Source organism: Rattus rattus, chromosome 18 (genome assembly GCF_011064425.1).
Source record: "Rattus rattus isolate New Zealand chromosome 18, Rrattus_CSIRO_v1, whole genome shotgun sequence".
Classification (NCBI taxonomy): Eukaryota; Metazoa; Chordata; class Mammalia; order Rodentia; family Muridae; genus Rattus; species Rattus rattus.
Window position 1 is genome coordinate 6330601 of NC_046171.1, and position 141296 is coordinate 6471896.

Below are 141296 nucleotides of genomic sequence, written 5' to 3' on the forward strand. Positions count from 1 at the left end.
TCGTGTGGGTGCTGGGAATTGAACCTGGGTCTCTGGAAGAGCAGTCGGTTCTCTTAAGCGCTGAACCATCTCTCCAGCCCCTTAAAATACATTAAAAAAAAAAAAAAAAGAGCCATGAGCTGGGTGTGGTGGCACAGGACTTTAATCCTGGTACTGGGGAGGGAGAGAGGCAGGCAGATCTCAGAGTTTGAGGCCAGCCTAGTTGGTTGGCACGAAGTCCTAGGTTCAAATCCCAGTACTGCAAAATCCAGCTGAAAACATCAGGCGTCGTGCTGGGGATTGGCTTAGCATGCATCAGACCTGGGTTCATCCCCGGTGCTGCACAAACACCAGTGAATGCTTGCAACACCACTACCAGGAGCTGGAGACAGAAGGTCAGGAGTTCAATGCCATTTCTCTCTCAAAACCAAAATGAGATAGTGGGAATGGGTACAGTACTCAGGTGGCTGGGCCAGGAGAATTGCTGTGAGTTCAAGGCTAGCCTGGGCTCCGTAGTAGGACACTCTCCTTAAAACACCAAACCCAGGGCCGGTTGGTGAGATGGCTTAGCGGGTAAGGGGCTTGGCACCGAACTTGCCACCCTGAGTCGCTGAGAACCAACTCCTGTCAGCTGATCACCAGTCTTCTGTCAGAGTGCAGAGGTATGACTGCACCCCACAGTCACAGGTACAGACGGATAGACACATACACAAATATATTAAAAAAGAAAAAAAAGCCAAAACCACAAAATACAAGCTCGCTCGAAGAAGGATCTGCTGCAGCAGGAGGGAGTTAAGTCAGATCTCAGGAACAACTTCCAGGGCACAGTCCTGGGCCTGCAGGGCAGAGCTGGGCACCCTTCCTCAGCATCCAGAGGACTCAGGGCTGGGTCCCTGGAGCCTCTCTTACCATAGGGTAGCCTCCTGGAAAGGGTCCTTGTGGCTTTCCCTTCTCCTCAGACGGTGTTGGAAGGAGGCTTCACTCACTCTGGAATCTTGAGATGCACCTTGGCCTAACCTAGTCTGACAGATGGAGAACCCCATGCTCACAAAGGTTGGGGACCCCATATTCAGTGACTCTCAGCACAGAGGACCCAGCCCTGTCCCCCTCCCCTCCAGCCTGAACCGGCTCTGAGGTTCAGGGTCTGGAGTTGGCTCTCAGGAGACAGTGGTTTGAATGAGGCCTTGGAAAAGCAGGTCCAGGCAGGGCCCTGCATGACCCCTTGGAGGTCACTTCCGGCCATCATTCCTCCACAGGGGCTGACTCCCTGGCAGAAGACACCATGAAAGGGCATGTGTGTTTGTCCATTTCTCTCCACGACGGGCACCAGGAGCAAACCGGATGAGGAATCAGGCCACACGGCTAAGGGCTGATGGGGGAGTACGCTGGGCTCCGGTGGTCTGGGGTGTCATGGCTACCTGACAGAACTAGGCCTCTGCTGGGGACCTACAGGCTCTCAGGCCCAGCTACAGGCTCAGCATCTGCTGGCAACAGTTTCTTTTTTTAATCGCTGAAAAACACAGCCTTCAGAAAGGCAGCTGCTGGGGGGTGGGGGATAATTAAGGCCAGAGTAGAGTCGCTACTGAGGGGCAGGGGTAGGGAGTGCCTGATGTGGTCGTTTTGGTTCTCAATAAACCATGGCCTGTGTAATTTTCAGTCCCATCTATCCGACCAACCAGAGGATGCTGGGAATTATGTTCTGTATGGGAAGTGCCGTGGCTCCCACTTACAGGAGCCCAGAATGGCAGCCCAATCCCATTATGAGGACCTAGGGGCTGGACAGCTAGTGGTGGAGCCACAGCGTGGCTATGGCCCTGTCTCTGTCCCTTCAACGCTGTGAGTGGGGCTGGCCCGTGATGTCAGTTACACAGGACAAAGCACAGGTGAACGAACAGCCCGCACACTCCCATCCGAAACAGCAGGCTGACTTGGTAAAAGAAGACATGTCTATGGGTCATTACATGTGACAGCAGTGAGAGTACACAGTTTGCCAACGGATATTCATTCATCAAACACTTCTAAGCTCACTGTGGTCCAGGCACTGTGCCAGGCACTCCGTGAAAGACCGTCAACAGTCGCCGCGCTGGCCTTCATGGTCTGGAGAGCTGGCGATGGGGGCCTGGTGGGGACCAGGGAGAGAAGCAGACGGAGATAGCGCAGTCCTTGCTATCTCCCCCCAGCCCCCTGACTCTCCCAAGCATTCCTCTAGAGTCTTTGGAAATCAGGGGGGGTCTAGCGACCAGGATGACTGAGTGTCTCAGGCCTGGGCACAGTGAACACCAGGTGGCACTCTGCGCCCTGGACCGTTCCCCAGCTGTTATCAGCCACCCTCTCCCCTGTTTCCCCGGCACTGTAGCATCTCCCTAGGACGAGGCTGACTACTCCTCGGGGTTCCCAGGGAAGCCGCTTCTGCAGTGTGGGCCTGTTTACAGCTCTACAAGGATTGCGTGGTCTGCCCCTGCCTTCCTCATGGCCTGCCTCGAAGGCGCCCTTCCGGGATCACCAAAGCCCACGCGAGGGGAAGGGGACAGCTAGCTGCCAAGCTCTTGGGCTGAGGAACTCTTCTTGGGGCTAGTTCCAGGCCACCTGTTACACCGTACTCAGTGGGTCCGAGGGTGAATTGCTCCCCTAGTTTGGGGGACGCGGGGAGTTAGAGCTTCAGGGTAAGTGCGCTCTTCCCCACAGGCCGTGAGACCTGGGGCAGGTGGATTCGCCTCTCCGGGCCTCAGTTTCCTTCCTCTGCAAGCTTGCGACAGAAGTGTGCGAATGAGTATGCCGCAGGGGGGCACACGCCACGTGTGTGCGCGGCTCTGAGAAGCGGCCCCGCGGGTGGGGGGCTCTAGTGACGCACCGGGTGGGTACAGCTCGCCCCTAAGGGTCCCCGAGCTCTGCTGTACTTTGCAGGGTATGCGACGGGAAGCTGGGTTCCCTGACCCTCGACTTGTGGGGGTGAGGAAGGGTCTCCGCCACGTCTTTGGGGTGCCGGGTTAGTGAGCTGGCGCGCGCACGGGGCTGATGAGGGGGTGTAAGAGGGGAGGGTTCCCGAAGCGGGCGACAATGGGGTGCGGAGGGAGCGGGAGCCGCCAGCAGGGAGGGCGTGGAGGGGTGGCGAGTCCCAGCTTCCGGAGGTGGAGGTGCGGGTGTGTGGGGGTGGACCCGGGCTCTCGCTCTTTAAAAGGCCGGCGGAAGCGTGGCGCGCTCGCCCCGCACTCGCGGCGCAAACTTGCGGGCTGGGCTCGCGCGTGCGGTGCGGCAGGGCGGTGGGCGCCGGGAGCCGTGCGGCCCCCTCGGCCCTCGGCCCGCGCTCCCGGCGCTCGCGCCCCTCCCGCGCCGCTCGGCTCCCCGTGCCAGGCTCGCACGCTCTCATTTTCTCCCCGCCGCTGTCTCTGCCGCCGCCGCCGCCGCCGCCGCCGCCGTCAGGTGCCTGCACCCCGGCCGGCTGCGCTCGCTCCCCAGCCCCGAGCCTCGGCGCACGCAGCGCCCCGCACCGCCTCGCCCGCGCTCTCCGGCTCCGCGGCGGCGGCGGCGGCGGCGGCGGCAGCAGCAGCATCAGCAGCACGGGCACCGTGGCGGCCGCTCCCAGCTCCAGCTTCCCGGGAGCAGCCGCCGAGCGCCGCTCGCTGCTCCGAGGCTCCGGCCGCTTGGCCGCCAGCTCCTCCCCGCCGCGCCCGGGACCGCCGGCGGCTCGGCGCCCGGCTTGGTCCGCAGCGTCAGCGCCGCCCGCCGCGGCCCGGGCTCCCGGCAGTGCGAGCAGCTAAGGGCTGGCCGCCGCCTCCCTGAGCTCCCCGGGCGCAGCCGACCCCTGGCCGCGGCGTTCACCTCGCCGATGCGCGGTGAGTTGTGGCCCGAGGGGCACGGGCGGAGGGGACGATGCCCTCCGGCCTCCGGGAGCGCGGGCTGCGGCAGGGACCCCGGCGTTTGAGGAGGTGGCCTCCGTGAGCTCCCTAGTTCCGGGAGGAGGGCGCGGGACTCGAGGAAAGAGGCTTCCCACCGGGCTGGGGTCGCCCCTCCGCTGCCCCCTCGGGGATGGGGCACTGCTGTCTGCGGGTCTGGGGGAAAGTGGGGTGGGGGCTCTGATGGGGCTGCACTGATGACAGGTGGAGTTGGCCCCGATGGGGACGGTGACACCCGCGCGCCCCCTCTGCGGAGAGACTAGGCTGTGGGGGCGCGGATCGCAGTGTGAGCCTTTGCCCCGTGGTCCTCGGCCAGAGGGCAACGCCAGCCCCGCGTTGAGGCTCCCTGCTCTGAGAACCGCGTCCAGTCCGGGCACCACCTTCGCCACTGGCTGGAGCCGAAGCGCCTCCCGCCCGCAGCCGCCGCCGTGGTTTGCGGTGGCGCTGCAGGTCTGGGGTCTCTCTGCAGCCCCGGGACCGGAGGTCAGGCTTTCTCTGGACACTTGGGACCATACCCTCTCTGAAACCCTGGTGAACTGAGCGTCTCTAAGGGCTCTATGTGAGCACGCGTGTGGCGGGGGAGGTCCCTGCTCTGGGGTCGGTTCCCCGAGCCCGCGGGCAACCGTGTCCCCTCCCCGCGCGGGGGCGGGGCCGAGGTGGAGGCCTGACTGTGCGCTGCGCCCCCGCACCCCGCACCCGGCGCTGCGTGGCTGTTTGTGCTGAGCTGGGGCAGCGGCACAGCGGCGGGGAGTCCTGAGCCCAAAGGACGAGCGCCCTCTGCCCCTTAGGCCCTGAGCGACAGACACTATCCGATGATCCTTTCTGCAGGGGGTACCTGGTTTCTTCTCCTTGCTCTCCTAGCTGTCCCTGCCCCCAGCTAGGGGGAAACTGGCTTTTGGGGACACCCTTTGAACTGGCTTTCAGGGCTAGGGTGCCACAAGCCACATGTGTGGCAGTGTGATGCCACCCTTGCTGTGAGTCTGGCTGGAGGGGTGTGTGTGTGTGTGTGTGTGTGTGTGTGTGTGTGTGTGTGTGTTCGCTCTTACAACCCAGCCACCCCCCTCTGCTCTGGATTCTGGATGGGACTTAGGGCAGGCAGAGGCCAGGACTCTGAGGGTGACCCTGCTGAGCACCTCGGGTTGCTAGAGCAACTCTCACGCTCAGCGTAGCACCTAAGCAGCCCCGGGTAGACGGCTTCCCTTCACATGCCAGCTCCCTACCTCTCGGATGGTTTGGTCTTGGCCTTCTTTCCCCTGGGCTCAGTTCCCTGCACACGGGAGGAGGTGGCAGGCCTTTGGTGAAGAGCTGAGAACTTGGGAAGTTTCCTGAGCTGCTCCTGTGGAAGCTCAGAGACGGTCACAGGAGTTGCGGGGAACCATCACACAGGGCCATTGCAGGCCCTGGGCAGGCGGCAGCGTGCTGTGGGTGTTAGTTCTGAGGAGATTGCTTCCTGGAGGAGCCCTCAGCCTTGGTCAGATTCTTGTCTTTGGTGGGATCTTTGGACTCTGTGCCCCCGAGTCTCTGCTCAGCCCTGAGCTGCACGCCTGCCCTCCCAGAGAATACTGTTCTCCTTGCCTTAACCATTCAGGGACAGAACATCCCCAGAAACAGTCCTTTGCCCTGGAAGCTGATTGTGTTTAGCCTAGAGAAGAGTTCCATGAATGGTAGATTTTCAGGCATGTTCAGAGTGGGCAGTGGGGCTACTCTGCTTCACACAGAACAGGCTGTGAGCAGGCCGCAAGATAGGACCAGGCCCGGAGCTGAGCAGCCTGCCTGGTCTCTGGTCTGGCCTTCCCCTCCTCCTGTGACCCGCGTGAGTGGCTTCTGCATGCTATGTTTCTGTCCGAGGTGCGATTTCTCAGGAGTTTGGCAGTCAGCCTGTGAGTGAATAGTTTGCTGGTCAGAGGAGCCTGAAAGGCTATCAATGCAGTCTTGGCCCTGTCCTGAGGGCCCCACAGCTGGTGAGAAGACACGGAGCAGAGCCTACGGACTCCGGCGCCTTGTAATTATAGCTGACAGACCCATCCTCTCCCTACAAGCGTGGAGCAGCAGCCCCTAATTAACACCCACCCCAAGACATCTGCCCACCCTGCTGTCCTCCTCCCGGCCCGGAACCCAACTTTCCAGTGGGCAGGCCCTGCCAGGGGACCGGGCAGCTGGGCTGTCAGCTCCTGCAGAACGGCACCTTCTGCCACCTGGAGAAGGCGTGAGGGAGCTGGCAGCCAGGCCTCTCAGCCCTGCTCCTGGTCTGACAGAAGACCTGTAAGCTGAGCAGGCCCACCCCAAGAAGAAGCAGAGGGGCTTGGCGTAGAGACAAGACCTCTATGTTTCCAAGAACGTCAGCTCTGCCCTCATCAGCCAGGGTTACCAGAAATGCACTGAGAGGAAGCTAGAAGCTGGTTCATCCGGCAAGCACCAGGGTCTGAGTTTAGGTGCCAGCAGCACCGGTGTGAGGAGGGGACGGACGTGCCTGTGATCCTACGCTGGGGAGTCTCAGCCAGCCTAGCCCTCAGCCAGCCTAGTCTCGTGAGTGAGTTTCCTATTTAGTGAGTAGACCTACCTCAACGAACAGGGAGGAGAAACTGAGGGAGACGCCTGTCTACTTCTGGTCTCCGTGTGTGTGCACAAGCAGGCGTGTGTGTGTGCAACACACACACACACACACACACAGATCACACCCCCATCCCATGCACGCATCCCCATCCCTGCCTGCGGCCCTCAGGGAGCAGACTGGCTCCTCCGTCGTCCCCCTTAGCTGCTCCCTGTGCAGCAACACCTCTCTCTGCGCTCTCACTCCTCCCTCCTGAGTCCGTGGTTCCCCTTCCCCAGCCAGCTTTGCTCTGCAGAGAAGCAAACACCCGCTCCTAGCTGGCCTAGTCCAAAGCTTCCCCCACCTCTGAGTCCCATGAGCTCACAGGCCTAGAGGCAATTCTAGTGCCTCCAGTTTCTTGGTAGAAGTGGCACCGGCACCGAGGACAGTGTCGGTCACCCCTTAAATGAAAGCTGATGCCCCCCCTCCATCGAAGTATCATTTCATGATTGTCCCTGTACGGCAGTCTCCTGGTAGCAGTCAGGTGCTAATGTGTGTGCATGCATATATTAAATGAATTGGGTAACTCGGTGCATAATGGCATTATCGGGACCCTGTTCAATTAAAGTAGATATTATCTGCAGTAATTGGGAAATGACAGCTCGTAATGACAGCCTGTGCCATTTTAGGCCCAAGTGAGACAATCTAGTTAAGCCACCGCTCTCCTGGAGAAGGCAGGGCCAGGGTCATTGTGGTAACTGTAGGACCAGGAGAGCCCAGCTGCTCCCGTGGACCTTACCAAGGCATTCGGGGGGGACATGGGCCAGAGTTTTGGGCTCTCTGGGCTACCCTCCACATTCATGAGTAACAGAAACCAGCCCTTGTGCCTACTGGGTCAGGGTAGGACTTCTAGTTAAAACAAAGCCACTGCCCCGATGCAGGGCTGTCTTCAGGTTCAAATACAGAGATGAGAATCAGGGACTTGAATTCCGCAGCTCCTGGCAGGCACTGTCGGTCACAGATACCACAGCGACTTCTGGCCCATGGCCTTTATGTGGCCAGTGTAGGGATGAAGTCCTGTCCTCAGCCGTGGTTTGTCCACAGCAGAATGAATTGGATAGGGCTAAGCACCGGGCTTCTGGTTCTGGCAGTGCTGGGGTGGGGGTGGGGTGAGGTGTTGGATTTAGGAGGAGGGCAGGACAGGGAGGGAGCAACAGTGGAGGAGGAGGCTATAGCAACACCAGCTGCCAGACACTCCTGGGCTTGGGTCTTGTGCAGGGAAGCTGGGGACCATGGCAGTGTCGAGGAATGGGGAGAAGAGGGAGAGGTCTGGGCTGTTGGACTCCCGGCCTGAAGGTTGGGAACAGGCAGTGTAAGCTTTGATGGCCCTAGAGAAGGTGGACAGCGGATGTTTCTGGCCTAGAGTTGGTAAGATGGATGGCTGAGGCCCTGAGGAGACGTTCTGCTGACCTGTGGCCTATGCAGGTGCCTGTCCTTCTGGGCTTCTGTTTGTCTTGTTGCCGAACTCAAAGCTCCCATTTCGCTGTCTGCACAGCGGCCATGGGGTCAGACTTGCCCTTAGCCAGTTACCCTCTGACCTTTCCCCTCAGCAACCCCTCTGCTCCCTCCCTGTCCTCTGGACCTGCTGACCAGACACAAAGGTTAATCACCAACCTCAGGGCCTTTGCCCTGTGGTCCCCTCCTGGCTTCTGTGCCGCAATCTCAGAGGGTATCCTTCCCAGCTCCCCTTTCTGTTTCATAGCAACTCCTCAGAGAAGCCATTCCCAAGACCCCTCTGGGTACCTTCCCTGACCCCCCTGCAGTACTACATGGCTTTTGGGCCTTCCTTCACCTCCAGTGTCAGCTGCACAGGTGTGTGTCTCTGAGGCACAGCAGGGCAGGGGACAGCGTAGGATCACAGCCATATTTGATTGAAAGGTCATGCAAAAGGAAGCGCGTGTCCCGCGCTCAAGCATACACAAGGGTCTCAGGAGTTTGAGTCGAGGGCTGAGTCCTTCCCTGTGGACCGCAGACACTGCTACTGATTGTCTGTCCTCGATCTGCCTCAGTGGAGCTGCAGGACTGGCTCTGGCTGGGCGGGACCTGTCTCTGCCTGTCATTGATTGAGCGTGTTATTTTGTGTTCTGAACCGTGGATGAAGCACGGGAGATGTAAAAGAGCTGGTCACATGGGCCACCTCATGGGCCACCCCCCCCCCCACCCCCCAGCATCAGCGAGACCAATATTTGTTGTAGGAACTGGAGCAGCCAGGGCAGATTTCCTGGGGGGAGGAAGGGTCTCTGCCATCACCGGAAGGGCAGGGATACAGGGCAATGGGTGCCATGTTTTCTACTTCCTGGTTTCCATCAGTATCGAGCTGGGAAGTTACTCCCTGTGTCTTCCCTACCTCCTGTCCCCTTCTCTCCCTCCATACCCATTTCTCCAGTCACCCCTGGATCAGGGCTGTGCTCTGGTAGAACCTGAAGGTGTGCCTCGGGGTACGGGATGTGGGTTTCAGGATTCCGTGGGTTCCCAGTCTGGGATCTTTAGCTACTTGGTTTGTGGTGTTTCCAGAGCTGGGTACTAGCACCACACCCTCTGTTCCCAGCTCTTTAGTAAGTCTGATCAGCTGGGCGGGAATGTTCTAGATGCCTCGATGCCTTGGTCCTGCCAGGCAGCCCTGTTTACAGCCTGAGACCCCAAGTTCCACCTTCAGAACCACTCTGTGTTATTACGCCCTATGAGTGCAGTGCAGGCCCCTGTGGAGGGGCACGGCCCCCTTTGCCCCTCCCTGGCATCCACTCTCCACATCAGGCTGAGGTGCAGAGGCCACTGAGGACACAGTCCGCTGCCCGGTGGGAGGCCATATGCCCGTGGGTCTGCGGTGTTGGTCTCAGGCAGGCAAGGTTGTTGTAGACTTTCTCACTGTGGGTCAGGGGTTTTGGGTGACCTGTTTCCCGTGTTTGGGCACTGGCTGGGTCCCTTTGGTGGGACACTGGTTCACAAACTCATCCTTTGCTGGGTAGTGTGGTCCTGGGGGTGGTGGGGCGATGCTCAGGTATGAAGAGGGAAGAGGTCCCTGGTTCCCTTTCCTCTTGCCTTTGAGGGTGTGAGATGTGGGCCAAGAGGTGTCTGTACAGCTGAGCTATAGGACAGTCCCCACTCAGCCATTCAGTCTCCTGCTCCATGAACACTGGGCTGGCTGTTCCAAGATGGCACAGGCCACTAAGCTGAGGATCTGGAGCGAGGCGCAGAAGGACTGAGGTCTGGGCTCTGTCTCTCCCTACAGCATCCCAGTGATGGCTTGGTATCCCCCCACCCCACCCCAGAGTACCCACACCTTTCCCATGGTGCAGGCTCAGAGGATCCAGTTAGTGGCTCCCACCTCATCCTGTGAGGAGGGACAAGGCCGCTCCCCGTGTTCTGCCCTCAGTCCTGGTGTTTGGGTTTATATATCATTGGGTCGGTTTTAGAAGAATCAAAGTCAGCTCGGTGAAAGATGACCGGGGTTTTGGTGAATCATGGTTTTCCGGTTCCTTCTGGATTGGGCCACGCCTGGGGAGGAGCAGCTGAGGTCGGGAAGGCGTGAAGGACCTGCTTGAGAGGACATTGCCAATGTGACAGGTTCCCGAGCCCTCCCACACCACCCTTGGGTGACCCAGGCTCTCTGGGGCTCTACCCTTCGCGGATTGTAGCTCATCTCAAGTTCCCTTCACAAGCTCACCAGGGAAGAGTAGACTCTGGAACGTGCCTTACCGTTGGCTCATGAGCGGATGCTCTCCACCCTGAAGCCAGCGGGATTTGGGAGGCAGGGCCAGGGCAGGGGCAGTGGGAAGGGAGCAGGAGGAGAGGAGAGAGAGGCAGCCATCCTGCGGGCTCCTTCTGGGGAGAGGTGCCCCTAGTTGCCCTATTTGAGTTTCCCTGGCTATTTTGAAATTAGTGGAGGGAGAGAGTCTGGAGCCTGGGGAATGGACTTCATGGACTTCAAAGAGCTCCCCTCTCCTCCCCCCATCCCTGCACAGGTAGAGACCGGAATCCCCAGGGCCTCCGTCTGCCTCCTTTCTGGGTGTTTTTACTTCTTCTTGTTCCTATTACAGCATTAAAAGACGGGGTTGGGGGGTGCGCTGAAGGAGGCTTGTCCACCAAACCCTTTGGAAGAGTCGGGCCTGTCAGGGGAACCAGGGGACTTGTTATGGTCAGGGACTGGGATCCAACCCCAGGGGGAGGCACGTGGGAGGTTTGGCAGCGGAAGTGCCTTCAGGGTTCCTGATTCTGGCTCTGCTTGTGTTGGGCTTCCTTCCCTCCACGCCCTGACGGTTCCCACACGTGGGCTGTGGGAGAAGCTGTCAGCGAACCCCTGGAAAGGGCTGTAGGCTGTGTGGGTCCACTGTCATAAGCTGTCTCGTGTAAGCTTGTACCAGCTGGCCTTGGGCAGTTCACACTCTGTCAGGGTGCAAACCCCACTCCCGCCGTGTGACACCCACAGACACAGCTGTGAACCCAGAAGGCCTAAGCAAGGCCCACCACAGCAGTGGGGGTGACCTCAGGGCAGCCCAAGTATACACTGGCTCTTTGAGCCCTGTGTGACTTGAGCCACTTAGTGCTGTAACTGCTCCCTCTGTGGGACTGTGGGACAGGGCTGAACATTCCACCCAACCCCAGGGTGGTGTGTCGTGTTTCTCTCCTGCCCCCTTAGTTGTCTGAACCATTCAGGAACCTCTTGGCATATATGGCGTGTCCTAGCGTCCATACACAAGCCATTTCAGTGATGGCCGCAGATGTGACCCAGAGGCCTAGACTGGAACCTCCCCCAACTTATGCATCTGAACAAGAGACCCAGAGGAGAAACGCTCACCCAGAAGGGCAGGGTTCAGCTCTGGGACCCTCATGGTGACCCCAATCTCTTCCCAACTGCCTACTGCCCAATCCAGCAATTCCTAGAGAGTGGATACCATAAAGCCATTCTCTCCAGGGGCAAGTGATGACAGGCCACCGAACGGAGGTAGCCTTAAGACCACCCCTAAGACGCTGGCTGTAGCTCCAGTGCCAGGTCCCTGGGTCTTGGAGAAGGTGGTTCTTCCGGGTTGGCCATTCACTCTGTTTCTAGACCTGACACATCTTGATCTGCTGGGTGTCTCTGGGAGAGTTACGGGATTCCTCGGGCTACTGTTTGCTGGTGGAACCAGGCTAAGTGGAATTCATTCGTCCATCGAGCCTTGGTTGTTGAGGGGCTGTTGCAGATGGAGCGTTTGAGGTCTGGCCTTGTAGCTCAGTGGTGGAGAGCTTGCTTAGGCTGTGCTAGAACTTGGGTTCAACCCCCAGCCCCTGCAACACTTAGTGTGAGGACCCCGGGGGCCAGAGAAACGGAGACCCAAGGCTGTCATCGGTCTGGCCTTTCCCTCTCCTTGGGCTTCACTAGGACTGGCAGGTTGGGGAGAGATGTTTTCTAGAACCTTGCTGGGCCTTGATGGAGGCCCCCCATTTCTAGGGGGAGGTTTTCATTTTCTTTTTCTTTTTTTTTTTTTTTAAAGATTTATTTATTATATATAAGTACACTGTCGCTGTCTTCAGACACACCAGAAGAGGGCATCGGATCCCATTACAGATGGTTGTGAGCCACCATGTGGTTGCTGGGATTTGAACTCAGGACCTCTGGAAGAGCAGTCAGTGCTCTTAACTACTGAGCCATCTCTCCAGCTCGGTTTTCATTTTCAATCCAGGCTCCAGCTCCGTTTCTAGGTGCACGGGAAACAGGCACAGAGCAGCCTTCCCTTGAGAAACCCATGAAGAAGGGGCCATGGGGTCGCCTCTTATCCCAGCCCTGACTCAGCTATCAGCCATTCTCCTGGTGGCCTCTGAAGCAGAGGGAGGCGGCTGCTGGCTTCAGTGGGGGAAGTTGGGTGGGGGGAGGCAGAATCCCCAGGGGAAATTAGCCCAGATTAGCTGTGAGAATGGGGAAGGCTTTTGTTTTCTTCTCTCCCAATGCAGATAAATATTTAATCACAACAACAATAAACAACTCCGATAGAAGCAAAGTGCTGAGGCCCAGGCCACAACCTGAGCCCCACGGGGGCAGACGGAGATGGAGGCGGGGCCAGGAGGAGGCCGAGGCAGGGAGACCCGGGGGACAGGAGGAAGGAGCCTGGCTTTGCCCTCTGCCTGGGCACTTGTGTGGCTGGGGTGAATATGTGGAAGTGGGTTGCCACCTCTGGATCCCAGATTCCCACTTTTTCCCAGCCTTTGGAGTTACAGCTCATGGCCTGGGCTCAGCCAGCATCTCAGCCTTACTGGACAGGCCGCTTCCCTGCCAGCGTCTTCGTCTCCTGGATCCTGGGTTCCTGGATCCTGGGTTTCCCAAACAGCTGTTTCTGGTCAGAGCCACGAGCTAGGAAATATCTGTGGAATAGAGGTCTCCCAGGGCCTGGGTTTTCTCTAATTCTATCATGAAGTTCGACTGGCAGGGTTGGTATTTTCCCATAGCTTCTGAGGGTCGGGGGGCCTGTTCCTTCCCAGCAATGTCTGCTGTCCCTAGGAGTATTCTCTCCGAGGCCCGGCCTCTGGGGACAGTGGGCCCTGGCCAGCGAAGGTCTTCAAACGTGACCCAGTTTCTGCTTCGAGCTCTGCACTTCCCCAGGAGCTGGGCCGTGCAGCGCTGAAAATCAAGAAGAGATTTATGGCAGCTTCCGAGATAACCTCTGAGTTCCCTCTCCCAGGCTCCTGATGAGAAGTCACAATGGTTAATGTCTGCTTTGGGCTGGGTTGATCGTCTCTCTCTCTTCTCTTTCTCCTTCTTTCCCAGGTTGGTAGGAGTGACCAGAGCCATTCTCTCCTCGTTGATAAGATTCCCTACCAGGATAGGAGCCTATCTCCCTTTCCACAGCAGGACACAGAAATCTGGCCTTCAGTACTTTGGGACAAGGATCTGAGACCTCCCGGAGCTCTGACCACTGGCTGTCATCTGTGGCTCTGGCCTGTGTGGGCCACTGAGCTCTACTCAAACATCAAAGAGGAGGAGGGGAGATCTGTGGAATGGGCCACCCCGTTGGCCTGCTGCATTACTGAACCTGCGCTATCCACGCGCGCCCAGATCATGGGACCCAGGGCCTGCTAGGGCTAGGAGCGGGGCCCAGTATTCATGGGTCTCTAGGCCTTTCCGAAATGTCCGGGAAGGGAGGCTGGGCCTGGTGGTGGGCCCGGCTGCCCCTCTGCCTACTCCTCAGCCTTTATGCCCCCTGGGTGCCTTCATCCTTGGGAAAGCCCAAGGGTCACCCCCACATGAACTCTATCCGAATTGACGGGGACATCACACTGGGAGGCCTGTTTCCGGTCCACGGCCGTGGCTCTGAGGGTAAGGCCTGCGGGGAGCTGAAGAAGGAGAAAGGCATCCACCGCCTGGAGGCCATGCTGTTTGCCCTGGACCGCATCAACAATGACCCGGACCTACTGCCCAACATCACGTTGGGCGCCCGCATTCTGGACACCTGCTCGAGGGACACCCACGCCCTGGAGCAGTCACTGACCTTTGTGCAGGCGCTCATCGAGAAGGACGGCACGGAGGTCCGCTGCGGCAGCGGGGGCCCACCCATCATCACCAAGCCCGAACGAGTGGTGGGTGTCATCGGAGCTTCGGGGAGCTCCGTCTCGATCATGGTGGCCAACATCCTCCGCCTCTTCAAGGTTAGTGTCCTCCATGGCCCAGGGTGCCTGGCTGATGACTCCTTTCTCCCCCTCTTCCCGACTGTGGGAGAGACCACGAATGCGGCAGCGTGGGCTGAGGAACAGGGACTCGGTGCTGTCCATGGTCCTGAACCAGAACCTGCCCGGGCACCTCCTTTAGACCCTGAACCCGGAGGGGATTGGAAGTATGTGAAAGAACATTATTGAGAGGCAGGCAGGCAGGCAGACAGAGACAGACAGGCAGGCAGGCAGACAGACAGATAGACAGACAGACAGAAGACAGGCGGATCGATGGGAAGGCAGACAGACAAGATATAGAATGGAAACCACAGTGTTACAGATTGTCAGGGGTAAGAAAAAAAAAAGCAAAACGTTTGTTTTGACATTGTTTTCAAATAATTGGCAATTCCCAAGAAAGATGTGTTTTCTTCTGGTTAGTCGAGGAAGCTCCTGGTGGCCCTCCCAGCCCGCCCTTCAGTTCCAGCTGGAGGAAAGTGTCCTGGTTTTCAGATGGGGGCGGGGTTGTGGGTCAGGAGCGTGAAGAGAGAAGGGGGTTCAGCTAAACTCCAGACCCAGCCAGGCTACCTGAATCTAGACCTGGCCTCCCTCCTGTCCTACCCTCTGCCCTCTGCCCTCTGCCCTCCTCCATGCCTTTCTCCTCTCCCTTCCTAGCCCCTCCCTGCCCCCTCCACCACCTCCCTTTCTTCTCTTCCCGGGGCAAGAGCTGCTGATTTGCAATTCAATTGGAGCCAAGTGCTTGCTAAGCTGCTAAAACAACTGAAAGCTACTGGGGAGAAGGGAAAAAAAAAACGTTACAAGCATTTTACCAATAATTATGCACCAGCTGCCCCCACCCCCAAGCCTGCCTCTTTTGCTCTGTACGTGGTCTGAGTGGTGGTGGTGGGGGGGGGAGTGGGAGGAAGCGGAAGGGATCTGAAGAGCCCGCTGGTCCCCTCCTTCCCTCTGACTCTGACCTCCGGGGCCCCTTTGTTGTGGTCTCCAGAGCTTGCTGAGGTCTGGAAGTGGCTGTCTGAGCCACTAGGGGTAGGAGGAGAGGAGCGGATCCCTCTCACCTGAAGCTCATTTGCCTAACTCCGAGGATGCGTCAGTACTGGGGGCGGTGTATGTGCCTCTAAGGAAAAAGGGGAAGGTCCCTGTCTGATGGGGTACAGTTAAGTCATGGCGAGTCTCAGGTAACCGTGCCCTCCCCACCCCCATTGCAGAGTGTACCCTGCCAGCATCTTCAGCCATTGTAAGTGTGTGTGTACTCTTGCTGCGGCCCTAGGATGGCCTACTCCTGGGCCGTTGGTCTGACTTGATTTGGGTGCAGGAGCAGCAGGGAACCTCTGAGGAGATGCTGTCCCTGCCGTGGTCATTTCAAGGAGCCTCTGGAGTCCCATGATCCTGATCCTCTCGTGGGCTCTCACAGTGCTGCCCCGGAGTGAGCAGCTTCGTTGGGTCCTCCCATGAAGAGGAGGGGACAATGGGAAAACTGGGGCTGGCTGTCCCGGGCCTGCTTCTGTGATGGTTGGGACTGCTGAGTCACTCGAGCCCTGCCTGGGAGGGAGGCAGCCTGGGCCACCCCAGTGTGTTCCCAGTGATGTTTGCCCTCCAGCTCGTGGCCGGTGAGCCTTACATGGACTCCTGAGACTCTCAATGCTCTAGAATGGAGGGCTTCTCAGCGTCTCCTTCATATGGGGAGAACCCTTGTGATGGGAGTATCACTGGCTCCCTGACATTCGGGATGTTGAGGCCACAGAATGGCCTGTCTTGATGTTAGACTTCAAAGTATACTCACAAGGATGTGTATATCCGGGGACAAGGGGTTGGCTAGGGTTCTGGTGATATTTTACCCAAGGGCAGACACAGTTGCCATGGTCTGAGCCAGAGCTCAGGGGGTCCTTTTCCTCTGTCCCTCTGTCCCTCTGGTCAGATGTGAGGTGACTTGGCTGCCAGATCTGTGCCTGCTAGGACGGCAGGGATTGGTGTGTGTTGTGAGGTAGGCAGGCTACACTGACTGATGGTCTAGAGAGATGGGGGGAGGGCGGGGAGGCAGAAGGCTGTGGCCTGTGTTCCCTGGGTCCCTTTTAGTGAGGTTAATGGTTCAAGCTGGGGACAAGAGGCTTCTTCACTAATGAAACTGAGAGGGAGATGAGAGAGTGGACCGGAAACTCAAAAGCCATTTACGGAAGCAAGAAGGTTAACTTGGGGAGGGCAGATGGAGAGCTGGAGAGCCAGCTCAGTGGTGTGTGGATATCTGTTCCCCTGTGTGTGTATGGGGTGGGGGTGGGGTCACTTCCGGGCTCTGCCTCCCAGCCCTGACAGAGACTAATTTTTGCAGGGGTTCTGATGTTGTAATGGCTGCTTTCCTTCCGTCTGAGGGGATTCCAGGGGGGCAGCCTGCCTGGAGGGTGCTACTGGGGTGCAGTCAGGGCTAGAACTGCGTGCTCTGGGCGTTGAGGCCACAGAATGGCCTGTCTTGATGTTAGACTTCAAAGCATCCTCACAGGAGCGCGTATACCTGGGGACACGTCTTCCTGTAAGGGGCCAGGTCTCCTTGCTTCCTCTAGACTGTGAGCTCACACAATCACACAGTGAGCCAAGAAGATGACTCTGGGGATCCGTCCTCCTCCTAGCATCCTCATCCATCCCGACCCTGTTTATCGCCTTAGCCTGGCCTGTCCTCGCCTGAGAGGAAGTCTGAGTGTGTGGAGAACACCTTGCTGAGTTGAGGGTGCAGAGTTGCTAAGGAGGATGTGGCTGTGCATGCCAGTGGTGGTGACAGCTCTGGGCGAGGTCAAGGCCTGAGGTTTAGTCCTGGTGCCTCCAGAGTCGTTAAGGCCACTTACTGTGTCAGGCGTTTGCATTCGTGTGTAAATGAATCGGTAGGATCTTCTGAGAGCATGTGTTGAGGGTGGCCTGGACAGACTGGATGTCCCATGTGGGACTGAGTGCCCAAGTGACGTAAGGCCATGACCTGTGCCCTTGTAAGAACTCCAAGGAAGACAGACTTCCTGAATTACTAATCCTTTTGCATGGGAGAAAGCTGAGGCCTGGAAGAGAGGCCAGCCAGAGTCCTTGGGGGATTTGGGCTGACCATGTGGCCAGCCCTATCCTCTTCCTTGGCAAGACGAACAGCTACCGAATGCAACCTCCTTGGCCAGCCGGGTGGAATTAGGAGGGTGGGGTCTGAGCGAGGGCAGCTCGATGCCTGGCACACACAGTCAGCCCGCAGGAAATGTCACACCCAGCTTGGAGCCAGGCCTCAAGTCAGCGTGAGACACTCCACTGAGGCAGAAGACCCGGGAGCAGGCAGGCTGCAACAGACGGTGACCTTTGAGGCTGATCCCGGAGAGTTCCCGCCATCTGCTGGGCCGCTCTTCCTTCCTGTGGGGGCTTCGAGCTCAGTCCCGGCTGAGCAGCCAGTGTCTCCACAGGGAGTGACACCGCTCTTGTTGGGCCTGGTGAAACAGGAAGGGCCTTTGAGTTTCCCCAGCCCGGCTGCTGCCCTCATGACCTGTCCCCAGGACTCTTGGGAGTATCGTAGCAGAGTTGAGACCAGACTTCCTGTGGAAGAAATGGCCTTGGTGTTTCAGGTATGGAGGAGAGGCATTTTGAAAGTCCCCCACCTTCCCACAGCAGTTCATGGCCCCGGAAGACGTTGACTTCAAGGCCTAAAGCTAGGACTTACAGACATGGGGCCCTTCCTTCCTCGTTAGCGAGCAGCAGCTTGGGTTCATTCTGAGCTCATCCTGGGTGCAGCCTCTCTCCAGTCCTCCCTCCCAGCCTCTTGCTGGGCCCTGCCTTATGCTTCTCCGCAGACCGCTCAGTGTCTGGAACCACCTTTCCCCCACTTCCTCCCTCAGTTCTTGTTCCCTCCCGCAAGGTCTCATGTGGCTCAGGCTGGCCTCGAACTTGCTGTGTGGCTGGACTTCTGATTCTCTTGCCTCCACCTCCCCAGCTCTGGGAAAGAGCAGGCATTCATGATGTCTTTTGTTTGTTTGTTTGTTTGTTTGTTTTTTTGGTCAACTTGACACAAGTTAGTTGTCTGGCAAGAGGAACCGCGATTGAGGAAATGTCTCCATCTGCTGTCAAGTCTTTGGGGAATTTTCTTGATTGATGATTGATGTGTGCTTGGGCGGTGTAGCACACGGTGAGCAGAGCTACCCCTGGGCAGGCTGAGGAAGCTCTGGGGAGCCTTGAGTTCAGGCCCTGGCTTCCCTCAGTGATGGGTTCTTGTTACCTGGAAGTGTAGGTGAAAAGGCACCCCTGCCAAGTTCCTTCTGGTCACGGTCTTCATCACAGCACTGGAAACCCAAGTCACACCACGGTACCCAGCTTACATGGTGCTGAGCATGGAAATCTGGGCTTTCTGGACGGTAGACCGCAACCGTACACCGGACCACACCCCAACCCCCGGAGACACCTTTCTAGAACCCAGACTTCGCACCGTGCACGGCAGGGTCAGTTACTGCCGCCGGAGGCCGTGCCCTCCGATGCCCCTACCCCTGCTCGCTCAGGGCGCCCTCACACCAGCCACACTGTCCTCGTCATGCCCCTGAGGACATCGAGCTGTTTTCAAACCAAGAGCCTTCGTGCCTAACATCCCCTCTGCCTGGAATCTCCTCTCTCTTATTTATTTAGATAAGCAGCTCCCTCTATGTCGTCCTGGCTGACTTCAAACTCACAAAGATCTTCCTGTCTTAGTCTCTGAGTCTGGGATTAAAGGCTCTTCTGGGCCCTCAGCCTGGGGCTCCTCTCTGACCTGAGATCGGTTTCTCCTCATGGCTTTGAAGCTGCCTTCACTGTTCCTGCCGCTCCTATACACGTGGACGTGTCTGTCTTCTCTCACCCTTGGCTCCCCTTCTAGACCAGACGTCATATCTAGTCCGCTCCTGTTATCCTATGGTCTGTGAGTTACAGAAGACCTCTTGGGTCCAGACGTGTCCGGTCCCGGCCTGTGCGCTGTGCATGCCCAGGGACAGATATGAATTTAGCCAAACACAAAACAATAAGCTTGCTTAGACCTAGTGAGGGCCGCAGAGATGCCAGTGCAGGGGAGCATCTGCTGTTCCTGCAGAGGACACGGCTCAGTTTCTAGCACCCATATCAACCCCATCCAGTACCGGACGCCCTCCTCTGGCCTCCGTGGAACACACACACACACACACACACACACACACACACACACACACACACACACACACACTGACACATAAGTAAGTAATAAAAAATAAACTTAACAATTATGGTATTTTGGGCCAGTAGGATGGCTCAGTGGGTATACAGGCACCTGTGGCTGAGCCTGATGGCCCGAGTTCAAATCCCCAAGGTTCACATGGTAGGAGAGAACAGACTCCCACAAGCTCTGGTGCAGCTCTCTCTCTCTCTCTCTCTCTCTCTCTCTCTCTCTCTCTCTCTCTCTCTCTCTTTCTCTCTCCCTCTCTCCCTCTCTCTCTCTCTTTCACACACACACACACACACACACACACACACATACACACAAACACACCACACACTCTCACACATGCACACAAACGCACACACACTATCACACGTACACACTAATACACATACACATACTATCCCACATACACACTATCACACATTCACACAAACATACACATACACAATAAATTAGTATAACAATTTTTTTTTTTTTTTTGGTAACTTACGAGGCTTAAAAAGATTGCCCAGTTCCTGAGTGTGGGTTCTGTTGTGTTACCATGTCAAAATTTTGGATATACCTGCAACTTTAAAATGGTTTTGGGGAGTGAGTCCTCAAAATACAATGTGTCTTGATGTGGGAAAGTCCATGGGGGACACAGCCATGCTTGCCTGGTTCCTGCTGTTGACCTACAGCTTCAAGAACCGATCCGGGGACAGCACCCATCCTGCTGGGGTTTGACTTTCTATCCGCAGGGCTCATGGGAGGCCAGAATGGCCGGCCCTCCTGAAGGACGGGGCAGCTGATACAGCTGAGGTCTTGGGCTCCCCTGTAAGTTTCTGCACCAGGAGAGAATGGCCGAGGTCACCTCAGTGGGTCAAACCAGTGTCACCATCTTTTTTTTTTTTTTTTTTTTAAGATTTATTTATTATATCTAAGTACACTGTCACTGTCTTCAGATACACCAGAAGAGGGCATCGCATCTCATTACAGATGGTCGTGAGCCACCATGTGGTTGCTGGGATTTGAACTCAGGACCTCTGGGAGAGCAGTCAGTGCTCTAACCACTGAGCCATCTCTCCAGCCCCCAGTGCCACCATCTTGATGCATGCCTGCCTCCACCTCCGGTTACTGTCTTTGAATTCTTAGTGTCTCATCTAATACCTCCTCCCTGTGAAAGGGACCGGTGACCATCTACCATTGGAGGTTTGTTTGCGCAGCCTTAGCCCAGGGTGAACGAGGTAGATGAAGGGAGCTTCTAGAGTGGGGAGTGGAATGATTCGGCAGCAGGCACACTAGCCTCAACCGGGCCCTTCTCCTGCACCCCTACCTAGCAGCAGGGCTCATGTCCCCTCCATTTGCTCAGAGCCACACAGGTGAGTTGTAGAGTCTGTGTGAATCAGGCGCCTGGACCCAATCCACCTTCCTCCTGTCTCTCGAAGTGGGCATGGAGCTGCTCACTGGGGGAACCTACAGTGTGTGTACAGAGTCTGCACGCTTCCTTCATCGCAGGAAACGCGGCAGCAGGTAGGCGTGGCTCTGGAGTAGTAGCTGAGACTTCACATCTGAGCCACAAACAGGAGGCAGAAACCTCGAAGGCCACTCCCAGTGACACACCTCCTCCAACCAGGCCACACCTCCTAATCCTTCCCAAACAGTTCCACCAGCTGACCACCTGGCATTCAACTCTATGAGCCCAGGGAGCTATTCTCATTCAAGCCACAGTGGGCGCTAGAGAACTTATAAGTTACTGCAGGAGCAGAGCGTTGGGTGTAGACCAAGCTGGCTTGATGACTGTTCTTCTAAAGTTCTGGTGCATGTTACTCTCTTACTCCCAGGAACCAGGGAGTCACTTGGGCTGGGGCAAGACTGGGACATGTAATCTCTGGACCAGGTGTACAGGATGTGGCACTGGGGTGCGGCTGCAGCCTCGAGGGGCTCAGGACACCAACACTTCTGCTCCCTCCCCTTGACACCCATGAGCTGAGAGGTTTAGTGGCTTTGCTCCGTTGGGAGGACGCCTGGTGGGCAGCACAGGCATGGTGTAGCCTGGGGACACTCCAGCTCTGTTTCCCAGAGGCTGTAGCCCTGTTTAGGGGGTCATTGCAACAGCCTCCTCTCGGACCCCGGTGCTGTGGGCATCTGTAGACTGAGCACGTGTAGTTTCAGTTCCCATGTGCTCTGAGCTCAGTTTGGCTGAGGGAGGAGGAAGCAAGGCCTCCTGGAGAGGCTCTTGGGGGAATCCACATGGGGAGCTATCAGGGACAGGACATGCTGGAGCCCAGTAGAGGTGCTCAGGGCCCCTGCTTCTGGCTTCTAGCTCCTGGTCTGCCAGCTGGCCCCAGTTTACTCATCTGTGAGCATTCACCCACACACCGTCTTTGTTATAATGTCTTATCTAGTAGGCCATGGTGGCCGTTGTCTCCCTTAGCTGGGCTTTGGCACCTTGCTGGCACCTGACGCCTAGGCCCCGCCCTATGGTCTGACGTGTGCTCCGGGTGAGCATATGGCATCAACCCGGAGCCAAGCAGGTGAAGCCACATCAGGGGGGAAGCAGGCAAGGGAAAGATGAGATGTTCAAACAAGTTATGTCGGGTGGTATACCCCATGGGAGAGCAAAGCAGGGAAGTATCATGGAGGCTGCAGTGGGCAGGGGCATGGCCATTTTAGAGAGGGGATGTTTCTGTAGGCAGGCGGGGGAGTTCTGGAAAGGCCCCTGTCCCTCAGACTTGAAGGGTGGTGACTGGGGGATGGTGACTGAGACCCCGCCCAGAGCAGGGCCCCTCGGAAATCCACGTTGGCTCCTTTTGGCTGAGGAGGAGTCTGGTGAGCAGGGTCTAGTCCCTAAGCTTCTGTTCTCTCATTGACAAAATGCAGCAGTAAGTCTGACTGGCGGTCTGGCCATCTTGCCGTCTTTTACCCCAGCTGTGCCTCTGATGCCTGGCAGGTCTCTCTGCTCCTCATTCTTCTTGTCCCTGAAGGGCTGAGTGGGGCACATGGGAAGCCCCACCAAGGTCCCTGTCTCTTCAGGGGGCTGATGGGAACCAGTGGGGGCAGGCAGGTGGGATGGACAATGGGTTTAGTGACACTGGTCTTTAGTCTCCTGCTCACGGCTCTCAAGTGGGCTCCATGATGCTCCCGTTCAGGTGAGCATGTGGTCTGAACAGGAAGACCGGCAGTTTAGGAGTGGGTGGGGCAGGCTGTGCAAGCTGAGGACTTTTGGGTGTCCTGAGGCCCCAGCAAAGGGACCTGCTGACAGGGACTCTGCTGTCTTTCCCGTAGTAGCTGGCCCTGTGAGGGGTTGGTGTCTTGGGAGTGGCTTTGGTCCTGTTGCTGTGAAGCCCAGGGCTTGGCGAGGCTCACCACCTCACTGCGGGGCCTCTGGTGGGTCAGCTGCTGTCTCACTAAGTGAGGGTGCCGGTCGAGGTGGGCTATTAACCTCGCTCCTTCGTTAATCAGGGTCGGGGTTTCCCAGAACCGACCTTGGCGGTTGTCTCTTCTGCCTGAGGCTTTTCAAGGTTCGTCAACCTGCTAGAATTTTCCTGACTCTTCTGACCCAGCGCATTAGGCAGCTTTTCTCGGCTGTTCCTCATGTTCGAGCACATGACAAGAGATCCGGGAGCAGGCAGTGTGGAGCTGGTGGACGGGTCAGTGCCTCGCCTGGGTCTTCAAGGTTAGGTCCAGCGCCTTCCCCGCCTGCCTCCCTCTAATGAGCTCCGAATGTTCCATGCCCACCCCCACCCCCCACCCTCCGTTTATTAGACTCGAGCTTTGATGACCCACCCATGCTGGAAACAATAAGAAGCAAAGGTCTGCTTGACACAATACTTGACCTTTCCCTGTGTGCCCCTGGGAGCATGGCGGGGCAAGGGAGCTGCTCTGAGAGCATCTGGGAGATGTTTGGGAGGGGCAGGGACTCCCTTAGCCTCACCCCCTCTTCTGTGTGTCCAGGTCTCATGCCCACTCCTGCCAGCCACCCCTCCCTCCCATTAGTTAAGCGACTCAGTTCTAAGCCCTTTCTGGTAGGCATCTGTCTCACCTGGACCCCCTTCTGTGGCTCAGGACACCTCCCCTTCCTGTAGCTCCAGAAGGTTCCCCTGGCCGGTGCCTTCCAGGCAGTCTGGATGACTGTGGGGTGACCAGGCTGAGTTGCAGCCTGGGTTTGAATCCCAGTGTTCAGGGCCACGGACTGTCTGGGAAGGATGTTGTGGCTCACTGAGCAGCAGAGGGACAGGCCCTGCACCACCAGGGGCTCAGGGATCATCCTGTCTGAAAGGTCAGGAGGCGGGTTCCCCTGACTCACTCTTCCTAGAGTTCCTGGATCTCAGTCCTTCCAGGCCTCAGTTCTCCTGTGGCAGATGCTCTGTCCTGCCCACTCTGACCCTGCTTGGGAAGGGTGGGACAGGCCAGTGGCAGCAGTGGCCCACAGGGTGAGTGGGGGAGGTCTGAAGCTTATTGTAGGGGCAGGAGGCCCAACCTGGAGGGGAGTGACAGGGTCTAGTAGGGACTGTGGGCCTGTAGATAACACTTACCTCTTATGTCTCCCAAGGTGGTCTGGGTGGGGAAGGGGCAGCACCAACCTCTGCTAGGGCTTGGGAGGGCATGGCATGGGTGCTTCTAGATCTTCCCCCAATGCCCCCAGAGAACAGGGTCTCTCTACATAGTCCTAGCTGTCTTAGAACTCACCATGTAGACCAAACCGGCTTTGAACTCACAGAGACAAGCCTGCCTCTGCCTCTCGTGTACTGGGACTAAAGACGTGTGCTACCATCAGGTTTCTGCTCTATCCTCTTGAGCCTAGCTGTTTTCATGTGTGACTCTGGTGACGAGAGGCTTCCGGTAGGAAGCTAACGAGAGCAGACACTTGAGGTCCCTGTTGACTAAGGGGAGGGTATGGACTGAAGAGACAGTCAGTGAGCACAGAGCTCGAAGGTCACAGCCAATGCGTCCCACCCGTGGGAGGCTGCTCAGGCTTGGGGCGTCTCTGGCAGTGGTGTGTGGGGAACTCGGGGACACTACGGGCAACCCTGCTCCTACCAAGGGCTTGTGGAGTCTGAAGTGTGAAGACTTGTTGAGTACTTTCTAAGTGCTTTGATTATTTTAAATTGCTTAAGTGGCTAAGATGGCCCTGAGAAGCCTGAGAGCCTGGGGACACAGACACAAAATCAATTAGGAAAGTACAACAGAGCTAGCGGGAGCCTTCAGCTGCCCCGCCCCTCTGCCCCCATCCCCCCAAACCCTCCCAGTCCTGTCTCTTCCTCAGCCCTGCCATGGTCTCTGCTGGCCTCTGCTTCTGCTTCTGGCTGCAGCATGGCGGGCAGGACACTGGGGTAGCCTGGAGGGTCTCCTTAAAGACTATCCGGCCACCATCCCAGGCAGTTTGCAGTAGACTGGCCTGGCTGTCTTTTAGAGGGCGCTGTTACTTCAGTATTCCAGATTCCACAGGCGGGGCTGGCCCCCTGGCCCCTTGCTCAAAGATCTCCGGCACCTGGGGGATTGCATGGAGTTTTTCTGTGTTGTCAGAGCCCGAGGGGTCTGGGCATTGCCCCTTTCACTGGTGTGGTTTCTGGGCACTGGGTGTGATAGGCCCCCTTTCTTTGTGTGGCAACGTGATACTCGTGGCTTCTGTGGCTTCTCCGAGCAAGATTTTTGGTCACGTGTAATAGGGTGGCCCTGTCTCTACAGCTGTGGCTACTTTTGTGGGGCAGGCTCCTCTACACAGGGTCCAGGCTGGACCAGAAGAGGGTCTCAGGTCTGCACCCAGCTAGCTGCTTCCGTAGGCCATATGAGCCATCCTAGCCTGGCCTCTGTTTGGCCAGGTCCTTATAGAATCTAGAGTGATGAAAGGGAGACATTTTAGCAGACCGGCCAGCGCGGAGGAATCCTGCCTGTCCTCGGAAGAGCACAGTTGCTCTCCCACAAGTCTCTGAAGCTGTCCACAGAGCTCGCGCTTGCTGTCATGCAGAGCTCAGACACAGCACACAAGCCCTACCAGGACCCTGGGGTTCACGGTTTTCTAAAAGAAAATAAAAAGAAACCTACCATTTTTAAAAATTTATTTTAATTTTATTTTATATGCCCTCGAGCGTTATGTCCGTATTTCTGTTCACCGTGTGTGTGCCTGGTGTCCAGGGAGCCACAGGAGAACATATCAGGGTCCCTGGGACTGACGTTAGTCATGGTCGTAAGCCTCATATGGGTGCTGGCAGTGGAGCCTCACTCTCGACCCCTGAGCCATCTCTCCAGCCAGCGAGTAATTTTTTTTTTAAAGAGTCATTATTTAACTGTTAATCGTGTGTATGTGTGTCTGGATCTGCGCACACCAGAGAATCATCTAGAGGCGCTGGATCCCCAGGAACTGGAGTTATAGGCTGTGTGTGCTGCCCAATGTGGGTGCTGAAAACTGAACTCAGGTTCTCAGTAAGGAGAGTGTCTGCTTGTATTTGCTGAGCCATCTCTTCAGCCCAGGGCTCGGGGATTGATTGCTAATGGCTGCTGTTGTTGACACCTGGGACTACATAGGACATTCGTTCATTCATTCATTCATTCATTCATGTATTTATTTATATTGAGACAGGGTTTCTATCTAGTTCTAGCTGTCCTGGAATTTGCCGTGTAGATCAGGTTGGCCTCAAACTCAGAGGCCCTCCAGCATGCTGGGATTGAAGATGTGCAGCACCAAAATTGTTTGAGGCAGGATCTCACCTACCCTAGGCTGGCCTCAAACGCATTGTTTAGCTAAGGATAACCGTGACTTTCTGAGCTTTCTGCCCCCACCGCCCAAGCGCTGAGATCACAGGTGTATGCCACAGCAGTTGCAGTGCTGAGGACAGAGCCCAGCTGAGCGTTGCCACCATCTGAGTCACATCCCAGCCCGGCACGGTCACCTCTTGATCATTCCCACAACCTGCAGAGCCACCAAGACACTGGTCCCATTTTACAGATAAGAAAACAGAGGCCTGTAGGAAATGAGGAGGCCATACAGCTAGTTACAGCCACAGCTGGGCTGAGTTGGGTCCTTTCCAGCTGCCCTGCTTCTGCAAGCCCAGAAGTCAAGCAGCTCTGTGTAGGAGTGTCCTCTCCCTGACCGGGAGACAGGACAGCCAACTTAGAACCCCATGTCGGAGTTTGGCCAATGTCACCTGTCTCCTTTTTGCTGGGACATGTTCGTTGTAGGAAGGAGCACAGAGGAAACAATGTGCGGGGGAGACGCTGTTGGTGAAGCAGAGTGTGAGGACCTGGGCCTGGACTGCTAGCACCCATGTAAAAAGCTGTGCACATCTGTCGTCCCATCTGTGATCCCTGCCCTGGGGAGACAGGGGCAGGAGGTGCCCTGGCTGGCTGGCCAACTTGTCAAGCTGAATCAGTGAGCTATGGACTCAGTGGGAAACCCTGTCTAGGTGGCATGTCTCGGGACATGGTCAGCAGAGCTCCGGTCGCCCTTTCAGAAGACCCAGGTTCGAGTCCCAGCACTTAATGGTGACCTAGAATGATCCATAAATCCAGTTTCAGAGGATCTGATGCCCTCCTCTGGTCATTGTGAGCACTGCAATGCTCACAATGGTGCAATACATACATACACATATACATACATACATACATACATACATACATACATACATACATAAAACACTTAGATACATAAAATAAAAACAAAGCTTAAAAAAACTCTTACAAATTTGGTAGAGAGTGATTGAGGAAGACACCTGATAATGACCTTTGACATTCGCAAGTGGGCACACATACACACACACACACACAAGCACACACACATTCACACAAATATGGACTCACGCAACAGGCATGCACACATGCATGCACACACAAAAATAACAGAGAGAGGCAAAAAAGGGCTGGAGAGGTGGCTGATTGGTTTAGAACCCTGGCTGCTCTTCCAGAGGGCTTGGTTCCCATGGCAGCTCATGGCCATCTGGCCATCTGTAACTCCAGCACCAGGGGACCCAACACGCTGGTTTGGCCAAGCCAGCATGTACTGCTATCTGGGCAGACAAAGCACTCTTATACATTAGAAGAGATAAAATAGGCAAATAGAAATTGCCGGTTTCTCTTGCCAGGTGGTAACCTGTATTTCCCACAGCCCTCAGTTCGTTTAGCAGGTTGAGCTCAAGTCTGGCTTGTGTTTGCACAGACCACCGTGGTGAGCATTTCCTAATATCCTTAACTAATCTTTGAAACTTGTCGGCTGGCTACATAGTTGCCATCTACTGGGGGCCCTGGCCATTTCTTGTGGGAATCCTACTGCTGGCTGGTTTGATGTTTCATTTGGGGGTTGCTACACGTCTGTTTCTCCAGTGGGACAACTCTCCCTCTACAAGGAAACATGACAGTGGCTCCCAGGTGGCCGGGGAAAGTGGCTAACAGAGGGCACTTGCCTCATGGGAGCCGTGAGTCTGGGAAGGACAGGTGCTTGGCGAGCTCAGGAGCTTGGTGTGGATAGAAATGGTGGGTGGAGCATGGTTTCTGGTGGGGATGGGGAGGGTGATGGGGCCAGGTACCAGGGGTGGGGGGTGGGGGTGGGGGGTGGGGGGTGGGGGGATGAGGGCCAGTGAGCTGGGTGAGGGACATACTCAGCTCTCTTGCAACATGGGCTGACCTTAGGCTGGTGTTGAGCAAGCTAGGGAGATGATCTGAGGGCAGGATGTCTTGCTTGGCAGGACCAGTGAGGAGGAAGTGAAGCCCCATGGGAAGTCTCTCTGATTCGGCTAATGTGTCTGGGCACCCTGCCTCTAGCTCCTCCTTCCCGCTTGGCCCTTGTCTCTCTCTGTGAGACCCATCTTCTGGGGCACTTGTCTCCAAGCTTCACCTTAGCGTCACACAGTGGGGCCTCTGCTGACCTCAGCACATGTACACAGTAGGGCCTCTGGGGTGTGTGTATGTGTGTGTGTGTGTGTGTGTGTGTGCACACGCAAGCGCGTGTGTGATCCGAGATCCATCCACAGGGCAGGGTGTGTAAGGAGTTCCCTCTTTTTTTTTTTTTTTTTTTTTAATGGCTCTGTACTATTTCACTGTGTCTTTATTTGGATAATTCATAATTTATTATCCATTCTGCTGCTTCTGAACATTTGGGGTGAGCCCAATGTTTGTCTCTCGTGAAGAGCCCTGAACTTGTTTCTTTGGACTTCAAGAGTCCTTTCCTAAACTGGTTAGGTTGCTGGAAATTCGGTCATCAGAGCTGCTCATGCCGGCCCGTGGGGACGGCTGTCCCCACACCACCTTTTGACTTCCTCTCGTGTGCAGAGGCCCATCTGAAGGGCCAGCCTGTGCACGCCCTGCAGGCAGCACTGGTCTCTGAGGTCAACTCTGCGGCGTTGAATCTGTTTTCCCCAGTTCTAACTGCTACTGTCTGGGAGGCAGCATCTTAGTAGAGGGGATTGGGTTTCTGGGCTGGATATGTTAATATAGAAGCATCCCAAGGCCGGGAGGTGGCTCAGTGGTTAGAGTGCTTGTGCCCATCTGAGCTCAAATCCCCAAACTTCACATTAGTGTTGAATATTCAGGATGATAAATCCCCCAGAGCAAGCTAGCTACCAGGAGCAGCCATATTGGTGAGCTCTGGGTTTGATTGGGAAGTCCTGCCTCCGATAGGCAGAGAAGGGGATGGAGGAAGACAGCTGACTTCAATCTTGGGTCTCCACACACGGGCACACACATGTGCTTGTGCACTCTCACACACGTGCACAACGTGCTCAAATACATTCATGCACACACCACACACACACACACACACACACGTGAAGGGGGTGGGGAGTCAAGAAGGGCTCACGGAGGCCTGGGTGCCCGAGGCACGGCCGGAAAGGCTCTCTCTCCATGCTCTGTGCTCTCCCTGGGCACGTGGCAGCCACACTGCTCTTTCTCAGCACGCCCACTCTGACTCTGCTCGGCCTCAGGTTCTGATCTGAGGGCTGGTGAGTGGGATCTGGTGGGCGACCCAGTTAGCGTGCGTGCAGCTGCCTGAGTCCGCACTGGCTCATCTCATCTGAGTCTCCACCCCAGAATCAGGGGCGGGTGATGAAGGTGCAGAAACCCCGCTGTGTGTAAGTTCACTTCTTCTCAGTGGTGGACATCGTCCTGATTGTTTTTTTACTTTTTCAAAGTCCCTTTCTAGGGGTCTGGGATGTGGCTCAGCTGGTAAAGCGGTTGCTTTAACAGAACAAATCCCGGGGCTCGATTCCCTACACCACACAAATCAGGGTCAGCGGTGCATGGCTGTAACCCCAACACTCAGAAGACAGGGGGGTTAGAAATCCAAGCTCATTCTGACTGTAAGCCTGCAGGTACAGGCGTTGGGAACTATCTGAATTGTGCCTCAATGCTCAGTGGAATAGCACAGACCCATAAGAAAGAGCTGTTTAAAGGACAGAGGAAAATCTCGTTTAGTTTTTTAAAGTTAATTTCTATTGACTGTGACTGTCACTGGGTGCAGGGATGCCGCAGCCCGGCCATTGTCACTCACTCCTTCTGGTGTCTGGGGTTGGTGTGTTGTGTCTGAATGCCTCCTGGAGTCCCTGCCCCCTGACCACATACAGCAATGCTTTAGGAGGTCGAGCGACTGAGAGTTGGATCAGCTGGGCAGCAAGGCTGGTCCCAGGCCATTTTGGGAGGCGAGAAGGGCTCCGTAAGGCCACGGGTGACCGACCGCTTCTGGAGGGAGAAGGCAGAAATGTTTCGGCAGCCGGTGAGCTGAGTCCAGGACGACCCCTGAGAATGTTGTCCAGAAACGCTCTATGCTTCCGGACAAGCTATGGAGACGAGCTATGCTGGGAGGTGGAGGCAGGGCCTCGCACGGGGCTGGGCCTCTGGCAGCGATGGAAGCTCCTTCCTGCCTGTGTCGGTGGGCATGTGGCTAGGCAGACGGTGTGGGTGCCTTGATATTTTAATTGAAGCCTGGAGACACAGTTGCTCTCTCTACTGTGCGAACAATGTACGGAATAAATAATTCAACCATGGCTGTGTTTTGCCTGCCGTCCTCGCCCATGGGGGTGGCCACACGTGAGAGTGGGTATAGACACACACACACACACACACAGACAGACAGAGAGAGAGAGAGAGAGAGAGAGAGAGAGAGAGAGAGAGAGAGAGAGAGAGAGAGCGCCCCAGGAGTAGGCAAAGCTGTTGTTAGGGGTCAGTGGCTGGACCGGAGGCAGAACATTTCCACGTTAACTGGGCACCAGCACCAGCCAGCTCTCACCTTTAGAGCAGTGGTTTCTTTCCAGGTAACCCTTGAAGACAGGTTAGTGCTCTGTTAGGGCAGGCCATTGCTCCTGCGTGCTGCCCTCCGACAGCCTGAGCTGTCAGGAATCAGCTCCCCTCTTAGCGGCCACGCTCTTCAGGCCCTGTTGCTGCCCTGGCTCCCTCAGATTTAGCAAATCTCATGGAGTTCCAAATTGGTGGGAGGAGAGGTTTGCGAGGTCAGAGGAGGTGGGTGGGACGGTGGCGTCCAAGGCCCAGAGGGTGACATCGTGAGGGACCGGGTACTCTGGGCAGGGGAGACAAGGCAGGGGGTGGGTTCTGGTTTTCACAGGCAATGCCTCCCAGCAGTTTCCACCATGAGGCTGGGGCCCAAGGTGGTGGTTCAGGTATTTCTCCCTCCCTGGGACCTTGGTGAGCGCCAGCCCTGCCTCTGATATCCCAGCATCGGGACCCTCACCCCCCTCCTGCCCCCTCTGACACGCAGCAGCAGCAGCAGCAGCAGCAGCAGCAGCGCAGCGAGGCCTTCCTCTGTGGCATACTTTAGTCTTGTTTTGTTTTGTTTTTAGTTTCAGCTAAGCATTAGAGACGAAAATGGGAATATCTGAGCTGGGAGCCCTGACTCGGGGAGCCCCGACTCATGCCTGGTGTCGCTGTCCCCCGTAGTTGGCAGCCCGCACAGTTATAAAGCTGTCGAAGAGCCATGGCCTCCCTGGGGTGGGGAGAGGCGGGAACAGAGAGCCTGTTTAATTTAATCCCCTGTTTTATTGCTCGTTGGATAAATAACCTTCATTAAGACGGAAAAGCGCGGGGCGGGCGGGGGGGGGGACGTGGACAGGGAGAAGTTTGATTAATTTCGAGCTGGTTTCTCATCTGTTAATTTTCTTCCAGTTCAGCAGGATTATTTAAACAAATTACAGACATTGCCGTCCCCTTCTTCACCCTGCCTGACTGTGGCCCTTAGGGAGGGTTCTGACTCCTTTCTCTACCTTGGTTATTTAAGGGCAACTTGGGGCAAGAAAGGCGGTTCCCCCATCCCATTTGCTGGTGCCGGTCCCCATGTTCCTCATGCAGTATTCGGGGCTGGGATGGAGAGGTCGCCGGTGAGGCAGGGCAGTTACACAGTCTAGGCTGCCCCAGAGCCCACCCTGCTGCCTCTGGTCACTGCCCTCTCGGCTGTCCTCTCCCCAGCTGCTGGAGTCCACCCCTCCCCTGCTTCCACCCCGAGTTCTGCTGTCCCCTGCTGTGGTGATCATGGGAGACAGCAGGTTGTCAGCTGCTAGGCTGGGAGAGGAGCCGGGGAAATTAGCATCTCAATCCTCTGTCTCTGTCTCTGTCTCTCATTCTCTCTCTGTCTCTGTCTCTCTCCATCTTTATCTCTCTCTCTCTCTGACTCTCTGTCTCTCTTTGTCTCTGTCTCTCTTTGTCTCTGTCTTTCTTTGTCTCTGTCTGTCTCTCTCTGTCCCTATCTGTCTCTGTCTCTCTGTCTTTCTCTGTCTCTGTCTCTCTCTGTCTCTTTCTATCTGTCTTTCTCTCTGTCTTTCTCTCTCTGTCTCTCTGTCTTTCTGTCTGTCTCTCTCCATCTCTATCTCTCTGTCTCTCCCTGTCTCTATCTCTTTGTCTGTGTCTGTCTGTCTCTGTGTCTGTCTGTCTCTGTCTCTCTTTGTCTCTGTTTCTCTCTGTGTCTATCTGTCTGTCTGTCTTTCTCTCTCTCACACACACACACATCTTCCCTCTATCTCCCTCTATCTTCGGGAACTGCTCACACTAGGCAATTGCTCTTCTATTGAGCTGCATACCCAGGCCCCCCCTTTCCCTGTTTTGAGACAAGATCTCAGCAATCTGCACAGACCGGCCTTGAACTTGGTCTGCCGCTTGCACAGCACTTGGTCTTGGAGTCCCTTCTGCCTCAGCCTCCTGAGTACCTGGGATGACAGCTTACGAGCAGGCCTGTATATCTTCAGATGCATTGCCAAGCTGCCTGGCTACCCTGAGTGTGTGTGTGTGTGTGTGTGTGCGCGTACGTGTATGTGTGTGTGTGTGTGTGCAGCACACAGGCAGAGCAGAGGCGTGTTTGTGTGCATAGATTGTCTTGTTATAGTCAAGTGCACCTCACGGCGAGCCCTGTGCCCTGTGTAGAGGACATCATGTGTGGGACTCAGAGTGCTGTGTGTGTACATGCCTTGGGGGGCAGAGTCTTGGGTGACCTGTGTGCATGAACCCCTGTATTGTTGAACGTATGGGGATGGCGTCTCAGGTGCCACTATGTCCTCAGCATGCTCTTGTGTCACACGTACAGGCACTGGTTCACGGGGCGGTAGACAGGCAGGCACTGGTTCACTGGCCACAGTACTGGCCAGGCTGGAAAGAGGTGAACATGTAGCCCAGCTAGGGAATCCCCTGCCTATCAGAACCGTGTGGAGCTGTGCTCCCCATGCCAGGGAGTCCATGCCCATGAGCACCACCATGTCAGTGTCAGATCTAGAACTTCTGAACCTAAGGGGGACTCCGCTCCATGAAAGCTTATGACACCTATAAGCCACATGCTTGGAAGACCCTGTTGGGCACAGTGGTGGAGACAAGAGTTCATGGCCAAGGGTGAGAGGTTCTTTCTAGTGACGTGGATAGATCTGACACCAGGATGGGAACTTCAGACTGGCCGCAGATGCTGGCAAGAGCAGAGGGGCTGGGCAGGGCCTTGGCTACTCTAGCTTTTCCTGTGTTGGGACTGAACTCAGGGCCCCCGTGCATAAAAGCAGGCGCTTACTACTAAGCTACAGGGCTCTTGTTTTTGAGGGACTGGCCATATAGCTCAGGCGGGCCTCAAACACATGATGATTCTGTCTCTGCTGTATTTAGCTCTCACTCTCCTGTGGTTATCTTTTGAAGGTGCCCCCTGTCTGCTTTCCCTGGGAGACTTTGTCCTGCCTGCTGTGGTGGCAGGCTCCTCTCAGCTCTGCTTCTTGAGCTGGCCTTGGACCCTCACTTGAACCGTATGGAGATTCTGGGGGTCTGCAGGGTGGAAGAGGCTCCCCTTTCCGCAGGAGGCGTCAGCTCATATCTCTGATTGTCGGTGCCTGGCTGGGTGCCGAGTCCACTCCCGGGAGGTTTGGACAAGACTCAGATGTGCTGGTGGTCCTCACAGACTTGGTGGGGGGAGCAGGGATAGGGACTGCACCTCTATATTTGGGGCCTGCGGGCCCAGATTTCAGTGGCAGCTGCTGAATGGCAGCCTAGGAGACTTGCCCTGGGGCTATCAGGTTATCAAGTTATCGAGGGGAGATAGCATCAGCTATAGCAGGGTGGGTCTCTGGGGCAGGCCTGAGATGAAATTGTGTTGCTTTCCTTGGGCGGTGACCTCTGGATGCTTGTGGAGAAGAGTGTCAAGGGAAATGGCTGCCCAAGGTCTTAATGAGCGAATCCCTTTGTGGGCATCAGACTGTCCACTAAGTCCTTCTCAGCACTAGAGAGGAGCTGTCCTGTACTACATCCCAGTGTCTGGGGCATGGTGGGTGCATGGAATGTGGTGGCAGGGTTCAGTGGCACCTATGGAGGTTCCTGCAGCAAGGGGCTGACAGCAAAAGGCTGGGGCTGCCCACTCCCTATGGCACCTGCTGTCCGGCAGCAGAAGTGGCCTCCTTGGCATTTCTGGGCTGAGGACCTTTGGAGACTGTCCCTCCCTGGGTCCCAGGGGTTCAGAGGTGACAGAGACTCAAGCTCGTCCCCCTGTGGAGGTGGCAGATTGGACTAGGAGTGGAATTGGCTCAGCCGCTCGCCACCTGGGTGACATTAAACATGATCCTGCACCCTGGAGGGATGGGGAGCATCTGTCCCCTTGGAGGGGCTGGGAGCACCTGTCCCCTTGGAGAGCTGGCAGCAGCCGTTTTTGATTACTGAATGAACCTGGGTGAGGAAGGCCAAGGGCATGGGTGTCCTGAGGGCAACAGAAGGATTCCAGTTCTTCTGTGGGTGGAGGTCAGGGCAACACCCACGGGGGTGGGTTCTCTCTCTCCACCATCTCAGGGATCAAACTTGGGCTGACAGTCTTCACAGCAGGCGCCTTTACCCACCAGACCACCTCGAGGACCCCTGCCTAAACTGTCCTCCGACAGAACCTTGACGGGACCTGTGTGGGAGAGTCAGTAAAGCGAACGGCTGGTCCTTACAGGTCAATAGTCGTTCAGTATCCATGGTCTACATCCTGGGGCTATGAGAGGCAGGGGGAGGCAGGTAAAATGTTCTCCTCAGGGTCTGAGGGAAGTGGGTGATGTCAGTGAAGTAAGGGAACACCAGGAACGAGGCTTAGGGATGTGGGGTAACATGGACCAGAGCTGGGGAGAAAGGCGAGGTCAGACCTGGGCAGATCTGCGGAGGAAGAGACTGAGCGAGCTTAGGTTTGGTTATGTCCTTCAGCTGTGGGTGGGAATGCTTATGTGTGCAAGGGGGTGAGTGTGTGTGAGTGTGTGGGGTGAGTGTGTGCAGTGTGTGGGATGAGTATGAGTGTGTGTGGGGTGAGTATGTGCAAGTGTGTGTGTGGGGTGAGTGTGTGCAGTGTGTGTGGGGGTGTGTGCAAGTGTGTGGGGATGGTGTGTGGTATGAGGTGTGTGTGTGGGGTGAGTGTGTGCAAGTGTGTGGGGGAGGTGTGCAGGTGTGTGGGTGTGTGGGGTGAGGGGTGTGTGCAAGTGTGTGGGGTGGTGTGTGCAAGTGTGTGGGGTGAGTGTGTGCAAGTGTGTGAGTGTGTGCAAGTGTGTGGGGTGAGTGTGTGCAAGTGTGTGGGGTGAGTGTGTGCAAGTGTGTGGGGTGAGTGTGTGCAAGTGTGTGGGGTGAGTGTGTGCAAGTGTGTGGGTGAGTGTGTGAGTGTGCAAGTGTGTGTGGTGAATGTGTGAAAATGTGTGCAGTGAGTGTGTGTGTGAGTGTGTGTGAGTGTGTGTGTTTGTGTGTGAAAGTGTGCAGTGAGTATATGTGCTCGTGCGTGTGCGTGTGTGTGGGATGAGTGTGTGAGCATGTGTGGGTTCTGGATGTTTCCAGAATAAAGCTAGGAACACCAGATGGTAAGCCAGGCTAGGGCAGTAAGGAAGACTCAAGCAAGGTCTTGAAGATTCTTTGGCCTGAACAGCAGGAAGGACTTAGTGGCTGTTCTGAGGCTGCTCCTGTCTGGACGCTCGTTGGTGTCTCCAGAGGTGGTCAGCTGGGTGGGATCCTGGCCTTCAAGGATCATCAGAGGGTGAGCATAGAGACAGGCAGCTGGGGAGGAATAGGGGGGGTGCTCTGACCCCTGGGTGCAGGGCTGAGGCAGGAAAGGGAGGCTGTGCTAGCTGAGGAGCTGACCAGGGCAGGGGCCGGGCACAGGACCCACAAGGAGACCACACAGTGAGATGCCGGCAGTGGTGGGGACAAGTACACAATAGAGTCCAGTCTGGGGGGAGCTGCTAGGGGGAACCCCCGGGCTGGGCCTGCAGTGCTTTTCCGTTTCTGGCTGCACCCCCAGCCCCTTCTCCCAGACAAACCCCAGTGGGGTTTCCTCCTGGCTGCCTGGCCAGTCTGACTCAGGCCTGGCTGTGGATATAAATCACGGGGAGTGTTGGTGGTGTGACTTTTATCGTCTCGTGTGTTCAATGATGTTAATACATCCCATTATATCATCTTATATTAATATGGTGCAGTCGAGAGAGAGAGAGAGAGAGAGAGAGAGAGAGAGAGAGAGAGAGAGAGCGCTTGAGCGTGAGCGAGCCGAAGAATAGTGGGCAGCAGAGTGGTTCATTTCCTTGAAGGCCAGCCACGCCCCTTGAAGGCCAGCCACGCCCCCGTCACTTGGGCTGTGCAGCTTAGAGGACCTCAGGGCACCTGTGCAATGACAACCTCTTTGGGCACTGAAGCAAGAGGTCCTCCAGGTCCTGCCCTCACTCCTGTAGCTCGTGAACGGTCACCAAGTTTGGGACAGGTTTTCATGAGATACTGCTTACTGGGGAGCCCCTCCCTCTGCTCTGGATGAGAGCCAGACCACTCATTAAATTCTCACTAAACAGAGCAGGCACAGTGGCGTGAAACCGACTGCCTCGCGTGCTGGACAGCACAAGAGCAATCCTGACCCTTATTTAGGCTGCCTCTCAGGCCGGGGACACAGGGTAGGTAAAGGGCTGAAGGCTGTGTATGAACCTGGATGATGCCAGGTAGGGTCTGTGGGTTGGGAGCGCCCAGGTGAAGCCAGCAGACCTGGGTTCAAATCCTGCCTTACAATTTGCTGTTTGAACTCAGGATATAGTTCTGCATCTGACAAAGGGAGTTGATAAACAGTGGTCGTATTTTGTGAGGAAGTATTAAGATAGAATGTGTGTGTGTGTGTGCGTGCATGTGTGTATGCATGTGTATGGGTGTGTGCGCCTGCTTTTGTGTGTGTGTGTATGTGCTTGTGTGTATATGTATGTGTCTATGTGTGTGCGTGTATCTATGTGTGTGTATGTGTATGTGCATGTGTGTGTGTGTGTGTGTGCCTTTGTGTATGCATGTGTCTGTGTGTGCAGTATCTATGTGTGTGTATGTGTGTGTGTGTGTGTGTGTGTGTGTGTGTATGTTCTGTGTGTGCCTTGTGTGTGTGTATGTGTGTATGTGTGTGTGTGTATGTGTGTCTTTGTGTGTGTGTGCCATGTGTGTGTGTGTGCCTGTGTGTGTTCATGTGTGTGTGTGTGTGCCTGTATGTGCGTGTGTGTCTATGTGTGTGTGTGCCTGTGTGTGTGCGTGTGTGTGTGTGCCTGTGTGTGTGCGTGTGTGTGTGCGTGTGTGTATGTACATGTGTCTTTGTGTGTGTGTGCCTGTGTGTGTGTGCCTGCATGTGTGTATGTGCATGTGTGTATGTGCATGTGTGTATGTGCGTGTGTGCATGTGTGTATGTGCATGTGCCTGTGTATGTGCATGTGTGTATGTGCATGTGCATGTGTGTGTGCATGTGTGTGTGTGTGCACGCGTGTGTGTGCAGGACAGAGTTGATTCTTAGTGTATCACAAACCCTGAGACCTGAGTCACCGCAACACCCTCCATTGCTCACCTGTTCCCAGGGCTGCCAGGGCCAGGTGTAGCCAAGGCTATCCCTGTCCCTTCCTCCTATTCTTCCCACTCCTAGCTTGGGCCCTGGAGTCCTGAGGCCACCTCAGCAGGGCTCTGGGTGAGCCCTTCCACATCTCCAAAGTGGGCAAAGCCTTCTGTCCTCAGTTTGTGGGGATTAAGACAAGAGAGGGCCGGCACTCGGCCATCCACACCGGGGCATCCACTCCAGGCACCTAGGTCCTGTGCCTCTCCCCAGCTTCCTTCCTGTCCATCCTCCTGGGTGCCCCTCACTGTGACCTCCACAAAGACACCATCTCCTTACGGCGCCCACTTCGCAGGTAAAGAGACTGAGGCTCTGTTACCCGCATCTCCTCCCTGGGAGCTCGGTTCTAGCCCTCCTTGTACAGATCACAAGAGCCGCCGTCCTGGGTGTGCTGAGCTTCTCTTGGGCCCTCCCCGCCCAGGCCTCAGCCGCCACCCACCTCCCCTAGGAGTGACAGGGACGAGGGGCACAGCCAGCGTGCAAACCTGCATGCAGTGTGATTTATCGATCTACATTTTGCTTATGAAGTACGACAAGTGCTCATTTGAGGATCTCGGCCCAGGGCCCGCTCCCCGCCTGCTCCAACAGTCTTATCTGTCTCCAGGCCCTTCCTCCCAGGCACTGGTGCGGCTCCTTTGTCAGCCGCTGCCAGGAGAGCCCGGCTCCCTCCTCCCTCCGCATCCCGTTCTTCTCCAGCTCCCAGCCTCGAGGTGGGGGGGTGTGCTGGGTTCCTATGAAAATACTGTTTTAAAGGGCAATCGGGGACCCGGCACGCGCCTTCCAGGGACATATCCGCCCAGGGCCGGTTGGTTGCCTGTCTTGCCTGGTTCCATCCAGGAAAACAATTCAGAACAGGAAATTAATCCAAGCGTAGTTTCCCACATGGATAGGACTCGGGCAGCCAGAGCCGAGGCAGGGGTGTTATACAGTGTCACCGTGGGACCAGAGGGACAAGGTCCGGCAGAGCCCTGGAGGCTAGAGGCATCCTGGGAGGTGGGGCAGTCAGGATTGCCCTTTTGTGGGTGCTGTCACGGGTGGCCCACTTACTGCCCTGACTGGGCTCCGGGCGGAGTGAGGCCTCCCAGGTAGACTGACTGTGCAGTGAGGAGGAATAGAGCAGGTCACGTGTGCTGCTCTGGGGAGAGCGTCCTGCAGCAGGGATGACCACTCTGAGGTCCTGAGGCACGACGCGCCCTACGGGGCTCAAGGTACAGAGGGAGGCTGGCGTGGCAGGAGCTGTTGGGAGGCCAAGGTGGGTGTGGGAAGAAATGGGGTCCGAGGTCATGCATGTGAAAACACTCCCGAGTTAGTTATTTTGATGGACTGCCTTGCCCTAGCTGGAAGGGTACCTGGTATGGCTCACAGAGGAAAGCCAGTGTGGGCTTTGGGATATGTGGCTTGACGCCCACGTGAGCACTCAGACCTCAGACAGGGTGTGTGTGTGTGTGTAGCTCGGGCTGCCCCGGAACTCACTATGTAGACCAGGCTGGCCTCACAGAAATCCACCTCCCACTGCCCTCCCAAGTGCTTGGATTAAAGATGTGCGGATGGTGTCAACTGTTGCCCAGATGTTCCCTCAGTACATGGAGGTTTGAATGTGAATGGTCCCCATGAGCTCGTGTATTTGAATACTGGGTTTGAGAATACTTGAAAACTGTTTGAGAAGGGTTAGGGGGCGTGGCCTTCTTGGAGGACCCATGCTACTGAAGGTGGACTTTGAGATTTCACCTGCTCAAGCCCTGAACCAGGCAAGGTAGCCCATGCCTTTAATCCAGCACTTGGGAGACAGAGGCAGGCGGATCTCTGAGTTCAAGGCCAGCCTGGAGTGTAGAGCGAGTTCCAGGACAGCCAGGGCTACACAGAGAAACCCTGTCTCAAAAAGATAAAACTGAACATCCAATGCCATTCATTCAAAGTTAACTCTCTCAGCCTCATGCTCGCGGCCGAGATGTCCGCTCTCAGCCACCGCTCCCGCGCCATGCCCGTGTCCCTGCGTGCCTGCTGCCACCTTCCCGCTAGGATAGTCATAGATTCTAACCTTCTGGAACTGTAATCCCCAACTAAAACTCTTCTAGAAGTTGCCTTGGTTATGGTGTCTCAGCACAGCAATAGAAAAGTAACTAAGACAGTTGCTAAGAGAAAGGAGAGGCCCACCCCTGACTTGGGCTGTGCCGTGAGGGATGGGGTACCTGTGGGACACTGGCAGCTGCAGAGGTAGCCCCACACGTCAGGCAGGACTGTGTCCTCCGAGGGAGCAGTCCCCTCTGGCAGCCTGGGCATGGGGTGGGGTACTTCTGGAGATCCTAATTAAAAGCTCAGATCCAAATGGCTTGATGGTGGAATTCCTAATTAAATCAATTTCATCTGGTCTGGGAAGCAGAGGTTTGCATACGATAAGCATGAAATTAATAATTACGTTTAGAAATTAGCTGTTGCTCGAAGCAGGGCCATTTGCACAGCCCTCTGGGGCCCCCGGGCCAGCCTTGCCTTGTCCTTTGTGTTAGAGACAGATGGACCACTTTAGCCGGTAGATTGATGAGCGGGTGAGCACAGAAAACACAGCTTCTCGCTTCTGAGGCCCACTCTATCCCATGGGAGATTCAGGCCGCCACTTGTCACTGGAGGCTATGGGCATCACTGCCAATTTCTAATTAATTAATCAACCTTTTATTTTCGGTTTATTGAGGCAAGGTCTCACTAGTTGTGTAAACCAGGTTGGCCTGAGACTCATAGAGATCTGCCTGCCTCTGCCTCCCAAGCGCTGGGATTAAAGGCGTGTACCACCTCGCTAACCTCTATTTTACTTACTTTGCAAATTACTCATTTTCGCTTTGTGTGCACGGGTGTTTGCCTGCCTGCACGCCTGTGTATTCCGGGTGCACAGTGCCCATGGAGGCCAGAAGAGGGCGCCAGAACCCTCTGGAACTGGAGTTACAGAGAGTTGTGAGCCACCGTGTGGGTGCTGGGAACCGAACCAGGCTCCCAGGGAAGAGCAGCCGGTGTTCTTAACTGCTGGGCTATTTCTCCAGCCCCAGCCTCAGATTCTACATGTGTGTTTGCTGTGCGGGTACATGTGTATTGGTACATTGTACGGAGGAGACTGAAGTTTTGCATGGCAATTACCGTTAGGTGTTCCGGAGTAAGCCTCCTTGGGTTCAAATCCTGCCCGGGCCTGTCAAGAGCTGTGGGACGTTGGATAAGTAACTTGACCTTTCTGTATTAGTTTTAGATAAGTGAAGGCTGAAGGCGTTACGTTCAGGAGTCAACTTAAGACAGGAAGGTGTACAGTAGGCGTCTAAGCGGCGTTGGTTCTGAGAGTCCTTATGAACCGGAATGATTCTAATTCGATCTAGCCTGTCCCCTACTAGCCAGAAGTGTGCCAAGAGCGAGTCTGACACATCCATGTTCTGAAGCAGAGATAAACGCCAGCCACTATTAGCGTCTAAGAGTCGGAGAATCATGTCAGTGCTGGGCCGTACACAGCAACACAGGGAGGCGGTGCTTCACTAGCCACCAGCCCGCAGACCTGTTTCAAGTGAAGGGGATGCTATGGTAAAAACCAGCCTTCCCATCCATCCCCTGTATCAGTCAGCACAATCGAGAGGGGATACTGCAGTGGCAACCATTCTGCCAACCTCTGGGATTTGCAAGGACATAGGCTCACGTCCCGTGGAGTGCCATGTCATGTGGGGCGCTTTGTCCTGTCTGAGGAACCCATGTCAGGCTGGAACCTTGCTAGTGACAATAGCAGGGAGTGCATATACCATGGGGTGTCCCCTACCTGCAGTGACGCGCTCTGGCCCAGAGGACACATACATCCCCTGCTCCCGACTCAGAGGGCAGGGCGTGTCATGTGACCTGGCCAACACAGGGTCAGGGAGTTGTAAAGGTAACATGTTACCACAGGGTGAGAGTTGGCACCGTGGGCAGTGGCTTGTGAGCAGCCCCTGGCGTTAGATACCTGTGTGCTTATTGCTCGAGTAATTATCTCTGTCTCCCGTGCTGGGATCAGCTTCACTGAGGTCTCCTTGTCTCCCAGAGTTTGGCAGGTAAAGCACACAGCAGGGGCTCAGGAAGCCATTACTGAGTGAGTGGGTTAATGAAGAGGCCACCAGGGTGTGCGAGAGAGCGTGGCAGCCACACAGGCAAAGGAACGGCTTGGCTCTTGTGGACGAAATTTACTTTCCATGACACTGTGGCAGTTTGAAAGTTCTCACACGTGCTCCCGGTCACAGTGGGGCTACTCTGCAGGCCCAGAGGAGCGAAAGGCACCCGGGTGTTACAGTTTCCAGTTCCAGAGGCAGAGAAGGACCAGGATACCTCGGAGTTTGCACTAGCGCGCTGAGCAGGAGAGCTTTGTGCTCTGGGCCTGGCTCTCAGGAAAAGTGCCTTGGAGAGAGGTCAGGTAGAACAGTCTGGGCCAGGCAGAGTGTGTAACTGGGCTCAGTGTGGCCAGAGCTGGGGCTAGCCTATGTCTGTGGAGGTTCAAAGAAAAAAAACCTCCATGTAACCTGGAGGGCCAGAGCCAAGTGACCAGCCGTGCAAGATCCTTGCCACAGATGCTTCAGGGGACACCCAATGGAAATGAAGGTCTTCGGTCTCTGCCCTCCAGGCCTGTTGCAGCCGATCAGCCCCCTGTGGAGCTAGCCTTGGGCAAAGATTTCACCCTAACTGCTCCAAGGTTTCAGAGACTCTGGGGACTGCACCTTAGTTGGGCTCTGAGATGAGGCATGTCCTGATTCGGCAGCCCTCTGGCCACTAATGGCCGCTTCCCTGGGCCTCTGATTCCGACCTATTGGAGCCTTTTTTTTCTTGGGCCTGAGCAGTGGTGTGCCGAGCCCCACTGTTTGCCAGCCAGGGTTGGCTTGCCTATCTATTGGGGTGAGAGCCTGCTGTAGTCCTTTGGACACAGAAGCACCTCAGTGCAGGCACATAGCATGAATACCAACTTTGGTCCCCTAGGTAGATCACCCTCCTTCAAATACACCACAGCTCCCTAGAATTTGACACCAGTGTCACCCTGGCAGGGGCCTCAGTCTCTTCTCCTTATACCCTGCCTTCTGCTGCTGTCTCCTCTTTCTCCTCCTCCTCCCCTCCTCCTCCCCTCCCTCCCCTCCTCCTCCTCCTCCCCCCTCCTCCTCCCCTCCTCCTCCTCCCTCCTCCTCCTCCCCTTTCCTTCTTCCTTCTTCTCTTCTTCTTCTTCCTTCCTTCTTCTTCTTCTTCTTCTTCTTCTTCTTCTTCTTCTTCTTCTTCCTCCTCCTCCCTCCTCCTCCTCCTCCTCCTCCTCTCCTCCTCTCTCCTCCTCCTCCCTCCTCCTCCTCCTCCTCCTCTCCTCCTCTCCTCCTCTCCTCCTCCTCCTCCTCTCCTCCTCCTCCTCCTCCCTCCTCCTCCTCCTCCTCCTCCTCCCTCCTCCTCTTCTTCTTCTCCTCCTTCTCCTCCTTCTCCTCCTCCTCCTCCTCTCCTCCCCCCCCCCTCCTCTTCTTCTTTTTCTTCCTCCTCTTCAACAGGGTGTCACTATGTAGCCTAGACTAACCTGGAACTCATAGCAGTCCTCCTGCCTCTGCCTCCCAAGTAGTGCTGGGGATCCCAGCTCCTCCTACTCCAGACCTGTCTGTCACTCCCCTGGCTAGGCAGGTGACCCAGGGACAGGTGTCCACTGACCTAGTGGCACTCCGCAGGCTACAGTGCAATGGCCGTGTGAGGCAGCGTGACATACCCATGTGCTCTAGAACACGCATGCATGCACGCACGGAAGCACTGGGATTCCTGCTTGATCGTTGCTCTTTTAATCGTCTTGTGGCTGGACATCCTAGTCACTCCAAGAATGCAGAGCGGGCAGAGGAGAGAATTTTCACACTCTCCCTTCTCGGTGGTGGTTGGTCAAATTGCCTGCGTAAATCAGAACTTTCCTGGGAGCCAGAGGCAGACACACTGTGTGCTGCCCTCTCAAGTTCCGGCTAAGCGGCACTTGGCTGTGGGCACTTCCTGTTTCCCAGGGAGCAGGGGTATCCACCAGAGCTCGGCTGGGTGGCCACCTGCCTTTTCATATTTCTGATGGCACTGCACAACCGGTGACTTGAACAGAGAACACTTGGTGCTGTGGGAGGCTGAGGGGAACCTGGGGGAGCCGGGAGGGCTGACTATGCAGACAGTGGAAAAGGGTCTGTGAGACCGTCCATGGGTGACAGTGACCGAGCCCTGGGAGTGGAGACCTAGTGAGTCTGGTGGCTGTGATGCTGGCCCCCACCCCAGAGCAGCATCCTCGGCACACAGAGCTGGGCCAGCCTCATAGCCAGTGGGGATTTTGTGTATGGCCAGGGCAGGGGGAGTCTGAGGGGACTGGCTGGAATCTCTTTGGGCTGCCAAGGGTCACCTGTGAGGAGAATTCTAATTGAGCATCCTCTCCGTCTCCGGGCTGAGGCAGAGGGAGCTAAGGGTGAGGGCACACAGCCTGTGAACCAGCATACATGAATCACCTGGCGTCTCGGACTCTGACAGGGTCCTTTGTCCCACGGTGCCCCCGCCCCTCCCCCACCCCAGGCTGGGCCCAGTGGAGGGAGGGAGCTTCGGAGGGCACAGGCATTCAAGAGTGGTGGGCAGTGGAGGGAGCTGGGTGAGTGCAGGTAGAGAGGGCAGATCTGGGAGGGTAAAGGAAGACAGAGGGAACTGGGGTGCAGGGGTACAGCAGGTCAGGGGTCACAAGGAGCACTGCAGAGAGCCGCAGGCCTGCCCCTGGGGTCCCAGGGACTCCCCACATTACCAGCATCTCTTAACCGTCCATTCTGTAAGACTGAGGCCTATTGTGGAGAAGGGACTGGTCTCCTGTCCCGTACACTGTACTGGTCACAAGGGGGTGTCTCTCCCAGGGCCGTGGGGACTGTTGGGGCAGTTCAGCACCTGGGTTTCCTGCTGTGCACCATGCAGGAGCCCCATGCTGATGCCCCCCTTTGTGGGCATGGGGTGCACACAGGTAATAGAGGCCACATGTGAGGACCAACCCTGCCTGGTGTGAAACTGTAGACTCTGGGGGAGGGGCTCCCTGGGGGGAGGTGTCCCCCAGCCTAACAGCAGGATATTTGGGGGTCTGTCACTCATAGCCTGGTTGGGAGGGTGTGAGCATCAGTCTAGTTGGGCAGACATGAGGAAAGAGTGGGGTCCCAGGCGATGCTCACCTGGAGGAAGCATGGGTGGACGGGTCCCAGCTGCCTGCACTCCAGTCTAGCCCAGACTCACGGCGTTCTGTTGGGTTGGTGATGGGTGGCAGGGATTTGATTTTATTCTGTATAATGATCTTTTTAGGAAAATGGTCATTTTAGACATACAAAGGCCTCGTAGGGAGTAGGGCAGCAAGGCCCACAGATCTGCTGTCACTGAACGATGACTAGCTCTCTTCTAATGGGTTTGTTCTTCCGGTCCCATAAAGTTCCTGTGAGGCAGACCCTAGATGATATCACCTTGTTATCTCCTCTCTAGCATCTTTCCCCTACCTGCTGTTCAAGTCAGGATTTCTCTGTGTAGCCCTGACTGGCCTTGAACTCAGAGATCCACCTGCCTCTGTCTCCCAAATGCTGGGATTAATGGTGGGTGCCACCACCACCTTCCTCCCTAGTTTCTCAGTGCCAATCTCTAAACACTGACCGTCAGCTGGGTGAGTCACTCCTCTGGGACCTCTGGCCATGTCTGGAGATAGAACCCTGGTCACCGTGGGTAGACGTGCTTCTGGCATAAGGGGTGCAGGCTGGCTATGGAGGACTCCCACAGAACACAGAACAGCTTGGTCTAGGAGCCTGCCTTCCCTAGCCTGTTGGTGTGGTGGTTGAAAGCCCCTATGAGTGAGGAGGCGTGGGGGTGGGAGGGCTGTGGTTTCCATGGTGTTGGTGAGGAGGGTCACATGACTCCTCCCCTGTGCCGTCCAACTGGGCGGGAGAAAGGAGGCCACTGGGAACCATAGAGGTGAAGCCTTCTGGGTAGTGGCTAGAGGGGCTTGGAAACGGAGGCTCCAGGTGCGCTCCCCCGCCATGTGTATGCATACTCAAATGTCCCTTCCCCGCCATGTGTGTGCACACTCAAGTGTCCCTTCCCCGCCATGTGTGTGCACACTCGTGCGTGTTTTGTAATATCCCTGGAGACCGTTAGTCGTAGATCCCATGATGCCATCTGGGAGTCTTGCTTGGGTCACAGGCAAGCTCTTTGCTGACTTACCGGCCAGGCCTTGCCCCTATCAGGTAGAATTATGTGGGAAGTAGGCGGCCTCGGATTCTGACTAGAGCTAGAGGGAGGGGTGGCCTACTTCCTGTTCCCTTTCCTCTCATTTCTGGGATCTGTCCCAGGATCTCCCCCGGATGCTGGGAGGCAGTATACGCAGGAGGGGTGACTCTGGGTTTAAGGGTCCCACAGCTGTGGGTGGGTAGGAAGCAAGTTCCCCATTTGTGCATTCGCCCATCGACCTGCGTGTCCTCTTACCTCCAGATCCCTCAGATCAGCTATGCCTCCACGGCCCCTGACTTGAGTGACAACAGCCGCTATGACTTCTTCTCCCGGGTGGTGCCCTCAGACACATACCAGGCCCAGGCCATGGTGGATATTGTCCGAGCCCTCAAGTGGAACTATGTGTCCACACTGGCCTCAGAGGGCAGCTACGGTGAGAGCGGCGTGGAGGCCTTTATCCAGAAGTCCCGAGAGAACGGTGAGTGGCGCGTGGGGGTGAGCCCGGCTCTCCCGCTGCTCTTCTCTGAGCTGGGTTTGTCTGTTGTCCCCTCCCGGAACCCCAGCATGCTGTATGCTCTCATCGTGGGTGAAGGACGTGAGGAACATCTGTAGACACCCCTGTCCTCTCGTGGACGGGGGAGGGAGGAAACCAGAGGGTTTTATTTAGGGTGGGGATCGGGGATTCAGTTGCATGGGTGATCAGTGGGTCTTGAAGCAGGGAATATTCAGGGCTGGGGTGGGCTGTGTCCCCATGCTGCCCTACCCAGTGTGCAGAGGGCTGTTCTCGCTTGTCCCTGTGACTCTGAAGGTTTCAGTGACAAGGCACAGTCACAACAAGCACTAACATCAGGATAGGGACTCCAGCTATCCATCAATAGGGTCCTGAAGGGCTATCAGGAGAGTTCAGAGGTGGCCCCTGGGCTGGAGGGACTCTGGATCTTATGGCTTCCTAGGTCCCCTGAACAGAGGACAGGGGAGACCTTGGTGCCCCTGAGAGCCTCATCCTGCCGGCTCTAAGTAGCTCACTGCTGCTCCCGACCTTGGCCGGTATATATTTATACCTTGCAGGGCCCAGACCTCTAATTGCTTTTCCTAAAACTGCGGAGTGGCCTGAGGTTGAGGGTGGTGGTGGCCTGCAGGCATAGTCTACAATTCTCTGATAAGCCCTTTAATTGTACTAGGAAAAACGGGAAGTAGGGTCCTCGCTAACTCTGTAGCAAATGCCGGAGGGAGGCCCGGCTGTGCAGACTTTCCAGGGTCCTGGGCCTTTTGAGGGATGTGATGTTGAGACCTTGTCAGAGCCGGGGAGCCATGGCCTCTCTCCTGTCTTTCTCTCCTTTCCTGGGATGACAGACGTCACGCTGCGCTGTGGGCTCCTATAACCTCAGGGGTTGTTCCTGCCCTGAACAAGCGTTCTATTAAAAGCACAAACTGTCCTCACTGAGGCTCAGAACAAGGTGCTGCTTAGGGGGCCTGGAGGTGCCAGATCATGTGTTGTCCCCGCTGTCTGGGTGGCCCTGTCTTATGTGGAGGCGACACCATTTATATGAGCAGGCCAACCTCAGAGGCTTCCCCTAGGAACTCAGACCCCGTCATACAGTACAGAGGGGCAGGGGGTGGGGTTTGAGCTCAAGTTCCAGGGCAAATGGTGTCAACTGGCTTCCCGTCCTCCTCGACTACTTTGTCTTCTGCCCACGCTGTCCCCTTTGCTGGGGTCCACGGCCAGCTGGGGCGTGACCAGGACACGTGGAAGAATGTGCGTGTGGCCACACAGGAGGCACAGGAGAAGCTGGCGTATGGCGTGCTTAGCGGACGGCAGGGGCATGCAGTGCTCTTTTCGGTGCCTCATCAGATGTAGGGGACTGGGAAAAAGAGGGTGCCAAAGATTCTTAGAGAGGACCTCAGAAGAAGCAGGAAAACCATGGGCCCTGGCTCCTCCACCCTCCTGCCTGGCAAGGAGCCCCTTACATGGCCACCTCTGCATTCTGTCCTGTGCGTGCTTCTGAGGTCCAGCTGTCTACATGGCCTTCGATTCTCCCGGTTAGCCTGAGACTACCTCAACACTGGGTCCCCAATCTAGCCTTGTTGCTAAATGGGACTTGATTTGGAAGGCAGGGCTTGGTGGGTGAAGCAGGAGAGACACAAGGGGAGAGGAGGGGGAGGGAGGGAGGGGGACAGAGAGAACGGCTCCAGCCAAATTGAAATCAGAATTGAACATTGGGAGAAAGAGGCCACAGCACCTTATAGCCTAATCCCCGAGAAAGATTAAAGATGTTTTTGGCCGCATACTGTATTGATTTGTCCTCTGAAGTATAAGTCACCTGGGAGGTGGTGGGAGGCTTGTGGGGGAGGGAGATGGAGAGGGGAGGGATTGCGTTGCTCTTGCTTACAGGCTGGGAAGTCTCACCACGGTGATGAGCCTGCCAGGCCTCTGCTCGGACACGGCTCTGGGTCCTTCAGAGGAGTATGATTTTTGGCCATTTCAAAGAAAGAAAGAAGAGACAGACCAGAGAGGGCATGTGGCCTTCCCTAGGCTGCACAGCCAGATGGAAGGAACTGGGACAGGAGCTTTGTCCTGTTGTGGCGACTGTTGCCCCCATCAGGCCGTGAGACGCTCACCTATTAACTCATGCTCAGGGTGGCTCCATTGTTGATGGAGCCCAGCCTGTGCTAGTCATATCCTGCCCCCACACCCACACCCACCATTGCAAATCCTTCCTCACACAGTTTAGGTTTACAGAGACGCTGGCTGAAAGGTCCTTAGGCCCACCTCCCTCAGAGGAGGCATGGGAAGGACTGAAGGCTGCAGGAGCAGCACCCAGAGGGCACTGTAGGGCCTCCTCTTTGGGTTCAGGAAGGCTATGCCAGTGTTTGGGAGCCAGCTCTGGCTGCAATGTTGGGAGGTTCCATCAAGTAGGGGGAGACGGGAGGGACTTAGGGTGTCCACCTATTTTTGTCTTCAGCAGCTTTTAGACACCCCACCCCCACTGGCTGCCTTCTCCTTGGGGAGGTAGCCTGAGGCCTAGCTGCTGTGCCCTTCCTGGAGAGTTGAGGAGAAGAGGGGGCCCTATCACATGGTCTGTCTTCCCAATCCCAGAAACCCCCACAAGCTGCCCTGAGCCTCAGACCCAGCAGGTCTCCCACTCAGTGTCTGGGGCCTGACACTGCCCTTGGACCACCATGAGTGGCCCTGCTGAGTGGCGAGGTCCACCAGGCCCCAGCTGGTGTCTTTGCCAGACTGGGGATTGGCAAGGTGCTGGCATCAATGTGACTGCTAGTGATGGCCAGGTCAATCCTGTGTGACGAAGATGAACTCCCATGCTTGCACAGCCCGCCTCGGGGACTTTGCCTGTCTGCTCTGATTTCTCTGATGCTCTGGCCTGTGGCAGGGTGTTGACACCTCTCAGGTTGGTGAGTGCCTAGGGCTAGGGTGTCGTGAGGCCCTGGTGTGTGTGAATGAGTGTGTGTGTGTGTGTGTGTGTGTGCATGTGTGTGTGTGAGAGTGAGTCTGTGTGTACATGTGCTTGCACAGGTGCATGTGTGCATGTGTGTGTCCACACATGTGTATACACATGTGCATGTGTGTATGTGTGCATGTGAGTGTCTGTGTGTGTTTGTGTGTGTGCACTTGAGCAGCTGTGTATGTGCATGTGCATGCCTATGTGCATATGTGTGTATTCATGCATGTGTGTGTTTGTGTGTGTGTATGTGCATGTGTGTGTGCTTGAGCAGGTGTGTATGCACACATGTGTGTTCATGTATGATTGTGTGTGTGCATGTGTGTGCATGCTGCCACTTTCCCTGTCTCCCTCTGCTAGCCTCTTAGAGTATACCTTGACGACAGTAGGACAACAATCGGGCTGTCTGTCCTGCCTTGATTTGCTGCCTTCTGTCTTCCACAGGAAGCCATGTACACATTCTGAGGGCCATACCTGAAGAGGTTTGGGGTACAAAGAATCCCCTTTGCCTTCTGCAGTCCCTTTGTGGCTTTGGCCTTTGGAACCCAGTTCTGGGTGGTTCAGAGCCCAAGTGTCACGACACGAGGCTGGGCTCTAATCCATGCGTGCTGCTTGGTCTCCTCGTTAACCTAACAGCAGCGTGAATAGACAGCACATGCCCAGCCCCTCCTCAGAAGTTCTGGAGGTTGGTTGGCTCAGTCAGGCTGAGTTCTAGACCTGGCTGTGGGGCGCTGGCGTGAACCTTGGCTTTCTCATGGCTGTGAAGGGAACCTCTGGATGCCCGTGGTCGGGCTCTTGACTTTCTATCTCCCTCAGTGTTTGGAGGCCAGGCCCCATAGTGACCCTTGGCCCTGGACCCCAGGTCACTGTTACTCATGAAGTCAAACGTTCCGTGAGCACCAGGTCTTTAAACCCAAAGTCATCTCGTTCATCTTTTTCCTCTGGGAAGCACACGGTGGCGTCTCCCAGACACCCCCTGGAATGGAGAAGGTTCCTCCTAGCTGTTTCTGGTTGTCCATCTGACTAAAGCTTCAGACCTGTCTGATTAATGGCTTCTCCCTTGTCTGTTGGCCTATCTGGCTGCTCCCCACCGTGTCCTCTGAGCTGGAGCTGTGGCTAAGCCTGAGCCACCACCTTGTCCCCGGGGAGGAGCTTGCTGCCAGTTTCTTAGCCAGGCGTCTGTGGGGCCCTGCCCAGGCCTGGCACCGTGCAGCACGTGGGCAGCTTTGTTCAGTTACCACCCAGGGTACATGCGTGAGACCCTCGTCACGTCCCTCCCCAGACCTTTCGGTTTTTTGTGTGTGGGAACAGCAAGAAGCTGTGTGTCTTCCCCCACATGTTCGCACGTGGAGACCGAAGCCATTTCTGCTTTGTTCTGTCCACTACAGACTTCTCTTTCAGAGCACTTGAACATGAGCGGACTCTGCTGCCCTGCTAGCCCCTCCGCCAGCCAGCCTGCCTGTTCCACTCTTCTGAGACTCCCCAAGCCCCGCCCCACACACACTCATTTCCAGACACACAGGTCATTGACAGCTGTAATGGGAATCCCTAGGTGCCAGGCCTGGCCTTAGCCCTGGTATAAGCCGTGTGTGTGTGTGTGTGTGTGTGTGTGTGTGTGTGTGTGTGTGTGTGTGTGTATGGGCGAAAGAGGGAGGGAGGGACAGGGAAAGAGAGAGAGGAAAGGAGTGGGAACAAGAGGCTTACTGGGGCACACTGGTCACCAGCTCCACTACAGGCCCAGTGAGGTGAGTGAGAGAGTAGGGAAAGACAGCTGATGGCTTCTCTGACTGTGTGCACCACACACACTCTCTCACACACACACACACACACATGCATGCATACACATACCCACACATACCACACACACATCACACAGACATACACACATACATATACCACACATACAATATACCAACATATACACCATACACACTTGCACTCACACACACTACACATACACACTGTACATACCCACATTCCACCATATATACGCCATACACACTCACACTCTCTCACACACAGTCACACATACACATACATACATACACACCTCCACACACATGCCACACACACACGAATACACACATATGCATACCCACCCTACACACATATACCACACACACTACACATACAATATATGTGTATACACACCCACATTCCCCCATACATGCATATACACCTCACACACACAAGCCCACATACACACACATGCACACCCCCACACCACACAAGCATACTGTACACACACATTCCCCCATACATACTCACACTCACATACTCACAATACATACTCACACCTACACTCACACATGCACAGACTCACACACATATCACATACACACATATCACACACACGCGCGCGCACACACACACACACACACACGTGAGGTAAGGGTTTGGATCCAGGTCCAGTTGTTGTGAGCTCACAGTGCGTGGCCCCGGGTTCCCGTGTGGGCAGAGGTTGCTGAGTCCTGTGTGAGCTTCAGCACCTTGGAGAGTGGCCCCCAGGCCCTGCTGGACGGCCTGGAGCCGGCTGCCTGCTCCTGGGCAGTCTGCAGACACTGAGCCAGCCCAGCCTCTGTGAAACGCCGGCCCCTTCCCCTCCGCCTTGTTACCAATTTCTTTCTTATCCAAACACATTTATTCCTGGACACTGCTGTGACCAGGCAGGTCCAGCTCAGCTAGAAAGCTGAGATGAAAGGGTTGAGGTGCTTGTCTCCAGCAATCAGCAGAGAGAGAGAGAGAGAGAGAGAGAGAGAGAGAGAGAGAGAGAGAGAGAGAGAGAGAGAGAGAGAGATGATTTGCAGAATGGGGAGGCCAGGCTAGGAAAGAGCTTCCTTTGGGAGAACTAGGATTGGGTCTGGCCCAGAGGGTGTCCTGGAATGAATGGTGTTGCCTAGAGAAGGCCATGTCCCTCCTAGAAGCAGGGCAGACGGAGCAGGCAGAGTGTGTGGTCCAGGCTCTCCCGGTGACTTCCCGGTGTGAATGAGCTGCAGGTCCTTTGGGCTCTTCCTCTGAAGCGGAGGTGATTCTAGTTTTGAGCAGTTGTTGGAAGAATGATAAAAACAGGCGAACCAGCCTCCAGGAGACCCATCGAGGTTTGGAGGGCAAAGACTTCCTCTGGGCACACCCACCCAGGGTGAGTGCTTGGCCTCATAGACTGGGGAGTCTCCTCTTCCTGGGTCTCTTCCCTCCCAGACCCACCACATCTGGCTCTATTTTGCTATAGACAGAGTGATCATGTGGCTATTCTATGCAAATTCTATGCAAATTTTTAACGAGCCAGAAGGAAGCTAACGATGCCTTGGGACCCAAGGGAAACCTGTGTGTAGGAAGCAGCAAGGCAAGGAGAGAGCAGGGGAGGAAAGAGGGGTGGGAGGGGACCAGGAGGGCTTGGAAAGGCCCAGAGGCCCTTGACACTTCGGAGAATGTCCTGCCTGGCCCTGTGTCAGATTTAGGAATGTGGGGGGGAGATGGGCAGGATGAGTTACTAGCTACCTAGAAGACAGGAAATGGAGGAAGAGAAGGAGGAGGGAGAGAAGGAAGGGGAGAAGGAAGGGGAGGAGGAGGAAAAGGAGGAAGGGAAGAGGGAGGGTAGGAGGGAGAGGAGGAGGGAGAGAAGGAAGGGGAGGAGGAGGAAGAGGGGTAAGGGGAGGAGGAAAAGGAGGAAGAGGAGGGAGGGGAGGAGGGAGGATCTGAATCAGAGTGACAGAGGCAGCCAGACAGGATCTGGCTCACCAGTGGCCTCAGTTTCCTCATCTGTGAAATAGGCACAATACCCAGAATGTGATCTGGTTGGGAGGTGCTGTTGGAGGAGAGCTGTGGGTTGTGAAGAGGTGAAAGGGAGAGGGAGGAGGACAGTGAGTGAATGAGTAGGGAGCACAGGAGGAGTGGAGGAAGGGGTTTCGGACCACCGTCCAGCCAGTCCAGGTGTCAGTCAGCGACCTGAGCTTGCCTGTTCTTCAGCGTCTAGCTTCACTTTGAGGGATGACTGAGCAATGTGGGCAGGGCTCTTGAGCAGACATTCCCCTCATGGTGGGGAACAGGAAGAGGGAGCTGGGGTGTCTCGCTAGCCTCCTAAAGGAGAATTTGGACTCTTGGGGAGGAGAGTGATCACAGCGGGCTGGAGAATAGGAGGGGCTGACTGGCCAGCCAAGGCGATGTGGGCCCACGGGAGAAGGATGCAATGTGGATGTGGTCAACTAGCTGGGTATGCCCGGGGTGTTATCTGAGCTCCTGAGGCAGCCTGGTGAGGACCTTGGGCACTAGATGTGCATTCCTAGCTCACACTGGTCAGCTTGGGGCAAACTGAAGCCCGTCTGTGGATCATAAAGGAGCTCTCAAGGTTGGGTGGTCCCATCTTTTGGTATTCTTAGAGACACCAGCGATTATCACAACTTGGGAAAGCCCCTCGTATCATAGCTTGTGTTGGTCTAACACCAGAAAAGTCCCGTGCTAAACCAGAAGAGGTATCGGATCTAAGCCATACTGCCCAGCAAGATGGGCATCTAGGAAGGACCTCTCTCCCAACCCCTCTAGGACTGACTTGGAAGACCCTCCTCCCTGCCAGGCTTGTCTCCCTCTCCCCCTCTTCCCCCCAGGGCTGGTGGCTCTGTTTGGAACCCCCAGCCTTCTTCTAACAGGGTCTGGGACAACTTTGATGGATCAGTTCCTGACCTGGTCTATCTGTTTTTATTACCAGAGCCCCAGGCAGCTGGGTTTCCTGGTACCACCCACCCCAAACTGGGTCAGACTGGTTTCTGCAGCTTTGGGCCCATGTCACCCTCACTGCCACACACCCAGGCTATCTAGTGGCTCCCTTTCTGGGGCATGGGTCAACAGCTCCCTTTACTGCCAGGAAGAAGCTAACAGTGAGTGAGAGAACTGCAGGGTCGGCCACAGTCCCTGGACATCTGTGGCTACCCCTCCCTAGTCTGGCTTGTGGAGAGAGTGGGGCTGGCTGGGAGGGCCCTGGAAGACTTCTTTACCAGTGGCTGGTATGATGGGCTCAGGGGCCGAGCTGCCTGCAGCGAGACATGCTTGGGCCGCCTGCGTAATTACATCTCAACATTTCATTTTGCTTGGCAGTTTCCACTTCCCGGGGACGTGGACTTCTAAATATTTCATCCCTGTCTGCAGCGGCCCTCCCCGCTCCGGCCAAACCACAGGCTCGCCGCTGCCGGCCATCCCCTCACTCCCCACTGCTCTCTCCTGCCTGAATGTTCTTCCTATGGGGGGTGGAGCAGGCCAGGGGCACCTCAAGTCTCTCCCCACCCAGGAAACCTCTGGCACCACTGGTGCCCCATCAAAAGCATCTGGAAATTAAGATGCGTTGAACCAGTGTTAAATGAGCTCCCCTATCTGCTGGGACCTGGGGGAGGTCAGAAGGGCAGAAGATACAGCTCTTGGGGGACTCTCACAGATGAACGCTGACCACAGGACAACATGGGGGTAGGGGCAGTTTTGCTGTGTTCGAGCATCAGACACTGCCCTCTGTCTGTTACCTATGTACGCTTGCTCCGTTTTGTGTGTTTGTTTTGAGGTAGAGTTTCATCACGCACACCAGGTTGGCTTTGAACTCAAGGTGATTCTCCTGCCCCAGCCTCCTGATCGATAGGATTGTACCACACTCGCCTATACGCCCCATGCTCCATACTTTGCGACGGACAGAATCCCGAGAGGTTTACCTTGTCTAGAGTTACACAGCCAAGAAGTGGTAGCTGGGGCTCAGCTCCCAGGCTCAGCCCTCTCCCTGAGGCAGACAGGTTACACAGCACAAGGTAGGGCAGGCAGGGCCATGAGGGAGAGCAGTGGGCAGGACTGGGCAGCGCCAAGATTTGGGAGAAGGAGGAGGGATCAGACCCAAGGCTTCTTGGGCTAGGCAGGCAGGAAGGGGTGGCTGTTTCTTGCTTCAGGACCTTGATGACAAAGCCTTGAGTGGTAGCTGCAGTGGTAGCATGATTTGGAGGAAGTGGTCCTGGTTAAGCAGCTGGGGTGGGGGTGGTGCAGAAGACCCCGTACATAGCTAGCCCCATGTCTGCCTGTTTCTAAGGGCAGAGGTAGGCAGAAAGAGTGGAGAGAGGCGTGGAGGTCTTGTTCTGTGTTAGCATACTTGAGTGTGGCTGATGGAGACAGAGTGAGGGCCCTTTTGTCCTCAGGGCCCGTCCTCTTCCACAGCAGACCAGCGGACTGGTCAGTAGGCCTGGAAATGCATTTGGCATCTGTGCATATGTGGGGGTCTTGGGGGAACCCTGGCTGTGTCTGCAGTGAATCTGGGGTGTTTCCTTCATCAACAGTCAGGCTACTGAGGGAGAATATGGGGTTGCACAGGGTCCCCACTAATTTTTTTTTGCCAATATCCTGTCCTCTTAGCCTCCGCCTGTCACCTGTCTCTAGCACTTCCCCTTTTCATATATTTCTGTCTTCCTTGCTTCGAAGCCGTTTTGCCTAAATGCATCTGTGCTAAGATATTAGGGCAATCGCTCAGTGAATTTCCTCTCAAGAGCCCAACCTGGTGGCTAATGAAACTCTAATAGCCAGGGACAGCAGGGCTGGTACTGAGGCCCCTGTGTCCTACCTCACCCTAGGCACTTGGCCTGGGGCAGGGTGGGTTTGTGTCACAGTGTTACCGCTGGGTGACTTGGCTGCCGGTGGGCAGCAGCAGGCGGCTGAGATGGGGCCAGGACCATCGATGGCCTCTTGGTCTCCTGTGTCACAGAGGCCCACTGCTCTCTAATATCTGAGTTCTTTCCTGCCTCCCTGTGTATCCCTAGCTCCACAGAGACAGGTTTGGGGCCAAGAGAGGGGACAGTGAAGATCGAAGGCTTTGCTTTGGTCCCTGGGGCTCTGTGCAGCAGCCCAGCTTTGCTCCCAGCTAAGTGCAAAGTCATCAGCAAAGGGAAAGACTGGGCTCTGTGAGTGTGCAGGTGGGGGTCAGAGAGCTGCTGTGACCCCCAGGTTCCAGCAGACCCTGGTGTGCATGGGGCTGCATGGCACCTGATAAGAGATGGTCCACCAGGGTCGCTGAGCGTGCATGGAGAGGAGCATGAGTGTGCATGGAGAGGGGTGTGAGCATGCATGAAGAGGGGTGTGAGTGTGCATGGAGAGGGGTGTGAGAGTGCATGAAGAGGGGCGTGAGTGTGCATGGAGAGGGGCATGAGTGTGCATGGAGAGGGGTGTGAGCATGCATGGAGAGGAGCATGGGAGACCTAGGGAGGCTTTTGGGGAGCAAGCTGTGAGCCTTGTGGGCACAGGGCATAGCCCGTGTTAGCAGGCTTATTGCCTGACATGTTAGGGACATGTATGGGACAGCTTGTTGTCAGTGTTTGTGTCTGCTGTATGTGTGTGAGAATAGGGCTCTGGGTTCAGGAACTCACTTGAGGTCACTGTAGGCATTTGTCCTGGTGGGCTCAGCCGGTCTCCTTGTGGTGTGCTCAGCTGGTCTCCTTGTGGTGGGCTCAGCTGTGTGGTGTGTTGTGGCTGCAGCAGAGGTGATGTCTGGGGTACCTGCACTTGCATTGCTGTATGGTTCCCGTGTGAGCTTGCACAGCTGCGGATGGGCCAAGGGGTGTTTGCTTAGGGTGCATGGCTTTCCTTTGGGCCGGGAGAGCTGTGGGTGTCTCTGTGGGGTCCTGGAATGACGGGCTATGAGCAGCATGTTGAGGGCACATACGTGCTGGTTGCTGATGGCGGACATCACACCGCCTCACACAGTCCCTGTGCTTCTGAGCTGCAGCCAGGGGACTGCCCAGAATGGAGTCTCAGGGATACAGCTTTTGCAGAGCCCAGACACTGCTCTGCAGAGCTGAGGCCCCAAGAACTCTTGGGTTCTGCCACAGTGGAGCAATGGTTTCCATCTCAACTTCAGCAGCCCTTTCAGGGAAGGCTTTGCCCGCTCCTCTGAGCAGTGGCTGCAGCAGCAGCACCAGACCATCACAGACACTCCCGGGCTCCGCCAGCCCTACCGGGGATATGGGAGAGTTTAAGTTCTTCCTTGTTTCATGGAGGACAGGTCAGAGAGGCTTAGTAACCTGTCTGAAAATGCACAGGAAGGCAGCAGCAGCAGGCGCCCACCCCCTTTATCTCTCTGTGTTTCCTTGTCACAAGTGGATGTGAACACAGGGAATGCGGGCAATCCCAGGTCCACTGGAACCTGACTAGTATTTTCCCAGTGACCTACTGGCCACCGAGAACTCAAGTCACTTGCAAGAAGGAGGAGGATGGTGGCATGTGCCCCTGTGTGGCCCACCTGTCTCACCCTGAGCTTTGGGACAAGCTAGTGTCACATCATCTTGCTGTCCTTGCCTGTTCATGCTGAGTACCTGCTTCCCTAGCGCTTGCTGCAAGGGAACAGAGCTGGGCAGAGAGAGTGAACAGAGCAGAAGGTAGGGTTGAAAGATGGCCCCGGGCATGTATCTCTATGAGTGTGTCCAGAACGCATGGCATAGACCGTTCCCGGCACAGAATGGACATCAGGCACCACGGGGTGCCCAGAGCCTGTGCAGGACATGGTCACAGTTCTGAGGGGTCCCTGCAGGGTATAGACACTCCAGGGAGGGCATGTGCAGATGGGGACTCCTCACAGGCCTCTGTCACCCATGACCCCCCCCCAGTGTTCCTTTGCACTCCTGTCCTATGTGTGTCTAGCAAACATGGACAACTGTCTGTCCCCAGTGGGGACAGAACCCAGCAAGGGAAGAGCTGGTGGGTAAACCAACCTGACCAGTTGGTTCAGGGTTCTCCTGGCTGGGGGCAATCTGCCCAAGGCCTCTTGTGGGGCAGACATCAGAGAGGCAGATCCTGGGAGGCTGGTGCTGAGGTAGCAACTGCAGACGTAGTTGTCACACGTGTTGGTGTGTGTACACGCCCACACAGTGCGAATACACCATGAATAAGGAGAGTGAGAGAGTAAGGCAGGCTGCACTGGGCCTAGAGGAGAGGAAGTCTGGGGCAGGAACAGGTAGAGCGATAGTGGAATCCAGCCCTGAATGAGCTGTAGCCTGCCAGACCCAGAGCTCTGTGTAGTGTTGGGCCTTGAGGTAGGGGTGAGGGAACCAAGCCTGGCTCTCCCTACCCCTCCCCTTGGAGCATCCTCAGGGGAAGATGAGACTGCTTTGGGGGCCTGGAAGTGTTCCCCACCCCAAACTTCACATCAAAGCTTAGTCACTTAGGCACGGTTTTGCTCCGTGGCAGGACCCTGAGCTACCCCCAAGAGCTATTTTCTCTTTTCCAGGGAGCAGGCATGAGCCTGGGGTTGCTGACAGCCTGGTTCAGAAAAGAAAGAGGGGAAGAGAAAGTGGTGTGTGCGTGCATGTGTGTGTGCTGCATGCGTGCCCGTGTGTGAGAGCGCATGTGTGTCTGTGTGCATGCATGTGTATCTCTATGTGTGTGTGTGTGTGTGTGTGTGCATGTGTGCCCATGTGTATGTGCATGTGTATGTGCTGCATATTTGTGTGTGTGTGCTGCATGCACGCGTGTGTGAGAACGCGTGTGTATCTGTGTGTGTGTGTGCACGTGCGCCCATGTGTATGTGTGTGTGTGTGCTGCATATTTGTGTGTGTGTGCTGCATGCACGAGTGTGTGAGACTATGCGTGTGTATCTGCGTGTGTGTGTGTGTGTGTGCGTGCACGCGCGTGCGTGCGTGTGTGATTCCCCACTACCTCCTGCCTGCCTTGCTTCCTGCAGGGAGCCTAGCATGGCCTGGGGGACCCCTCCCGTGCTTTCCTCTCTGCAGTCTGCCATATTCTGCAGCAATATAGGTTTTTCCACTTGACTTCCTAGGGTTTGCCTTTTCATTATTTTTTTTCTCTGTTTTTACATTTAAAAGCGTTTTTCAGAAAAGGAAAAAATGAGAGGGAGAGGAAGAGCCCACGGGCTGCTACTTGGGCTATGAGAAATTGAGGTAGAGCCTCTGAGGCTGGGGAGGAGACTAAGCAGGTGTGGGAGGAGCCTGAGCAGGTGGGGAAGAGCCTGAGCAGGTGTGTGGGAGGAGCCTGAGCAGGTGTGGGAGGGGACTGAGCAGGTGTGGGAGGAGCCTGAGCAGGTGTGGGAGGTCCGACCCCAGCCCTAGGCATTCAGAGGATACCAGGCTTACCCCTGCTACTCTGTGTTCCTGTGTCTTACTATGTGTAAGGCAAAGCCCCTCGCTGGTCTCACACCCTCTGCTCTGGTGTTGACTGGGGTCTGGGGGGTCCCTTGGGATGCATGTAATCAGAGGTATCTCTGGTGACAGGTTTGTGGCATCTGACTATGGCCAGCACAGAGGACTCCTGGCTTGCAGCTGGCACAGGGCAGTTGAGTTCTGAACTGCGATCTGGCAGCCAGGTTCCTGGTTAGGAGGTTGGGTAGGGTCTCTGAATGAACCCTAAAGGGGACCCAGGAGGGCTTTGCCGGAACCTTAGCTTCCTCCATCCCGCCTGGTCCTGTGTCTGCCTGGAGCTGGAATTGGTTATTTCTTGTCTTGGCAGCTTCCACTGCTCTGTATCACAGTGTGGACCAGTGGTTCTTGATGAGGTCCACGAAGAGGCTGAGGAGGGTATGGGGAGGAGACAGTGCCCCAGGGAGGTTAAGAGTGCTGTGCAGACCACAGGGCAGGGGCTGGGCACAGGAACCCTGTAGCAGCATAGTCTGGGACCACGTGCGTCTGTGTGTCCAAAGGAAGGGCATGTGATTGTGCACACACAGTCTGGTGTGCACACTGCTGAGCATGTGCACAAGTGTGTGATCTCTCCCGATTCCACAGAGGTGGGTGAGACTGGCAGTCGGAAGCTCTCCTCTCATTCCCAGGGGTGGCTGTTGAGGTTGGGACTTTCTGGGTCCGGAGAGTTTCAGGAGAGGACCTTGGTGTGATGGAGGCTCTTGACTCCCTCTGCGAGGCTGTTTGCCAGCTCTGAGCCTCCACTTCCATGCCTGTCAGGTAGGGACGTTCGTATTTGCCCCAGAGTTGGTATGGGGGCTCATGGAAGCCAGGCCTAGCCAGTGCCACACACAGGGTAGGTGCCCAGTCAGTGCTATACCTCAGGGGCCACCCGGTCCTCTCTAGCTGTGACAGGGAGCCATGCCCATCTCAGGAGCCATGTATCTAAAGAGAGACCCTGCCCCACCCTCCCAACCGCCATGTGACTATGGGTCATACAGTCAGGATGCCGGCCAGGGGCCCTGGTTCCCTTGTGACTCAGAGTCACGTGATGGGACATTCACCCACCCCTGTGCCCAGACACCCCATCTCCAGTGTGTCAACTCCGCTACGCACACTATGGACTGACAGGTGGCCCTGCAGCCTCCCCAGCCCCTCACCTAATTCTCTTCATAACCCAGGGAAGCCACTTCCCACCTTCGAGAGCCTCAGTTTCCCCATCTGTCTCCTGGGGATGTGGTATGAGTCCTCCGAGGGGTGACTTAGCGTGGCCTTTGTTACGTGGGACACTCCATAAATATCACACCTCTAAAGGCCACACGCCACGCTCAGTTCCTGTGACTAACGTCCCCCTCGCTGAGCCACTGCCACCTACCCCTCTCTTCAGCCACGTGAAGCGTGCGGTACACAGCAGGACAGCATGTGCTGGCCCAGGAGTGACTTAACCTAACACTCTCTCCCTGCTGGAGAGCCACACACTCCCCACTTCCCTCCATGAGCCAGGTGGCCCAGCCCCACTGCCTGGGCCAGCCTCTTCCTCTTGTCCATCTGCCTTCCCAGATGGGGACGAGGCCGTGTCGCCATTGGCCCGTTTTTCTGACTGGAGAGAGACCATATGGTGACTTGGCAGGAGCTGAGCACTGCCATTGTTAGAACGCCGCCAGCCATCAGGGCAACAAGCCATTCCGCTCTGCCCGTGGCCTGGGGCTGGCAGGGGTGAGGCCCTGACCAAAGGCCCTGAGCCTGGCTCCCTGGTCCACGAGTTCTTAGAGGCCCTGCGCTGCTTCATGCTTGGGGTTTACTAGGTATCTAGGAGTGCTCTGAGGTTCCCCCCTACCATCCCGTGTGTGTGTGTGTGTGTGTGTGTGTGTGTGTGTGTGTATGCATGTATGTGTGTGTGTCTGTGTATATGCATGTATGTGTGTGTCTGTGTATATGCATGTATGTGTGTGTCTGTGTATCATGTATGTGTGTGTGTGTGTGTGTGTGTGTGTGTGTGTGTGTGTGTGTGTGTGTGTGTGTGTGTGTGGTATGTGTGTGTTGTGTGTTTTTTTTTGTGTGTTATATGTGTGTGTGGTGTCTGTATGAGTTGTGTGTTGTATGTGTATGTTGTGTGTATGTTTTATGTGTGTTATATGTGTGCTATGTGTGTGTATGTGTGTGTTGTGTGTTTTGTTTGTGTTGTGTGTATGTGTGAGGTGTATGTGGTGTCTATGTGTGTATATTGTGTGTGTGTTGCATGTGTGTGTATGAGATGTGTGTGTTGTTTGTGTGCATGGTGTCTGTGTGTTGTCTGTGTGTTGCGTGTGATATGTGTATGTGTTATGTATGTTACATGTGTATGTGGTATGAGTATGGTGTGTGTGCATGTGTGGTCTGTGTGTGTGTATGTGCATATACATGTGTGCCCCGGCAGAAGGAGCCACCCTCAGTGAGTGCATGTGTGGTCTGTGTGTGTGTGTGTGTGTGCATATACATGTGTGCCCTGGCAGAAGGAGCCACCCTCAGTGAGTGCATGTGTGGTCTGTGTGTGTGTGTGTGTGCACATACATGTGTGCCCTGGCAGAAGGAGCCACCCTCAGTGAGTGCATGTGTGGTCTGTGTGTGTGTGTGTGTGCACATACATGTGTGCCCTGGCAGAAGGAGCCACCCTCAGTGAGTGCCTTTGCCTGTGTGTGTTTCATCATCTGGCAAGCCACCTCCTGCCCTCTCACACTCAGCTGTGAGCTCTCCTGAGGAAGCTTCCTGGAGCTGCCACCTCCTGGCCCTCCAGTGTGACTCGTGTCCAGCACATGCTGTGGGCACCATGCAGAGGTGGCTGGGAGTGTTGCATGTATGTACAGAGAGCAGGTGGAAGCCGAGGGGACCCAGGGTAGCAGCTATGGAATTGACCACAATTTGAGAGAGGGCTGGGCCTAGGAGAGGAGGCCCTTTTGAGCGGCACCTATAGGAGGGCAGAGGTCCCGTGCGAGGGGGCGCAGGTGGGCTATGAATATATGCGCACGGCAGCGTTCTACCTGCGCTCACCTGAGAGATGGTGGCGAGAGCCACTGTCTGGCTTCAAAATGCTCCCCGGTGTCTGCTGCTCGGGGTGCATTGTGGGACACTGTGTTCACCCTGGCCCAGGCCAGCAGCCACACATGAAGTCCTCCACCAGGATGTTTGGTGTGCAGTCTCTGGGGCAGGAGCCTGGGGGGGGTGTGGGGACACGGGTGTGGGGACACCAGCTACCAGGATGGCCATTCTCAGATTTACTCCTTCAAAGAACCTTCTGAGGTAATCCTGATAAAAATAGCCAGTGCTTCCAGGCCCTCGCTGTGCACCAGACAGCGCGTTTGTTCGCAGATCCCTCAAGAAGCCAGTGAACTAGGTCGCCCTCTTGTCTCCACGTTATACATGCGACGTTTCAGACACAGAAAGCTTGCGTGACTGCCCTGAGGTTACCCAACAACTGGTAAAAACCAAGATTTCAAACAGTCTGGCTCTTGCTAGCCTCAACTGGGGAAACTGAGGCACGGAGCCAGTATCACATCTAAGGTCTTCCGCATCCGGGCTGCGGCTGGTGTTTGCGATCCCGGCGTGACACACTGGGGTCGAGGGAGAGACCCTGGTCACAGCCTCCTGGGGTGCGTTGGAGGAGAGGGACTCTCAGGCCTCATGGCTTGGGCTGACGTCAGCCGGGCCTCTCCACAGGAGGCGTGTGCATTGCCCAGTCGGTGAAGATTCCACGGGAACCCAAGACGGGGGAGTTCGACAAGATCATCAAACGCCTACTGGAAACATCCAATGCCAGGGGTATCATCATCTTTGCCAACGAGGATGACATCAGGTAGGGTGGCCATGTCAGACAGTAGCCCAGGCACGTCCCACTGGTTGCCTTTCTTCTAGGGGGAGGGGGAGGGGGAGGGGCAAGGGGTGAATCAGAGTGATGGGATTCCCAGGCTAGACCCAGCTGCTATAATGGGGTTCCTTCACATCCCTGTTTCCTACATCCACTCTGCCAGCCACGGACAGCCATTTTAGGGGAAAGGCTGCTATCTCGTGGACTTAAGGCAGGGTACCGAGTTCTAATCCAGCCCTCTCTGAGGCTCCTCGCTGTTTAACAGAACGAACAGTTCCTGAGCTGTAGTGTTTGAGGGCCAAGCGTAGGAAGGTGCTCAAAGCCGCAGAGCAGGATTGAGTACGAAGTGAGGCTCAGGGCCTGTAGGCCCCAGCTCAGCCCTGAACTCTGCTTTTGGTGAGCTCAGGACACTGGGCTTGGGCATGTTCTCATGGTGAGAGGTTCTTTCCTGGACCCCAGACCCTGCACGGACCGTGAAGACCCTGCACAGGGGTCACAGGTCACAGGCTCCGTCCCTGCAGCCCAGTCCCTGTTTCCCTCTGTTCCGCTTGCTTTACACATCCTCTGGGAACTCAAGTGTCAGGTCCCCTGGGTTTCCATTTGAGAGCAAAGCCCACATCGGAGCAGAACTGGTGAGACTGTTTTCACAGAGGAAAGCCAACCCAGGGGTGACCCCTTGCCGGTGCCCTCTAAGGCCAATGCTGGCCCCTCTTCCCTCTTTTAATCTTTTTCCCACACCCTACCCTGGAGTCCTGTGTTGCAACAAACACAGAGAGACCTCCCCCCCCCGGGGGTGCACACTGCAGGGATAGAGGAGAAAGGGGCGAGTGCAGGGGTGGGGGATGGGGAGTTCCAAGCAGACATAGCCTCCTATGGAGTCCCTCCAGGATGCACAGAGATGGTATGAACCTCCTCACAGCTCGAAGCTCCCCCAGATGCTGCCGCCAGAGCTCTTCATGCCCTCAAGGAAATGATGGCTGGTGGCTAGGCTTCTCTGAGCTATCCCCTCCTGGCTGCCTTGTCACACCCCTGGAGCCAGGCCCACATCCAGTCGTGCATCCCACTTTGGGCCCTCTTCTACGGAGGGTACCCTAGTTCAGATAAGCCACCGGTTGGGAGGGAGGGTGAAGGTCCTGGTCTTTGTCCCTAGGGGAGGGGCTGGATGGGACTCTCTTGAGCCACAGGGCCAGCCTGGCAGGAGGAAGGCTGTTTCTGGAAATGCTCTGCGTTGTCAGAAGCAGACTGAGGTATAAATAAACACAGGTGGCTGGCTGGATGTGGGATGAGATCCCGGCTCCTCTTGGCTTCTCAGATGCAGGAAGCATTAACGGGACTGTGGTTCCACGTGCCGTCCCCAGCTACCATTAGCGGTGGCCCAAGGTGGGTGGTGGAGAGATGAGCGCAGGGGCCCAGTGCGACTACAGGCTGGCTCTGGAAACAGGTTCTGGGGCTTGGGGATAGTAGTTTCTCTCCAGAAGTTTAGTCCCTGCCCTCCCCTAGACTGATGCCTGCCTAGGCCCAGCACCTCTGGGGCCATGGAACCCGTTCCTCACCAGGGAAGAACAGGAACGGCCCGTGGTACCTATGTCTCCCGCTTAGGAGTTTCTGACGCTTCTAAGCTCTCCTTCCCCTCCAAGGGAGCAGGTCATAAGAGGGGGTCTTGAGTGCTGTCTTAGAACAGCGGACTGCCATGGGGTGGGCCCAGCATGCACTCTTTGACCAAGGCTCCCACTGGGAAGAAAGGTGAGCGCTGACCGGCCCAGGCTCCTCTGAAGCAGTGGAGGAAGGGCCTGACCTCTGGAGTAGGATCAGGTGGATGGGTACCCTGTGGGCACCCATGTGAAGATGGCTTTGGTGTGGGGGTGGCCTGGTACCCTGAGAATGCCTCTGAGAGGACAGGGGTTGTCAGCATCTGGAACCCAAGTGGAGCAGATATAGATTTAAGGAGACGTGGTAGTCTTTGCAGAGGCAAATGGACCCATGGAAGAGAGGCTTAGATGAGAGAGGTCACTGTAGCCTCCGTAGACAGGCATAGGCCAAACAGTGGGGGAGCTTCGGGCCTGGAGCACCAGCGGAAGTGATTAAAGGCTTGTGAGTCAGGGGAGAGGGATTCAGATACAGCCTGGGGCAGCTGGGTAGCCTTACATGTCTGGGCTGGGTTGCTGTGTCCCCACAGGAGGGTGTTGGAGGCAGCTCGCAGGGCCAACCAGACCGGCCACTTCTTTTGGATGGGTTCTGATAGCTGGGGCTCCAAAAGCGCCCCTGTGCTTCGCCTTGAGGAGGTGGCTGAGGGCGCAGTCACCATTCTCCCCAAGAGGATGTCTGTGCGAGGTAGGCCCAGCAGGGGGCGGCGGCGCCCCTCCCCCCAACGCCCCTCAAATTCACGGGTCTGTTTCCTCCCCCTGTTCCTCATCTTGTCTTGCCTCTTCATTTGTCTACCGCCTCCTGCATGCAGAGGACCCTAGCATGGCAGAGTGTAGGCCCGAAATTGCCCCCTGGCTTCTCAGTGCTTTGGATTCTGGGATGCATGAAGCCTGTGGTCATGAAAGTGTCACGTACGGGTCCTACCCCAGCCCCTCAACTCTCTGGGACCCTTCCTTGCCCTAGAGAGAGCCCAAAGAGGCTGCAGAGAGAGAGAGGAGGCCTGTAGGGCAGTATGTTTGGGTGTGGCCAGCTCAGGGCCGACAGACAGCTAGGGTTGGACCTCCCTGCTCTCCTGCTCCTCTTCCTTTCCACCTTGCCCCACATCCCTTCCTCTGGGGCGAAGGGCACAGTCATCTTGGGTGGGAATAAACCTCTCTGGTTTGCAGGGTGTGAGGCACGATGTGAATGTCCCGGTAACGCCTGACTCGGCAGGCGTCACAGTCTGGCGGAGGGAGCCGGCTCTCAGGGCCTTCCTGTTGCCCGTGTTCTACTGGTTGAGTTGACAGGCGGGGAAGGGAGCTCAGGAGCCAGCCTTTCATCCCTACTTCCTGTCACTTGCCGAAGGTCACACGGAGTGTCCTCCCTTCACCTTGATGCCAGCACCGGCAGTGGAAAATTCCGTGCCACCTCAGCTGGGATGAGCAGGAAAACGACCCTAGCGGCTGACTGGCCGGTGTGGTGCGGCAGATGTCCGCCCCTGCCAGCCAGGTTTCCTCATTTGGCTTCCCAGCCGCTCTCCACTGAGTGGTCCATCCTATATCCATGCCTATATCCATGGGCACAGCTGGGATTTGAACCTAAGACTTAAGAACCCTTCCTCTCTGGGACACCGGGGGAGTTTGAAGGACACTGGTTTTCATCTGCTGTTTTTTGTTTTTGACACAGGGTCTCACTAAGTAGCCCTGGCTGTCCTAGAACTCATTATGTAGACCAGGCTGGCCTTGAATTTAGAGACCCACCTGCCTCTGCCTCCCTAGTGCAGGGATTAAAGGCACAGCCATCATACCTGGCCACTGGTTCTCCTCTGGAGATATGGTTGGTTGCTGTAGTAAGTGGGTGATGTCCTGAGAGTCTGTTGCATGGAGGCCAGGGACGCCATTCAGCATCCCATAATAGTTCCTACAACAAAGAGTTACCCAGCTCCTCTATAGACCAGACTTCGTCTCTGCTATGTCACTGTCTCTCTACAGCTTAGACAGTTCCCTAGTTTCCATCTGGGGCCACCATGAGGGGCTGGGCAGAGCACAGAGGTACAGGCAGTATTTGTCTGCAATGGAGATGCTCTATGCTTAGGGAGCAAGGCCTAGGTCTTGCTGTTTGCTCTATGACCCCTTGCCATTCGAGCCAGGTTTCCTTTCCATGTGCACAGGCTCAGCCTGATCCACGGGGGTGTCCCTGCCAAGTAGGCTGTGACCCTAAATAATAGTGCTCCCTTGGGACCTAACCCGGCTCTTTTTGCTTTGCATGGCACAAAATGACACCGTGTTCTGTTTTTGTTCTTTTTTTTTTTTTTTTTTTAACTGCCTGGGCCCCCAGGTCAGAGGATGCCCCTTCCCTTCCCGGCCCCTGGTTCTCTCCATGTTTGGGTGCATGTCGGGAGGACAGGAGAGGAGGCTCTGACATTCTCACTTCCTGCCAGGGTTCGACCGATACTTCTCCAGCCGCACGCTGGACAACAACAGGCGCAACATCTGGTTTGCCGAGTTCTGGGAGGACAACTTCCATTGCAAGTTGAGCCGCCACGCGCTCAAGAAGGGAAGCCACATCAAGAAGTGCACCAGTGAGCATGCGCCTGTGGGGTCTGGGAGGTGGGGCCTGCAGGAGGTGGGGCCTGCAGGAGGTGGGGCCTGCAGGAGGTGGGGCCTGTGGGGAGGAGCTTTAGGGATGGGCCTGGGGGAGTCCGGCTTTAGGGAGGTGGAGCATGCAGAAGATAGTGTGGGTGGGGGGGAACGGGGCCTCTGGGGCGGGGCCGGTGCGAAACGGACCCTGCAGGAGGTGGGGCTGTGGGGGTACAGGTATTGCCTGCTAGTAGTGGGGCCACCTCCCGCAGGCCCCTGAACTCCCTCCAGTTCTCCGGCCAACTCTGGAAGAGCCAAGTTAGAGGGGCTTAAGGACTGATATTCCGATCTCACATTTGTGGACATGCAGTGGACTTGGTCTGAGAGTGGAGTTCGTAGGGCTGAAGGGACAGCTGATAGCTAGCGTAGGGTGCAGCCCGCAGTGGCCCTGGGAGGACAGAGTTGGAGGGAGCGCTGCGCCTCGGTCCCTCTGGAGAGCAGAGCTGGAGGAGGAACCGGCTCTGGTGTCTCGCCAGAGGAGCTGTCCAGTTCTGACTTGCCTTGGGGGTCACCATGGTAGACTGATCCTGCATGGACGGTGCCCACTCCTGATTGGACAGCATAGCTCTGACCCTTCAGGGGCTTCCCTCGGTCCCTCGGCAGGCACTGGGCTGGCTTACAGACTGCCTGGGCCTGTTCTTGTGGAGGATGAAGAACAAAAGAGCCTGAATCCTCATGGAGTTTTTATTCTAATGGAAAGACAGATGATAAACAAAATAAATAAATCATGGGATATGTCAGAGGGAGATGCGCGCTAGAAACAAAACCCATTTGAAAAGGAGTGGAGTGCTGCGGGGGAGGGGCAGCAACCCTTCCCAGCCACCGGTGCGCTGGTGGGGAAACCGAGCTCCCCAAAGGAAGAATCAGGTCGGCGGTGGGGGAGTCTGAGAAGGGGTCTTTTTTCCCACAGGTGCCAGGGGCTAAGGCCTGAGCTTCAGAACCCCCTGAGCTTTCAGCCTGGCACTTGCTTCATATGTCCTTGGACCCAGGTCCTGAGTGCTCTGGGTCAGTGGTGTTACAGCTCTATGTCACCGGGCTCCAATGCTGTATCCATGTGGCACCTCCCCCGGGTGGGGGTGGGGAGGGGAAGACTTCTGTCCTGTGTTTGCTGTGTTTTCTGGAGTGGGCAGCTTGGGCAGAGCGAGGATGGAGACTTCAAGTACTCTTTGGCGGATTGAGGTTCCCCAAGGTAGGGCAAGAGATAGCCAGATGAAGTAGGGGAGTGGGGGTCTGGGTGAGTGAGGAATATACCGCCCCCTGGTGGCCACAGCCCACATGAACTAGCAGACACTGGCCAGTGGGGTCCTCCAGGGTCCCAGCCAACCTGGAAGCCAAGCCCTGGGTGTCTGGGCTGCAGAGTGTGTTTATGGGCATGTCAAGGGACAGCGTGTGCAGCTGTGTATGTGTGTGTGCATGAGGGGTGGGCCTGAGCTGGGCTCTGTGGGGGCTCACATGTCCTGCATGAGCCTGTTTCTCAGACTATGTATGTTCACCCTCCCAATTCTAGCAAACCCTAGAATTCAAGTGTAAAAGAGGCCCTGGAGATTCAGAGAGGCTAAGTGAGGAGCCCTGTTGCAAACAAGAGGTGAAAGATAGCTGTGGAAGGACGCAGAGGTTGTCTTGTGACCTCTGAACATACATGTGCATGTGTGTACCTCCCTGCAAACACACACCCACATACACACACATACATAGACATACAGAATGTCTAGTAATGAAGGCTGAACGCTCATGGGCAGGCTAATCATGTGTCCTGTCCACCCTTGTACTCTCCCTGTGTCCCTAATGGGGTGACATGTTGTCTGAACACCCTGATCCTGGCTTACCTGAGCTGGTTCCCAGGGTGGGTGGGAGAGACAGGAAGTGGGGTGAGAGGGACAGTTGAGACGTCCTGCTCCAGTGTCTAGGGGAGGACCAGAGCTTTCTGGAGTCACCTCCTGTCACAGGCTCAGCTCAGACTCTGGCTTCAGGCTGGATAGAGACCTCTGAGGCCACTCAAGGTGGAATCCCAGAACCGGCTGTCTGTTGGAGCAGGCGGGCAGAGATCCTCACGGGAGCCTGGGCCAGCTCTGTGACCCTCTGGCCTTTGCTTGCTCCTCTGAGAAGTTAGATCGATGTGTGCTGTCCCCGGGGGTCTGTAGGAGGAGGTGAGGTCACTAATAAAGACACTTTCTAAACTGAGAAACGGAATCTCTCCAGCCTGGCCGTGCATTAGAGCCACCTGGGGAGTGCTCAGGGTCCCCATCACCGATCAGAGCCCCATCATGGGTGGGATTGGCCTTTTAAAGCTCCCTTGGTGACTTTAATGGGAACTTGGAGGTGGGGCATTGAATCTGAGGTTTAGTCCACAGGTAATAAACCGGGGAAACCCACGAGTTCTCACACTGACTCTACCAGGGCAGTCTGGCACCCTACCACAAAAGCTTTTATCTTATTTATAGGGGCTCTCGTAGCTTGGGTTGGTCTTAGATGTAGCAGAGGGTGACCTTGAACTCCTGACCCTCCTGCCTCCACCTCTCAAGTGCTAGGATTATAGCTAATGTACCACAGGTCTGGCCTGCTGTTTGCTTGTTTGTTGGTTTGTTTGTTTGTTTGTTTCTTTGTTTTGAGACCAAGTCTCACTCTGTAGCCCAGGCTGGCTTTACATTTGCAGCGATCCTCCTGCCTCAGCCTCCTTACTACTAGAAGCACAGTATCCAGCACGCTAGGGGTTGCTAAGAATCCTGAGGGAGTTGTTCTGTACAGGCACCTGAGACTTCGTAGCTAAGAGGGGAAGAAGGTGGCAGTGGTTGGCTTAGGCACAAGCAGATGGGCAGGGTGTCAGGGTGGTGGTGGGGTAGCACCTCAGGAAGACCCTGCTCATCCCCACGTGAGGAATGGAAACACCGTGAGGTTGCCGGATGCTGACAGGGCTGAGGGTGTGGAGAGAACTGGGGATTTTAAATAGTCGAATAGTCTGAGTCTCGATACTGATTTGTCTGCTGTAGAAGATGGAGCAAGGGCTGTGCCATCCCAAGGGTGGGTCATCTAAACTGTCTCAGGGCTTGCACCCATTTTGCAGAGGAGAAAACTGAGGTCCCTCTCAAGCATCCTGGTGCTAAGGTTGGCAGGATGCAGTTTGCCTCTGAGTATCATGGCCTTGGAGCTGAAGCAGGTGCCCTGTCTTCCCCCATACCTCTCTTTTCTTCCTCTAACCCCAGGGCCTCTTCTGTCTTTATCTGGTGCAGGCAGCCCGAAGCTGGGCAGGAGTTGTGTCCCCAGTGCCCTGGAGCCTGGATTCTAGCACTCTCCCTCACCAGCAATGCTCTGCTCCTGGAAGTGGGACCCCACGGCAGCTTCTACCTGTCTGGGTTCTATGGCCCTGCCTGGCCTGCCCCTGATCTCACAGGGAACGTGGACCCCTCTTGCTGTGTCCAATCTATGTCCTTCCTTTCCTGGCCAGCATGGGCAATGGGTAAACAGCTGCTGGAGGATGCTTCATCCCAAGGCTTACGGGCAAGCCAGTCGTTGTGGTTTTGGGGTGGGGGCAGCTTTGTTTGGGATAAGATGGAGAAGAGGCTCCCTGGGAACCGTGGAGCTCAGTCCTGGGTACTTGGAGGACAGAGAGAAGCAGCCCTCAATGCCTGGGCATCTGTCAAAATGGTGGGGGTCGAGGGGCAGGGTCCTCAGAGGTCTCAGTATCACTATCCCTCAAGGCTGTGCAGAGGGCCAGCGTGCAGGGCCGGGGACAGGGCTGTGTGAGGATGCAGGTAAGTAAGCCATGTGGTCTGGTATTCCTGGCACAGCTGTGGGAGCGAGACCTGGGTGTGCATTATGCTGCCAGCACTTGCCAGTGTGACCTTGAGCAGGTCCTCATTTGTAAGTGGCACCCTGCCACCCTGCTCAGCCTCCAGAGCTCTGGGACGGGAATGGCTCTCCCTCATGGCCTCCCTGGGGATGACGGGAGCTGCTTTGCTGTTGGCCGGTGGGCTGCTTACACGGAGTGAGAAGGGTCACAGAGAGGGGCAGCTCTGAGGCTGTCAGACCCAGGAGGGCAATGCCTGCCACCTGCCTCCTGCGCGCCCAGCCCCTCCCCAAGAGCGCGCCGAGCAGGCTTGGGAATTAAAGTCATAAACAAAGCAGATGTGGCATCCGTCTTTTTGACAGCGCTGCCAGCCAGGTGATGGCTGAGCGGAGGAAGGCTCGGTTTATGAGGAGATAGGAAAAATTTACTGTTGGCTACTCCCAGGGGCTGGAAGTCTGGAGAGGGAGGGCAGGATGGGATGGCTGGGGCTGTGTAGGGAGGGCTAGTTACCCACTGTGCTGGCTGCAGTTAGAGCAACCACAGCTCTCTCAGCAGCTAGTTTGAACTGCATTCGTTCGTGTATTATCAAGATCTGTCCTAGGATTTTGCATTTCATCTTTATGGTAACCCATTTTACAGATGAGGAACTGAGGCTGAAGGAGGTTAAAGATTTTACTTAAGGTCATACAGGTAGTAGCTGACAGAGCTAGGATTTGGACCCAGGGCTCTAGAGCTGTCCTGCCCCAGGCTTCCTTGGCCTTCTTATAGGTCTGCCATCTCCTCCATAGAGGGACCAAGGACATTTTCCTTCTGGAAAAGGGGTTCAGTATTTTGGGAGCACCTACTGTGCTAATGGCCTTGCACCCATTAGGGACTCCTAGTTGTTCAGGTATTTTGGTAGCCAGGGGATGCTGGGTCCCTTCTCCAAATCCTTTTCTTGGCTTCTCTACCAGGAAATCATGGCTTTTATATAGAGGCTGAATGCAGGCTGGGAGATGGCTTAGTCGGTAAAGCCCACGCCTTGCCAGCATGAGGAACTGAGTTTGATCTAGAACCCATTTAAACAAGCCAGATGAGTGCCCATAACCCCAGGTCTAGAGAGGTGGAGACTGGCAGGCAGGCCCTGTGCTCAGTGACCAGTCAGCCTGGCCTGTCTACTCGGTGAACTCAGGCCAGCAGGGACCCCATCTCAAAACAGAAACAATAATAAAACCCCGGTGCTGGAGAGATGGCTCAGCGGTTAAGAGCACTGACTGCTCTTCCAGAGGTCCTGAGTTCAATTCCCAGCAACCACATGGTGGCTCACAACCATCTGTAATGGGATCTGATGCCCTCTTCTGGTGTGGCTGAAGATAACTACAGTGTGCTTATATATAATAAATAAATCTTTAAAAACAAACAAACAACCAAAAATAAAACCTCCCAATGTAGATGGCTCCCTGAGGAATGACATCTGGAGTTGATCGCTGGCCTACACACAGACAAACAGACACACACATACACACAAACACACACACATACACATACACACATAGATATACACACAGAGACACTCACACAGATACACAGACATACACACATTCACAAACACAAACACACACACTCAGACACATGCATATGCACACACACATGCACATAGACACACACTCATGCTGGGTGGGAAAGAGGAGAGACAGAGAGGAGACGGAGAGGGAAAGTCTGAGTGTGCGTCTAGCCTGTGCTAGTTCCCCTGGAAGCAGACCTGCCTCAGCGTTCTCTGGCAGCCTGGCTAGGGCAGTGGTGCAGCCTGACAGCTCCTGAGAGGAGAGAGTCCATCCCGAGGGGACTTTGGAGGGAATTGGGAGTTCTGGGAGACTAGGCAGGTTGCACACTTAACTGGGAAGGTGTCCCTGAGACTGCGGTGACGCTCAGGCACATACCTAAGGAGGGGAGAAAGGGCGGCACCGCGTGGAGAACTGGAAAGCCCATGCCAGGGAGGGGGCAGTGTGTGCAAAGGTCCTGAGGTGGGTTCAAGTCCCACCCATGCATGAGACTCTCCCACAGGGTGAGGCAGGGCAAGAGGAGAGGATGAGGCTCCAGAGGTGAGGAGGGGTGGCCTGGGTCCCTTGGTGACCAGCAAAGCCTTGACCAGGAGAGTGGAGGGACCCACCGGGCGCTCTAACTGTCCCCTCTGTCTGCTGTCTGGGAAGGAGGCTGCTGGACGGATGGCAGAGATGGCTGAAACCCAGGAAGATGGTGACAGGGTCTGGGTCAGAGGCATGTCAGTGTGGAGCCAGGGTCATGCAGGGGTCAGGCTGTTGGCAGTCTTTCGGTATGGCTGGAGAACTTGCTGAGGGACCTCAGGCCAGGGAAGGAGGACAAGAAGGTGAGAGGGAGCCCGAACTCCAATGGCTGAATTCACCTCATCTAGGAGGGGCAGGGTGGAGGAGGAGTGGGCCGGATGCAGGGAGGGGTCCGCACAGACAGCTCTGAGCATCAGGAGTGAGCATGGTTGGTGATGCAAAGGAGAGAGGGGAGCCCTGTCAGGAAGTGGGGGGGAGCCCTGGGAGGGAGTGGCCTCGCAATGGGGTGGCTTGGGGTGCAACAACCACTGAACTCAGCCAGCTTTAGCAGGCACCTCCCCCTGCCCCCGCAGTGTCCTGGTGGGGGCCCTCCAGGGAGACAGGCCCCACACTTTTACTTTGAGCTGCTGTGCCTTTGTGCACCCCTCCCCTGCTTACACACGCACACACACACACACACACACACACACACTCTTGCCTGCTCTAGTTCTTCCTTACCCTCTCTGAGAATCCTTCTCTACAGGACAAAACCTGCACCTGCCTGGCCTGGCGGAGAACCTCTGTATTTCAGCACTTCAGAGACAGAGGCAGGACAATCACCCTAGTTTCAAAGACGGGCTTGGGCTCTAGAGTAAGACCCTATTCCCCCAACACCAACCCAAAACCAAACAGAAACACGGACAACAGGTACAGGGGCAGGTGTGAGGTCAACCTGGGAGGACTGAGGGGAACACGGAAGTGAGTCTTATTAGCACCCCATGTAGGATGAGCAGCCCATAGGTGCTGTCTTGTAGCAGTGTGTGTAGCAGTGCTGATATGAGTGTGTGTGTGTGTGTGCGTGTGTGTATGTGGATGTGTGGGTGTGTATGGGTATGTGTGCATGTGAGTTGTGTTTGCGTGTGAGTTGTGTGTGTGTGAATGTGTGTCTGTGTGTCTGTGTGTGTGTAAGTATGTGTGTGTCTCTGTGTGTGCGAATGCGTGTGTGTGAATATGTGTGTGTGAATATGTGTGTGTATGTGTGTATGTATGTGTGTGTGTGAATGTGTGTCTGTGTGTGTGTGTGTGTGTGTGTGGGTGTGTATGGGTATGTGTGTGTGAGTTGTGTGTGTGTGAATGTGTGTCTGTGTGAGTGTGTGTGTGTGTCTGTGTGTGTGTATGTGTGTGTGAGTGTATGTGTGTGTATGTGTGTGTATGTGTGTGTGTGTATGTGTGTGTATGTGTGTATGTGTGTGAATGTATGTGTATATGTGTGTGTGTGTGTATGTGTGTGTGTGAATGTGTGTCCGTGTGAGTGTGTGAGTGTGTGTGTGTGTGTGTGTGTGTGTGTGTGTGTGTGTGTGTGTGTCTGCATGTCTGGGGCTGGCAAGGGGACTGGCTCAATCCTGAAGGCGTCTCTAGAAGTGGAGTTCAGGTGGCGGGTGGGGCACGTGGGGAGGGAGAGAACTTCGGACTCTGATTATTTCAACCTTGAAAACTCATTCCGGTTACAATTTACAACCTGGCGACAAAGGCTGCAGTCTCTGCAGTAACTACCGCTCAGGGCGCTGAGAGAGAAAATCCTCCCTGCGTTCCCAGCTGCCTGTCACCCGTGGCTGAGCCAAATGCATGTCTGCCTCTCGGTGCCCCGGGACACAATTAGGACATCTTCAAACTGTTGCTGCTGTCACCGCACCATGCGTCTGGGATTTATCTCCTCTCGTGGCTCCTCGCAAGCACACGTGCCTCACCCCCTCCCAGAGCTGGGAGGCTTCTGCCGGGCCTGGGGTTCCATTCACCTGTGAAAGGGGACATTGACGCCCATATCCCCCCTCCACCACCTCCCTGCTTTAGAACTGCAGACAGGGAATCCCTAATGTTGTCTTGGGCCGGGGGCAAGGAGAAAGAACATTATGGAGACCCCTGGAGCAGGAGGTTAGGGTTCAGATCACCACTGATTGAAGGGTGCTTTGGCCTGTCATTATTGCCTTCTGGGGTACAGGCCTGGAGTCCAAGGCTGGGAAGGGAAGGGAGAGAGAGAAAGGGAGAGATATAGACGATAAAGACGTAGACGGCTCACTCCCAGTGTGGCTCACTTGGTAAGGAGGCTTGCTATATGTCATCTCTACCTGGGCTAGCGTGTTGATTCCATGGCCAGCCCTGTGACTTGCTAGCTGGAGAGTCAGGAGGGCGGGGCATGAGTCTGCACTTAGATCCCTTCCACAGACACTCTAGTAGGGACAGGTTTTCCTGCTGAGGCAGCTTCTGGAGGATGTCTTTGTCCTTAGCATCTCTTTCCCCAGTGACTTAGGACCCCAGTGGAAGCCCACAGTGGCTGATAGCCCACAGTGGCCTGGGAGCCCGTGCTCCATCAGGGCTCTGTGAAGAGATTCCGTGGGAAGCGAGGGCCAGGAGAGGCCAGGGGCGGTCAGCCTCTGAGTCACAGTCTCTGCTGTAGCAGCTTCCGGCTTCATTCTATACCCTTACTTCTTGTCGGATGTGCCATGAACAGGGGCGGGGTGGAGATTGTGAGAGAACAGGGTTCAGGGCCTGGGTGGGGGTGCCAGGAGGGGGTCCTGACTGGGATATCTAGGACAAGCTGTTCGGGAACTGAGCCCAGCCCCCTCTGCTGACTTCTCTCCTTCTTGGCTCTCAGCGCCCCGTGGCGGAGGCTCTGACAAGAAGACAGGATGGGCAAACTGGAGAATCTGCATTCTGCTGCTCCAGCTGCTTGCGTCCTGACCTAGAACTGACAGGGCTGTTAGGAAATTAGACCGTGAGGCTCAGAGACGGCACAGGCCAAGTGTGGTGGGAGAGGCGTTCAGGCTAGCGCTGCCGGTTGGGGTGCTTGCCCTACCATGTCTGTGTAGCTGGAGTACCCCTCTCCTGGCCTCTGTTGCTGTATGTGTGACAAGATGGTCGAGCCCAGTCACGGGATATTACTGTTTGACATCTCCTGGATAGTCCTGGCCAACAGGGCGTCTCCCAGTGACAAGTGCCGCAGCCACCAGCCCTGCCTCCCAGGTCGAGGAGTCCGTGAGTGTCTTTCCCGGTGTGAAGGGATTGGCTAGCAGGGCACACACGAGAGATGGGCACTGAGCTCTCCGTTCCTCAGCTGTGCTCCTGAGGTGCCCTGGGTAAGCAGGAGGATGGACATGTTGTCTTCCTGAGTTCCCAGGGAGCAGGGGCTGAGTGCTAACCCAGTCCACCTGGTCTTGATATGCGATCTCCAGGTCACCTTAGGACTGTCCTTCACAACATGCCTGATGTCCTTAGGCAGGGGTCAGGGAGTGTGGCTGAGACACAGCCGGTGTTTCCGCTTTACAACAAGGTGGCGTGTAGGACTATGGCTTGTGAGCACTTGGGGCTTCCCCATTGAGCGCTGACCATTTTCTCCCTCCTTCTACTGACACCTCTGGGCCCCTGACCCTCTTGCCTGCTTCCTTTCTGTGCTGGGCTCTGAGGATAACCTGGGGTTAGGATGCCTACATCTAGCTCCCGCTAGGATCCTGCTCATTGCCCGGCACTTCCGTGCCGTAGTCTCTCCATCACTGCAGGGGAACTGGCTAGTCCTGTCAGCGAGGCAAGGAGTCCCTGAAGACCTGAGACCCACATGGTGGAAATGACCTGACTCCCCCAAGAGTCCCCTCCCCCCCCGACCTCCACATGTGGGCTCTGGCACATGAGCCATACATAAATAAATAAATAAATAAATAAATAAATAAATAAATAAATGTAACTTTAAAAAAAACACTCAAAAAGAATTGAGAGGACTGGAGAGAGCTCAGTGGTTAAGAACTCTCGCTTTTGCAGAGAACCCAGGCCAGCTTCTAGCTCCCACACAGCGGCTCCCAGCCATGTCTAACTCCAGGGGATGCGATTCCTTCCCGGATCCACTGGCCCGCCCATGGTGCGATCCATACATGCAGACAAGACACTCACACACATAAAATAAATAAATCTTTTAAAAAAAGGAATAAAGAATTCACCGAGCTGATCCGCAAAGCCCGGCACATACAGGCATGGTTAGTACCTTGCTTATGGGGGCTTAGCAAATATTGGAAGACGTCAAGAATCCTCACTATCACATAGGACCCCGGCCAAGAGCTGCCGCCTCCAGGGAGACTTCCTGGATGTCACAGTCCAGTGCTGCCACTTCCCAGGCCCCCATTCTGGCCACCCGTATGTAGGTGACACTGGTTGGCCACCAACCTGTGCCTCAGCGCCCCACAGTCTCACAACCTTTGGAGCAGGGTTGGTAGACCCCTGCCAGCTAAGGACGCCCAGACCCCTGGAAACCCAGGAACCTGCTCAGGGCTGCTGAACAGGGGCGGGTGGCCATCCAGGTGAGGGTCATAAGAAGTCTTTCCTGGAACGTCCGAGCATCTGCCTCCTCCTCATAAGGTCCCAGTGACCAGCTGACGTTTGAATCCACCTCAGTTTGTCCGGCGTGAGTTCTAATGACCTTGTCTCAGCGTCTCAGCCAAGGACATTAGCCGTGCTGTGGAGGACAGCCCTGAGGTGACAGGGAGATCACGTACGGAGACCAGGTGGACTACGTTAGTTGTAGAGCGTGGGTGAGGGGTTACAGGCAGGAGTGTGGGTGACCTTAAACGTCGCCACGCTGGAAGGTCTGCGCTCAGACTGACTGAGCGATGGCTGCTCCTTGACCACCTCAGTGGAGCCTCCTTCTATTGATGTCCTCCCAGTTCGTAGTCTCTAGAACCTCCCCGTACGGAACCACAGGCCACGTGTAACGAGGGAAGAATTGCATCCAAGTGGCTGGGAAGAGTGGCTAGGAACACGCGTGAGGGTCCAGTGACCCTGGCACCCCTCCCTTCTGTGAAAGGATCCAGCTGTTGCACATGGCATAGCTGGTCTGTTGGCGAAGGCAGATGTTTGCTGGGAGGGCAGTACCCACAACAGGAGGTGTGTGGAGGGGGTGGGGGACACTTCAGGCAGTAGTGAGAAGACTACTAGGGGAGTTCACTCACCCTGGGTTATTGGGAAGGCTGTTACCGAAGCGGGGAGACACGGCAGGCATGACAGTGACATCAGGTGTCAAGTGACTAAAAGCCACTGAAGGCCTCAGGAGGCCAGATTTCGATTCTTTGGGCCTTCCTCATCTGTTTCCCAGGAAGAGGGTGTCCCGTTCTGGAGTGGTGAACCCATGGTGAGGGTTTCGGGACACCACAACCCTCGGGAGAGACACAGTTCCTGCTGTGGCTGTTCCCAAGCCTACGGGGGCAACTGTGTCCTTGGTGATTGTCCGTCAGCCGAGAGGGGGCTGGCAGATACCACAGTCCTAAGGATGTTAGCAGGTCTCTGCCTGCCGACCGTGGCCAAACCGAGGGGCTTGTCCGGGCTGGAGCCTCGTGGATTATAGTGTAGGGCCAAGGCCTCTCCCTTTAATGCTCTGGGCTCACCCTCTCCATAAACACATCAGGTCGGTGAAGCAGCCACAGAGCTTCGAGTCAGGAGACCTGGCTGTGCCTGGATGGGGTAGGCTCCGGCTCGCACTGCCCTGCTGAGCTCAGAGGGCCTCATGGGTACCCGGCGTGCCATTCTCTCACAGACCGAGAGCGCATCGGGCAGGACTCGGCCTATGAGCAGGAGGGGAAGGTGCAGTTCGTGATTGACGCTGTGTACGCCATGGGCCACGCGCTGCACGCCATGCACCGTGACCTGTGTCCCGGCCGCGTAGGACTCTGCCCTCGCATGGACCCCGTGGATGGCACCCAGCTGCTTAAGTACATCAGGAACGTCAACTTCTCAGGTGGGCCTGTGGAACAGGACACTAACTCTGGGGTGGCCCCGGGCGGTGCAATCGCAGGGTATAAAGATCTGGGCCCTTGGGGCGGGAATAGTGGGCTCTTCAGGTGTTCTATGCAGGAATCTTCCCAGAGATGCCTCCATCTTCAATTTGTAAACCTCCCTGTGCCTGGGTAAAGGCTCAGCGAAGCCCTCCCGTGCAGGCATTGCGGGGAACCCTGTAACCTTCAATGAGAATGGAGACGCGCCGGGGCGCTACGACATCTACCAGTACCAACTGCGCAATGGCTCGGCCGAGTACAAGGTCATCGGTTCGTGGACAGACCACCTGCACCTCAGAGTAAGCACCAGGGCAGGGAGGGGACGTGGGGGACAGCGCAGACACCCGGCTGGGCTGGAGGTCACTGGCTGACACCAGGCTAGCTGAGAGTGAGTCTCTGGCTGCTTAGGCTTCTCTAGAGAAGACAGTCACTTTTCCAGGTGTTCCTTGTCCTTGTCATACCCTCCCGGCTTACCCAAGAGAGGCCATGGCTTCCTGCTCTTTTGGTAGTACCCCCAAGCGTTGAGACATTTGTTGCTGTTGTTGAGAGAAAACTCCCACAGTGGGTCGTTGGGGGCTTGGTCTCTGCATTGCAAGGATGAAGGGGAGAATCTGTTCTCATTCAGGTACCATCTCCAGGCAAGGAGCCCCAGCAGCCCTGCCCAGCATGGGTCCCCTTATTCCCTGTTCCAGAGCCTTCTCAGTGGAGCAAACATCTCAGGACACCATCCTTAGGGAGGGATCTCTCTGAGGTCATACAGCATGGAGGGACAGAACCTGATCTTGTAAGAAGGTTTTCCAGATGCTGGGTGGAGGGGAGCCGGATCGGGGTGCGTTCCACGCAGGTGACAGAGGCCCGTTCAGGGCTGCAGGCCAGCATGCGTACACCCCTCTGTCTTGCTGAGAGCCCGGTAGCTCTGTGTGTGAGGTGGACGTTGTCCTGTCCCTCTTTCAGAGACGCAGGGCCTGAAGGCTGAGTAGGTGTGTGTGTGGTTCTAAAGGTTCTCTCTTCCCTCCTTGTTCCCACATCCCACTTTCCCCAGCCTGGATCTATAAGGGACTAAGTCACAATGGTGAGGTGAGGTGAGGGCCGGGCCTTCCAGTTTGCTCCCTGGATGACCGACTGACTAGGTTTTCTAAGGAGTCACTCAGCAGACTTCCGGGAGCTGAGGGAGAGGACGCAGGGTACCAGGCTACCTGAGGGGATCTGCAAGCAAAGGAAGCTGTCCTAGTGAGGTCTACAGCATTCCTTGTGGGAACCACAGGTGGTAACAAAAGGCAAGGTAGCTTCGTACCGGCTGCCCTTGGAACACGGGGAACAGAGGTTCAATAGGTCAGGCTTTTTCTCAAGTCCCCTAGTCATAGCGGTGACCTTAGGACTGGACTATCTTCATGGTGGGGGGTGCAGGGTTTCCAGAATATCCACCATCTTCCTTCAGGACCGCTGCACAGCCACTGCTCCCTTTGGCTGCTAGGGTGACGCATCCCATAATACACAGGGCCCAAGACAACCTCCCCATGAGGCTCCCTCTACACCCCACCCTTCCTTACTCCCCTCTTCTCAGTTCAGGGGCAATCTGGACAGCTTCAACCAGCCAGGCACATTCTTGCAGGAGAGGGAACTTGGGAAACATGTAAACCAACACATAGACACACACAGAGACCCAGAGACACAAAAAAGACAGACACAGACAAAGACAGACAGAGACACATAGACAAAGACAGACACACAGACACACACAAAGATACAGGCAGACACAACACAGAGACACAGAAACAGACACACAGGTACACATACAGACACACAAAAACATACAGAGATATACGGACTCACATAGACACAGACATACATACAGACCAAGATACACACAGATATACATAGACACAGACATACATACAGACCAAGATACACACAGATATACATAGACACAGACATACATACAGACCAAGATACACACAGACACAGACACATAGAGACAGAGATAGAGACACACACAGGTACACAGACACACAAAGACAGCGACATAGAAACAGACATTCACAGAAATGTACAGACACACACACAGAAACATATAGAGACACACACATATAGATACAAACAGACATACACATACAGAGACACAGAAACACATCCATACACACACAGGTACACAGACACACATCCAAACACACACAGGTACACAGACACACATCCAAACACACACAGGTACACAGACACACAGACACACAGACACACAGACACACACAGACACACATACACACACACACAGGTACACAGACACACATACATACACACACATAGGTACACAGACACACGTACACAGGTACACAGACACACAGACACACATACACAGGTACATAGACACACACACACACACACACACACACACACACTCTGTCCCATTAGGCCAGGCTTGCTGCTTTGAGAACAAACTGACCTTGTGACTCTTCCTTAGCACACTCCCTTAACCAGGTTAACCAGGTTAACCAGGCTCCCCGGTCCAGCACCTGCAGCTCTCTGGGCCACTGGGTTAGTTCCCGTAATGTACAGAATTCTGTAGAGCGTGACGATAACTCCCCAGCCGGCTTTACTCCCACCAACTGCATCTTCAGAGTCCTGGAGCAGCACTCGCTCTCATTTGGAGCCAGATGCAAAGGAATGCTAACTCCCAGGCACTCATTAAGTGCCTTCTGATTAAATTTTTGTTCCTTTCTTTCAGCTGAGCAGGATTCCAGAGTCGTTGGGCAGAAGCTGTGTGTGTGTGTGTGTGTGTGTGTGTGTGTGTGTGTGTGTGTGTGTGTGGTTTGAGGAGGGGTCTCCCTCTCTAGTGCATGAGAACCACACGGGAGGGGATTGTTCACACAGGCGAGGTCTAGGCTGGTTGAAATGGGCATTTCTAAATCTCCTGGCGACACAGTCTCCAGCCTCAGGGTTTGGATACCTAGGCCTTTGCTCTGCATGGGTTAGTTTGACTCTAGGAGTCATCTTCATGTTCTCTAGACTCAGTTTCTCCAGATGAGTGATTGCCCAGAATCCTCACAGGTCACTGGTGTCTGGGTCACGTGGTAAGTTGTCTGATAACAACTCTCAGTCAGTCAGCTCTGGTGAGGCCCAGGTAGCTGGGCTTTTGGCCAACATCGGTCCTATTCAGGTGTGGAGGCAGAGAGATCTCTGGAATAAGGCCTGGGCACTGCCGGCTTGTCCTGAGGTCAGCTCTGCAATTGTCATTGCCAGATAGAGCGGATGCAGTGGCCAGGGAGTGGCCAGCAGCTGCCGCGCTCCATCTGCAGTCTGCCCTGCCAGCCCGGGGAGCGGAAGAAGACTGTGAAGGGCATGGCTTGCTGCTGGCACTGCGAGCCCTGCACCGGGTACCAGTACCAAGTGGACCGCTACACCTGCAAGACCTGCCCCTACGACATGCGGCCCACGGAGAACCGCACGAGCTGCCAGCCCATCCCCATCGTCAAGTTGGAGTGGGACTCGCCGTGGGCCGTGCTGCCCCTCTTCCTGGCCGTGGTGGGCATCGCCGCCACGCTGTTCGTGGTGGTCACGTTTGTGCGCTACAACGATACCCCCATCGTCAAGGCCTCGGGCCGGGAGCTGAGCTACGTGCTGCTGGCGGGCATCTTTCTGTGCTACGCCACTACCTTCCTCATGATCGCAGAGCCGGACCTGGGGACCTGTTCGCTCCGCCGCATCTTCCTAGGGCTCGGCATGAGCATCAGCTACGCGGCCCTGCTGACCAAGACCAACCGCATTTACCGCATCTTTGAGCAGGGCAAACGGTCGGTCAGTGCCCCGCGTTTCATCAGCCCGGCCTCGCAGCTGGCCATCACCTTCATCCTCATCTCCCTGCAGCTGCTCGGCATCTGCGTGTGGTTCGTGGTGGACCCCTCCCACTCGGTGGTGGACTTCCAGGACCAACGGACACTTGACCCCCGCTTTGCCAGGGGCGTGCTCAAGTGCGACATCTCGGACCTGTCCCTCATCTGCCTGCTGGGCTACAGCATGCTGCTGATGGTCACGTGTACTGTGTACGCCATCAAGACCCGAGGCGTGCCCGAGACCTTCAACGAGGCCAAGCCCATCGGCTTCACCATGTACACCACCTGCATTGTCTGGCTGGCCTTCATCCCCATCTTTTTTGGCACCTCACAGTCAGCCGACAAGGTGGGTGGGCAGGGGGCGTGGCAGAGCAGGGGCGTGGCGGAGCTAGCGGGGGCGTGGCGGAGCTAGCGGGGGGCGTGGCGGAGCAGGGGGCGTGGTGGAGTGGGGCGTGGCGGCCCTGGAGCCAGGAGAAGCCTTCTTTAAAGGCTGGCAGCTTGAGAAATTGCTTTTGCCCTCACCAGGGGATCACCCTTAGGAGTCCCTCCTGAGTGTCTTAGAGAGCATCTGGGTCGTAGCTGCTAGGCCACAATATGGCAGCCGAGGCTCTCCCAACCTAGATTCCTGCCCTCTAAGGGGCTCTCCTTGGGAACTGGAAGGAGATGTTAAAGTGTATCCCCCTCGGAGACAGTCCCTTCAGAATCCAGAGAGGAGTAAGGACAAATCCCGCACTCCAAAACGAGCTACCCTCATCAATGCGTGGCCCTGTTACCCAGCGCTAGCCCTCTCCCAGCCTCAAATGGAGTCAGAGAGGAGAGATTGAGTTTTGAGTCACTTGGGACACCAGCCTCCCTAGAGAGAGAGTGTATATAAATGAATGCATGCGTGTGTGTGCGCAGATGTAAACGTGGCCTTTTGCACGCGTGCACCTTTAGTGATAGATGAGCTATGTGTGGGGTACACAGGGACCGTGGACGTGAGGGACCAGTGTGCTGAGGGGTTCGCAGCTGCCCACATGGGTGAGTGTGTGCACACAGGGGTTCAGGTGCAGGTGGGCATATACAGGTGGCCATGCAGTTGTCTGAATGGATCTGTCTGTATTTGTATGCACCCAGCATGGGGCCAGGATGTAAGCCAGGTGTGTGCATGACGTCAGGTACACGTGTGCAGGTGTTAGCAGGAGCTCATGGCTCCCCTGGGTGTTGTGTGAGGCAGACTGGCTGTTCTGGAAAGCAAGTGATGGCTCTCCTGCCTTACCCAGGATTCTCAGGGCTTAACAGCTGTGAGGTATTGCTGTGAGCCATCTAACATGGTAATTCTCTTTTGTGCGAGGTCACTGCTCAGCCAGCCTTGGACAGGATGTGCCTGTAGGCTCAGCCAGGATAGAGGAGGTTCCTGGGTTTGTACCACAGCCCCCGCCTGAGGGAAAACCAAAGTGGGTGGAACTCAGGTCCCCAGGGCTTCTCACAGCCCTGGTACAGAGGCAGGGGACTCTGGTCGATGGGTACAACTGCTGTTCTCTATGCTTTGTCCTCAGTCAAACTCTAGTCATTACTGGACAGTGGTGGCCATGGCTGACAGGGCTTCAGAGAGGACTCCAAAGAAGCTGCAGTGCTGGCTGGTCTGGTCTACCTGAGAACAGGATGGTGGCAGGTTGACCCCAAGGCCAGGTGGTTGGGCAGTGAGGTCACATTGCAGGCTGGTCCTCACTTAAATCTCAGCCTGTCCCAAGACCTCCGTCCCTCCCTCCCATACTCCTCACCTTGGAGTGCCACTGAGTTCTAGAGGATCATGGCTTCTCTAGAAGGGTTCACCACTCCTGGGAGTCACACGTACCTGCCCACAGGGGACACCAGGAGGTGCTGGACCCAGAGACCAGCTAAAGAGTTGGAGGGGAACTCTGGGTCAGTCCTGAGCCAAGGAGAAGATCCAAGTGGGCAGTCACTCTTCTACCTCGAGGTGGTTAGGGACCCCAGAGAGCTTCAGAGCTGATCTTCAGCAACTTTAACTCTAGTCTGAGCCTCCCTTAACCCTTCTGTCTTCAGAAAGGCTTCTGGGCTGTAAAAGGAAAACCCAGAAACAGTGACTGTGTTGAGCGCTGGGCGCCATTTATAACCTGGAGCAAAGATACACACAGGTGTGTGTGTGTGTGTGTGTGTGTGTGTGTGTGTGTATATATATATATATATATATATATATATATATATATAGAGAGAGAGAGAGAGAGGAGGGAGGGAGGGAGGGAGGAGAGAGAGAGAGAGAGAGAGAGAGAGATGAAGGTGCTGTACATTCTGCCTGGGTTAATGCTCTCCCAAAGAGGGGAGCCGGCCTGCCCAGCGTCTCACTACGGGCCAGGGTAGATAGCCTCTCTCTACTCTTTTAGGACCCATGGGTCTTCAGAAAGAAGCATAGACTTCCACCCCACACTGCAGAGAGAAGTACAGGATGCCGTTGGGAGTCAGGAGGTCTTCTTAGAATAATGGGACGTCAGCCACACTCTAGGGCAGGAACCTAGGCTTAGGGGCATTTCCCGTCTCCTCCAGGTCGGTACCTGGAGCCCCAGCTGAACGGAGAGGGGCAGTTGGGGCCTGGCTCACCTGTCACAAAGAAGAAGGTGGGAGGGAACCTGGGCAGAGCAGTGGCAATTGCTGGGCTCTGTTTAGAGGGCTTCCGCCATTGAAGAATGGATTACCCGACACCCAGATTAATGGGCTCCCATTTTGCTAAGCATCTGTCACTGTTAGTGCTGGCGAGCGAGCATGAAATGAATCTGACAGCGTTGCTGCCACAGCCATCTTCTGCCGGGTGCCGTGGGTCCCCAGTAGGGGCCTGCTCTATGTGGGAAGCACAGGGGGAGATAGTCACTGGATGAGGGGCTGCTGGGAGCCGCTCCAAGGCCCCAGTCGGGGCTCATGTGACTCCTAGCAGCCTGGGGTAGGGATTCTGCTCCTAAGAAGGTCAGCTCTGGTCCCCGAGAACTGTGTTGGAGACATTTCTCCAGAGGTTGGATGTAGGGGGGTGTTCCACGACACTACCACACACAGACAGTGCTTCCTGTACACTTAACACTGTTAACTTGTCCCTAGCCACAACTCTGTGAGGTAGGTACTGACTTTTTTTTAGGCCTGTTTTGTACATAAGGAAACTGAGGCACAAAGACTGACCTGCCCAAGTTCATAATGCTAGGATGTGTCAGGAATTCTGACTTCCTCCTGCTGGAAGCCATCAGCTGCAGAATGGATTGGTACCAGCTGTGTGTGTTCCCAGATGGGGACTGGATAGATCAGGGCTCTCTAGGATGAGAATTCGCTCAGCAGAGGTGGGTGGCGCCAGAGGGGTGGAGCCAGAGGGACAAGGGCAGGGCCAGGTGGGTGGAGTCTGACAGAATGGGGCGGAGCTGAAGGGAGTGAAGGCGGAGCTGGCTCTGACCCCCACCTGCGGCCACCCACAGCTGTACATCCAGACAACCACACTGACGGTCTCCGTGAGTCTGAGCGCTTCAGTGTCCCTGGGGATGCTCTACATGCCCAAAGTCTACATCATCCTCTTCCACCCGGAGCAGAACGTGCCCAAGCGCAAGCGCAGTCTCAAAGCCGTGGTCACCGCCGCCACCATGTCCAACAAGTTCACACAGAAGGGCAACTTCAGGCCCAATGGGGAAGCCAAATCAGAGCTGTGTGAGAACCTGGAGGCCCCAGGTGAGTGCATGGCCGCTTTCCTTTGTCTCCCAGGCCCCGCCCCACCCCTTTGCGTAGGCAGCTGAAGGTCTCATTACCAGACTTCTGGTAGGAGACAGTAGGTTGCAGATCACCACAGTTGTCCTGTTAGGCCCTTCCTGGTGGCTGGAGAGAACATCAGAGACCCTGGGAGTGGCCAGTGCCGTGGACCTGGTTCCTGCAGGGTGTCGAGACCCCATCATATCACTGTTCCAGTCTGTCAGTTCTTCTGGGGGAAGGGGCGACCGCAGAGGCCCTGTTCCTGGGGTAGGAGGAACCCCAGGAGGAACCTTTGGCTTTGTCTCTAACGAGTCTTAAAGATGGGGACCCTAGGACATGGCTGTCCTGGGGCAGGTGGGTGAGGATAGAGTGGGCTGGGACATTGACTGATGTCTCTGTGGAGCACCATTTGCCCTACGTCATAGTCTGCAGACTTGGCGTCCAAAGTCAGTTGGTGGCAGCAGGGACAGGCTCGACCTGGGCTGGATCCCAGTTGAGACCCAGAGGAAGCAAGGGCTTCTCCTGATATTATATGGCAGCACTGACTTCAACATGGTGACTTTCTCCGTGCAATGGCTTCCCTGTCCCTGGGGTGCCCATCCTCTATGTGGGGTGCTATAGATGAGTATGACATACATGCACATGCATGCACACATGCACACGCATGCACACTCATGACACACATGCACATGCTGAGAGTAGGATATATTCACGATATAACCCAGGAGGGTTATCACTATATTACGATTACACTCATCAATCAGTGGGGACCTCAGGGTGAGGAGCTTTGCAGAGTTTTGATGGCCCCACTGATATTGTCCCTCTGTCCTGTTCAGGCTGATCACAGGGTCAGAAAAGGAAGTGTAGTAGGTCAACGGGAGACAGGTCCTCAACCCTGTTCCTGCAAGGGTGGGCCCAGCACCCCCTGCAGCCAGAGGCAGAGGTGGCAGCTCCTTTGTCCCCTGTCTCTCTCAGTGACAGGGCTCCATGGTGATCAATTCTAGGGACAGCCCAGCTGAGGGGCTGTGAGAGAGAGGAGTGGGGAGGTGTCACTCCCGTAGAACAGAAACATTTTTCACCCTGTCAAGTTCAGGCCACATATCTTTAAACAAACAACAGAATAAATAATTTAGAGGGCTGATTGCAGGCCGATTGGTGCGGAATCACAGGGGCGACAAGCGGTGACCGTTAGCCTTGTGCCTCAAGCTGTCTCGAAAATTGCTGTGTGGTTGGCTGGTGACTGGAAACCCCTGGGGAGGGCTCTGCCACACCTTCATGCCTCCACTCACAAAGAGAACAATGCCAAGTCCCACCCTGCCTCACTGCCGAGCGAGCGCCTTTCTGCCCAGCTTCTCAGAGGTTTTCAGCCTTTCTGCCCAGCTTCTCAGAGGTTTTCAGTTGCCTCCGGCCTGAGAGCCAGCTGCTGTGCTGTTTACAGGGAGGGGGAACTGTGTTTGCTGTTACCCAGTTTACAGGGAGGGGGAACAGTGTTTGCAGTCACCTGGTTTATAGGTAGGGAGAACGGTGTTTGCAGTCACCCAGTTTACAGGGAGGGAGAGCCTTTGTTCTGAGAAGGGCTCATCTGTTAGCAGATTACTGGTAAGGAGGCACAGATTGTGTCCCAGGCCCCCTCCCGGCTGACTGGCGCTTTCAGGTGTGCTAGTCAGCTTGTTGTGCCCATTTTCCAGATGGTGACACAGGCTTTGACAAAAGGCTTGGGGGTTCCCTGGTTTACAGCTGAGGCCCGAGACTCCCATCCCACGAGCTCCAGATGGTTTAGAGGAAACAAACAGCTCCCGCTGGGCTGGTGGCACAGGACCCAGACATCCCCTGCCACGTGCTTCTTTCTTGTCCCCTGATAGCTCCTGAGGCAGAACGCCCTGGGGCTGATGTTCTCCTGCCGGGAGCTGGCTTTTACCAAGGTTTCTTTCCATCTCCTGACCCCAACCCACTGGAGGGTCTTGCAGCTGGGAAACAGCTCTCAGTCGTTTACACAGGGGATGATGGAGTCTGGGGAATTGGTTTGTGGCAGTTTGGGTAGCCATCTGCACGGCTCTGCAAAGGCGCTGGGGTTTAGCTGATGGAGGTGTTGAGAGTTTTGGTGGTCCTTTGGGGAAAGAAGTCTAGGTCACCTTGCTTGCATATTCTAACTATAGGTAGGGAAACTGAGGCCCAGTAGGAAAAGGAGGAAGCTACCCGAGGTCACCCAGGAAGAAGGAGACTCCACCTACGAGAATACATCTCATCCCCCACACCTGCCATCCTGTGTCTAGCCTCTTCTGAGTTCACCCAGTCCATCCAGGCCCAGGATTCCTCCATCCTCTCGGTTACCCGAGATGCAGGGATAGACAGATACTGCCGTTTCTATCTTTCCCTGAATGTTAGGGCACACTTCTTTCCATTGCACCCAGCTTCGCCTTGAATACCTCTGTGGACAGAGAGCTCACTACCACGTAATGTCCACCCTTGCCCACCCCCTCCACTGGCCAGGAGACAGTTATTTCTTTAGCTTAGCTGAACTCTGGTCTCGGTACCTCCTGAGTTCCCAGAAGGAAACCAAGAGGCTCAAATCAGATGGTCGTTTGTCCCTCTCCAACATCAAAGAAGATGATAGATAGACAGGAAGGGGGGGGCGGTGTATGGGTCCAGGTTCCTTCCATCTTGTTGCTCCTTTGATTCCCTAAGGATTGAGGCTGGCTATCTCCAGTGTCGTGCAAGGGAAACAACCGTCTTACTTAGACTGCGGCGGACAGCATCTCTCCTCCTTTGCTTTCTGTTGCTAAGATAAACGCCGAGGCCAAAAGCAGCTTGGGGCCCGTGGGGGAGGTGTTTGTTTCATCCTAAAGGTTAGGATGAATAGATGTAGGGGAATAGATGCAGAAGTTCACAGCAGAAGTCACAGAGGATGGCTCCTCACTGCCTTGTTCTCCGGCTCATGATGAGTTAGCTTTTCTACACAGCTCAGACCCACCTGCATGGAGATGGCAGAGCCTGCAGTGGGCTGGGCCCTTCCGAATCACTCATTAAGACAATTCCTCACAGAGGTGACTGCAGGCCAATCTGATCTGGCTAATCCCCCAATCGAGACTGCTTCAAATGACTCCAGGTTGATAACTGACCCTAACTAGGCCACCATCCCTCCCTTGGATTTAATTAACAAGATTTACCATAGAGCCTGCTCGGCTGCAGGAGAGGCTGGGAGGCGTTGTCTTTAATGTGGCAGCCGTGTGCCCCGTGTAACAGGGAGGGGTCAGGGAGGTAGCCTGTGGACCTCCATGCTGCCCCGCCCCACCTCCTCTCTTCTAGGTCACACGTCCCTGGCCCAACCCAATGGGTGTGCCTCTTTCTCAGAACTGAAGGACCCCCCAAAGGAAACAAGGCCGTTCCAGATGGGGACAGCATTTTTCCTCACCCAACCCCTCTATGCCCCACCCTGTCACTGCCACTGAGGGAGACCCCCAAACCTGTCAAGGCGGGATAGAACTAAGGGTGTGGCCAGCCTCCTCACGACTCTGGTCTCAGATCCCTGACAGCTGGGGGCACCCCCGTTTGGTCTTACTGGACTACAGTACAGAAGGTCTGCACTCTGGTGGGTAGGGGAGCTCACTTTGCCTACGAGAGCTGATGCTATTACCTCCTCTTCCAGGTCACCATTCTAACATGCTGAGTGCTTTCTCTTTCAAAATATCAGGGGTTGAACCTCTGAGAGCTTTCCCTTGGAGAGTGTTTTAGGATTCTGCGATTGTATCGTACATCCAAAGACCTATTTAAGGCATTGAAAGATTTAGAAGGTGACAAGGGGAGGTGCTCCAAGAGGGGGGGGTCGCATCTTGGTAACATTTCGAGGAGGAGGAGGGACGTTCCAGGTGATGTTTCGCAGTAGCAAAGATGTGGCGGTGGAAATTCTGTGTGGGACCTGGGGTCTCGGGACTGCAAGAGAGGCAGCTTCGGGGAGGTGGGTCCTGCACCCAGCTGGGGTACCCTGGTCTGGGGGCCCTAATGGAGTTCTGTGCAAGAGAGGCAGCTTCGGGGAGGTGGGTCCTGCACCCAGCTGGGGTACCCTGGTCTGGGGGCCCTAATGGAGTTCTGTGCTGTGCAGCACCTCTGGGGGGGGGAAGGTCCCAGAGGAGGTAGTGCTGATTCCCCAAATCTTCTGGTCTCTCTCCAGCGCTGGCTACCAAACAGACCTACGTCACCTACACCAACCATGCCATCTAGCCGGGCCGCGGAGCCAAGCAGGCTAAGGAGCCACAACCTCTGAGGATGGCGCATCGGGCCAGGGCCGTTCCCGAGGGCCCTGCTGATGTCTGCCCGCCTCCCGGGCATCCACGAATGTGGCTTGGTGCTGAGGACAGTAGAGACCCCGGCCATCACTGCTGGGCAAGCCGTGGTGGGCAACCAGAGGAGGCCGAGTGGCTGGGGCGGTTCCAGGTTATGCCACACACAGGTCTTCCTTCTGGACCACTGTTGGGCCCAGCCCCAAAGCACAGGGGCTCGGTCTCCAGAGCCCAGCCCTGGCTTTCTCTCCTTCCTCCTGCCTCCGTCTGTCCTGTGGGTGACCCCGGTTGGTCCCTGCCCCGTCTTTGCGTTTCTCTTCCGTCTTTGCTCTGCATGTGTTGTCTGTTTGGGCCCTCTGCTTCCATATTTTTCCATTCTGCTCCTGGCCTTCCCCTGCCATCTGCCCTGCCCCCTTCCCCTCCTCCCTGAGCCACCCCACCCCCGCCATCATTTTCTCTTCTGTTCCCCCTCGATCTCATTTCCTACCAGCCTTCCCCCCACTTGGCTTCATCCACCAACTCTTTCACCATGTCGCAAAAGAGAAAAAAAAGGGGGGGGATCACCCCCTACAAAAAAGCCCAAACAAAAACTAATCTTGAGTGTGTTTCGAAGTGCTGCGTCCTCCTGGTGGCCTGTGTGTCCCTGTGGCCTGCAGCCTGCTCGCCCGCCCTACCCGTCTGCCGTGTGTCCTGCCCGCCCGCCCGCCTGCCCGCCTTGCCCTTCCTGCCAACGACACGGAGTTCAGTGCCTGGGTGTTTGGTGATGGTCTCTGATGTGTAGCATGTCTGTTTTTATACCGAGAACATTTCTAATAAAGAGAAACACATGGTTTTGCACCTGGCCTGCGTGTCCTCTGAGGGCCCTCCCACGCAGGGGCAGGAGGACTGTGGACTTCCGAAGGTTCCTTGGGGGCCGGGGCTCTGTGGAGGCTTTTGACTTGGATTGCTGGTATCTCAAGAGAAGTGAGCAGGACACCACAGGATATTCCAGTGCCTATGGGGATCGGAGAGATGGCTTGGTGGTTAAATGTGTCTTACAGAAGACCCAAGTGTGACTCCCAGCATCTCCATCAGGGGTGGCTCTAGGGGATCTTCTCTCTCTTCTGGGATTCTCGGGTATCTGTGTTCACCTGTGCACATACCCACACACACATATAATTAAAAATAAATCTTTAAAGAAACAAACCAGCACCTCTCCAGCCGAGGGCATCCCTTACAGAATTTGGCTCAGGACACCAGGGTCCCTAGTCCAGCCCTGATCCTCTATCTTCAGGTGCTGGGGTGCCTGGAACCCATGTGTCAGCACATGACATGGTAGAGGTATGACTCCCTGTGGGCCTGTGTGTCTAACATGTGCATCCAACTCCTCTGTGCATGTATGTCTGTTGTGTGTGCGGGCATCTGTCTAGCATCTGTCCTAGCTAGCGCCAAGTGTGTGTGGCAGGTGTGCAAACCTGTGCTGTTGGCAGCTGGCTCCCTCGGCAGGTGGGAGGAAGGCAGGGGGCGTGGCTAAGAGGCTGGCCTCTGTCAGGATTGGCCACAGCTGGCAGTGGGACCTGACCCTGGTTCTTGGTACCGCCCCTCCCCCAATTCTTCCACCCCAACAGCAAATGACAGAGCAGTGGGACACCATAGCCAAAGGTGACAGAGGGACCCTGGGCAGGGAGGCATCAGGGACCAACTGTGAGACGCAGATGACATCACTGTGTGGTATGAGGTGTCGAGGTCCCGCTGTGCCAGCCCTTACTCCTGGGGCCAGCTCTGCTCAGCCCTCCCATCACCGGGTTTCTGAGTGGTACCCAGGATGTATTAGGAAGACATCCTACTGGCTGTCTGGTAGGATGGTCCCAAGACCTCTCGGATTAGGTTTTGCCCAGCACTGTGCTAGAACCAGGCTCAGGCAGGCAAGGCTAGAGCACCAGATCATAGATTTCTAGAAGCTTCCAGGCAAATAGGTATACGGGGTGGGGGGCTTGGGGGGGGGGAAGATTGACTTCAAGGAAGAAAGCATCCCCTGGGGGATTCCTACAGAGCCCTGCCTTGCCCCTCCTCAGCTCTGAGGCTCAAGGCTTCCCAGGTGGAAGGCCTGGCCCAGAGCTATAATGCCACGGTCCGCAGCCATTCCCATTGTGTGTGGTGACCCCACATTTGTTCTCGGGCACTCAGGAAGAGATGGTAGGTTAGTCCCTGGCCTTCCCCTTCATGAGCGGGTGAAGGCTGAGGAAACCCAGCTGCCAGAGAGCCACCCTGGGGAAGCCATGCTAACCCTGAAACACGGATTCCGGAGGACAGGTGATGGTCACATATTGCTAAGTAGGGAGCCTTGGGCTGGGTGCACTGAACCCCTGAGCCAGAATGTGGGTACTGAAAAGCAGGGGTCCCACGGGCCTAAGGCTAGCAGGAAGTAACCTGCAAGTCAGGGCTGACTAGTGGCACCGGAAAGTTGAGAAGGGCCTGAGGTGACTGCTGGAAGACGGGAGTGGGTGGAACGCTGGTGTTAGCGAGCTGCTCTGAGAGGGTGAGGGGAGGTCTTCTGGGCAGCCGCAGCCCCCTCCTAAGTTACAAGTGGAATTTTATTGTCATTTCCTATTGCTCTGTTGGGGATTGGGATCTCGGGCCTCTTGCACAGTAGGCACACCCTCTACCACTGAGTTACTCGGGGTAACGGACAGGTGTGCATGCACCCCCAGCCACACGGACAGGTGTGCACCCCATCCCCTAGTACATAAGGGGCACTGAGCCACACGGATAGGTGCTGGAGATGCTGGGATTTTATATTTCAGTAAAATAGGAAGGTGGAATCCCCTTAGGGCCTGGAACAACCCCCCGGGGTCTCAGTCTTGAGGAGGTCAAGAGGGTAGATGCTACCCCCAGCACCCTCTCTATCCTTGCTTACACCAAGGAACTCCCCAGACCATAGATCTGCCCTAGCCTGGGGAGGCTGAGCGACTCTCAGAACTGCCAGGGATGACTGAGGTGCTATGGGTCAGTCATGACCCCAGCCTTGGGGTCAGTGAAGCAAGGGAGACCAGCGGTACCCACCTACAAGCTTGCCTATGGCCCACAGACAAGATGGCTGCTCCTGCCCTGGCCAGGGCCAAGAGCTGTCAGGTGACTCGAACAGACACGTGATGCCTGCTCCTTTTCAGGATCTGGTGAAGCCAGCTCCTGGTCCTCCCAGCTCCAGGGCTGACTCTGTCCTCTTAGCACTTCTCAGGCCCTGACAATTGGAGGCCAGAGGGCCAGGGATCCCAGAGCTAGGACAGAGGGCATGCCAATTAGCACCATGTCAGCAGTCCACGAACCACCTCTGCCCTCAGGACCACCAAGGAGCTATGGAGCCCTACGGAAGGAATCTGAAGAAAGGACCTGGGCCCCTTTAAAGTCTCATGAGGGTCTCAGAGCCCAGATTGTCCACTGAGCATCCAGGGTTGACTCAAGTGCCTCCCTGGCTCCTGCCAGCCTCTCTGTAGTACCCAGGCCATGCCTCAAGCCTCAGCCCGGGCCCCAGAGCATCCCCAGGCCTGTTCCCCAGACAGCTCCGTGCTGAACAGCACACGCGCCAGGCTCTCACTTCAGTTGGCAAAAGTAGCAATTAGCATCTAATGAGCCTTCTTGCTTTATTTTTAGGTAACCTCTGAGGCCCTGCCCATGGAATTCAGCCCGCCATTGCTGGCACATAATTAAAGCATGTCACCATAATTTGCCTTTTTTCCCCCCCTTACAAAGCCGTAATTATGTTTTTATTGCAAGTGAAGGGGGAAAGCAGGGGGAAAGGAAACAGAGAGAGGCGGGGCTGGGGCAGGAACCCGAGCTAGGCTTCCTTAGTCGGGGCCTCCCTGCCTCTTGGGGGGGCCACTTTCCCTTGAGCTTCCCTGGGAACTCCCTCTAGCCCTTCCCGATGGCCTGCCCCGGGGAGAGCAGTCACTGTGTCCGAACCCGACGACTCCTAAGTTGGGAGCAGTCACGTGGGAGCCCCTGCATCTTCCGCAGATGTTGGGAACGTTCCAGATAAAAAGTTAAATGAAAACTCTGCTCCCAGGAAGGAGCCTGCTGATTGCTTCTGGGCAGGCTTTTCTCTCTCTCTCTCTCTCTCTCTCTCTCTCTCTCTCTCTCTCTCTCTCTCTCTCTCTCTCTCTCACTGTGTGGTGAGGGCTGTCCTAACACAGAGAGCCACGGCTCCTCCTGGTGGGACTGCCTGTCTGGAAGCAGACGCTCCCATCCCCCACCCCAAACAGCGTCTCAGGTGCCCCACCATTCACCCAAATCATTCTGGTCATCTGGCAACTGTGCCGGATTCCAGCATGGTGCCGCGTCAGCCAGGATGGTAAGGACAGGGAACGGCTTCTGTTTAAAGAGGGCATTCCTGGGACATTCCCGCCCCCTCCCCTCCTTCTCAGGGTTCCTTCAGGGTTAGGGTGGGGGAGCTGGGGAAATGCCCAGCTTCTTCCCAGGATGCAGTGGGAGTCAGGACACCAGGATTCCTACTAAGGCTCAGTGGAGGAAGAGACCAAAAAGGTTTTGGGGGACGGTTACTATGGTAACCGTGCCCCCTAATAAGGGGCAGGGGAGGAGCCTGAATATACAAATGAGACCATCCTCTCCCCCAGCTGTGGTGGATTGGCTGAGGCAGGAAGAGGCCTTTTTAGTGGGAGGGAGGGAGCCATAGAAGGGGAGCCACGAAAGAGGGAGCCATGGAAGGGGGAGCCACAGAAGGGGGTGGAAGAAGGGGGATAGATTAGTTTCATGTGGCCCAGATAAGATCTGCCCAGGGAGATGCTTTGCCTGTCTGTGGAGGGCCTTGAAGGCTGAGCTGGACCAGGCTGCTGGGCCCATCCACTGTCCATCACACACAGGAATAAGACTGGGGCTCCCAGATTTTGCTTTTTAAGTTTTAATTTTCTTTCAATATCTATTTATCTACTGAGGTTGTACATGTGCCATAGCATATGTGTGGAGGTCTACAGACAACTTGTGGAAGTTGGGCCTTCCACTGTGTAGGTTCTGGGGATTGAATGAACCATGTCGGTCTCAGCCTACTTCACTCTGCAAGCTTGGTGGCAAGCCCCTCCTTTACCAGATGAACCCCTCTATGTCGGCAGCCCCTGTGCTCCCCCTCCTCCTAGTGTGATGCTCCCTCCCCTAGCCTTTGCTCCCCTTCTCTGGTGTGGTGCTCCCCTTCTCTAGTGTGGTGCTCCCTTTCTGGTCTTGGTGCTCCCCCTCTAGTGTGGTGCTCCCTCTCCTCTGCTCCCTCCTCTAGAGCTCCCTCCTCTAGTCCCCTTCTCTGTGGTGCTCCCCTTCTCTAGTGTGGTGCTCCCCTCTAGTTTTGAACAGTTTGGTAATGTCTCACGGGGCAGCGTTCTTCATGTTGTTTGCACTTGCTGAGCCTCTCAGACATTTTAAATATTGCTCGCGTGCACAGGCACATGTGTGGAGGTCAGAGGACAGCTTTGTGGAGTTGTTTTTCCCCATCTACCTTTATGTAGTTCCGGGGATAAAACTCGGGTTGCCGGCTTGCACAGTAAACTCCTTTACCCCATAAGCCATCTTGCCAACCCAGTCTCTGGGGTTTTATAGCTGCCGTTATCCTTGAAAAGTCTGAGGCCATTATCTCTTCAAAAGTGTTTCAGTGGGCTCTTTCATGTCCTCTGTTCTGGAGACCTCTGTCCTATCCCCAGGCCCTGGCTGTCCCCCATGCTGTGGAGTTTCTTTTTAAAATCTTTTCTTTCTATTGCTTTATTTATTTGGGGAGGATGTGCTTGTGAAGATGACTGGACAACTTGTGGGAGTCTGCTCTCCCTCAGAGCAATCCTGGTATCTTCTTCTTGATTCTTTGTCTATCTTTCTGTGTTTAGTCTGTCTGTCTGTCTCTCAGACACAGTCTCATTTAGCCCAGGCTGGACTCCTACTATGTAGCCAAGGATGACCTCCTGCTCATCTTCAGACGTGTATCACACAGCTGGTTCCCTTGTGGCTCCTGTTGTCGTCATCAGGGACACTGGCCTTTGGGTTAACTTTGGCTCCCCGGTTTGCTGTGATTCACACCGTGCACGTTAACAGCTTCAGTGTAGGAGCTCGGTGGGTCCCTTTAATGTCCTCCGTGGCTCCAGTTACAGATCCATCTCCGACCTTTCTGAGCACACGTGTGTGATGAATCTGACCGTTTGGCTATTGTTGGCTATCTCTACTGTGATGTTCTCTCATCACGGCCAAACCTTCCCTGCCTTTGTCTCCTGATGCCAGCCATGACCCCAGATCCAGACACGGCGGATGGCCTCCTCCCAGTACCAGGTATTTTTGTCTACAAAGAAGTCATCTGACTTTATGGGTCTGCACGGTTACTTGGAAACAGCCAGATGCTCTCAAGTCAGCCTTCAGAGCTCCAGAAGACGCCGGGGGCAGCAGCCTGCCCAGGCTCCTGTTCAGCAGGCAGGGAGACCAGGGCTGTTTGTACCCCAATGTGCCCACGTGCCGGACAGTCCCTGGGACCCAAGGGAACTACAGGTCATGTCCTCATCTTGTGGGGAGCCAGCTTCTCTCCCTTCTACTAGCCCTTCTCTGGACCCTTCCTCTGTGCTCCCTCCCCGAGCTTGTGGCCTCACTGGGCTCCAGCAGGGTTTCTGCAGCCCAGAGTGCCCCTGAGTTCTTCGTGGGACCACTGTAAGCTCTGCAGTTGTGTCCCTTTGAAGGATGCCTGGCGTGGGTGTCTCAAAGTCCCAGGAGCTGTGGCTTCTTGTATTTTATGTTCCCACTATTTAGTTATCTCAGAAGAGAAATCCGGTCCCTTGTTATGGATGGAATATGTGTTCAGATACAGGGGTTCGAGGCCAGCCTCTCCTAGGTAGTGAGTTTGAGGCTGTCCTTACCTACATGAAACATATTGCAAAAAAAACAAAACAAGACAACAACAACAACACCTGGAACCCAGGGGCTGGAGAGATGGCTCGGCAGTTAAGAACTTGGACTGCTCTTGCAGAGGTCCTGGGTTCAGTTCCCAGAGCCTGTGTCAGGCAGGGAACACGTGCTTGTAAGTCCAGCTGCAGGGGGATCTAAGGCCCTCTTCTGACTTCCCCAGGTAACCCTGCAGTTACACACACACACACACACACACACAAATAAAAATTAAATAAATATATAAAAAAAGAATGAGTGGGGGCGGGAGAGATGGCGCTGTGGTTATGAGCACTGGTTGCCCTTCCAGAAGACCCAGGTTCAGTTCCCAGCACCCACATGGCAGCTCACAACCATTTACAACTCCAGTTCCAGGGCCTCAGAGGGTACGAGGTACGCACGTGGCGTGCAGACACATGCGCAACTAAAACATAAAACCCATACGATGACAATAAGCTACCTTTTAAAAGGTTTTTAAAAAGAGGGAAGATTTACTTCCAAGTCCAAATAATGTGCATATTTACTTAAAAAATCCCACGTTTAAAGCACAAATAAGTCCTGCTCTAACGATGGCTGGGTGCGTGAATGACTTTTCTTACGGCGCTGTTAGAAGAACCACAGGTTTAGCACTGCTCCATTGCTGTGAAGAGATACCTTGACCAAGGGAACTCTTGCAAAGAAAGCATTTAATTGGGGGCTGGCCTTCGGTATTATAGGGTGAGTCCCTTCCGGATGGCATGGAGCTGGAGAGGCTCAGAGCTTTACAACCTGACCCCGAGGCAGAGAGACGGGGTGGGGGAGGGGCTGAGAGTAACTCAGACAGACTGCACTTGGTACGGGGCTTTGAAACCTCAAAGTCCACCCTCAGCGATGCATCTCCTTGACAAGGCCACAGTGCCTAATCCTTCTCAGATCAGCTGCGGACCAAGCCTTTAAACCTATGAGCCTACCAGGGGTGGGGGTGGGAGTGGGGGTGGGGATTCTCATTCAAGCCACCACACTGACCAAAGCAATCTGTGGAAGGAGGGGATTTTTTTTTCTGCCTTACAGTTCAGGGGTCACACTGCACCCCTGGTGGAGGAGGGGGTATGGGGCGGCCGGTCACACTGCACCCCCAGTCAGGGAGAAGCGGTAGATGAATGTTGCTCTTCTCACCCTCTCCTTGTCTGTATTTATTCAGACCCTGGCTTCTGGGGTGGTGCTGTCCACCTTCAGAGTGGGTCTTCTCAGTTCACCCTCTCTAGAAATGCCATCATCGCAGATAAACTCAGAGACAGGTCTCCTAGGTAATCCCAAACCCCACCCAGGTTGATAAATGTGGATTTCGATGCTAGGCAAATCCGAAAAGGAACCAAGAGGCTCAGAAACAAATATGACTGAAAACTCAGCCAAAGGGTTTTAAACTGCATATTAGACACAGTCAGAGAGAGAGCTGGTGGACTGGAAAATAGATCCAAAGAAGCCGTTAGGTGTAACAGAGCACACAGAGAGAAATAGAAATGAGGGGGAGGCATGGGGGCAGAGAACGAGGAGTTCCAAGGAGACCCCAAGAGAATCAAGAGAGTTTATATTTAATGATGTATACTGAGAAAGAAGATTGTTAGACTTAGTGGCAAACACCTCTTACCCACTGAGCCATCTCACAGGCCCCCACGAAGAGAATCTTAAAAGCACTCATGGGGGGGGGGAGTCAGACAAATCAGGCAGTGAGTCCCACCTCGCAGGAATATCAGAAGTTGAAGTTCACCCTGGGTTAATAGTTCTCAAGTCAGTGCACACAGGGCCTGGTCGCCGTGTGCAGAGCAGGGCCACCTACCCAGCACTGCCACACCACTCTGGGTACCAGAGTAGCCTCTGGTGGGCAGAGGAAGTCTGACTCCGGGACCTCAAAGGCTCCAAGGAGCAGATAAGGGAGAAAGCTGTTAAGGGGTTGGAGCAGAGTGTGGTATGGGGGTGGGGAGAGGAGAGAGGTGGAGAAGGGAACAGAGAAGGGGAAAACCTAGGACAATCCCTTACTTCTGGGTATGGACAGGGTCTCCTGTCCCCAACACACACACACACACACACACACACACGCACACACACACACATACACGCACACACACTCCCATGAGCACACTCACAGTCATTCACACACACACACTCCCATGTACACACACACACTCACACTCATACACTCCCATGAGCACACACACTCACACACACACACACTCCCATGAGCACACTCATAGTCATTCACACACACACACACACACTCCCATGTACACACACACTCACACTCATACACTCCCATGAGCACACACACTCACACAGTCACACACACACTCACTCCCATGAGCACACTCACACAGTCACAAACATACTCCTTAATGACAATTTTGCAATTTTGGTTTCTTTTTAAACCGCAGAACTATTATAAGAATGTGCTTTCATTTTAATCCCAGTTGTGGGATGTGAGGCAGTGTAGGACTGTCCGTGGCAGCTGACTGTAATTTGCCTCGCGCTCTCGAAGAGGCGTGGTTTTGCCAGCTGCAGACAGTTTCTCAGCTGTGTGACGTTTGGAATTCTGGGAACTTTTCAGAGGCTAGATAAATGCCAGGGCCCGGAGAGTTGGGGTAGGTAGTATTCAGGGTGTGTGTGTGAGGATAGGGAAGTTGGTTGTGGCCACAGTCAAAGAAGAAATGAGAGGAAAGAAATTAGATTCCAGGATCTCTCCCTCTCCCCACTCTCCTTTCTCTCCTATCTAGTGATAGGGGGTGAAACTGGGGGATAAAGGGTGGGAGAAAGAACCCACAAAGTAGCTAAGACCAGCTACATGATGCCACCCTGTTCTCCATTCTTGCTACGAGTTTCTCACCAAACAAGCTCCATTAATCGTCTAATAACCGGATTAATTAAGGACGCTGAAAGTAAACAGCAAGAAGGTAATTTGCTCCTGATTACTGTGTAATTGCGGGAGGATGAACTCATTTGCATATGCAAAGAAGGCTGCAGACAGAGAGAGTGACAATGGAGGGAAGGCTGTCATCTGACCTCATCCCTGTAGAGGCTGGCTGGCCTCTCAGCCTCAGCCTCCCTCGAGGGCTGCAGAGGCCCTCAGTCAGTTCCTCCAGAGGAAGGGGCTCTCAAAATGTGAACTGGAGTGTCTGGCTTTAGCCGTGTCTGATTGGCCCTGGGCAAGAGATGTCCCAAACACAGGGCAATGTGCCACCATGGCCTGACTGCACCTCCACTACAAGGATTCAACTTTTCTGCACACGCCCCTTTGGAGCGGAGATGAGGGTCTTTTCCCAAAGGCTTTGCCAACTCCGGGGCGCCTTCTGGAATTGCCCTGTCCCTGGAGCCTGCTTTCTTCTGGGTGGGAGGTTTGCTCATTTCTGTAGCAGAGCGCTCCACAACTCCGCAGCGTGGCCTACTGACCCTCCTTGACCCATCCCAGGGTGACCTCAGGCTCACGGGGTGTTGCCTGCGCTGGCCGCCCTGGCCCACTGGGTCTTCCGATGCCAAATTGTTTTCTGATGGCGGCGTCTGTCTTTTCTTGAACTCAATTTGCGTTTTCAAAGCAGCTAATAGACGCATTAAAGAATCCATTTTCGCTCGGGATTGAATCTGACTGAGCCGGATCAATCCGCAGATGCTCCCACCGCCCTTGCACGTAGCCATGGAGACTGCGATGCCGCTCGCGGCAGACCCCACGGGGCACGGTTTGACCCTGGGAGGATCTCACTCCCTGCTCACACCACCGTTCGACCCTGGGAGGATCCCGCTCACAGAGTGACTCTCATCTACAGCGTGGCTTGGCTCATCTACATCCCCACATGAATCCTCTTCCAAGCGCCCACGAACCTCAGGCTCCCGAGGTAGGTGTGCCGCTCATTGTGTGACTTAAGATCTATCTTCGACTTGCTGCAGTTCCGCGCATGCTCAGCATATACTTGGCAATTGTGTTGAGGGGGACAGTAGGGCCAGGGTTCGAATCCTCATGGCAACATCTTTGTACCTGTGCTCTTAACCAAAATGCTGACACCTCCTTGTAGGACTGGGTGAGGTTGGGAGGTCCCGTTTGGATTGGCAGAGGTCGATACTTGAGCTCGGGGTTTTTCTGGGAGTTTTGCCTGAACCCCCTTCATGGAAGCCAGTGGCTTCCCCACCTCTCAATATTGGGAGCCCCTACTCTGAGTGCCTTGTGTCTGCAGATTCCCAATGTGGGGGCTCTAGCAGCTGCCCCCTGGCGGGAAGACAGATTCCAGTCTTTGGAAGGAGACCTCTGGGCCAGTGGTCAGGGATGAGAGAGGTCACTGCAGGACTCCAGATCCCCGTTCTGTACAGCTTGTCACTGTGGTCCCAGGGTGAGCATCCTCAGCCACTTCCAATGGCAGATGTACCTAGGGCTGTCGGTCATGGGGTCTGAAGGTGAGGAGGAATGGGAGCTTGGGCCTGTCGCTTAGAGTCAGAAAGCTGGGCTGAGAGGGGCTGGACTATACAGTGTTAGAGCGTCAGGGCTGTCCCATGCTGGGGGGTTTGTTGGTTTGTTGACAGGCTCTTAGGTATCCCAGGCTGGCCCTAAACTCTCTCTATGTAACCAAGGATTATTTAATACTTCTGGGGGTTTTTTGGTGCCCACCTCCACGTCTGGGGTTACGTGGGTTTCCGTGGTATGCTGGGGATGGAACCCGGGGGCTCTGCTGGCCCAGCCATCTTGCTGGCCTTTCTGTGGTTGTCTTGACTCTCTGCTGCCCTTTCAGGCTGGTTTGATTAAGCAGCCCGGCTGCCCCCGCCCTCCATGCTAAGCAGTTGCTCTATCTCTTTGCCCACACTGCCCTGACGGCAAACAGGCTACCCAGTGGACACAGGGTGCTGCTGGTCATTTCAGCCGCTGCTGGAAACTCTCCAGACACTTTATTCTCCTGGCTAGGTTTCTGTGGCACCGGTCTTGTTACTTAGCCTTGGCTGTCCTGGAACTTGCAGCCATCCCCTTGCCTCAGCTCCCAGAGTCCTGGGGGGTCACAGGAGCGGAGAGCTCATACCTCATCTGGCTACATATGGATCATTTGGGTGAGACCTGACGCCCTTTAGATACTGACTCTTGTGATCTGGGAGGAGAGTAGACCCCTCTCTTCTCTTCCCTTCCTGTTTGGTTTCGTTTGAGACCGACTCTCCCTCTGTCACCTAAGCTTGACAGGATTTTAGACATGCACTACCATAACTAACATTTCAAAAAGATTTGAATCCTTTTTTTATTTATTTTGCGGTTGTGGTGGGTGGGCACGTTCAAGCAGCAGCCCAGATGTGGGGGTCGGAGGGTAGCATGCAGAGTTAGCTCTTTCCTTCCACCCCGTGGGGCCTGAGGATGGAGGTCACATTATTGAGCCTGCCTTTACTGAGATGTCTCCCTGTGCCCCACCCCAATCCATCTATCCATCCATCCATCCATCCATCCATCCATCCATCCATCCATCCTTCCTTCCTTCCTTCCTTCCTTCCTTCCTCCCTCCCCTTCCTCCTCCTCTTCCTCCTCCTCCTCTTCCTCTTCCTCCTCCTCCTCCCTCCTCCTCCTCCTCCTCCCCCCTCCCTCCCTCTCCTCTTCTTTTGAGCAGGCTTTGTTTTGTAGGCCAAGCCAGTCTAGAGTTCATTATGTAGCCCACGCCTCAAACTCCCGTGATTCTCTTGCCTGTGTCTCCTGAGCAGGGGGTGACAGGTGTGATCCACTGTGCTTGCTAGCCGCCTGCTGACTTTAAACTGTCCCTGCTGGCACTCACCTGTCCTTTCTTCCAGTGGCCTGGCATTTTCTCTACCCTTTTTGCTTTCTAACCTTGGTCACTTGTGCCCTAAACTGTGTTGGGTCAGATGCCAACAGGCCAAGACTGAAACTCTCGCTGCACCTCCCCCCACCCACCCCACCCCCACCTCGCCAACTTCCTCAGCTTGGGAGGGCCAGCCTGGGGTAGGGGAGAGGGCCGCCTGCTCAGGCTTCTTGGCCGAGCTAATTAAATCCTTGGCCACTCCAGCTTTGTCTCCCAATCTTGACTTTGTGCTGACAGAGGCAGGTTCTTCTCAGTCATTCTTAAAGAGGCAGGCCCTTTCCTGGTGAACGTTTTAAATACAATTACAGGGGCGACAGTGACTCTAGAGCACACTTTACTAAGCACCTTCCTTTTTATTTAAAGACGTTCGGATGGTGCTTGTCAGGGGCTAAGCACCTTGCAGATCTCATTTCATCTTGTTCACACACTAACCAGGTCACCATGACCACCGGGGGTGACAGGCCCTCCAGAACGACAGAGCTGGCTGGTGGGCCTTGGAGCCCAGCTGAGCAGCCCAGGCTATGCTGGTGGCCTGGGGCTGCAGGGCCCTCATTTGGGCAGCTTCGGGGCAGAGCATCTGCAGAGGGGTGGGCAAGGCCCTCCCCTACCACTACTGAGGGCAGCCCCAACCTCAGGTCCGAGCTCAGGCAAGTCTGGCATTGTTTGGTTTTTGAGTCCTCGCTTTGTGACTTGGTTATGGAATGCAATGTTCTGGCTGCCTGGTTACCTGCTAAGTAGAAAGGTGCTAGGCCTGGCATGGGGTATGGGCACATGCATGTGTGCATGAGAGAGAGAGAGAGAGAGAGAGAGAGAGAGAGAGAGAGAGAGAGAGAAACTCAGTTGGGAGCCTTCAAGAGGAGGTCCCAGGTACAGCCCCTTGAACCTGATCCCACTCAGTTTTTCTGTGGTGCTGGGAGAGAGTTGTGGGGGGGAGGGGAACCCTGTGGCTCACCCTGCCCCTCCCTTCCAGCCTAAGACTTGCCTCCTCCTCTTTGCTGGTCCCTTTAAGACAGCACACACTCCCAGAGCTCCTGAACTCGCCTGTCTGCTGCTCAAGTCCCCAGCCGTCTGTCTCCTTCCCAGTCCATAAGGGTGGGACTTTGATGTCACTGTGCCCTGAGCCCCTTCCCACACAGCAAGTGGGTGCTGAGCCCTTGACTAATGGGGAGTGTCTCCAGGCCTGTGCGCTGTCCTGTGTCCTGTCGCCAAGGCTCTCTGCCCGAAGCTCTCACAAGCCTGAGGGCTTCCTCTAACCACGTTCCTGAGGGGGCCTCAACTCAGGAAAATCAGGATTTGTGGTTTTAATGTAGAAAAGAATTACAGGCGGATCCTGCTCTAAGCAGAGTTGGAGGTTTTGTTAGAGGTAATAGAAATGGGCCCCCATCCTCGCTTGCCTGCTCCCTCCCACTCCTAGCTGCTACCTAGCCTCCAACACTGGTTCCACCCACAGCTTTCAGGATCCAGTTCATCTTTCAAGACATCACCAGGGCCCCAGCAGAGCCTCAGCACCCTCTTCTGTGGAGAGTGGGTCACCACAGGGCCACCCAGAGAGGTGGCCTGGGAGGTCTCCCGAGGCGAGAACAGAGAACTCAAAAGGAACAAAGGTGTGTGTGTTGGGGAGAGGGGAGAGTCAGTGCTCTGCAATGTCTTGTCTTCATGGTCAGTATGACTGGATTTAGAGTCACTAGACAATTGGTGAGTGCACCTTGCTCTGTGTGTGTGTGTGTGTGTGTGTGTGTGTGTGTGTGTGCACGCGCACGCTCCCACAGGACATGGGTCTCTGTGAGAGTGCTCCCACAGAATGTGTGTCAGTGAGGGTGCTTCCACAGAATGTGTGTGTCTGTGAGGGTGCTCCCACAGAATGTGTGTGTCTGTGAGGGTGCTCCCACAGAATGTGTGTTTCTGTGAGAGTGCTCCCACAGAATGTGTGTGTCTGTGAGGGTGCTCCCACAGAATGTGTGTTTCTGTGAGGGTGCTCCCACAGAATGTGTGTGTCTGTGAGGGTGCTCCCACAGAATGTGTGTTTCTGTGAGAGTGCTCCCACAGAATGTGTGTTTCTGTGAGGGTGCTCCCACAGAATGTGTGTGTCTGTGAGGGTGCTCCCACAGAATGTGTGTGTCTGTGAGGGTGCTCCCACAGAATGTGTGTGTCTGTGAGGGTGCTCCCACAGAATGTGTGTGTCTGTGAGGGTGCTCCCACAGAATGTGTGTGTCAGTGAGGGTGCTCCCACAGAATGTGTGTTTCTGTGAGGGTGCTCCCACAGAATGTGTGTGTCAGTGAGGGTGCTCCCACAGAATGTGTGTGTCAGTGAGGGTGCTCCCGCAGAATGTGTGTATCAGTGAGGGTGCTCCCACAGAATGTGTGTTTTCTGTGAGGGTGCTCCCACAGAATGTGTGAAGTGAGGGTGCTCCCACAGAATGTGTGTGTCAGTGAGGGTGCTCCCGCAGAATGTGTGTGTCAGTGAGGGTGCTCCCACAGAATGTGTGTGTCTGTGAGGGTGCTCCCACAGAATGTGTGTGTCTGTGAGGGTGCTCCCGCAGAACGTGTGTCTCTGTGAGGGTGCTCCCGCAGAACGTGTGTCTGTGAGGGTGCTCCCGCAGAATGTGTGTGTCAGTGAGGGTGCTCCCAGAATGTGTGTGTCTGTGAGGTGCTCCCCGCAGAATGTGTGTGTCAGTGGGGTGCTCCCACAGAATGTGTGTTTCTGTGGAGGGTGCTCCCACAGAATGTGTGTGTCTGTGGAGGGTGCTCCCAGAATGTGAGTGAGGGTGCTCCACAGTGTGTCTCTGTGAGGGTGCTCCACAGAATGTGTGTCTGTGAGGGTGCTCCCGCAGAATGTGTGTGTCAGTGAGGGTGCTCCCGCAGAATGTGTGTCTGTGAGGGTGCTCCCGCAGAACGTGTGTCTCTGTGAGGGTGCTCCCGCAGAATGTGTGTCAGTGAGGGTGCTCCCACAGAATGTGTGTGTCAGTGAGGGTGCTCCCACAGAACGTGTATCTGTGAGGGTGCTCCCGCAGAATGTGTGTATCAGTGAGGGTGCTCCCACAGAGTGTGTGTCAGTGAGGGTGCTCCCGCAGAATGTGTGTGTCAGTGAGGGTGCTCCCACAGAATGTGTGTGTGTCAGGGTGCTCCCACAGAATGTGTGTCAGTGGGTGCTCCCACAGAATGTGTATCTGTGAGGGTGCTCCCATGAGAATGTGTGTATCAGTGAGGGTGCTCCCCACAGAATGTGTGTCAGTGAGGGTGCTCCAGTGTGTGTCCCTGGTGCTCCCCACAGAATGTGTGTCTGTGGGGTGCTCCACGGAGAACGTGTCAGTGTGCTCCATGGTGTGTCTGTGTGCCCAGAACGCGTGTGTGTCTGTGAGGGTGCTCCAAGAACGTGTGTGTCAGGATCGGACTGGAAACACCCATCCTGAACATGGGCAGCAGCATCCCTGAGATCACTGTAAAAGGACACTCACAGCGTAGGTGTCCGTTCAGAGTCTGCTGGTCCCTCTGTGGCAGGGCAGCAGAGCATGCTGGGAGCTTGTGGAAGAAGAAGCTGCTCCCATTGTGGCTGGCAGGAAGCAGAGCAAAGGAGGAAGGACTACGGTCCCCATCTCCTCCTCGAGGTTGTCCTGCCTCTCTAACTTCTTCCCACTGTTTCTTCGCCAGCAGCACTGGGGTCTGGGGATCACACGTACCATTGGGGAGGGTTTGGGGGTCAAACTCTTGCAGTCCCAATCTTGTTCGTGGGCAGCTGAGTGGAGGGGAGAGAAGGGCAGCGGAGCCACCATCCAGTCAGTGACTGGGACGGCTCCTCCACTGTGGAATCCTGGAGGGTAGGATCAAGAGCTCGCTCAGGGGAGGGACAAGAAGTGCAGGAAGCGCATGGCCACATGGGTCCTGGAAGACAAAGGTGGCCTGTGTACCGTTTTTAACACTTTGATACCAACAATGTCATCAGCCAGCAATATTAGAGGCTCAGAGGAGAATAGAGAGGAGTTCTTTCCCCCAAACTCATTTTACCACATAATTCCAAATGAGCTGGTTAGAGAAGCCATCTTCTGTCCCTTGAGGTTTTCCTGCTCTGGCTCCTTGATGAAGTTCACACGGAGCCCCAGACCTCACCACGAGGATTGGTTGCCAGGGCTCTCTGTGTGTTTGCTTAGAGATGTGTTTGTACAAAGTGAAATTCACAGAACTTACGTGGAGTGTTCTGGAAGCTCTGAAGAATGACACATCTGGATAACCCAGTGTCAAAGTGCAGAACGTCACTCACGTTCTAGAAATTTCTTTCACATCACCTGCTAAGGAAGTATTCCTGTGCGTCTCGTGTGTTCTTGCATGTGTGTATCCATGTGTGTACATGCCACGGGACATGTACAGGGGTGAGAGGACTTGGGGAGTCAGCTCTCCCCTCTCACCACATGGGTGTTGGGGATTGAACTCGGGGAGGTCAGGCTTGGCCGCAAGTGCCTTACCCACTGAGCCATCCCAACAGCTCCCCATTGCCTCGGGAGTCAGCATCTCTCACTGAACCTGGAGTTTGCTCCAGCCCGAGGACAGGAGGACATGGACTCATGTGAAGGAAGGAAAGAACCAAGAACCCACTTCCATGGATTGTTTTCTAAGTCCCGCGTTCTTGCCGCAGCACGTGAGTGTGCACGAGCATACGTGCACACTCATGTGCACACACACACACTCTAGATATAAGTTTTAAAAGATTCAACAAAAATAATATGTCTTGGCGGGGACTTGTGCTTACTGTCACCATCCAGGGGCTGCGGTAACACCATGGCATGAACTGCTGGCTGGCATAGGGTCTGTGCCACATGACGGGGACCCACATTAACAGTGACTGAAACATCCGTGGGAGCCAGGCTCAGCTCCCAGCTCAACCAGAGGCTGTTCTGTGAACAGTTTCTGAATATGATTCCGGACCCGGGCCTCACTGAAGACTGGTCGGGGGCAATGACAGCCTCTGGTCATGGCTGGGGGCACTGAGCTGTGAACACTTAAGGGTTTTCTCTATCCCAAGACAGAGCTGTCCACACATGATGCGAGTTGTCATCTCTGTGTCCACACAGCCCGCTCTAGCCCTCGGGGCCCCTTGGGGACCTGGGGATTTAGAGACAAGCTCTTATCTGGGTCTGCAGCAGGAGACACATGGCCTTTTACTCCCTAGGTGAAATCACAACTTGACACTCTGCGTCTTAATCCTCTTAGGCTGGGCTCGCTTTGGGCGTTTGCCACGGTGACTCTGATCCCAGCTGTCACATTTCCAGGGTGGCCCTCTGCTCACAACTGGGGTCCAGGGGTGTTTGGATTTGGGACCGCCACTAGCCAATACCACACTGGCATCGGTGTGGCAGTCCCTGTGGCACGGGACTTCTGCCTTCTGGCACCTGCTGCGTGACAGGTGTCCTTATGGTTCTCTGCATCTGCAGAAGCAGAAAACCGACTCTCAGCTCAAGGTGGCGGGGGGAGGGGGGGAGTAAATGCCAGCTTATTCTGGAAATGTGAGCGGCCACACCCAGGAGCGCAGATTTATGCTACCCGAAAACCGTGCTCTAAGGTAGCATAGCTGTAAAAGGAGCAATAACAGGCAAAATCGAGTGGAATTAGGCTCTGAACCTACAACATCCCAACCCCCTCTACAATGACACCTTTAGAATCTTAGCACAGGTGTGGACCCCCCACCCCCGCCCTGCTTTTTAGGCGATGTACATTTTCAGAGGGGTTCCCTCCTTTGCCATTACATAACTACAGGGTGTTTCTACGCCCTATTTAGCCCATTTTAGCTCAAAAAGACACAGAGACCTTGTAGTTTTATTAACGAGCTGCTGGCACTATGCTGGGCAGGTTCTGAGCTATTCTAACCTCTAAGGCTGCCTGGTTCCCAACCACGTGGACCCTGGCTCGCTCTGCTCCCTGTGTGTCCTCATGACTACTCTCTCATCGTAGCCCCATGGTAAATCCTCCTGGTCCATCCACATGGTCTCTCCACATCCCCTCCTTCTTTCGGTCCTTTTCTCACTCTCTCCCCCTGAGACCCCGGCTGGGGTGCGAAGCTGGCCTTCCTAGCTCCGCCCAGTCATGCGCTGAGTCAGGCCTTTATCGACCAATCAGAGATGACAGAAAACAATTTTTACACGACACGGGAACTGGAGTCGCTTGGCCACACCATCATCTGGACTGTAGACAGATCTCTGGGCACAGTAACCAGCTCTCAGGGCACAGAACTCTGCATCTGAATACACAGTGCACAAGAACGAAGAGACGATGGAGAAACTGAGGTTCAGGATTGTTAGTCGGTCCTGAGACCACACATCCCAGCTGAGGCCCGACTCCTTTGTCCTCAAAGATCTGGAGTTCAGTGTCCCAGTGTGGTCATTGCATCACCCTGCATGGGGACACATGGAGTCCTTTCCCACAGTGCTAGGACCTGAGTCTTTCCTGTGCCCCTTGGGTCCTGGCCTTGCCCCGGGGCCTCCAGGACCCTGGACAGCACCAGCCAAGGTAGTTTGAGGTGGTGGTGGGTAGAGTCAGAGAGGTTGGGTAGAGTCAGGCAGCAGAGAGAGGGGACCTGCAGGGCACAGTGTGCAGTAAAAAGACAAAACCCGGGGTGACAGCAAGATTTGGCACTGTTGGAACGCCTCCTGGCAGAAGCTCCCCAGTACTGGCTGGCTCTAGTCACATCTGTCCCCATTGTATACCTCAAGGCCTGCTTGCTTCTCTGGGCACTGGTCCCACTCTCTTCAGGCCTCAGGAAGCCTCTGATTGCGTCAGGAGTCTGGCCGGAGCCTCTTCAGTACCCTGGACCCTGCCTGCCCTGGGGTATGGCAGCTGGCAGACCTCTAGGAAGTGGGAAGGAGAAAAAGGAACCACAGAGGAATCTGCTGTCTCAGCCGCAGCCTGGGGGTGGGACCATAGCCACTTCAGAGCAAATTCCAGGCTGTTTACCCCTGGGCTCCGCACCCAAGTGTTGTTTTCTGCGATGCTGGGAGGGGGAAGGGAGCAGGGGCCTGGAGGGGAATTGGTTCCAGCACAAGGGTGGAGCTCTCTAGCACAGTGTAGAGAAACCACACCACCCAGTGACTGGCCCAGTCAGGTGAGGCCCTTTCACAAGGCCCAAGGACCAGTACCAGGAGAGAGAACAAGGCAGAAGGGGTGACTAGCCCCCAGGGTCATGCAAGTCAGGGCCAGGCTGAGCCCTGCTAGGAATACCAGCTACTCCCCAGTGATCTGGGACTTCTGGGATCCAAGACTCAATGGATCCTGATCCTCTCCCTACTGAGCTCCTAACCTTTTGAGTTTCTGTCTCTCTGACCACAGTGCAAGTGTCTGTCTTTTCTGTTGCTGTAACTAGACACCATGACTAAGGCAACTTATAGAAGAGTTTATTTGCAGTTCATGATTCCAAAGGGTTGGGGGCCATGACTCTCCTAGCAGGGAGCATGGCTGAAAACAGGCAGGCAGACAGACAGACAGACAGTCGGACGTGGTGCTTGAGTGGTAGCTGTGAGCTTACATCTGATTCACAAGCACAAAGCAGGGAGCTAACTGGGAATGGTGTGGGATTTTTGAAACCTAAAGTCTGTCCTCAGTGACATACCTCCTTCCACAAGGCCACGCCTCCTAATCCTTCCCAAAGAGTGCCATCAGCTAGGAATCCAGCATTCAAACCTATAAGCCCACAGGGTCCGTTTTTATTCAAACCACCACAGAAGGGCACAGGCTACCAGAAGGCTCATTCTCCGCCTTAAACCTCTTAGATTAGGGGCAGCGCATGTCCTCCCTTCTGGGGGTCAGTATGACTTTTCCTCTCAGAGTAGATGGGCCAGGCCCTCACATGTCGACTGGGTGATCATAATGTGCCCACCTCAGACAGCATCTCGAGGGAAAACAGATGCTCTCAGTATTGTCAGTAGCAGGGACCATGCTGTAGGCTCATGTAACTCCATCCTTACCCCAAAAGCTGGTGGCTTGGCATGAAGGGAGCATGGGGCGGGCAATGCTGATGGCTATGCGGTCTCACAACAACACACCTGCAAGGAAGAAAGGACAATCCTACAAAAGACGGCTCTGATGAGCTGACTCAAAACACAGACTTGATTACATCTCTCTCCTTTGGTAGCTGGGTCTTTTAAATTCTAAAAACCACAAGCCCATGGGGAGGCCCTCGCTGAACAGAAGGGAGATGGAACTACCCTCCCTGTGGACACCATTTTCACAGGGTGAGGGACGAGGCAGGGCCTGTGAGATGACTCAGGGATTAAGGGCACCTGTGGCCAAGCCCAATAACCACTGGAACCCATGTGGTGAAAGGAGAGAAACAACTCTAGCAAGCTGCCCTCTGACCTTAAGCCCTCTGCAGCACCCCCAGCCTCCACCCCACCCCAACACTGCACAGACAAACCAGAGTCCCTCCATGTCGGACGTTTGGCACCTCCGTTCCTGACAGAATTAAACACGTATGTTTCTTTGAGTAAAGAAAATACCACTAGGATTTACAGCCAATGGTACAGGTTTGAGTTTTCAAGCTATCACTTGAATTTAGGGACCAGCTGGGCCTTTCTCACCAGTGACCAGGCGTGCATGGTTACCACAGGAAGCAGTGGCACACATGAGCCACACGAGGACATTGATATTATGGAGCGTGGAGCCCGTGGTTGCATTCATAAGGTTTCCGGCTCTAAGCAGCCCTCCAGGGTCTACCGTATGTTAAGGTTTGGCATCAAATGCCCCAGCCACTGATGCGCTCCCAATGCCGGAGAGGTTAGAGTTTCCTAATCTCCTTCAACCAAAACAACATATTGCGGGAGGGTTCGTGTCGAAGCAGGTAAGAACCTGCTCTCAAGCCAGACGCTCGACTGCCACAAAAACTATAAAACTTAAAGCCATGTGCAGCACGCTGGCTGGTCACTTTTTTCAGTGCCGTGAAAAATTCCCAGACGGAAGCAACTTAAGGGAGGAGGATTTGCCAGGTTGGCTCACAGTAGGAGGGGACACAGTCCATCGCCCTGGGAAGGCGTGGCGGCAGGAGTGTGAGGCGGTTCACACCTGCAGTTACGGAGAGGGGATGCGTGCAGATTGAAGTTCATTTTCTCCTTATTCAGTCCAGGATCCCAGATGCAGGATGACGCCACCCATGTTCAGGGTGAGCCGTCTCTCCTCAGGTAAACCTCTTTTGGAAACAACCTCGAAGATGAACCCAGAGGTGAGAGGTGTTTCCAAGATGACTCAAAACTCACACGAGTTGATAATGGAGGCTAATTATCACACCCCTCCCCTCTTGCCTTCAAAATAGTTCTCTTTCACAAAAACATTACTCTGTTAATATGAACTTGGGTGGTTATCTTACGTGAGGTAACGCATCGGATATTTTAAACCTTTATCGATTTTGTGGGTTTGCCTGTGTGTGTCTGGACACCGTGTGCATTCAGTGCTTACAGAGGTCGGAATGGGCACTGGACACCCTGGGACCTGAGTTATACCTGGTCGTGAGCCGCCGTATGGGTTCTGGGAATCAAACCTGGGTCCTCTGGAAGGGCAGCCAGTATTCTTAACTGCTGAGCCATCCTTGCATCAAGTATTGAAGAGCCTCTCTGACATAACAAATACTGCTGAGGCCACACAAATCGACATGCTGGGAAGCTTCAATAATTTTCAATTTTGAGACAGGGTCTCACTATGTAGCTCTGTTTGACCTAGGACTTGTTATATCGGCCAGGCTGACCCCCAACTCGCTGAGATCCACCTGCCTCTGCTTCCCAAGTTCTTCAGTCAAAGGCACACTCTACCATGCCCACTGCAGTAAGGTTTTTGGACAAGATCTCACGTGGCCCAGGCTGGTCTCGAACTTTAGTTTAAAAAAAAAACATTAGCGCTTGACCTTCTGACTCTGCCGTGATAGCCCGTGTGTGACATCACTTCCTGTTCCACGAGGTGCTGGGGAAGGAAGGCTTCATGCACGTCATACAAGCACCCTAACAACTGGGTTACATCCCCAGCCCACCTTTTAAGACCACAGAGTGTCCTGGCGTTCCGGAGTCTGAGAACTGGCTAGCTGTGCATGTAGAGAAGGAAGAAAACAGGCATACTGTAGCCTGGTAAAGGCAGGTGAGGGCCTCTGGTCCTGAGGAGGTGTCCTGGTAACATTGAGAAACATGACTGGCAGGAGCTTGTCCCTAGCACTGTGCCTGAAAGACTGTCAGGAAGACCCCAAAAGCAGGGAGACCCCCCCATACACAGGGAGACCCTCATACAGCAGGGAGGGCTCCATACAGCAGAGACCCCCAATAGCAGGGAGACCCCCTAGGCACAGGGAGACCCCCTATGCACAGGGAGACCCCCCCATACACAGGAAGACCCGCCCATACACAGGAAGACCCGCCCATACACAGGAAGACCCGCCCATACCCAGGAAGATCCCCCATACACAGGAAGACCCCCCCAACAGCAGGAGACCCCACATATACAGGAAGACTCCCCACATTCAGGAAGACCCCTCCAACAGCGGGGGTCCCCCCAGCAGCAGGGAGACTCCCATACGGCAGAGGCCCCCGTATAAGAGGGAGACTCCCAGGAACTGCAGGAGAGGCAAAGGCCATGGGAACCTGTACAACAGGCAGACAAAATCCTGCGTCCCAGGAGCCATGTCCCCCTTGTCCCTTGTGTCAGGTCCAGAAGCCTCAGTGTGGTTAATACCCAAGATGGGTGGTGGGTAGGGGACCTCTTTTGGAGAACTCTGCCCTGGGATCCTCCAATGCTGACTTCTCTTACATTGGTTCAAGCCACCATGTTGGGGCTGGAAATGACACTGCATGGCCTAGTCCAGTGTCCCCTTCCCTTCAAGCCCCAGCTCAACCCTACCTTCATTTCCCTGTCCCTCAGCTGCCTGATGCGCAATCAACCCCGCCTTCCCCACATCACCCTGTGCCTCTGTTGTACCTCTAGGCCTGCCTCTCTCAGGCTCCTGTTCAGAGAAGGTGTGTGTCAACCTCTCTGCCCCTAGTCCCTTCCCCGCAGCCTCTCCTCACACTGGACCCCATCCCTCTAAAACTCTGATTCAGGTTTGTAGACATTTGGGGCTCAGTGTTGGGGCTCTGTGGCCTCTTAGCAGCCCGATACGTCGATCCTTTAGTCTCCAAACCTCCAAGGGGCCTGGCACACATCCTGCCCACCTGCTCTGCCCCATAGCTCCATTCTGGGCCCAGCTGTCCTCACTCAGGGTCCCTTACCACTCAGGTCACTCGTGGTACCTGCCCAGCGCCCATCACCACGACCAAGGGCATGAGGTATCCTTGTTATACCTGCTTCCAACGGACTGGGACAGGCTGGGAGCTAGTGGCTGCTCTTCCAGTAATCTTTGCAATGGTCCCATCTCTCAAGGACCCCACTCTCTTGAGAGCCATTCAAGCACTCCTAGGAAACAGCACAGGCTACCTCTACCCTCCAGAGGCCTGGAGGCCATCACTGGGTCTCACCACGCACACGTCAGGACATCTTGCTCAGCTGGTGGGTCTGCATTTCCACCTCACTACTGGGGTCTTGGCACACCACTGATACGCTGCCTGGGGTGAAACGCAGGGGCACTAGGCTGCGTTTCTTCCTTGCCGCTCGCTGGGTGCTGGCTCTATGGACACATGGCTCCGGGGGGAGGCAAAATCTTGTCTAAGATGGGGTCCCAGCCCATTGTGCATCTCTGGTGAGAAATGGCAGGGACTGGGACAGAGGCTGCGGTTCTCCTGTTGTACCCAGAGGCCAGTGCGAACCGCTAAGAGTTGAGAATGGAGGTTCCCATCCTCCTGTGTAACCAGATGCCGCTGGAGACCGGAGAGTTGGGAATGGGGCCCAAGGGCCTGTGATGAGTCTGGGTGGGACAGTCTAGCTTAGCTCAGGGTGAGGAGGGCTGAAGGAGCAGCCCTCTACGGAGACTTAGGCGCAGCTCTCTACGACAAAGGCCTCCCGCCATGACGGTCCCTGACGAAGGAGACAGTCCTTGCCTGTCCAAACTGCTTTAATTCGTGGTGGATGGAGAGGCATACAACTTACTCAGGATGGACTACAGATTAAATACCTTTTGCAGGAAGGGATGGTCAAGCAGGGAGGCTCATCGGCTAAACGCTCAGGGCCTATCTAGATACTTTATTAGCATGGAGAACTCTAGGTTCTATGCTACGTGACTGGTTGTCATGGTCACCTGCTCCAGGACAGGAACCTCGTCAGGAGCCAGTACAAATCCCTGCTGTTATCGATTAAAAACTCTTATCAGGGTTCTGAACTCTGATAACCACCTTACCAGTTCTTCTGTCTGGTGGCATGGCCCACTGCCCCACACAGCCCACCTGCGCTGCAGTGGGATGGTACAGGTGAACATAGAGGATGCTGGTGGATATGACATCATCTTCCCGCACCCCTAGTACGGGTAACATCATTCTCTTGGGGAACGGCCCCAGCCCTCAATGCTGGGTGGCTTCTCGTGCATGATAGTTTGGGGTACCCTAGAGCAGAGCCTGAGTTGAGAAAGGATTTGCTCTTTCTGAGGTGAACTCCAGGGTCCAGGGTTGGACAGATTGAGCAGGAAGAGGAAAAGCCAGTCAGTGCAGAGCTAAGCTTGCTGCTGTGGGCACTGTGGCTCCGTCTCCTGGGAGCCTGAGGAGACGGACCTCAGAACTGTCTCCCGGAAGTAAGAAGTTGTGGCTGTGGCCCCACTGGCTGTGGGCAGCCAGGGCATGGCCTGGCTCTGGACTCCCCTGGCTGCCCAGAAAAGGGCTGACTGGACTGAAGTCCTGAGGCAGGCAATGGAACACGGAGATGGACACTCACCTCCGACTCCCGCCCAGCCTCAGCTTCCAGTAGCAGCCATTCAGGAGTGGTTGCTGCTTCTGTCTTTTGGGGGAGACCCTGCAGATTCAAGGGGTTCCTCCCAGCCGTGTCTCTTCTGCATTTACCACAGTCCCTATGTAGCAACCACACACACACACAGACACACACAGACACAGACACAGACACACACACAGACACACAGACACACACACACACACACACACACAGACACACACACAGACACACACACACATACACACCCACACACACACACACACACACACACACACACACACACACACACACACACACACACACACACACACACACACACACACACACACACACACACACACACACACACACACACACACACACACACACACACACACACACACACATACACACACATACACACACATACACACACACACACACACACATACACACAGACACACACACAGAGACACAGACAGACAGACAGACAGACAGACAGACAGACACACACCTTTCAGAGGGCTCTGAGGCCATGCAACCATAGCCAAGGTCCCACAGCTGTGCAGGTCAGACCAGCACCACCTGCCATTGCTCCCCCCCCCCCCCCAACTCAGGGATTCAGATCTCGTCCTCGTCTTCTACCTTAAGAGCGAGGCCTTTAGAGCCGGTTCTGGATTGCGCTGTCCAGGCCCCTTCCCCTTCTGCAGCTCAGGACAGAATCCAGTAAATAACATGCTATCCATTGATCGGGAGGTCACCAGGGCCAGGGCCAATCGATGGCTGCAGACAGCTGGGCAGGCCCCGTAATGAAGTCCCAGCTCCTTAGCGGGGGCGCGGGCCAGCCTGGACTTAATCCCCTCACCACCTCCACAGGCTTTGTGACAGGAGAGGAAGAGGGAAGATGGATGGGCGAGGCACCAAGGCGTGGGAGGGAGAGGACTGTGGAGTGGGGGAGCTCACTGGGTCCCGCTGCGTCTGTCTTTAAGGCTTTGGTCCAGTTTTGCCTCCTCAGCAGCTCTCTCAGGTACCCAAGGACACAAACTCCCCTCAGCGCTGTCCACAAAGGCACAGTACACCCCCCACCTCACGTTCAACTCCATGGGCATGAAACTGTGAAATCTGTGATAGGACAGAGCATGGCACAGGGCTGGGGACGGGGTCTGAACGTTGTTGAACTGCGCCTGGGGACTTTGAGCATCCTTTTTGGAACTACTTAAAGTTTTTATTTATGTGTATGACTGCTTTATCTGCATGCATGTCTATGTGCTAATGAGTGCCTGGTGCCCGTGGAGGGCAGAGATTGGCAGTAGGTCCCCTGGAACTAGAGTTACTGGTGATTGTGAGCCACCACACGGGGCTGGGAACCAAGCCTGGGTCCCCTGCGAGAGCAGCTGCGCTCTAACTGATGACCTGACTCTCCAGCCCCTTTGGATTCTTACGAATCAGCAGAGGGTGGCCTTGAACTCTTGACCCCCTGTGGTTATTGCCTATTCAATAACTCTATTAGACAGAGTTGTCTGTATCTATATTTATTTAATAACCCTATCAGCTGACCAGCCCCCCAATAACTGAGGCAGAGTCCTATCGATTTATATAATCAGTTTCAGCACAACAGGAACTGGGCAATTACCCCACAATTATTTTCTATACTAGACTGGCTGTTTCCCAACAGTGCTCCCCAAATTACTTACCAGTCATCCTGTCTGTGCTGGATTCACCATTTCCTGGTTCTCTGTCTTTCCCCCCTGACCCTTTTCTCTACCTCCCGGTCCCTACCTGTGACCCCCAGCCTGGTAACAGAACCCCCATTTTCCCACTAATTGGGATTGCAGATTACAGTTGGCTTAGTCAGCCTTATCAAGGTCTCCCACAAACTAGGTTAGTTACCATGAGAATAAATGTCTGGGAGTCACCCAAGTAGGGACCAGGCTGGGTGGCCCCCTATGGTGTTGAGAGCAGTCACGGTAGGTATTCTAGCAGAGCCAAGGGGCTCACCGTCAGAGGGAAATGAAGAGTTGTGCAGAAGGTGGGCTTAACTGCATGGCCACAGGCACTTCCTCTGTGTCTGCCATAGTCTCCAGGGAGCCAGAAATAAGCCCCAGGAGACGTGACAGGGCCCAGTCGTCAAGGGAAACTCGCCGAGTGAGATATGGCTTCCCTGGGCCCCTCTGGGTGCAGCTCGGAGTCCACATGCTTGGCCCCAAGTTCATTGTTGACGCTGGTGTTTGAGACAAGCACAGCGCGCCGACTGCATGGCGCGCTCGGTGCACTGGAAACCGCTACGAGGGCCAGCGGGAGGGTCCCAGGCTAAGAGCATCCCATCGCTGATTTTTCTTTGTTCTCTTTGCATCGCTGGAGATGAGCCAGGGGCCTCAGGGTGCTGAGGCCTGCTCCCAGACCCTCACTGGGGGGGATTCTAGACCAGAGCTGTACTGAAGAGATCCCTGGGGGACACTAGGAGGTGCCCTACTTCTGAGCCACGCCCCCAACCCTTCCTTCCTAGATTCTAGGCAGGCGCAGTATACTGATCCCCACCCCCGCCCCCACCCGCAGCCCTCTTGCGCCTGTCTTTGATTGGAAAGCGTTTCGAGAAGGGATGGATCGAAGAAATGGGAAGCCCCCCTCTAGCTTGCAAGCAGTTATCTACACGAGTGAGCAGCGATGCCCAGCACAGACGTAGAGTAGAAGCATAGAGACTGCAGGGAACGTGGGAGGGAGCTGTCTCTGCTAATCTGTGTTTCTGTTTTATATTCCCCGAAGCAGCCCTGTCCCCATCTTATCTGATGTGTTCGTAATTGCTCTCGCCCATTATAAGAAGGACGCGGCACACGCGTGAACATGCCAAGGGCATCCGTCCTCGAGGAACGTGGCTTTGATTCGTGGCGCGCACCGCATGCGCCTCTCTTTGGACTTTCTTTGCGAGAGAGCTCAAGTTGAGGGTGTCAGACACCACCATGGTGGGTGATCCAGGTTGCCACCCCTAGGCTTCTTCTAAGGAAGTGGGGAGGGGGAATAGGGAGAGATTGGCGGCGTTCACAGCATTCTGTCTTCACACTCAGGTCCAGCTTGTGGTTCATGGCTGGACAGGCCCCATTCTTCCTCCAGTAGAGGAGCAGGAGACAGGAGCTCATGACTCCTCCATGAGGGTAGGGGTGAGCAGTAGCAGTGTTGATGGGGATGGCCAGTGGTCCACCAAGGCCAGCTATGGCCCCAGACCCAGGAAGCCACTCATGTGACAGAATAAAGACCGAGGCCCTGAAGGGCTCATTTGGTCAACCCTGGGATTAAATGGGCAGATGGGCCAGTCTCTAGAATGGGACTGCGGTCTTGTCCTATGTCCTGACAAAGTGACCCAGAGGCTAAGTGAGACCTGGGACCTTCACCTTCCCTATCACCAGGGTGCAGGGCAGCTAAGGCAATTTCTGGGCTGTGAAGGTGTCTGTTAGCGGACACTGAAAGAATCTGTCTGGCCCCCAACCCCCAGCAAACTCAAGAGCCCTCCTCCAACTGGCCTAGGGGTGACCCTGCCTGGGCCAAAGGGTTAAGGGGTCAGAATGCCAGGCGTAGTTTCCGTCACTCAGCCATCTCTCACAACCCTTCTGCAAGCCTCTCCAGCTAGCCAGGTACTTCCTGTGTTTGCACACCATGCTAAGACCTTTATTGGAACATTCCCTCAGGCACAGCGGCAGGCACCAGTCTTAGCCTCAGGTGTCACTCCCTTGAACAACCTTGGCCAGTGACCCTACTCCTCCAGGGTTCCCGTCTCCGCCCACGGACCACACTGTTTGCCCCTTCACATCCGTTATAACAACCGGAGGAAACAGGAAACGGACCTTGTCCTCTTTGCTGTGTCCGCTGTCCCTAGCGCCATACCTGCACATAGCAGGGTTTCCACAGAGATTAGTAGGATCTGGGGTTCGTTTGGAAGCGTGAATGTCTTTCCAGGGTGTTTGGTGGAGAGAAGGGCTGCCCTAACACAGTCCAAGAGGGGATCCATGTGAGGGGAACTCTGAGTGCTTGTGAGGAAACAAGACAAGAGTCTCGTGGCCTCCATTTCTTCAAAACCACAGAACCGTCTTTGCGATGTGCTTCCGTGCCCTCCCAGGTGTAGAGGACGGGAGTGAGTTTACTTCGGATTATCGGTTACGGCGGGCTGTCATTTGCTCACACGCCTCTGAGGAAAAACACGTTTTTGCCACATGCTATTTGCCTGCCACACGCATCTTCACCTCGTGAATGGGTACTTTACTCACGTGAGTCTTCACCCTCAGAGTGTACAAACCGTCTGCTACTCTGGCTAAAGTTGGCTGTTTCGGTGAGACTATAATCAATCTTGGGATTTTTTGTTTTGTTTTGTTTTTAATTAAAATTTTTTAAGGCTCAACTCTGCCAGGTTCATACTGCCGACTAGAGCGGCAAGCAGTGGCCAGGCTTAGTTTTAAGGGTAGCAGTGGACCCTGAACAGGACACAGAGCAAGGGCCACGAGGAGAGGGAAGGAGGCGGAGGGGCCCAAGTGTGGTGGGAGGCCTGAAGAACCTGGAGACTGATCCTGGTTGGTTTTTCTGTTTGTTTGTTTGTTTGTTTGTTTGTTTTAAGCCAGACTGAAGGGGGTGGGGGTCATGAGTGAGAACCAAAGCAGGAGAGAAGGTAGACCTGACTCTGCCCACTGTCTGTGTGTTCCTCTCAGCCCTTCTCTGCAGACAGTGGCTCCTTGCTGAACTGGAGGTCCGGATTAGTTATTTTGTTGGGAAGGGAATAATCTATAAGAGATCTCTCCTGCCTGCAAAATGTTTGGGGGCCTGGGAGCATACACCTACAACCCCAGCACTCGAGGGCAGGAGAGTGGCTACAAGTGGGAGGATAACCAGGGCTGCACGGGTCTCAAAACAGTGCGGGAGAAGCCATCTGAGAATCCTACCCAGCCGTGGTGATGTCTGATTTTCTGTTCCTGGGGCTTCCAATTGAGGATGGCGGCGGGTTGTACCTGAAGGTCTTAGGAAGCCTCGCTGGTGTAGGGAGGAGTTGCTGGTGAGAGGCGCAGAGGCCTCTGGGAGCCTGGCCCCGTGAGGGCCGCTCAGGCTGTGTGCTCTACAGCTGACAGGGTTTCACTCTCTACCTCCTCCCTGGCTCAGTGACAGCGGTTCCCCCCTCAGTCCCCTCCCCTCCCGCTCCACCTGCCCACCTCCCCGCTGTAATCTTGTTTGGCAGGAATTAAATTTTAAAGCCCCATCACCGCGCATGCCAGCCCTTTCCCAGACAGCATTGTTTAATACACTGGACTGAGACGCTAGGGCCCCGCTTGGGGCTGCAGACACACATCGGTAGGATATTAATAAATGCCACCGCCTTCCGGCTGCCTCTCCTGGGTTTCCCACAGGGTCAGTGGCGGTGGCCCACGGTAAGGTTGAAAAATCTGGGGACCTTGACAGTGACCTGAGGACCCAGGTCCGCTACCGTGATTAGCTGAATGAGAAGGGACACCTTGGCAGCCTCTGCCCTCTGACCAGCAAGATGGGGGTCAGGGCAGGGTCATGTGAGGGACCCCGGGACTGAAGATCGCCGGTAGGCAGCATTCTCTCCTCTTCCCCACAGTGTCACTTGAGTGTAGTTACGCATGACCCCAGGGGTGACCAGGGTCCATGATTGGGTAGGTTCCTGGGATTTAGGTGTGGGGCATCAGCAAGAGTCCCCAGGAAACAGAGCCCTGGGTGAGGATGTCACTCCCCCATACTTTTCGAGCGTGCCACTTAGCTTCTCGGCCCATTTCCAAAGCCGGGGAAGCAGCCCGTGACCTTGATGAGATGGTCACGTGACTGCCCAATCCCTGCCCCAGGAGACGATGCCACAGTCCTCGAGCTGCCCACGGAGTCCCCTGTTGCCGGTTGTTTATACTCTCTCTCCCCACACTTATCCCGGGCAACCACAAATCCGTTCTCAAAAGCCTTTCTCAGAATGCAACTCGAAGGAAACCGTGAGGTCTAAAACTTTTTGAGATCGGCTCCCATCTCTCGGTGCGCCTTTGAGATTCATGAAGGTCGATGTGTCGGAGCTCCCTCTTCCTGGCTGAGCAGTGTTCCACAGCGAGTGCTTCCTGCCGATTTCCCCGCGTGTGGCTGATCGCGGATAGAGCTGCTGTTGACATCTTTGTCTGTAGGTGGGTGGGTTTTGTTTTTGTTTTTTTTGTTTTTTTTTTTTTTTTTTTTGCCTCCAACCACACAGAACACATACTCTCCTTTCTCCGGGGTCAACACCTGGAGAGGGATTGCAGATACATACTTTTTACTTTACGGGAAACTGGAGCTAGGCATGGTGGCTTACCCCGGAAGTCCCAGCACTTAGGGAGCAGAGGCAGGTGGATCTCTGTGAGTTCACAGCCAGGCTGGTCTATATGAGTTCCAGGACAGCACAGGCTACAGGGTGAGAGAGACTAACTAACCAACTAACTAACTAACTAACCAACTGACCAACTAACCAACCAACCAATAACTATTGAAAGGAAACCAGGATACTATACCCAGAGGGACCGGGCAGTTTGCTTCCTACCAACCGTGTGTGAGCCACTTTTGAGCCAGCTCCAGCACCAGGCATTTAAATTTTTTAAAATTACATTCTCTATCCAGTTGTACGTGTACCACAGTGAGAGTGTGGAGGTCAGAGGACAGCCTGAGGCTCTCTCACTCCACCACACGGGCCCAGGGATTAAACCTGGCAGCAGCAAGCGCCACTACCCGCTGAGCCTCTTTTCCAGCCTGTGTCATTTAGACCTATGTATCTCCCGTGAGCCAGTCCATGCATGGCGTGGGGAGTGGGCTGAGGTTAATTTAACCTTTCTTTACAATGCCATTTTGGGGGAAGGTGAGTCTTTCTCCATCAACCCTCACTGGACTTTGTCAAAGGACAGTGGGCAGCGTGTGCCTGAGAGTCTATTTCTGCCTTATTTACTCTGCTCCATGGGGCTAATGTTCGTCTCTTCGATGGTACTCTCCTTCTTTACTGGGGGGCTTACTCCATCTAGAACTGGGTACTTCCAGCTCTCCAAATTTAATCTGTTTTCGAGACAGTGTGTCATTCCTTAGTTGACTTGGAACTCGCAATGATCCTCCTGCCTCAGCATCCTAGGCGCTTGATAGATAGGCCAGGTAACCTCTCCTTTTACAAAGCGCTTTTGATGATCTTATCCCGTCATTCCTCCACACAGATTCCAGAATCACTTTGCGTCCACACAGGGGCCTGCTAGGACTAAGACTGGAGAGTGGGTTGGGTGTGCACTCACGCGAGAGTGAGTCTCCCACACCTTGCCTGTGGCGTGCCTCTCTGTATTTTTGGGGTCTTTCCGATCTAGGCGCCTGTCCTGTGTCTCTGTATGAGTCTTCGATTTCTTACTCCAGCATCCATTTTATTTGATCGAAACAGGGTCTCTTCTGGGTAGCTCTAGATGGCTTGGAACGTACTGTGTAAAGCAGGCCTCGAACTCACAGAGATCTGCCTGCCTCTGCCCCCTGAGTGCTGGAGGTTAAGACGTGCACCACTATCTAACACTGCTCTAGAAGTCTCCCTCTCCAAACACATGTGCCTGTCCGTGGATGTGGGCGGATTTCTCCGGGCCAACCCGTGTTCTGTGACCGACCGTGCTAAGCCCCTTACAGCTGCGCGGGGCTCTCGGAGGTTATACGCATGGTATCTAGATAGCCTTTACAGCTTTAGTACCCAGGCTACCATTTCCCTGCTGGCGAGAGGAAGGAGCGTGAACAGCCCCATCCCCCTCTTAGAGGAGAGCATTCGGCCTGCTTTTCTTCCTGCAACTGCATAAAGTGGCTATAGAAATGTCTACCTGATCACTCAAAGTAAGTTATCCACCTAAACAATTCCTTCCTCTTCCGGACAATATGGCTGTTACTCTCGCTGCTCCCTTCAAGGTGAGCTCGGCATAGGTGGGCCTCCTCTGATGCTTGGAGACCTACAATTCCTGCATCATCCCGGCTCCTGCCCCCGGCCAGCCTTTGTCCTCACCGCCAAGGTCTCTCTTCCTCTCGCCCGAGCTCACCAGGTTCTCTGCCAGAGACTGGTTGGGATGATCTCATTCTTCAGCAGCTTCCTAAGGACGAGGAGCTGTGCTGTGCTGTCCCCACCGCAGATTCTGGCTCTTCAGGTAAAGTGTCTGCCTGTCCGCACTGCTCTGCCGTATGGCTTTATTGTGTTGTTTTATTGAAGGCCATTTTAAATTGCAGTCATGGCCTTGGGCCACTCCGGGCTGGGCCTGCCTGCGATGAGGCGGCTTCAATTCCCAGAGGTCCCAGTGGGAGAGCGGAAGAGGCGGCAGACTTTCCCTGACATCAGCAGGGCAGCACAAGCTAGCGCGCGCGCGCGCGCGTGTGTGTGTGTGTGTGTGTGTGTGTGTGTGTGTGTGTGTGTCCGTCCCTGCCCCTCCCCCCATTGTCTCCCTGTGTCCCATGGCCCCACTCCATCTGCACCCCACCCTTGCTGGCCCTGCTGGGTCTCCTCACCATCACCCTTTATTCCCTTTACTTGGAACCCCTCCCCCTGGAACCAGATCCCCACCTTGGGTCCTATAGGCGGCAGTGGCTACCTCACCCCCTGCCCCTCCATGCGAGAGACTCTCCTGAGGATCAGTCCCTTGCCAGCACTGTCCCAAGCCTGCTTCAGCCTGTCTTCTTTCTCCACCTGATTGCCACCTAATACTTAGTTTTAATTTGATTTTAATTTTCTAATTTTTTTTTTGAGTACAGCTATTTTGCCTGCACATCTGTCTGTGCGCTGTGTGTGCATTACCCAAGGAGACCAGAAGGGGGCGGTAGAACCTTGGGGACTGCAGTTATAGATGGGTATGCAAGTCCATGTGGGTGCTGGGAATCGAACTGGAGTCCTCCAGAAGAGCAGCTAGTGCTCTTAACTGCTGAGTCATCTCTGCAGATGTGGAGATGGCTGTGCATATATGGTTTAACCACAAGGCCAAGGTCTAAAGAGGGGACATGGTTTTGGTATCCCTAGGGTTTGGCAAATCCCTGATACCCTGGAATCACGGCGTTATATTCTGAGGACATTAGGAGACAGACATGGATACTCTCAGGTTGGGGGGCCATTGGCAGGCTTGGGGAAGGCCTTCAGGGAATTATTGCCCTAAATCTAGGAGGGGCCGGGCGTGAGGATGAGGAGGCAGAAGCTGCAGAGACGGGCTAAGGATCCTGGCTCTTTCCAGGGACACAGCAGCCGGGGGATTAGCCATGCAGGAAAGCAGCTTATAGATGGTATCAGTCACAGGGAGGTCTGGCTTGGGAAGCCCTTCATGCTTGGGGCAACAGGGGCCTGGACTTGCGACTTAAGCCACAGGGAGCCCCTGAAGTGTTGCACGCAGACATGATCCGATTTGTAATTGAGAGAGATCTCAGCAGCTGGTGTGCAGGGGGCAGCCAGGAGGGAGCCGGAGACCAGCCAGAGCAACTGTGAGATGTCACGGGCGGCAGAGGGGTGGGATAGAGGTGGGGGAGTGAGGGGTGGGACTGTGAACGGGTCAAACAGGGAATATGAGGAAAAATGGGGGGGGGTGTTATTCTGCTGGGGTGTGGAGTGGGGAGCTCCTGCCTGAGCAGGTGAGGGGTCCGGGAGTTTGGGTCTGAGCAGCTTTGGGAGAGGGATGGGCAGGCTGACGTCACATAGGGACACTGGCTCCCTCACTGAGATTTCTTTTTATGGCCGTTTGTTTGTTTATTGTGTGCACCATGGCATACGTGTGTGCAAGTGGCGGTCGGTTCTTTCCTGTCGTATAAATTCCAGGGACCAAACTCAAGTCATCAGGATTGACAGTGAGCGTCTTTACCCGAGGGGCCATTTTACTTACCCCTCATAGGACAGTGTGAGGGGCTGTGGCAAGGTTAGAGCCACACGCCGAATCACCGGGCAGGGGCTTTGGTTTCCGAATCCACAGTTAGCAGAGGAATCTAAGCCAGGAAGTTGAGGTACTTTTCTCGGGCCTCACATCAGCCAGACCTAAAACGCAGAGACGCCCCCAAGACTTGCTGTCTTACCGTGGCTTTAGCTCTGCTTCAGCCCATGGAGCCAAGGGGGCTGGGTGAGGCTGGATTAGGGCAGAGTCACAAAGGCAAGGCGAGGGGATATGTCAGGGTTAGGGTATATGGAGGAAGAGCAGGAGAGGTGTCTCCTTGCAGAGAGGACCATGCCTCGGCTCTAGAATGGCAAATAGAACCTGGGTAGTCCTCCTGGATCCAGTGGGCCGGAGATCTCTAGTCAGTGTCAGTAAGTGGGGTATTAGGTGGGGTGTTCTAGCCCAATCCGAGAGTGCAGGGCTTGACTCGGTACCTGAGTTCTTTTCAACACACAAAAAAGCAAGTGGGGGTACTCTTCAGAGACCTGTAGGACTTCACAGAGCGCCCCTCCCTGCCCCCAGGGGGTGGGTTAGCTGGGTCTGTGCTAACAGGATTTGACACTAGATGCCTGTGATCATTCACAGAATGGCGGAGGCCCAGGAATTTCTTTATGGCTGCTCAAGTGTTCCTAAACCACATCCTAACCCCTAACCTTAGCCTTAAACCTTCACCCTAACCTCCAGCATGAATTGTGGCCTCTAGCCTTGTGTCGGTTCCCCCCCCCCCCTGGAGCTGGGGACCGAACCCAGGGCCTTGTGCTTGCTAGGCAAGCGCCTACCACTGAGCTAAATCCCCAACCCCTGCCTTGTCTTGTGTCAGTTTTAATTGTGAGCCTAAGATAGTCAAGAATCACCCTGGAGAAGGGGGTTCTTCCCCTGAGGAATTGTCCAAATCAGTGGACCTGTATCGGTGGGTGCTGTCTTGATTATGTTAATTAATATGAGAGGATCCACCTACTGTGGGCGGTGTCATTCCCTAGAAAAGGGTATCTTGGACTCTGAATACAGTGGAGACAGCTAGCTAAACACAGGCTTGACTATGTTAATTAATGTGAGAGGATCCACCCACTGTGGGTGGTGTCATTCCCTAGACTGTGAATACAGTGGCTGCTTCAGGTTCCTGCCCCTCTGGGCTTCCCATGATGGCCATGGGAAGCAAATAACCTCCCTTCCTTTTAAATTGCTTTGGTCAGGGTGTTTTATCCCAGCCACAGAAAGTGGAATGAAGATGCCTTCCCCAGAGCTCTAAACTCTAACCCTAACCCAAACCACACCTTACCCTCACACCTTAGCCAGAATGCTAACTCAAACCCTAAATCCTGACCCTAAGACTATCATAGACCCTAACCTTAAATCTGAATGCAGCCTGGAGCCACTGACTCTGACTCAAAGTCAAGCCCTAGCCCATGTTCTCCTCCTAGCCTAGGCTCAGAGCCTAACCTGACTGGCCTCTCACCACTAACCCAGTCCTAACCCTTAAAGCCTTAACTTAAACTCCAGCTCTAATGTTAAACTCTAATGCCAACTGACCCCCAACCCTAGCAGATCCCCTGGCACAAAGTCATAACAACAATGGCTATGCCACAGGCCACTTGCACAGGGTCCCATATTGTCATGTGAACTTCCTAGTGACCTTCTAAGGACACGCTGCTCCCTGTCTCTCACTTCTCCTTCCTAGGTGTCTGACTGGCCCCATCTCCTGGCTTGCCTTGTGGCTAAGTGTGTGTGTGTAGCCACCTTGTCACTGGGCTGGGCAGGGGCATAGGAGCCATTTCAGGCAGGACCTTAAGCGTGTGGCTGAACTTCTTTCTCATCCCTTCTCTTTGCCAATGGCACCCCTGGGACTCTGGTGGTGGAGATGCAGTGAGAGCTGTGAAGACAGTGGTGGGCGTTGGAAAACTCTGCTCCTAAGGTTGAAGTCAACATTACCAGAAAGCTCTGAGCTCAGTACAAAGTGGCGGACTCCCCTTGTCAACAGGGCTTCCTCTTCTCTCTACCTGGGGATCCTGGACCTCACACTCCCTTCCTGAGGAATGTCACGTTGCTCTTAGGAAAATTATTCCCTTTCCCGGATAACAAACCCATTCTGCAAGCACTTGAGATTCCCGGATATGCTGCCCCATGCTAATGAGGTATCTCAGTACCTTAGCCTTCAGCCAATGAGTGACCTTTGTCCACCTTTTTCCGACCCCCTCCCCACAGTGTTATATAAGCATTGTTCACCCTGAATAAAATTGATCTGCCTTTCTGATGCTGATCCCAGAGTGTCATCGTTCAATAAGTACTCTCGGGGCTTCTGAACTCCCCATCTGTCTTCCCTGGTCCATCCGCTCACAGGGAAAGTGGAGCAACAATACAGCAAGAACCTGGGCCCTGTATGAGTGCACAGTAGGGACACACGCGCACAGTAGGCTATAGCTCCGGGCTGCAATATGAGAGAAAGCTGACACCATGCTTGTGCCATACTTTGAGTCTGTCACACACATCGTTACTCTCCTAATGTACAGCAGGGAAACTGAGGCACCAGACATGGAGTAACTGCCTAGGGTCACACAGAAAGTAGGTGTGTAGGGTGCCTGACGTGTCAAGGCTGCCCTGTCCTTTGCCTTCAGCAAGGTCTGATGGTGGTGAAAGCTGGGATCCGCAGCTGGCCTGGAGGGCCTTCAGAGGCCTGAGAAACCAGACACAGGCCAGGCCAAGCTGGTGAGGGATGGCATCCGTGGGGGCAGAAGAAGGAACGTGGTTCTCAAGTAGCTGGGAGAAAGGCAGGAGGCAGATGGAGGGGTGTGAGAGCTGAGGCAGCTGCTCTATGGGGCAGGCCATATGGGGAGCTGATGAGTAGCTCCAGAGGGAGCCGTACAAATATGTTGCCTAGAGGCGTGCGCTAGGTGACCTTGGTGGCCCAGCCCTTTTGAGGAGGGAGCTTGCGAGTCTGGTTAAAGGCCTTTCTAGAAGCCCCAGCCAGTGTCTTTCCATCGCAGTAGACATCTTGTGAGGTACATGCTTAGCATGACCCACATCTGGAGCCTGGGGATCCCCGGGGCAACCCGTTCCCACAGCTGGCCCACGCCGGCACCCCCTTGGCATTATTTCAGCCCTCGCTTTCAGAGAGATCCTGCGGCATGTTAAAGACCTCGCTCATTAATTAACCAGGCGCTTCATTGAGAGTCAACGGCGTAATTGTTGTTCGCGGTGGATAAATTCTAATTGAATATTAAGAGCATATTTGTGCAGAAGGAGCCGCCTCGGGAGCGAGCCGTGCCCTCTGTCAGCCAGATGTTTGGCTGGTTGGCGGGTTGAGTCACGAGCGAGCGGCCTGGCATTTGGGCAGTGCTGCTCTGAGAAGAGAGGCGGGGGTTGGGGGGTGCAGCCTTAGGGAAGATCGGCTGCCAGGCGGTGGAGGGCATCTCCTGGGACAAGCAGTTGATGAGCGTGTGATAAACTGACTTGGGCAAAGCAAGGCTGCAGAATCCCTTGTCCCTTTGAAACCTTCCTTCCTGCAGCTGGTTTAATCCTGTCCGGGGCAGGAGGCAAGTGACCTTCTCCCCCTGTTTAACAGCATAGCACACTCGCTTCCCAGAGCCCAGGTGACTGTTCGGTCTCCCTAAGCCTGTCTCTACCTGCTCTCACCTCATCCTCTTGTGCAGGTGGCTTCTAGACTCATGGTCAGCTCAGGAAGGGCAGCCATCTTCCCCTGGTTCTCTGCAGCCCTGGCTCGCCCCTTCAGTTGGCCAGGAATCTAGGAATTTCCTATGCCTGTAGCTGGCACAGCCCCACCAGGGCAGAAGGACAGTTAGCGATGCAGCCAACATTCTTGGATTCTGAGCTTAGCCTAACCACCTGCGTACTGGCGGGAATGTAGGTCTGAGGTTAGCTCACTGCCTGTGGGCTGAGGGACTATAGGTCTGAGGTTAGCCCACTGCCCACGGGCTGAGGGATTGTGGCAAGTTGCTTGCGTTGTGTGTCTCACCCACATGATGGGCTCAGGGATTGCTACCTAAGCAACTTGGTGGGTGTACACACTGGGCTTTAAAATAAACCGAGAAAAAAACGGTCTGAATGAGAATGGCCCAGTGGGCCCTTCTGTCATGTCTGGATGCCTGCTTGCTAGTTAGTTGAACTGTTTGGGAAGGATTAGGAGGTGTGGCCTTGTTGGAGGAAGTGCGTGACTGGGGGTGAGATTTGGGGTTTCAAAAGCCCACACTATGCCTATTTGTCTCTCTGCCTGCAAGTCATTGGTCTCTAAGAACTAGCTCCAGCCATGCTGCTTGCCTGCCACCATGGTGTTCCCAGTCAGGGTGGGCATGGACTAACCCTCTGAAACTGTAAGCCCCCAGTACGCTATTTCCTTCATAAGCTGCCCTGGTGTCTCATCACAGCAATGGAGAAGTAACAGCCTCCCTCTCCTCCCCACTGAAGGACCACTAAGTCCCAGGGACACAGTTTGGTGGCAAGAACATATACTGGAGACCCTTGGACAGTCACCATCCTGACTGACTGACCGTGTTGCCCTGTCTTTGGAGAGGTATATAGACCTCAGTGGTACCCATGCTTGTTCGTCCTCGCCTGTTTGTGTGACTAATGCGACCCACGTGCTGCCAATGGCTGCCTCTTCTAGAAAACGAGCTTAGCAGGTATGCATAATGGTCAGTGCCTACAGTCCCAGCATGCTGGAGGCAGAGGCAGGAGGATGGCCAGGTTGATGCCAATTTGGGCAGCATAAGGTCTGTTCTCGAAAAACAATGAAAAAAAAAAAAGCAAAGCAAAACCAAGCAAACCACACTGTCAAGTGGACAAGAGGACTCCGGTCGCAGCATTAGAAGCAGTGAGCGTCTGCTGAACTTGTGGAGAAGGTGTGTCTCCCTAGGGCTGGGGTTGTGGCTCAGTTGTTAAGACCGCCTGGTACAAAGTTGGCACAGAGTCTGAGCTTCAACACCCAGTACCACAGGTGCCTGTAATCCTAACACTCCAGAAGAACAGTCTGGAGTATCAGAAGTTCAAGATTATATTCGGGCATGGAGTGAGTCTGAGGCTAGCCTGGGCTACATGAAGCCAGCCTGGGCTACATGAAGCCATGTCTAAAGAAACAAAACAAAACAAAACAAAGCAAAACAAAAAACAAAAAAACAAACAGAAAAACCCCAACCAAACAAAAAGCTCTTGATTGCTTCCCAGTAGCAGATAAGGAGAGGGTTCTGCTGAGTGCCCAAGTGTGCCACTGGATCCTTTTGGGCAAGAAAGGATTGGCTGTCTCCATAGGTCAGTGCTGAGGACCACAGATCCAAAGGAGATTTGTGACCTGTCCCATTCAGTCTTCCAGGCTTAGGAAGGGACCACAGGGAGCTATCTGCCTGGTCCCTGAACATTCTGCCTTCTTCTCTCCCTGGGTCCCACGGAACCCATAGGGTGTGGGAGGTTCCTGTGCAGCTGCCCAGTCCTTCAGCCCAGTGGCCCTGCAAGGGACTCATGGCTCAGTGCAGGGCCTCTGGCAAAATCCCAGCAGCTCACCCACCCATGCTCTTTCTGTACAGCCCAGGGTTCATCTGGGTAGATCTCCCCAGGACCCCCAGGGAGATCACCAGCAGTTCTCTGTCTGTGGGCGGGGTCGGGGGTTAGTGGGGTGCAGCCTCCCAGGACCTCATCTGATGAGGGAGGTTCAGTTCCGTCCTCCACTTTCTGGATGGGGTGGATACTAGGGTCTAAAACACCTAGCGCATCACAGGAGACCTGAAGCTTGGCCCAGAGTGTCCTCCTTCCAGGATGCCGGGGGAAGAGAGCCAGGAGCTGCCCTCACATACAGGCAGGGAGCAGTTCAGAACCCAGGGGCCTTGTAGCTAGGACCAACCCCTCCTCCCCCGGGGGAGGGGAGTTATGCTCTGGCTGAGCAGTCTCGTGGGTGTTACAAAAATTAACCCCTTGTGTAGGTAATTTAGTGGGGCTCAAGCCCTAGCTACCAAGATGTGCTGGAGAGGTCACACACAGCTGGCCAAAGTGTAGAGACCTCAGGCATGTCAAGGTGACCTCTTGTACCTCAGCCGCACAGCCTCGGGAAGTCACCCGCCCCAGGGTGACAGACAGACGGTGTGGAAGAATGCAGGCAGCCTTGTCACCTCCACTCTGAGCTGCCTCCGCTTCCCCTGCTGGGGCCCCTCCTTGTGGCTGCCACAGCCTATATTAGGAGTAAGGCAGATGGAAGCGAAGCGGCACGACCCTCCCCCAAGCTCAGGCGCTCGGCACGTGCCGCCCCCTCCTGGCATGCGGCAGCCTGGCCCACCACCCTCCCGGAGCTCCCTTTCAGCAGCAGCTTGGCTCCGAGGAACCAGACGAACCAGACGGGAGATCCACAGAGGGAGGGGTACTTGGGTGTGAGGTAGTGGAGGAAGGGGTGGGGTGAGCGAAGCGCCAAGACCTGGGGACTTTGGAGCAGGAATTGGAGGTAGGAGGTGAGAGCAAGAAGTGGAACAGCAGGGAGGAGCCTGGAGCCTCAGCCCCGCCCCTTCCAGCCTAGAGCCTCAGCCCCGCCCCCCCCGCCCCCAGCCTCAACAGGTAGAGTCGATTTTTAAGAGGTACCCTCTGCCGCTGCCTGGATTGAAAAGACTGTTGTCCATTGTATAGCTGTGTGATGAAAGCTACACTTCCAACACATCGTGTGGCCCCACACCAGGACATGTGGCTTCGGGGAGAGGACATGGCCTGCTGCCATTCACTGTATCCGTGGAGCTGATGGCCTGAGCCCTGTGGAAAGTGTGGTTGCTGAAGCTGGGCTGCCTCAGACCCGAGTGGGCACAGGTCTAACTTACATCAGCCGAGGGCATCACACTGACCCAGCCAAGCAGAGAGCCCAGAAAACCTGGCAGTTCCAAGTTCGTCCCCTCCCCCACCAGCTCCCCGGAGTGTCAGGGTCTCACTGCCTTCTTTGGTCACCTTTCTTTTCAAGGGTCTCTGAGGGGGACTCTTCACGATGTGGGTGCTCCACTGCCTCCTGCCTCGGTTCCGGGTGGCGGTGCTCCCTGACTTGGGTGCTCAGAAGATGCCGGAGACTGAAGCACAATTTGCATTTTGATAAAGAAAGTTGGATTTCAGTCATTTGCATTTAAATAAGCTGCTGCTTCCTTCCCAGCTCATCAGCACCTTTGGGAGAAGGCTCTCGGGCCTCCCCAGGGGGAGCTGGGTGCAGCCTCCTCACCGAGCCAGCTTCAGGGCAGGGGCAAGAAGGCAGCAGCACCCACGACTTCGTCTCTCTACAGAGATGTCACCTCAGTATGCACACACACACACACACTCATACCCACACACTCAGGCGTGTCCCCACAAGCACGCATGCGCCCACACTCAACGCACATGAGCCCCCGTGCATGCGTACACATCTGTGTTCTCCAACGTGCTAATGTGCGCGGACATGCAGACGTACACGGACCCGTCTGCCTATTTATGTGGATGTCCACACAGAGGCATATCCTGTGGGGCTCCAACATGACAAGACCCCAAGTTCTTGATACAGATGACCGATCTTAGCGGGACCATAGCAGTGACATCCCTGAGCCCTCAGGGCAGCTCTGGTCCTAGGTCCTTCCTCTGAGGCCATTGGAAGGAGTCAGGAGGGCTGATGTGCTTCCCAGGCAGTGTGACAGCAGAGGGAGAGCCAGCCACTGTGGTCCCTTCCTGCACAGGCTTGGCTGTGGGTGCCCAGGCCCAGGTGTGTGCCCTGTGCCCACCTGAGTGCCAGTTGCTAGCTTCCTGCTCCCTTGGTAACAGGGTTTGCCAGCCCGACTTCTCGTATTTCCTGAACGCTGAGTACTCTTAATAAACCGCGTGCCTCTAAAAGGGGGTGTTCTGAAGGACCCCAGGATCTGGAGGCTTTTACGGCAGTGATGGTATCAGGAAGGAGCCTGGGACAGTGGCCAGTGTGGGACTGGCATGGCTGCCCTCTTGCTCTTCTCAGCTCAGCTCTGTCTTCTGTAGCTGCAGCCCAGCCTGCCTCCTTCCAGGAACTCTCCCTGTCCCTAACACCCTTCTTCCCAGGGTGCTATGGGGTAGCCGTGGCCCTGCAGAGCAGGCCTTGCTGGACTCAGTCCTCAGCTTCCCCTCATTATTATCCAGTGGGTATCTTAGCCTCTCACAGGTGGAGACTCGCGGGTCGGTGTCACACAGTGTGAAGGGAAGGCTCGAGGAGGGTCCCTGCAGAACCTCAGAACCCATGTAAGTCTGCCCCAGCAGACGCTGCCCAAACAAGGCTGAGACTAGCTTGGGGCCTGCAAAGGACGTCTGAGGCCTCTGTGCAGCGGGAGGACCTAGTGCCGAGCCATCTGCTCATCCCTGGGACCTGGGGCTCTTTACCTGTAAAATGACTGACATCAGCTGGGACCTGATGCTTGGGAAGTCCCTTGAGACCCACCCTTGCTGGGTGACATCTGATCGAGGACAGCAGGTGTATCTTTCCCTAGCCATCAGGGATCCCTAGCAGAGCCATGCTTGGCCTCAGTCTCAGGGGCCGGTCATGCTACACTTTGCTGGAGATGGGGGAAGGAACGGGCAGGGACGCCGTGGAGCACCCAGCAGGACAGACCCAAGGTCGCTGGGGTTTGCAAAGCTGCAGCTTCTGTCTACCTGACCGGCTCTGCCGCCGCCCAGGGAGCCCCTCACACAGTTCTTTTATGGCTCCACTGTCACGGACATCTGAAGTGGAAACCTAAGGGTTCTTTGGGAAGTCAGTTGGACAGTGTTTTGCCTGGGCAGACACGTGAAGGAGTGTTTTCCTGAAGTGGGCACAGGTGTGAAAGGCTAAGACGGACTCGTGAAGGAACGTTTCGCTGAAGCAGACACAGGAGAGGGGATGGTCTGCTAAAGCAAGCACGTGGAAGGACACGTGATGAAGGACTCTTTGTTAACAAGGTGCATGTATTGGTCCGCCTTACACTGCACAGTTGAGCTGCGTTTGTCAGGACTCCATAGAAACAAACAAACTTCTGGTTGTGGGCTGCAGTTTCCTGCTGCTTCCTGGACTCGGGCTGCTTGGCAGAATGATGTCAGCTGAAAGACTCACATGCTGAGGCAAGACCCGTGGAGGACATGTGATCTTTGGAGTGAGTATTAAAGGACTCGACAGACAGTGTTGGAGGCTGGGCTAGGCTTGCTTAAAGAGTTAGCTGTGCAAGGCTCATTGGTCTCGCTGGGAGAGGCACTTTCCTGCTGTCCCTCCAGGTCCCTCCTGTTGGCTGGAGCGGAGACGGAGGCCTGGCTGTCTCTGCTAGGCCGAGTCACAGCTGTTGCTAACCCAACTCTACTGAACTGGACCGCTGGTGTCTCCGTGAGTGTTTGCGAGTGGATCGAGCTGCCGCTGCCCGCTCACCTGCGAACTGAACTGCCGATTTCCAGACAACACAGACAGGAGGTGCTCCCCAAAGACCTGAGCCTCCCTCCTTCCGGCCCCTGCATTTGCTTAGACATCCCTGGGTTGTTAAAATGTTTGCCATAAAAGCACCAGCCCCTGAATTGCGTCTCCTGCATTGACCCCTGTGCAAAACAAGGAGGCGGAGACTGGTGTGCTCTGGGCTTGTGGCTGAGTTCCAGGCCAGTGAGAAACCCAGCAACAACAATAAAACCCAAGATGACTTTGGTGTGTGCCTTTCTTTCTCCTTCAGAGACAGACACAGGCAGATCTCTGGGAATCCAAGGCCGGCGTGTTCTACAGAGAGTTCTAGCCAGTGGAGGTGGCACAGCACTCGGCAACAGAGATGGGCGGGCAGTCTCTGAGGATAGCCTGGTCTACAGAGCGAGTTCCAGGACAGCCAGGACTACGCAGAGAAACCCTGTCTTGAAAACCAACCAACCAACCAACCAACCACAACCACCACCACACTACCACCACCAACAAAAACCAATAAAACCAACCAAAATAAAACACAAAACCACCATAGTGAGTCCCAGGTTAGCCAGGGCTACATCCTAAGACCCTGTCTCAAACAAATAACCACTGAGATGAGTAGCAGCTAAAGAATGACATGTCTACACACACACACACACACACACACACACACACACACACACACACCCTTACCTGTGTACACAGGCACATAAACTACAAAATTTTAAAGGGGAAAAGGACATAGCCACGTCCCAGCTGAGTGTCTGAGTTGTCCTGGAGGAGCTGCTTGGGCCTCCTACCCAGCCTCTCAGCTGTCCCTCCTCCCTCATGGGCTATGGGGCCTGGCCAACTGGGCTCTCTCCAACACAGAACTCCACAGGGGACTTTAACGCTCCTTCCAGGAGAAGCCATGTCCCAGGAGAGTTCCCTTCCAAAGCCTCACAGAGTCCTCGGGTACAGATCCCACATCTGACCTGTGCTCGCGGTTTGAGCAGTTCTTAGGCTGAGAATGGCTTCTACGTCTGTACACAGTTGACAGAGAGTTCCACTGAGCGCACTGGTGACATGTGAGCTTATGTGAGATCTGGATCTCAGAGCCATAAATAAAGTTTTATTGGCACACGGCCATGCTCATTTCGTGCCAGGCATCTGTAGTTGCTCCCATAGCTGCTCAGCAGCACGGGGTTGGGGGCCTTGCAGGCTGGGGTGGGCCAGACTCACGTACTGCTCTGTTCCTTCCCAGACTGAGACGGAGCACTCCCGCCTGGAGCTCGTGGCCTTTGGAGGTTCTAGGCCCCATGGCCCATGGGGGAGGAGGGACAGCTGAGAGGCTGGGTAGGAGGCCCAAGCAGCACCTCCAGGACAACTCAGACACTCAGTCCTCCGTCACTTGCTGCCTATGGAACTGTCTCCAGCCTCAGCATGTGTCCCTTAACAGCCTGCCTGCCTCCTGCTAAGATCCCCCGAGGGGTTCATGGGATTGGTCCTGGCGACATCTGACACGTGTGGGACACGGTGGTGCTTTTTATCCCTGGGAGGTGTCCTTAACAGACACTGTTGCTCCAGTTAGCTGTGGTACCCTTTGCTGGGGAGAGCAAGTCTCAGGGACCACGGTGGGTGGGGAGCGAAGCCTAGCAAGGAAACTGTGTCACAGTGTCTGTGTCACGGTGTCCGTCCTAAGAGGCACAGCGGGTGAGGAAGACCTCTGAGCCTCAATTCTGTGGACACGCAACAGGCTGGGCTGCTATCTGCCCATACCACGTGGCCATGAGAGCTCGCCAGGTGTCTGGTGCAGGGACGGGTACATCCCCCCACCTCCATGGTTCTGCACCTGGGTGACCCCCAGCTCTCACTCTTTGTCTCTCTGGTGTCCACCACTGCTGACCATCACTTGCCAGTTGTCCTAGGAGCCGGCCCGTGTGCCCTGTGGGAGATGACACCCCTCCCTCTACCTCCCAGCACGCCTTTATTAATTGTTTATATTGCAGTCTGTTAATTGGCAATAACCAGCATGCTGAAGTGTCTTTTAATCACCCTCTCTCAGCCCCTAAGGCTGTGAGGGATTGGTGGATTCAATAAACTGAGAAGGAATTAGCAACCCCCCTACTCTCCGTTATCACAGTTAGATAAACTGCCAACACCTGTCAGCGAAGGCAGGGGCGGAGCCAGGCTCGCCCTCCCCAGGCTCGCCCTCCCCACTCCTGCAGGCCAGGAGCCTGTGTGAACAGGACTCAAGGCAGACTGACTATGCTGGGAAACAAAGAGGAAAGCTAAAGGCATACCTGTGTGTGCAGGGCTCCCACAGGGACGCACAGTCAGGTGCGTGGCCCATGGTACACACTCAGTACACATAGGGACTCGGACCCCCGCGCAGCTCTGGGGATATCATGCAGCCATTCTGGAGCACACAACACTGTGCTCTGTCCACTATAGAAAAACTGCAGCCCTGGAAGGGACAGATGGACAGGACTGCACAGTCATACCAGGACCACAGCAGTGTTGACCACAGCAGAGATGGCCACAGGTGACCGTGGAGACAGCTAGCCCAGGGGAGGGGGAGTAGGGGATGCTGGGACCAGAGTTGGTTCCGGGCAGCTGGCTGCTCTCCCCACGGTCCTGTTCTGCAGATGCACTGGGCAGCTCGAGTGGGGCTCCTGGATAAGGGGCCACCTACTGCACTTTCTGGTCCTCATCACTTACCGAGTCCCAGGGGTAAATGTCTGCTCAGGCCAGGTACGGGGGACGAAGGCACCTGAGGGCCTGCAGATAAGCATTTGTGTTCTGTCTTCTTCCTCAGAGTGCTGCAGCTCCTTCCTGGAGAGGGTAGGCTGTGCCTGCCACAGGGCTCCTGCTCTCTCCCGCCCTGTTCCCTCCAAGCCTGTGCACTGCAGCCCCCAGCGGCTCCTGACAGCTCACAGCTCCTCCCTGAGACCCTCACAACCACAACCATTAAAAGCCCCTGGGTGGGATGCTCTACTCTCAGCCTCTCAAAGAGCTTAGCTCTAATTCACTCAATCATTCATTCATTCACTCACTCGCCTTGTTTGCGGGTAGGCCCTACCTTCTGTCCTTCCTTGGAGAATCCACTTTCTTCTCAGTGTATTGAACCTGTGGTGTCAGCCTTACTCTTGGCTCCATATGGACACCAGGCCTCAGTTTACCCACGTGTTGTGTGGGAGGGGGTGTGTCTTTCTGTAGCAGCTTTCCAGCTCAGGAAGAACCCCTGGATCTGCCAGGGGCCATCTCTGCCAGGTTGAGATCGAGGCCAGCTAAGGGAGGACTGCAGTAGACACCTGGATCCAGCCGGACCTGAAGCTTTTTATCAACTTGAGCCAATAAACTCTCACCCCATCCCCTCAGATATTTCGACTTCAAATTTGCTTAATACGGGGTTTTACAGTGTCATCGGCTAGTTTAAAAGAAACGCTGGGATGGAGACAAGTTTAAAGCCCACTGGATAACACACTGGAAGGCATGTGTTAGGACACCTAGGGACCTCGAGCCACTAGCTCCATTCCCAGCCTAGTCTCACCATGGCCTCCAGTCAGCTCTCACTCCACCCAGATCCCGTCCCTACCCTGAGTTACTCCCTCTGACTTTGCGCTGCCATGTGGGGACCCACGCCAACACAGCCAGAAACCTCTCCCTGACTCTGGCCCTGCCCTCTGCAGCTCGGGCTGCTCCGGCCCCACTCTGGGTCTTCCTTCCTTCCCGAGATTTCCAGCCTCTCTCTACCCTTCCCTATGCTGAGGACTCCTCAGTCCTGCAGATCTGGCAAAGCCTGTGCCTGTGCCCTGAAATCATAAGACAGAGAGGGCTACAGGGAGGCCCGAGGGCCTAGCGTCCTGCGGTGGGCGGGGAAACGCAGTTCCACGTCAGAGCCCCCTGAGGGTGGAACATTCCAAAGAGTGCTGTTGATTGGACCAGGTCATACTTAGGTCTCTTTCCCCAGGGGTCCTGTAGGGAGGGCGACAGAAGCTCAAGGTTCTCCTCCTGATATCAGGGGTCAGTCAGGTCTGCTGGAGACAGAGCGGCTGCCTCCACGGAGCTGCAGGAAAGTCGTGCTTCATACAGCCTGAGTCCGCACCTATTCCTCACTCAGCAAGGCCGTTCATCCCGGAAAGTCCTGCCCCTAAATGAAAAGCCATTAAGGGAAGAAATATTTCCATTAATTTTAATGAAAAAATTACTGAGAATTCAATCCCAGGCCATGACAGCCAATTTCTCAGACACGGGAAAAACATTGCCTCCGAACAAGGAAAACACGATTATGTGGGTGATCAACAGCTGCTGCCTGGAGTTAAAGGCCCTGCCTGGCCTTGGGACTGACAGGGAACCGAAGTCTGTTCTCACGGAGGAAGAGCCGCCAGCTCCGAGAATCGGTTTCCAGGCAGGGTCTCTGGGAGCTCACCCAGCCTTGTTCTCAGAGTCATAGCTCAGAGGAATGAATGCCTTGGGGGCAGAGTGAAGGGAGAGATGGGGAGGGGAGGGGATCTCATCGACCTGTGACTTGCCTTTCTTGCAGAGGACCCTGTTTCGGTCCCAGCACCCACTTGGTGGCTCACAACTGTCTGTAACTCCAGTTCCAGGGGATCTGACGCCCTCTTCTGACCCTCACAGGCAGTACTTGGGCACAGTGTGCATACACGCAGATATAGAAAACACCCGTAAGGGGTTGGGGATTTGGTGGTAGAGCGCTTGCCTAGCAAGCACAAGGCCCTGGGTTCGGTCCCCAGTTCCGAAAAAAAGAAATAAAAAAAAGAAAACACCCGTAGACAAGATTCAAAGAATCAATAGATTTTAGGAAGCACCTTCCACTCTGCTCCTGGCGGCGAATAGTTTGGTCTGTTCAAGCCTGGTGTGACTTGGACAGAACCACGGACGGGAGAGGAGGGGAGCGTCTATGAAGTGGAAACTTAAGGGTTCTCTGGGAAGTCAGTTGTGTTTGCTGGGGCAAACACGTGAAGGAGTGTTTTGTTAGAGTGGACACGGGTGTGAAAGGTTCAGGTAGATTCGTGCGGGGACATTTCCCTGAAGCAGACACAGGACGAAAGATGTTTTGCTAAAGAAAGCACGTGAAAGGACACAGGATGAAGGAATCTTTGCTAACGACGTGGATGCATAGTTGAGCTGCATTTGTGAGGACTCCATAGAGAGAAACGCATGCAGCAAAAAGCTTTGGGTGGTGTGCTGCAGTTTCTTGCCGCTTCCGTGGGCTCGGGCTGATTGGGTGCTGAGGCAAGGCATGTGGTGGACACTCGATGTTTGGAGGGTGTGTAAATAGGACTCCACAGAGTGACCGAGACAGAGCTTGGCTTGCTGCTACAGCTCTCTTCTGGGTCTGTCTTACGCAGCTTGGTCTGAGGCTACTTTCAAAAGCCAAGCAGGTCCCCTTCCTCCTGTTGACTTAGGACA

General features: G+C 55.2%; 1 protein-coding gene across 1 annotated transcript; it reads left to right on the top strand.

Moving 5' to 3' along the window:
* Positions 1 to 3690: 3690 nt before the first annotated feature.
* On the top strand, positions 3691 to 91953 carry Grm4 (glutamate metabotropic receptor 4). Its single transcript, XM_032888694.1, has 11 exons — positions 3691 to 3812; positions 13202 to 14079; positions 46008 to 46224; positions 63034 to 63169; positions 65358 to 65512; positions 67245 to 67385; positions 79061 to 79261; positions 79461 to 79597; positions 82533 to 83468; positions 86575 to 86821; positions 91008 to 91953. The coding sequence occupies exons 2-11, from the start codon at positions 13561 to 13563 to the stop codon at positions 91055 to 91057; spliced, it is 2739 nt and encodes a 912-aa protein (XP_032744585.1). The 5' UTR covers positions 3691 to 3812; positions 13202 to 13560; the 3' UTR covers positions 91058 to 91953.
* Positions 91954 to 141296: the final 49343 nt, after the last annotated feature.

Bases quoted from the DNA above. Each gene is read 5' to 3' on its own strand.
- Grm4 (XM_032888694.1), top strand. From the start codon at position 13,561: ATGTCCGGGAAGGGAGGCTGGGCCTGGTGGTGGGCCCGGCTGCCCCTC. The intron at 46,225-63,033 runs GTGAGTGGCGCG...GCCTCTCCACAG, and splicing joins CCAGAAGTCCCGAGAGAACG to GAGGCGTGTGCATTGCCCAG. The intron at 79,262-79,460 runs GTGGGCCTGTGG...CCTCCCGTGCAG, and splicing joins CAGGAACGTCAACTTCTCAG to GCATTGCGGGGAACCCTGTA.